Here is a 144,179-nt window from a genome sequence, read left to right as displayed (position 1 = left end):
GAAAGTTAATAGGATTATTTGGATACAAGTACTGAGAATAGATACAACAATCTGCGTTCCAGTTATTTCTGTGAAATCGGTCCGTTCGAAATAAAATGTATTACTCAATCTCTCAAGCGTAATAAATCTCTTAAGAGCCATATCTCTTATCAATTTTCTCAGAATTATTTATTGTTGAAATGTTAAGTCAGTGACAGTATGGAATATGCTGCTGGAGTGGTGCATATTTAACAATTATAAATTCGGATTATTGCTCAAAAGAAAATAATCCGAATAAAGGCAGGCTGTGCAAGGACTGAACACTTTTTCCCAGTATTTAATCGGTTGGAAATTAAACACTTAGGATTTTTGTTTGTTTAGGGTTCTGAGAACTTTACACATAAGAGGTAATTGCAATATTTGAAAGCCGATTGAAGTTGCAAAATAGGGCTGAAATACTAAAAACATATATTGAAGCTTATAGAAGATTTTTCCTTTTTGTTCCTTATGGCTTTTTACTCACCACTCAATGTTCCAGCAACTGGTTGTTTGCTAAAATTTACTAGAGTTGAAGTTGTGGTTATTTCTAAACGAGAATATTAAGTTTTTGCTCATTGAAATAATTAAAAATTACTCAATGTTTAAAAATACAATTATTGTAAAACATGTAGGTAAATGTTTTATATATTAAACAATTTTGTGCACTTTTTTTAATTTGTAGGAGTATTTCAATTTTGTCATTTTAAGATATAAATATTACGTCAGTAACTTTAAAGAGACCAGTATCTAGATACATCATATGTGATGGTGACTCAGCACTTTACCACTGAGGCATTCAACCTCTTTAATTTTCCTCTTTAATTTTCGATATTGAGGTTGTTTCATTGTTTTCACCATCCGTGGATTTTTCGAATAAAGAAACAGAAGATTCACAATCAGAAAGTTATCTGCTACACTTATAAGTCAAAAGACGTAGCTTGTCATTATTACTACGTGTCAATTAGTGGTATTGCATACCTTTTACGCATATGAAATAAAAACAACACTTGAAATTATATTTAACACTAACAGTTTATATGATCAAAAGTTTATCCATATTATTTGTTCCTTCAAATTTAATACAATTAAACTATACTTTGCAAAGTAGAATTACTACCAAGATCCTTGTTTATAAATAACATAATTGTTTTGACAGTACACATTATGCCATCAAAGGTACTTTATCCATGGATTAAGAATGGAAACCATCCATGGAATAAGAATACTTACCCTAGTTTGTTAGCAATTGAAATTCGAAGTAATTCTTAAACTAACGTAAGTCTAAGTTATAAGTTTGATTTGTAAATAATGCAGCTATGGTAGTAAGGGTTGATACAACTGAATTTTGAGTTTAACTTCAGTTCACCTTCCTTTTATTGTAGTAGCGCCTGGTATCTGACGCTGCAATAAAAACGGAAGGTGTATCAAAATTCAATTGTAAATTACAATATAAAACCAAATGTACTTAATGTGTAATATTTACGTTTTATTATCCAAAATACAACAAAAAACTATTCAGTCACCAAATTAGAATTTAAAATAACTTTATCGTCAATTAAGTTTTGTTAAATAACTATTCCTTAATTCGTTGATGGTATCAAAAACCGATTCAGCATGGATTGCAAAAAGTGATGCTTTTGAACACAACATGAATGTAAAAGTTCTATTTTATACTCGTATGTTGTAAACGACTTTCTCTACTTAATCCGTTTTATTTTAGTATATGTCGCTATATTACTAAATAATAATTTATAAAGCACTAATGGGTATGTAATGCTTTTAGCTCCTTCTTTAATTTTATTGCTAATTTGCTAAGGACTATTACTGAAGAGCAAGAATACATCTATGCCTCCTCCGGCATTACAACACGGGTTGTGTAAGAAGAACCCGGACCCGGATCTGGTGTGGGCGACCTGTGAAACTAGGACTGGGCTTTACCTCACAGTTTGAGTCATCAATACACTGTCGGGCCCGAGGTTTATATGTAAGTAGTGGCGGCCACACGTCAAGTCCACACCATCTGTAACGATGAGGCACAAAATATTACTAATGGTCACAGCACAAGTAAGCCTATCTCTTTGTATGCTGACTGACGGTCACAGCACAAGTAAGCCTATCTCTTTGTATGCTGACTGACGGTCACAGTACAAGTAAGCCTATCTCTTTGTATGCTGACTGACGGTCACATCACAAGTAAGCCTATCTCTTTGTATGCTGACCGACGGTCACAGTACAAGTAAGCCTATCTCTTTGTATGTTGACTGTCGGTCACATCACAAGTAAGCCTATCTCTTTGTATGCTGACTGACGGTCACAGTTCAAGTAAGCCTATCTCTTTGTATGCTGACCGACGGTCACATCACAAGTAAGCCTATCTCTTTGTATGCTGACTGACGGTCACGGTACAAGTAAGCCTATCTCTTTGTATGTTGACTGACGGTCACATCACAAGTAAGCCTATCTCTTTGTATGCTGACTGACGGTCACATCACAAGTAAGCCTATCTCTTTGTATGCTGACTGACGGTACAGTACAAGTAAGCCTATCTCTTTGTATGCTGACTGACGGTCACAGTACAAGTAAGCCTATCTCTTTGTATGCTGACTGACGGTCACAGTACAAGTAAGCCTATCTCTTTGTATGCTGACTGACGGTCACAGTACAAGTAAGCCTATCTCTTTGTATGCTGACTGACGGTCACATCACAAGTAAGCCTATCTCTTTGTATGCTGACTGACGGTCACATCACAAGTATGCCTATCTCTTTGTATGCTGACTGACGGTCACATCACAAGTAAGCCTATCTCTTTGTATGCTGACTGACGGTCACTCCACAAGTAAGCCTATCTCTTTGTATGCTAACTGACGGTCACAGTACAAGTAAGCCTATCTCTTTGTATGCTGACTGACGGTCACAGTACAAGTAAGCCTATCTCTTTGTATGCTGACCGACGGTCACATCACAAGTAAGCCTATCTCTTTGTATGCTGACTGACGGTCACAGTACAAGTAAGCCTATCTCTTTGTATGCTGACTGACGGTCACGTAAGCCTATCTCTTTGTATGCTGACTGACGGTCACAGTACAAGTAAGCCTATCTCTTTGTATGCTAACTGACGGTCACAGTACAAGTAAGCCTATCTCATTGTATGCTGACTGACTGTCACAGTAAAAGCAAGGCTACTTCTCTGTAATCTACCCGATGGTCACAGCACAAGTAAGCTTATCTCTCTCTATGCTGACCATTTTCTCGGCACAAGAATGCTGACTGATGGCGTGTTGTTTTTTTCAACTGTATGTTATTTCTTCAAGTAATGTTCTAAAGAAATCTTACGAGAAGAGTTATGAAACATTATTTTAAGAAGTTAATTAATTTTAAATAACTTCTATACAAGAGTAAGTTATATATAATCGTAATACATGTAGGATCTTCTGCTGGATGACACTCAAACCCAATTTAATGCAACAAGTTAGCCTTTGTTTTAATTCTTATACAGTTTTCTTGTTTTAATTTAAGAAATATTTTTAAACACATTTTCTATACTCTCTTTATTTTATGGTAATGCAAAAGAATTAAAAATTAAAGCCAAAAGTGGTAGGTGTTTCTAGTTACGAGGGGGTGAACTGACTGATAAATTGTTTTTGCAAAAACATTCCTATTCATGTATACTTGTAACTTAAAACCTATTCCACGAATTTATGGAGTCAGTGAATAACATACAAATATGTGTCAATATGATTTGTGTTGTTTCTTTTACCGATGACAGAATTTACAACATAAAAGTAAAAGAAATTATTACATGGTCGATACAATTTTCAGGGTTAACTTGTTAAATTTATATTTTCTCTAATTAGTTACAGAAATAATAAACAATAATTATTCATGTCATATCATAACATTAGCTATATATGCAAAACAATGTCACCTAAGAATGTTTTCAAAATTGTATTCCTTAAAGGAATTTTTAAGAATCTCATGTAGTCTGTAGTATGTTTTCGATTAACATTTTGTCGTCGTTTATAAAAATAAACATTATAACATAACTAAATACGAATCAATACCTCTACAGTACTTATTTCTCATTAAATAGTACGAAGAGCTGTCAAAATACCCAAATAACGTAATCAATGACAAGGATATGAATTTACAAATGCAAATAGAAACTTGACATGGACATTTGCATAATGACATTGTGGGCCAGTCACTTTCACTGCCTGCTGTGTGCCAAGGCCGAGCTGTTACCGCATTGACCGAGCTACATTTCCGCTCTGTTGGTTTGGCGGCTGTGTATCATCCCTCGTGTGGTACACCACTTTACAGCACAATCTGTTGAGTGCTGGCTGTACAATCCCATGTTTCTGCTGCTGTGTGCCAAGGCCGAGCTGTTACCGCATTGACCGAGCTACATTTCCGCTCTGTTGGTTTGGCGGCTGTGTATCATCCCTCGTGTGGTACACCACTTTACAGCACAATCTGTTGAGTGCTGGCTGTACAATCCCATGTTTCTGCTGCTGTGTGCCAAGGCCGAGCTGTTACCGCATTGACCGAGCTACATTTCCGCTCTGTTGGTTTGGCGGCTGTGTATCATCCCTCGTGTGGTACACCACTTTACAGCACAATCTGTTGAGTGCTGGCTGTACAATCCCAAGTTTCTGCTGCTGCTGTGTGCCAAGGCCGAGCTGTTACCGCATTGACCGAGCTACATTTCCGCTCTGTTGGTTTGGCGGCTGTGTATCATCCCTCGTGTGGTACACCACTTTACAGCACAATCTGTTGAGTGCTGGCTGTACAATCCCAAGTTTCTGCTGCTGTGTGCCAAGGCCGAGCTGTTACCGCATTGACCGAGCTACATTTCCGCCCTGTTGGTTTGGCGGCTGTTTATCATCCCTCGTGTGGTTCACCACTTTACAGCACAATCTGTTGAGTACAATCCCATGTTTCAGTGATCATCAGATACACTCTGTAATAGCACACACTCTGGAAACAATAAGATAATCAGAGATCAAATCAGCACTGCACAACAAGGCTGAATTCGATATTATGTCACGATGAAGAGGTATTTGCACACTTTATAACTTATTACTGTTTTATCATTGTATATAAGAGGTAATACACAGCACGTGATCGAAATACTACCACTACATATCGTATGTTCCTGCTTTCGATCATACCGACCCCATTCATCATTTATGGATAGTGATCTTTATAATGTCATAGCTAACAGAACAATGGTTACCATCCTGGAATTTGTATTGTTAGAACTAAGTAGCAATATTTTGTTTGGAAGTTATGGCTTTTTAATATACATTCAAATTACTTATTGTAAAATTATTAGCAAACAGCTTTCATTAAATTTTTATTGTTATCAAAATTGGCCTTTAGAAATGATTAAAATTTATATTTCCAGTCTATTATTTATGGAGTGATTTCTAATACCAATTATATTTATGAATATAATATTTTGCGTTGGACAATAATTAGCACATATGATACATAATAATACAATAATACAATCTCATAATACAATACCTATAAGTTTTAGTAGGTTTCAGTATCAATAATGAAGGGTTTTTGGAGATCATACACAAATATTTCGATGGAAATAATGTGCAATTTGCAAGGTGTAACTAGATTTAAACCTCAGCATAAGAAAAGGGAATACGAGATTCTATTAGCATGTAATTGTCGAAATATCCCACAAGGAATAATAATGGAAAATAAAAAAAATTTACATCCATGCATACATGGTTGTTCACCAATCCCTCATGAGGAAGTTAAAGGATATAAGGGAACAGATTCTGCGATCAGGAAGTTGTTTATCAATCCCTCGTGAGAAAATGAAAGGTGATAAGGCAACAGATTCTTCAATCAGGAAGTTGTTTACCAATCCCTCGTGAGAGAATGAAAGGTAATAATGGAACATATTCTTCAATCAGGAAGTTGTTTATCAATCCCTCGTGAGAGAATGAAAGGTGATAAGGCAACAGATTCTTCAATCAGGAAGTTGTTTACCAATCCCTCATGAGAGAACGAAAGGTGATAAGGCAACAGATTCTTCAATCAGGAAGTTGTTTATCAATCCCTCGTGAGAGAATGAAAGGTGATAAGGCAACAGATTCTTCAATCAGGAAGTTGTTTATCAATCCCTCGTGAGAGAATGAAAGGTGATAAGGCAACAGATTCTTCAATCAGGAAGTTGTTTATCAATCCCTCGTGAGAGAATGAAAGGTGATAAGGCAACAGATTCTTCAATCAGGAAGTTGTTTATCAATCCCTCGTGAGAGAATGAAAGGTGATGAGGGAACAGATTCTTCAATCAGGAAGCTGTTTATCAATCCCTCGTGAGAGAATGAAAGGTGATAAGGGACAGATTCTTCAATCAGGAAGTTGTTTATCAATCCCTCGTGAGAGAATGAAAGGTGATAAGGCAACAGATTCTTCAATCAGGAAGTTGTTTATCAATCCCTCGTGAGAGAATGAAAGGTGATGAGGGAACAGATTCTTCAATCAGGAAGCTGTTTATCAATCCCTCGTGAGAGAATGAAAGGTGATAAGGGGACAGATTCTTCAATCAGGAAGTTGTTTATCAATCCCTCGTGAGGGAATGAAAGGTGATAAGGGAACAGATTCTTCAATCAGGAAGTTGTTTATCAATCCCTCGTGAGGGAATGAAAGGTGATAAGGGAACAGATTCTTCAATCAGGAAGTTGTTTTATCAATCCCTCATGAGAGAATGAAAGGTGATAAGGGAACAGATTCTTCAATCAGGAAGTTGTTTATCAATCCATCGTTAGAGAGTGAAACGAGATAAGGGAGGGGATGCTGCGATAAGGAAGTTGTTTATGAGTCCCTCGTGACAGATTGAAAGGAGATAAAAAGAGCAGTTTCTGTGGTCATATACTTGTTAAATAAATAACTCATGAATAAGTAAGATGTAATTGAGAGTAGACGAGTATTATGTATATATCTGTCATTCATCATATGAGAGTGCAAGTAAACAGAGACTAAGATACTATGTTTGAATTTTATATATCCCTCCAAATAATGAAGGGAGAGATAGGTTGCTCATTCATGTAACGTGAAACGAAAAGCAGATTTAAGAATGAGGTAATTTAATCCTGTATTTGCTTAGCAAAATCCTCAGGAAGACTGAGCAATGAGATGATTCGATCAGTATTTATTAATCTTTTGTTCAAGTGGTGGTTAAAGGAGTTAAATAGCCAGATGATATGACTATCAATAGCCAAATTCAAGTGAGAGGTGATAATAGATTATAAGGTATGATAAGCTACCTATTAACATGTTCAATGCATGAGACTAGCTAGTTGTTAATGCACTCAATGTATGGGAGTGAGAGGAGGTAGAGGAATGGATGATATGATTACCTGTTATTGTTTTTGATCTGTGAATAAAGGAGTAAAGAACCAGGTGATATGATCAGGTGATTGGTAATGTATTCGTTGTATGAATGTAAAAGGAGGTAAAAGTACCGGATGCTATGATCAGGTGATTGTTAATGTATTCCTTGTGTGAGAGTGAGAGGAGGTAAAGGACCGGATGCTATGATCAGGTGATTGTTAATGTATTCCTTGTATGAGAGTGAGAGGAGGTAAAGTACCGGATGCTATGATCAGGTGATTGTTAATGTATTCCTTGTGTGAGAGTGAGAGGAGGTAAAGTACCGGATGCTATGATCAGGTGATTGTTAATGTATTCCTTGTGTGAGAGTGAGAGGAGGTAAAGTACCGGATGCTATGATCAGGCCATTTTTAATATATTCCTTGTATGAGAGTGGGAGAGAGGAAATTCAGAGAAGTATGATATGTCCAAGTAATACACTGAATGTATGGGGCTGAGAGGAGATAGAGGAAAGGATGCTATGATCAGAGTGATTGTTAATGTATTGACTGTGTGAGATTGAGGAAACATGTAGGAAAATATGCTACGTGACATTTCATAACTGTATTATCTATAATTGATCATAAATATAATACAAATCACTTAGTAATATAATAGTATAGAGCGCTTTTAAATAAATCATTGTTAATTCTAATATTTTATAATTGTTTGTGTTAAACTAATCTCGTGTTCATCCACCTAGTTATCTCTTTGTTAATTTTAATCAGCTTTTTATAATACAATAATTATATACATCTAAATTTATTTTCTTCCCCCCATAATTTCGATAGAAATAGAATCAAAACGTATAACTTCCTTAAAATGTTTTAATATCAAAACTAGACAAAAGGACTATAAGCAAAGAAGGCTGTGAACAATATTATTGAGAACTACCACTTGTTCTCCTGTTAGCTCATTATTCTTTTCTATATGACTGAGCTAGTGAATAGACTTAAATTTGGTCACTGACCCAAATTCTGTTTTATTCCCTTTAATACTAGTGCTTTTATTAGTCCGCAAGGGCAACCCAGTCCGTAATTTCCTTTTTTTGCAGAGTATACGTTTTGAGGAGACCCAAGCTTTACTACCTCATCAGAACATCACATCACCTTTTCCAATTATAATTTGTAATAAGACTTCTTGAAATGATAAATTTTGTTAAATCTCAAAATTTTTCATTTTACGAACTGAAATAAATTTATAACAATATCCAAAAATAGCCGGCTCGATCGACCACCCCTTGAGTGATGATCTTGTTGTTCTACTTCCAAACTGGCACATCATAATTGAACTATTTATTTAACTCTATATTTATAACTTAAATTTCAAATTTCCAGTTCCAATGTTTCAATATTTTACCAGAAAATTGTTTAACAATTTTTTTCAATTAGCTAAAAGAAAATTAAATATGAAAGAAAATATTCACTAATCAATTTAAGGAACAGTAAACCAGTGTGTCTTTTCATTTCTTTACCTTAAGTATTCTAGTATTCAATATCTAGTTTGTAGTAGTACATATAATAATAGTAAACTACAAAATTTTACGGCTATGTTGTAGGAAATTTCCCACCTGTTTCTTGAATTATTTTAAGAAAAAATGGATGACAAACTTCAATTTCAGCTGATAATACGTTCCTAGAGAAACAGTGACGTGAGTTACAGAGCAATATTTTACAAATACAAAACCTATGATGTATACCTCATTTAAGAGTGAGAGGCGTGAGAGATAGACTATCGCAAGCTACTATTTTAACTCATAAGAGTGCGTGTGAGCAGCTGGAAAACCAGATAGTACGAGCAGGAACTATCTGTACTTATAAAACAAAATACTGATGTTAGTCTAAATATAATATTCTGGAGTAATAATCACGTACTGGAGAGCAAGAATACAAGCGGTCGCCATGGTGATGGAGTGCTAACGTTTACATAAGCCAAATGTGTGTTTGCAGTGTTTCGGAAACACTTCCGGAAAATAAACCTGGGAAGGAAATAACATCATAACTTAAAGTGACAAAGGCCGTTGTAAGAGGTAATTAGCCCTCGGCAGTAATTGTGGAGAGAAGAGACAATACACTTTCCCCATTGTGGGATACAATAGTCACATTGGCGCGGGGGGCGAGGGGGGTGAGGGGGGACTTTCAGCGTCTTCCGGCCCATGTTGGCTTGTCATGTACATTTCTCTATAGAAAATATAGTACTGTGCGGCGTAAAGGAAGAGTTTATTTAATTAGCCTTACACGGTGATGCGGACATGCCGTATGTGAAATTACACAAGATTAGTCACACGTTGCTTTATTCTTAATTACATTTCGCGTCTCCTCTTATTAGTTGTGCCTTTGGTTGTATCAGTTTTGTAACTAAGCTACGAGGGTCGTTCAATAAGTCCTTTGAAAAAGATAAAAAACTGGTTTTTTAGCAAAAATTCCTTGCATTTTTCAACATATTCTCATTTCAGCTCTATATATTTTTCCATACTATTTTCCAAAATTTTCATGCCGTCCAAAAACACGATTCCAGAAGTAATTCAAATTAAGCATTCTTTTGCTCAATAACCCCCTTGTTTAAATTAAGCGTCGTCTGCAAAGCCATTTTTTTTTCAAATTCGGAAACAGGAAAACGTCACTGGGGGCCAAATCTGGCGATTACGGTGGATGTGGAACGTTTCGAACTTCAAATTCAGCCAATTTGGCCGTTGACCACACGATTGTTCTTATTGTCCTCGGGTAGCAAATGCGGCACCCTTCTCGCGGTAATGTTTTTGACTAACAATTTTTCATTCAAAATGTAAGCGACTCCATTTTGGTATATCCCTGTAGCTTCAACTACTTTCGCGCACTTTAATTCTTTGGTAATTTATAATAATTTTTTGAATTTATTTCACTCATTTCGGGAGTAGACACTTTTACTGGCCGTCCCGATCGATGTCCATCATTTTTAGATGAACGGCCACGTTTAAAATTTTTTATGTGATAGATAATAAATAATAATTGGTTTTTAATAAAAGGTTATTCTTAAGAATAATTGCAATTATCTGTGCAAACTGTTATTGTTTCAATTAAAACGTATATCAGTCACGTCCCATGAAACCAGTTGCGTTGTTAACGACGTGTGATTTTAAAATAAAAAAATTCAAATTTGCAATTCCCCTTAGTAACATTTTAATAATTAATTACTTTAAACATGATTCAGTATTGCAGGCGGACATAATACGTACTATTAATAATTAAATGGTTGTCAACAAATTAGCACACTTTTCTACACCTTGAGCGAAGAAAGTGAATAACTCTTTGGCACGTTTGGTCTTGAAGAGAGAAAGATTTAAATTATGAGGACGTAGTTGAGGCGTTTGAGTGATATCTTTGTCCTCAACAGGATTTAGTTTATGACAGAGCTGTATTCTTGAGGCGCATGCAAGGCGCTTTTTACTAACGATCTTTATGGACTCGTGGAAGATTGTGAGCTGTATAAACCCAAAGCAAGTTTAAACCGTGATTTGCCATCATTGTTGTCAACAACGATGTCTGAATCACTGCAAATGGAGGAAATTTACAAAAAAATTAAATATTAAATAGCTATTCAAGCTGAAAACAACTTTGAAGAATACTGAGAACAATAAAGGACATTGTTCTGGTGTTTAATGCCTGAATCCTTTCAATATTCCGTAGAGTTGTTGCTCTACATTCGGGTTAAAATTATTTATTATCTAGACTAGCTACTGTAACACAAATTTTTATTTTATTTTATTTACATGCTATAAAACAGGACTTACCCTAATAATATTACCGCAGTTCACAAAATGTCCATAACATACATCAGCGGCTTGAGTTATAGCCGTCCATAGCACACTGTCTTCAATTCTGGCACACAAATAATAATAAAAACAAACTTTGAAAACTTGTCAACAAGAATAAATGTTTATACAAATATATAATAATAAACAATAAGAATAATAATAGTAACGAGTGTAATATCATAAATATAATATAATAAAAAATGTAATAAATATATATACTATAATAACAATGCAATAAATATAACATAATAACAATAATGAGTTATTAATAACAAATAAATATTATACAATAGTAATAAATAAATAAAAACTAAATACCAACCCACATACCTATGGAGAACGTTGACCTACGGATCTCATATCAACAATGGCTTAATCTTTTTTTAGAAAACAATTTCAAACATTCCCAACAATTCATTGTATGGCACTAAATATGTATATACATTAAAGCATTTATAATATATAAATAAATATAAAATATTATATATTATATAATATAATAACACTGCTCATTTGCCAATGGCGCAGTGTAGCGGGTACGGCGGTTATCGCAAGATAACCAAATCAAGCAACGTCGAGCGTAGCCGCTGCTTGGATAGATGACCGCTGAGCGATCCTGTCCTTGCAAGCGGCCCACCTGCCCGGCCATTGGTGGTGGTTCGGAAGTCACCTTTAAGCCGTTGGTCCCCAGGTTAAGTGTTAGAAAGGGCTTCTTAGCCCTAACTTCGCCTGGTAAAATAAGACATTCTTTACTTTTTTTTAAATACAGATATCTCAAAAATCTTTTTTGAACTTGTTCAATCATTTCTTCATGGATTATATGCATCGCATTCTACACAATGACGGCGTTCTCAAGTAGTGATCTGACTGTGTACAATGTGATAAGAGACCTGATATTTTTAAAATTTACCCCCTGTCTCATTAAAAACCCCAATATACGAATAGCTGAAGTGACACAATTTTCTATGTGATTGGCAAATGATAAATCACTACTAACTACAACACCTAAATCTTTTATTGAATTAACTCTTGCAATTACTTTACCATTTAAGTTATAATTGTGTATTATACAGTTTTTTGACCTGGTAAATGACAGCACATGACATTATCAGGATATCAGGATACAGGAAATCACCTTAGCAGAACTCAGTTGTAAAACGAACAATGAAGTACAGTTAAACAGAACGAAAATTCATACAAATATTTCATAATATTATTCAAGAAAGAACAATTTAGTAATAAAATAACTTCAAAAAGGACGTCAGCGCCAGATAATTAAGTTGGCTTCGTGTGATCAAGGAGCATATTTATAGCTCCATACAATCACTACGTCACTCTGTCTCCTCCACTCACCTTTATAGCGGATTTATAAAATAATTCTCAGCGCATTAATAAAAGCAAAAATACTCATTAGCATTCCGTTGAACTTGGAGAAATGTTAACCTATGCTGGAAGCCTTCTGGTAAGATTTTTCCATCAACATTCTAGTGTTACAGTTGGTGCATAAAACTTGTACGAAAGCACACATACTGTAGAACTTACGATGTATAACGTGGGGAAGGGGGCGACAATAGACTCCCAATTGAATAAGTTTTTATGAGTGTTTATTTATTTTGAAATAATAATATTTGCCTTTAAAGAAGCAAAGACTGATCTAATATCTCAATTAATCTCTTATTTATGCATATAGAAAATACTATATTACTGTTCAACATGAAGTGTCTTAAATACATTATACACGTACACAATTAAACATAACGTAGGACGGGTTGATACAATTTAATTTTGAGTTTAGTTCCAGTTCACCTCCCTTTTATTCAATTTGATCAATCCTTCCAACCATAACTATGATTCGGTTGCTCCACCGTGCTTACCAAGTCGTGTCTATCACATCGTAGTGCACTCAATTGTGTAGCTGATGAGACAATGAGACTACCACCTCACCTATTTATAGGTGTCTCTGATGTTGAAACTATGTTAATTTATTTTGAGCTTCTTCGTCGTCAACTTTTTTTAGATCTCTTCAGACGAACATGACTCTAGATTACAGGAGTCAAGTCTGAGACAGCGTCAGATACCAGACGCTGCAATAAAAGGAAGGTGAGCTGGTGCTAAACTCAAAGTACACAATGAATTGTATTTACATGTCTTCTGCTAGGTAAGGGATTTGAGAATTGTCAAAAAGTAACAAATAAAATTGTGTAATACTCGTATATATTAGTAACCCATTAAGTTACGTGTTACTCTCGAGTTTAAATTAAATGGCACACACTAGTTAATCAATAAGTAATAAATGATTTTTAATTCTTGGAATCTAATTTTAAACTATCCTGAGCAAAGCAAGTAACTATTGGCTGAAAAACATTTCACTTAATTTAATCTGTTTTCTCTGCATTATTCAAATACCAAACGATATCATTTAAATGCTTAATGCTGTAGTTGTACTAATTTTTAAAGTCGTCAACAGAACACACCTATGTAATGTAACGTTGAATATTAATTTGTATCAGATTATTATTGTTTTTGCAAATAAAAGTAACAGATCTAGTATAGATCCCTGAGGAACCCCTTAAGTATGTATTACGAAGTATCTGTATTTGATTTGTCGATTTTTAGCTGTCACTACACATTATTTTCCAATATACTGCTTCTTAAAATTTGATTCACAATATTCAAAGCTTCATAAAACAAAATATTTATTAAGTATTCTTTACTAAAATACCTATAAAAGTTTGTATATATTTTCTGAAAAATCTTAAAAAGAGAAAATTTATTCTTAAATTTGAAAATTATATTATGTATGATAATTTTCATTGGTGATATATTTATAAACGTCTTACAAATAATATAAATGTTGATAGTTCCCAAATATCGGTAAAAACGGAGGGAGAGAAAAACAGAAGTGTGAGGAACAGATGGCCGGCGGCAGTGACACGTTGTTGGCCGAGAAACCTGGCCATTAGTCGGAGAATTGGCCGGGAGTAATGGTTCGGCAGCTTCTGTCCCCTTGCTTGTTAGAGTTGAGTTGTTTCAGTACTGACAATAGGGCGTAGTGTGACTGTAATGATGCTATCGCTGTATTGATAGATTTATCGCTATATTCTTATCCCTGTAGTTTAACTTTGGTGTACTATCATATTTATAAAATAACTAAGAAAAGTTTCATCAATATCAAAAATATTATTTTCACTCTCCGTAAAACTTTAAAACTCTAAAACTTGTGAAATTCGTGTACAATACCTATAATTATAATTATTATTGGATCATATATTCCAATTTTGACAATAGCAAATGGATATTTCATACGAAAAACATACGTAAGAATGTGTTTCCTCATGCAGAAATATAACATATCTACAATTTTGCGATGAGCTGAAGAGTTAGACAGTTGTGGCTACTGTCGTACACCTAATAAAATATAGCAAGGTTAAGAAACTTTTTAACTGTCCTCTGCACAGACTGGGTTGTCATATCTGTGCATAATATTGTGTGAAAGTACACTGACAAATACACAAAAAAACCTGATGCTTATTCTCATAATTTAAAGAACGCTCTGTTAATAAAGCTTCAAATAATTCTTATACTTTAACATACTGTAGATCATTTCCTTACAGTAAAATGTATGTATTTATACAGAATTTACCCCCATGGAATTTAACATCCTAATAATGTTATAAAAGCGGAAGTGCCTTTGTTTGTTTGTTTTGCTTTCACATAAGCTATTTCAGCGATTGTACTGTAATTTTACATGGACATTCTTAGGATCCCTAGGATGAATATAGGCCTATTCTCACCTCGAAAATCCCTCCGGGCTACGCCCCACTGGACTCTGAAATGGGGAAAACTCCATCTTAAGCTATAAATTTACGAAATATTAAGTGAAAGATCCTGTTAAATGTAATCAACTGTTTATAACCACTATTTTAATTGTAATATTTATGTTTCATATTAACAACTGTGAATGTTTATGAGCAAGATTGTCTAGGTAGGCCTACTCAAGACTGGTTTGCTTCCTTGACATTACTAAAGCCCGAAAAACAAGACGATAAATGACAATGAAATGTTGCATAAACTTCCTAAGTATTTTCTTCTTATAACGAGATTTAATGATCAGACCGTAATGGATTTCTTGGGGCTTTATGGGGACCAAAAGTCAACGTTTTTAACAAGAGTACTATTCCTAAATCCACACATACTCACATACCCATATCCTGCGTTATATATACTTGATCGAGTTAATAAACTAAATTCAATTTGACACCATAAATACATTACACTAGAAGTGAATTTAAACTCCCGGAAGTAGACACTTGTTTTACCGTGGTAGGCTTCACTGTACTTTCTTTCAACGGGACAAGGAGGCAAACTCAACTATGGCACTGGTAATATATTACACAGAAAGATGATCACAGGACCTGGAACTAAGTTTTTTTTTAAACTAAAATAGGTTTATGAGATCCATGTATACCTTTTCGTAACCGGGGCAACAAGGAATACTCAGCTATGGCACCGGAAATGTAATTAATTTGAACCAGAAATGCTCATATTCGCGCAAAAACTTAGTATGCGAGTTAGTCCCATAACTTCTGAGGCAGTTCACAATTTTGCAAGTTTTATTTCGTCTGCTGCGCACTGCTATAGATCAAAAGGGAAATGAATATTTAAAAAAACTTTGGGATTTACTAGCATCCTTTGATCATACTTTTTTATGTCTCTGGTGGTTTTAAGATTGCGCCTGTTTAAGTTTCAAAAGATAATGTGACATACCAGCTTTTACGCATTGTATAACAAAACAGAAACAGTTTTTGAACTATCAGGTCAATTACAATACGGTTTCTTACAAGTTGTAAGTACGAGTGCTAGCGCAATTTTCGACTGCGCTTGTAGAAATATTTGTAACGTATAAGATAAAACCATACCAGTAAAAGCCAATAGAATTATGAAAATACATTGTAATTAATAGCAACCAAACGAGGTACGGTTGAATTAGATATATTCTGAAGGTTATCAATTCAATTAAACGTCTCAGTATGGTAGCCAGATAATTATTTATGATTACATAAAATTGGACAATATTAAATTAAATAACGAAGATGGAATGGTTTCTAAATCTTACCATTCCATCCCGGCTATGAGCCATATTAAAAATAAAATTTCAAATAATTCCTCTTTCGTTAATTAATATTTTTAATCAAATAAGAATATACATAAAGAATTGTCGGCATACAACTTGCACAAAATAACATAAATGAAAACAACCAAAACATTTTTAGTTTCACGAAAACGATTACTGTAATATCAACCTTACACAGACTTTATTAAAAGAATTGATTACAAAATTATTAAATACGATAATATCACGTAAAATACAATAAAAGACAATTCCAGTACATAACGACCTACATGCTGTAACGTGTGGGTATGGAAGGAGAGATCAGGTGCCTGTAACATCAGGTGGGACTGCGACACTCAGTTATTCATTGTGTTCGTACACCACACCTCGCCACGTTATGACATCTGACCCACACCTCGTGACCCATTGATTCTGTAACATCAGGTGGGACTGCGACACTCAGTTATTCATTGTGTTCGTACACCACACCTCGCCACGTTATGACTGACCCACACCTCGCAACCCCATTGATTCTGTAACATCAGGTGGGACTGCGACACTCAGTTATTCATTGTGTTCGTACACCACACCTCGCCACGTTATGAAATCTGACCCACACCTCGCGACCCCATTGATTCTGTAACATCAGGTGGGACTGCGACACTCAGTTATTCATTGTGTTCGTACACCACAACTCGCCACGTTATGACATCTGACCCACACCTCGCGACCCCATTGATACTGTAACATCAGGTGGGACTGCGACACTCAGTTATTCATTGTGTTCGTACACCACAACTCGCCACGTTATGACATCTGACCCACACCTCGCGACCCCATTGATTCTGTAACATCAGGTGGGACTGCGACACTCATTATTCATTGTGTTCGTACACCACACCTCGCCACGTTATGAAATCTGACCCACACCTCGCGACCCCATTGATTCTGTAACATCAGGTGGGACTGCGACACTCAGTTTATTCATTGTGTTCGTACACCACACCTCGCCACGTTATGAAATCTGACCCACACCTCGCGACCCCATTGATTCTGTAACATCAGGTGGGACTGCGACACTCAGTTATTCATTGTGTTCGTACACCACACCTCGCCACGTTATGAAATCTGACCCACACCTCGCGACCCCATTGATTCTGTAACATCAGGTGGGACTGCGACACTCAGTTATTCATTGTGTTCGTACACCACACCTCGCCACGTTATGAAATCTGACCCACACCTCGCGACCCCATTGATTCTGTAACATCAGGTGGGACTGCGACACTCAGTTATTCATTGTGTTCGTACACTACACCTCGCCACGTTATGAAATCTGACCCACACCTCGCGACCCCATTGATTCTGTAACATCAGGTGAGACTGCGACACTCAGTTATTCATTGTGTTCGTACACCACACCTCGCCACGTTATGAACATCTGACCCACACCTCGCGACCCCATTGATTCTGTAACATCAGGTGGGACTGCGACACTCAGTTATTCATTGTGTTCGTACACCACACCTCGCCACGTTATGAAATCTGACCCACACCTCGCGACCCCATTGATTCTGTAACATCAGGTGGGACTGCGACACTCAGTTATTCATTGTGTTCGTACACCACACCTCGCCACGTTATGAAATCTGACCCACACCTCGCGACCCCATTGATTCTGTAACATCAGGTGGGACTGCGACACTCAGTTATTCATTGTGTTCGTACACTACACACCTCGCCACGTTATGACATCTGACCCACACCTCGCGACCCCATTGATTCTGTAACATCAGGTGGGACTGCGACACTCAGTTATTCATTGTGTTCGTACACCACACCTCGCCACGTTATGAAATCTGACCCACACCTCGCGACCCCATTGATTCTGTAACATCAGGTGGGACTGCGACACTCAGTTATTCATTGTGTTCGTACACCACACCTCGCCACGTTATGAAATCTGACCCACACCTCGCGACCCCATTGATTCTGTAACATCAGGTGGGACTGCGACACTCAGTTATTCATTGTGTTCGTACACTACACCTCGCCACGTTATGAAATCTGACCCACACCTCGCGACCCCATTGATTCTGTAACATCAGGTGGGACTGCGACACTCAGTTATTCATTGTGTTCGTACACTACACCTCGCCACGTTATGAAATCTGACCCACACCTCGCGACCCCATTGATTCTGTAACATCAGGTGGACTGCGACACTCAGTTATTCATTGTGTTCGTACACTACACCTCGCCACGTTATGAAATCTGACCCACACCTCGCGACCCCATTGATTCTGTAACATCAGGTGGGACTGCGACACTCAGTTATTCATTGTGTTCGTACACTACACCTCGCCACGTTATGAAATCTGACCCACACCTCGCGACCCCATTGATTCTGTAACATCAGGTGGGACTGCGACACTCAGTTATTCATTGTGTTCGTACACCACACCTCGCCACGTTATGAAATCTGACCCACACCTCGCGACCCCATTGATTCTGTAACATCAGGTGGGACTGCGACACTCAGTTATTCATTGTGTTCGTACACCACACCTCGCCACGTTATGAAATCTGACCCACACCTCGCGACCCCATTGATTCTGTAACATCAGGTGGGACTGCGACACTCAGTTATTCATTGTGTTCGTACACTACACCTCGCCACGTTATGACATCTGACCCACACACCCCATTGATTCTGTATTATCAGGTGATACTGCGACGCTCTGTTATTCATTATTTTGAATGCCGCATCGTACATCACTGTGGCGTCTGCCCCACATTCACACGAACTATTGATCATTAAACATCAGCAGGGTATGAGGCATTCAGTTATTCATTTTGCTCCTTACCAGACCTTCCTACGTTGTGTCATCTGTCCCACATTCACCCGTACATAGGATCAACCATATGTATAACGATTTATATAAGTACTTACGTTATTTATATAAGTACTTTTACAGATATTAATTTCTTAAGTAGTGAGGAGGAATAAGCAATGGTACATTTTAACTATATTGTTAATACCATATATTGTTAGTAACTTTTTGTTAATATTGTTATTCCATATATAAAAATGGTTAGCTTATTTAAATTTAAAACAAATTTATAATAACTAAAATTTTGATGTGTATATTGTGATTTACAATAGGGAGTGTAAGAAATAATTACAAAAATCATACGTTATACAATAAAGGTTTATTGTCTAGGAGATTATATATAACGTACACAACCAAATAGTTGATCAGTTACAAAACATTGTAATACGATTCATATAAATATATCCCATGAGTAATATTTTTAAAATTATATACTACATTATATAATATATATATATATATATATATATATATATATATATATAAGATTTCGTAAATATTTATAAAATTGTAAAACTTTTTACACAATCGACCAAAAGTTATCTGGGGAGAATCCAGATCACGATTCCCCTTCGGGGAAGAAAATTAGTGGCTGATTGTTTACAGTGTTATTGAGTTATCGCCGTCCGTCCCCCGCTCCGAGCTCCAACCCTCCCTCCCCCACTTTCCTGCAACCCTCGCGCTCGCTAAAATATCTAAGCCAGATCTCAATCAAAACTTTTGTTATTTCCCTCCAGTCATAAGAAAATCAAAGATATTAAAACTTTGGTTAGTAATGAAAAACTTGGAAAATCATCCTTTTTAATCTAGAAGTATAATAACACTTCTTATTGGAAGTGAAGTACCATTATTCCTTATAATACCAGTATAAAAGTCATGAAAAATTTACTTTCAGAAAGAAATATATTTTTACAGCCATGTAATTTTGAGGAGGCTAGCTCTGTACCAGCCTCTTTGGTCAAAACAGACCGGTGTACAATGCCCTTATTTCCATCTATCAACTGCCTTTAACACTTATGGAGCCCCGTAAACTTCAACATCAATTCACCACTTTAAATCAACCGATAGACCCTTGCACACAACATTTCGACGTTCATGATCAGTAACGTGCAATCAATTACTTCTGTTCATTTTCTGATAGAAAATGCTCACAATTTACAACATACAATAAGAAATTTACAAAATGTTCTTTGCTATATGCCCTACGTTAAGTTTAAATATTGAGACTAAAACCATTAGTACTATGCCCGTCTCAAGGGTAACATGGTCTACCCGATCCATAGATCCAGACACTTTTTGCAAAAGGCTTGCACTATTCAGCTCTGCGGCTGTATAACGCGCTGCCTTGGCACCCGAAAACCCTTCCCGGCTCAAAAAATTTTTTAAACGTTAAACTCGTTTTGCTGGAAAGATGTCCATGTGCTTTACAAGAATTACTTTCAGATCTTACCAATATGTAAATTATATTGAGCGACCTTATTTTATTGTTATTATTTTAGCATGCGACTTATTTCATATAACTTTTTTTACTAACGAAATAAATAGATTCTGATTAAATTGGTAAACATTTCTTCCTGAGATTTACAATTAGTTGGAAGCAAGACGACCCACTGGACCACCTTGTTCAAAAATAACAAGGTCGTTCATTTCACTCTTTCTATACAGGGTGTCCCAAAATTTAGTGCCAAGCAAGATCCCAGAGATAAAGCGCCCCTAAAGATACTCAAATAACCTAAAGCATGATATCAGATTTCTTTAGTTTTCGAGAAAAAACTTTAAAAATATGCTCATGGTGTCCTTGTTTTTTTGTAAAAATTATATAGTGTGGGAACCCGAGGGTAACTGCTATATATAACTAGTACGTAATACTTAAAATTGCATCGGCTGCTTGAATTGGTAAAGTCCACGATTGCTTTTGCTAACAAATTAAAGCTTAAGTTCAAAAGTGGAATTCCACGCCGTAATTGCTTAAATTTAAAGAAGGCTCACTGAAAGTCATTTAGTGGTTGCTTTAGAAACTCTAAGAACAGATGAAACACTTATTTTTGGCCTTACTACGAAGAATTGACAAAGCAACCAGCTGAAGAAATTCTTCCAAAACAGCTACCGCCTCCTGCTGAACCAGGAAGGCAGCTGAGGGTATGTCCCATTTGTACCTAACGGAGCAGTTGGTGGTGTGTTGAATGCAACTGTGGTGAGCATCCAAAGTGATTCCATCAACTGAAGCTCTGCATTAATTAATTAATATGCACAATAATTGAAGAATAATCTTGATCGTTATATTCATACACCGGGTGTCCCACGAAGAGGTGAAAACATTTGATTTTATATTACTTGCCCATTTATGCACCGGACAATTTCAAACTCTACACAATTCATTAAATAGATTTTAAAAATATGCTGTGAAAATTTCAGCTCTCTAGCAATTGTTGAAACAAAATGTTGGCATTTTGAAAACTATACTTTAAAAACAGTAAACATCAAAAGTATTTTTGGTTTTGTAAAATTATTTCTTGTTATATTCTAGAGAAATAAAGCATTTCATTCAGAAAATTAAAACATAGCCTATTTAAAAACATCAATAACAGTCCACAATTATTCAAACTGTAATTCCATCCACAGCGACACACTGATAACAGCGCTTAACAAATGAATCGTAAGCTTTTACAAAGAAATTCTGCGATATCCAGAGAAGTTCCTCTTCAATTGATTGTTTTACTTCCTCATCATTATTTATGCTATGAGTATAAACTTGTCCCTTTGAGTAACCCCATAGAAAGAAATCACACACACTTAAATCTGAGGATCGGGGCTAATCTAAAACAATCACTTCCACTACCAATCAAACGGCTTTGAAGGTTGTCATTTAGTAATCGCTTGACAGGATTTGCGAAATAAGGAGGAGCGCCATCTTTTTGGAAGATTGCTTGATCCATTTCTGGAACCGTAAAATGAGGCAAGACTTGTTCATTGTTGTTTTCAACAATGAGCGTTATTAAACACCTGTTCTTGAAAACTGCAACGCAGTAATCAAACCAGGTAAATCAATAAACGAATTGTTATAGGAAGTAAAATGGTAAAGTTTTCAATATGTCACTATTTTGTTTCTACAAATGTTACGGAGCTTTAATTTTCACAGAATAGTTTTAAAGCCTGCTTTATTAACTGTGTAGAGTTTGGAAATGTTCAGAATATAAATGGGCAAGTAATATAAAATGAAACGTTTAAACCTCTTCTTGGGACACTCTGTATGGAAATTAATTTGTTTCTATTGAAACATTTGCTTTCAGCAGAACTGTATATTAATGGTGCTAAATCAATTCCCTATTTTTATGTGTAACGTATTATTCGTTTAACATCGTAAGCGTACAGATTATTTTGTTAAAAAAACTATGGAAAGGGTTCAATAAATTAAATATGAGTATCTTCAACAGGGATTTAAAAAATAACAACACATTTAGTTGCGTTCTAATGATGTGTTTTGGATGTATTCTGCGTAATTTGACGGTCTGAAGTTTGAAGTCATCACTTGTGTATCCCGGAAAACAGTAAAATAAAGCAGAAATAATGGATATTTGAGGTTAGGGAGTCTGTGGAGGAAGACCCATTGAATTGTACGAGCAGTATACGCCTAACGAGTACATGTAGTGGTTCGCCCCTCGCTATCGGAACCAGACATTCAACCCTCCCACTTCAATATGCACTGTATACTTTATAACAAGGGCACAAACAATTTCTTGGTGTTTCCACTCTACTTGCGATTCCATTTTGGGGCTGAGCAAGAGATTAATGGCAAAAGTACAAATAAAATAGAGAATATTTAGTGTTACAACACATTAAGAATGAATTTAAGTATAGGATTGTATGTTTAAATATGCAAATTAATTAATTGATAAAACTTTGGGAATAAAAATAAAAGTATATACTTACGGAGTAAAGTTACCTAAATAGTTAGATAATATCAATTATTTGTTTAGTATAATTTCATAAACAATTTTGCTTGGGTTAAGTGCATGTTCATTATAAGTTTCTATTAATTTTAATCATTCTTTGGGGAACTATTTAATAATTTTCTTTGTTTATTGCAGTATAAAATCTAAATTATATGGCATAAGTCAGGTATTTAATATAAAATGTTGGATTTATACCACAGTGTAACATTCACATACAAATGTTCCATTCATTCATTCCAGTTACTCGTCAAATTTCACCATTTTCAACTCCAGGCTCAGTTTTCAAAATTATTCGTCCCCCAATTACACGCTAAAATTTCGCCGACATTGTAGAATGCCATCGATGCTAAAAGGCGTTCAAGACTGGTTTGGTGCCTTAGGTGCTGGTGCGTTTTTTATGGAAAATCTGTTGATAAAATGAACACCTGCTTGCGAAGGCAAATGTTCGTAAACACCGACCTGTGTCTTCTAGATCGGTAGTTGTCTCTGCCTCTAGTCTCATATCCGTGCAAGTCTCGGCCCTCATCAGGGTACATCTGGACATACAGAATGTTTCCATGATGTAGAGACAGGGCAGAGTCAAGTTTGCAAGTGCAGTTGCAAATTTTCTGAAGGCTCTCTGAAATTCATGTTGGCAATGATACGTATCGCTTTCTTTTGAAGCTCGAATGCTCTCAAAAATTGATTGTTTGCACAAGCGCCCCACAACAACAATCCGTAGGCTAGGTGTGGATACAGTACTTTATAATTACTGTACTATTGCATTATGAAAGCAGTGGAAATATTATTTGTATAATGCAATAAAAACACTAAATTACGTTGAAGTAATTAAGATATTTGTGGAAGCTCAAGCGTAAAGCTTCCTCCTGTCGCCGCTGCTTCACGCAGCGCTGTCACTGCGCCGCGCCGTATCAGCTGAGTTGTAGTGTGCGCATGCGCAGAATGCGCACCGCTGCACAACGGGCTCGACACGCATGCGCCGTGCTGTGCACGGAGTGTACGCGCTCAACCCACCTGACATTGTCCCGGAACGTTTTCCTGCATTCGCGCGTTCCACTTTCTTAATATTTCACAACCAGGCAGTAATTAATTAGGAGGCATGACTGTCCACTTCGCTCCTCAAAATATGGGCTAGACACGCATCGATCTTAGGGTGAAAGTATATGCAACTGATTCTGCATTCTCTTAATTTTGCTATGATTCTTTGTGAGATTTAGATGTTTCATTTATGTTTTAAAATATTACCATAAGGCGCGTGGTTTTATCTGCTGTTATAAAACTGAAGTAATGCAGTTTATTTATACATTCATCCATAAATAGTCTATTTCTAAAATGTTATGTGTTTTCTTGAATAAGTATGACACTATTAAGAAACATTTGAGAATAAACCATACAGTGCAAATGTCGAACCTTAACGTTTTAACTATTTCTAACAAATAGTCAAATCATAGAACTTTTTACAGATCAATGTATTGTAGTAATCAAGTAATGTTTCATAATTATTCTATTGAAAGGAGAAACCAAAATGCAGAAACATTTTACACATTAACCCTCACCGTTGAGAAATATCATTGGAAAAAGAACAAACAACTGAATTACGGCAAAAAGTTATATTTACTGTACTTAATGTAGTAATAGTGCATTAAAATAAGCTTTTGACATAATATACACAATGAGTTATATTTCCCTTAACTATTACATTGCCATTCATTTTATTTTTCTAGCTTACTTATTTAAACTTATTAGCCGATATTGTGTACTAACGGTTAACTAAGAACGGTTAGAGGTGTAAAATACTTAACGAGTAAAGATTATAGGGCTAAAAGGTCTTTCAAACCATAGCCCACATGATGTATTATTCAGAACACCATTGGCAATGTGCCATAAAACTGTGCCTAGATGGGAAAGCTACTCAGGAAGTTGTACTGGAGAACTCTACTCGGTTAGAATGAAAGGTCTATGGCTGTTTTATAGTCAAGTGTCGATAAAAGTAATTCTAATACGACAGTAACTGAAAGCGTGCCGTGTACATGAAGTTCGAAAGGCTCTAACCGGTTAGAAATCCTTGTCAGACGCTGCTGCATGGATAATTATTGATAAAACTTACTCTAATTCATAGATAAGGCAGGATAATGTGGATATGATTCTAACGTTGATATGTGCAGCAGCCAACACCGTGCCCAGTGGGGAAACTGCCTGGGGAGTTGGAAGGACTCTGACCGGTTAGACAAATGTGCCCGAGGCTGGTTCACAGATAAGGCAAGATAATGTGGCCATGGTACCAAAATTGATATGTGCAGCAGCCAACATCGTGGCCAGTGGGGAAACTGCCCGGGGAGTTGGAAGGACTCTGACCGGTTGGACACCTGTGACCGAGGCTGGTTCATAGATAAGGCAGGATAATGTGGCTATGATACCAACATTGATATGTGCAGCAGCCAACATCGTGCCCAGTGGGGAAACTGCCCGGAGAGTTGGAAGGACTCTGACCGGTTGGACACCTGTGCCCGAGGCTGGTTCACAGATAAGGCAGGATAATGTGGCTATGGTACCAACATTGATAAGTGCAGCAGCCAACACCTTGCCCAGTGGGGAAACTGCCCGGGGAGTTGGAAGGACTCTGACCGGTTGGACACCTGTGCCCGAGGCTGGTTCACAGATAAGGCAGGATAATGTGGCTATGATACCAACATTGATATGTGCAGCAGCCAACACCGTGCCCAGTGGGGAAACTGCCCGGGGAGTTGGAGGGACTCTGACCGGTTGGACACCTGTGCCCGAGGCTCGTTCACAGATAAGGCAGGATAATGTGGCTATGATACCAACATTGATATGTGCAGCAGCCAACACCGTGCCCAGTGGGGAAACTGCCCGGGGAGTTGGAAGGATTCTGACCAGTTGGACACCTGTCCCCGAGGCTGGTTCACAGGTAAGGCAGGATAATGTAGCTATGATACCAACATTGATATGTGCAGCAGCCAACATCGTGCCCAGTGGGGAAACTGCCCGGGGAGTTGGAAGGACTCTGACCGGTTGGACACCTGTGCCCGAGGCTGGTTCACAGTTAAGGCAATCGGCTCTCGACCGCTTTCTCCAATGTGTCAATACAATCAAATCTGGCCACTTTTGTCGGTTGTTTTTCAATGAGCGTGAAGCGTGATAGGGAGAAAGGCTGGGCCACATTTCACTAGTCTGGTTACCGGAGAGGCCATAGTTTGTTATGTCTTTCGCCGTCTCACTTTTCACCATTCCTTGTCCCCTCTTATTTCTCCGTTTGGAAATAACACCCATACATTTTCCTATGTTCCATAACTTCATGGATTCCTACTTTGTTGTGTAGCGTTGATTATTATCATCACTAAAATCAAATGTTCTCAAGTAGTCGACTTGAAGGTTCCGTTCAGAATCACCCCATTTGATGGAAATATACTTACACTATTTACTATTAAATAATTATTAGTATAACTATTCAAAATAATTTATCAATTATTATTACAATATAGATATTCTGCATAAGCCAATATATTTGGTCTTTTTTAAATTGAATGTTTACTTCACTTATTCACTACTCTCTTAGAAACATCTTGAATGTGGAGGAGGCATTTCAGATGTACTAACCTTCAACTGTTCGCTCTCAGTTATATTTAGTGTTTAATTTACATTACTCCTATTTAATATCTTTATTTATGTTATTCAGTAGTAACTTACCTACAGCTGTATGGTCTTTTATGTTTAATGTTTCATCGTTCATGTTCTAAACGTGAGAGAGTACTGTTAACGCTTTGAAAATAAGATACATGTATCGTGCCTATGTTTTAAGTTTGTTTACGCAAAGGAAGGATTGTGAAGAAAACAGGATTTTTCCAGATATTTGCCATCTTTCAGTGATATCTTTGTATAACTAACGATGGCAAATGTCCAGAGAAATCCTGTTATTCACAGTGTACCTACTATTCCACTTTGTGATGGCAGTATCAACAGATGTTGTCAGAATACTTAACTTTAGAGTTGTATGAACGTGTCCGCCTCTTGAATAAAGGCATATTTCATTTCATTTCATTTCATTTCAATTATTACCTTACTGGCTTGTAATATTTGGTTGGTACTTCAGGGTTGAACTTTCGTTTTTGATTCGAGTCTGCGAATTTTGAGTTCACCTTCCACTTCAGACCTGAAACTGCCACACTCTTGAGGCAAGTAATCTGTAGTCCTTCTCCATCTTAAGGGGTCCAGAAATACCAAAACAGCAGAGCATCTTGGCAATACTACTTAGCACTTGTTATGATTTCAGTTACCGTGCTAAATGTCATCATCAAGGCGACTTAAATTATTTTAGGGTTTAATAACAAGCCGCACTCTCAGCAACGCAATGAGTTCTTAGTTTTTTCATTAGCATCGTTTCGACATCAGAGATATCTTGGCTACAAAACTGTTCCGTCTCGTTTACGCAGCATAACTCCAGTGCATTTTAAGCTCCTTCATCATCGACTTTTGTTTGATCTCTTCAGATCAACATGACTCCAGATTCCAGGAGTCAAGTCTATGACAGCGCCAAATTTCAGACGCTACACTAAGATGAAGGTGAAGTAGAGACACATGAGAGCTAAACTCAACATGCTCAGTGTTTATTTAATCGGACTAATTTTTTAGTATACTTTTTTATACAACATGCTAAAGTATGAAATTATAAAACAGTCTGAATAATAGTATATTACATATATTAAGCAACCCTTTATTATTATCTATTGTATCTACTAATCATTAAAATAGTTTCAAGGGCTCGTGTGCATTTTTGTAGGAAACATTTACAACAAAAATAATCTTATAACTATGTTATTAATTATTCAAAACACACATATACATATAGTATATTATAGTGTGCTAAAGATTGGCGATTAGTAAACGTATAAAGGACAAGGGAGGAATAATAAAAATGTTCATTAATTAATATCTTAGTTTGTAAGGTCTATCATGAAAGGTTTTTTAATTAAATACGTAGAAACACCTACAATTCTTGGAATATGGATTGAAAGTAGTGACTGTGTTGAAATAGAAAGGCAGGAGGTGGATTCAAATTGGAAGAAGTTCGCACATCACAATTATATAGCAGGAGGGTTGGTATGAATGAAAGATAAAACTGCTATTTTCAAAATGAAGTCATGTGATTTATTTAATAAAGCTAAGCTTTCAGCAAACAAAACAAATCGAAATATATCTCATTTTTAGAAATAAAATATTATATTGCACTCTCCAACTTGAATATATGAGAGCATCGAGGACCACTAATGGATGTCAGTGGGAAGTTGGCACATTGACAAGTTGTGTAACGATATTAGACATCGCCAGACTCTGCTGAAACAGAAAGTCCTCTGAATCATGTCGCGTCGGCAGGAGCATTTGACTAGCTGATGAGAAAGGATAGACTAAATCCGTAGCAGTGACTAGACGAGCTGTAAAAGATCGTTCTATGTGTGTCACTGGGAAGTTGGCACAATGACAAGTTGTGTAACGATATTAGACATCGCCAGACTCTGCTGAAACAGAAAGTCCTCTGAATCATGTCGCGCCAGCATGAGTTTTTGAATAACTGATGAGAGGATGGACTGAATCTGTAGCAGTGGATAGACGAGCTGTAAAAGATCGTTCTATGTGTGTCAGTGGGGTGTTGGCACAATGACAAGTTGTGTAACGATATTAGACATCGCCAGGGTCTGCTGAAACAGAAAGTCTTCTGAATCACATCGCGTCGGCAGGAACTTTTGAATAACTGATGAGAGAGGATGGACTGAATCCGTAGCAGTGACTAGACGAGCTGTAAAAGATCGTTCTATGTGTGTCGGTGGGAAGTTGGCACATTGACAAGTTGTGTAACGATATTAGACATCGCCAGGCTCTGCTGAAACAGAAAGTCCTCTGAATCATGTCGCGTCGGCTGGAGCTTTTGAATAACTGATGAGAGAGGATGGACTGAATCCGTAGCAGTGGCTAGACGAACTCTGATGAGAATGTAGATCTGGGTCGTTGTAGTATTAGCGCTAGGTTGTGTAATATCGCTTCACATTGTAGACTCCTATGAAAAATATTGTTCAGTAACAAATCCCGATGTGAGCCAGGGATGAGGAAATATATCATTAGTTTAAAATGAGTTTTAGGACTGCATTCAAGATTGGGACCATACTAACTGTAATAAACTTTTAATGTAGATTATTGAAAATTTCAGAGAATTAATTAATTGTGCAGACATAATTAATTAATTTTAGAGCCGGGAGCTAATTATTGTTGCAGAACAGAACATGGCTTTTCTTGGAACCTATAGCGCAAATATCTCTAGGAAATAATAAATCGTCAGCTGCACCTATCACTTCTGCACTGCTTAAAAATAAGAAGCAATGATTCATTTATCAGGTCATTTTTTTCTTAGATTCACACATTTAACACAAATCGTAAAACACGTAAAAAACTACTGATTAGCGTCAGGTGGCCATACACCCGAAAAGTGGCGACTGCCTTTTGGTTTTAGGTGTATCAAGCTAGAAAATAATATAATCACGGAACGCATAATATTTTTAACCCTTTCCTTGCTTAAACTTCTATTTTAATCTCCAAAAAATTGTAAGAGAAACTAGGTTGTGTGCTTAGTTTTGGATCCTATAAGTATAATTGGTAATCTGACAGTCTCGCGTCTGTTCAATGGTAAAGGCTACCATTGGCTACCAGAAAGTTATTCCGTTCAGATGTCTGAGAGTTGAGGTGGACTGATAAGCCAGCTTCAGATAACTTTAATGAACCATGGATACAGGTCATTGAATCATTGGCGGAGGACCAATTATATCACACCTCAAACGTCTCCATGTCGGTTATAGACTACAGAAACAAAAAAGTTAAATTTATGAATAAAAATACGGTAATTAGTAATTCTTCGGCCCTCTCTTATATTTCGAAATCAAAAACTATAATTTATGACTAAATAAAATTTTTTTCTTATCCATAACTGTAAAACCTAACCGAGGAAGAGGTTAACCATTACCTTTCCATGAGGTTAAAATCATGATAACTGCAACGTTTCGTTTTTAACAATAATTATTTTACCTGCAAAAAACATGTTTAAAATTTATTATTGATGATGGAAGGTTTGAAAGGGTAATAGGATTTCGGACATTTGCCCTATTATCTTATCTATCCCACCTGACGAAGAGGATAGATTCCAATCCTCGAAACGTCGTTGTGTTATACCTTTTATAACCTGTAACGATGGCAAGTGTTTGAAATCCTGTTATCCTTATAAATATATTATTTATTCCCGATTTTCCCGGACATACTCCAGCAAGAGTGCAAAACTCACTAATCTCAATCGGTGAAACTATTTTATAGCCGTGTGAGCTGCAATGTCCAAGACCAATGTGGTGGTCCTAGAAAGTAGCGAGAAGAGAGAGTAAGGTCGTAAACCAGAACAAGAGGCACGACCTGATAATTTTGTAACGGGAGCGTCGGTCGAGGTCCCGAGATGTTGCTTTAGTTATATAAGCAAAGTGACCTCAGTCGTGGGGTCTCGTAATGGAATCTATTGATTCGAAGACTTGAAGCGCCGGCTAAGGTCGGTGTCCCACAGATCTGGGACGCGCTTCATCTCATCCACCGTCACTCCCGATTAAGGCCACTTCTCATTCTTGTTACCGAAATAGAAAGTTAACGAGATAACCATCGCATTAATTCTTCACCCTTGCTCGTGTCACACTACTAATTATCCATTGTAGACTCGCTCTACTGGCGTGAGCAGACTTATACGGGCAAGGGTCTCTCATTATGCAGCTCCACAATCAGGTAAGTAGTTTAGGGGTCTCGTTAGAGTCAGTCAGTATGTCTCACAACTGCAGTCCGATAGATGTGATTCATTTATTTACAATGACAGTTTCAAATGAGTTAATCATCATAAATATTACGAACAATATTAAAATAAATAAGTCGATAATCTATCTCTAAACACGAAATAAATTAAAATTTACCTACGAAAGTTCACCACATTCGGATAAATATTTATTCCACCTTTAGTACCCCACTGTAGCCTGTGCTAGTGTGATGTGTGATTGTTATCCTCGTACTTGTGATTTGTGCTCGGTACTTGCATGCTGTGCAGTGACAACGCCTGGACTGGACTCCAAGCAGCTTTTGGGTATGTTTGAACCCTTTTCCTTACTTCTTTCTGTTCGTTATTTTTGTATATATTAATATTTTCCCAACCTGACGAAGAGGATAGATTCCAATCCTCAACACGTTGAGTTATACCTTTTATAACCTATAACGATGGCACATGCCCGAAATCCTGTATCCTTTTAAATATTTATGTCACAAATATGAAGGGTTCTACTCTACCAAAGGAGATACATGATTCTAAACGAAGCTTATAGTGGAAGCTAAACTCATATAATGTGTTACGAAATGCTTCACTATGAATGTATTTAAGTTTGGGCCTAACCGGGAAATTTTATTTATTACAATTGTTATACTCCAGATAATTCAACAGGATTAAAGTTAGCGATTAGACTTTAATCTTAGACTGTATTTTAAATGCCATTTATATATTTATGGCTTATGCTAAATGTAGAACGCTATCTAACGCAACTAATAATACAAAGTTCATACCTTAAGTGAAAGCATTGATTAATATTTTATGTTAGGTTAATATTTTCTGTATTTATCATTAAAACTATTTCGTCTGATTTACTAAAACAGACTCATGACAGGTTCTGGTTGATATCACTAACCAATAACAATTTAAAAATCAAGGGTCATTATGAATACTACCTCAGCCTTAACACTTACAAATTTTAATGGTTACCAATAGCAAGTTGGCGCAAATCGAGTAAAAGTATTAGCCATGCAAGCGAGAAAGTAAAATCACCATACAACTAGTTTATACTGAAAGTAATTCCAATAGTACATGACACCGAAATATTCCACGAACTTAAGTAGGTCAAACAGGGTCCAGTACAACTGATATGGGAGATAACGATAGGGCGATATGAAACCCCAACTATCACTTGATAATCTCAGTTCTATTTATCCTGATGCCAACGCATCATTCCGTGCACTGAAGTAGGCCAAACCATCCAACAGCTCCAGTGCAACTGATATACGGGTTAGAGACTAGGGGTCTAGATGAATCACCAAACTATCACAAGATAATCTCTCGAGTTATGCCGAATTGAAGACTGTCGGAGAGTTGTGACACGCCTGTAACATAGTTCTACATACCTTGATGCCAACGCATCATTCCATGCACTGAAGTAGGCCAAACCGTCTAACAGCTCTAGTACAACTGATATACAAGTTAGAGGCTAGGATCATGATGAGGCACCAACTATCACTTGTTAATCTCTTGAGTTCTGCAGGAATGAAAACTGTTGGAGAGTTGCGACACGCCGATAACATACTTCTACATACCCTGATGCCACCGCATCATTCCGTGCACTGAAGTAGGCCAAACCATCCAACAGCTCCAGTATAACTGATATACGAGTTAGAGACTAGGGGTTACGATGAAGCATAACTATCACTTGATAATCTCTTGAGGTCTGCAGGAATGAAAACTATCGGAGAGTGGCGACACGCCGATAACATACTTCTACATACCCTGATGCCAACGCATCATTCCGTGCACTGAAGTAGGCCAAACCATCCAACAGCTCCAGTACAACTGATGTACAGGTTAGATGCTGGGGGTCTAGATGAAGCACCTACTATCACTTGATAATCTCTTGGGTTATCCAGGAATGAAAACTGTTGGAGAGTTTTGACACGCCTAGAACATAGTTCTACATACCCTGATGCCAACGCATCATTCCGTGCACTGAAGTAGGCAAAACCATCCAACAGCTTCAGTACAACTGATATACGAGTTAGAGACTAGGGGTCTTGATGAAGCACCAACTATCACTTGATAATCTCTCGAGTTATATAGAAATGAAAACTTTCGGAGAGTTGCCATACGTCTATAACAAAGTTCTACATACCCTGATGACACCGCAGCGTTCCATGCACTTAATTAGGTTACTCCGAATCCCGTTATGGACCAAACCGAAACTGAAAGTTGTCCTGCCCTCAGTTGGATGCAGTAGTCCCGACTGCTATCTCATTTTGAATGCTTCCAATCTAGCCGTACTAGATCGCATAGTCTGGATCTTAATGTGTAGTGGTTGCCAAAAGGTTGTCCAGTAGTAGTGCCATAGCCACTCTGAGTATGCAAATAAGATTTTTGTTTGTGCATTTTCACTGTCTATTTGTCTAGAAATGTATACAGAGCCTGAGCAAGTTTGTGTGTAACAACCAAAAAGACAGGAACTGACGCTAATGAGTTCTTCGGCTTGCGAAGAAGTCGGTCATCCAACGCGTGTAGGGACTAAATCAGAATACTTAACGCCTCTGGCCTCAGTTCTTGATCGATCATCAGTAAATTTTGGCTCTGGACAGAACTTGAAAGTGTGCTTCCGAGTGCAGTGGTCTCGGTAAGAAAGAGGTAATACGGAGAGATGTAGGTCAGAGACGGCACGCCTCGACGTCGAAACGGAAAGTCGCAGTCGACTGCGGCTGGACGAGCGTCCTTGATCTGTTCAAGGTCCAGGACTCACTGCTCCGTGTCCTGGCACAGCCTACACTAGGGTACGTAGACACAAGTGCGTGTGTGAGTGTGTGTGTTATGTTAGCTCTTCTAATGTTACCATCACGTATAGTAAAATTAGTGGGTGTTATGGTCTGGATTTTCAATATTCAATATTAGTATGGTTTAGGGTCCTTTAGAACTATTTACCAATACCACTCCCCTAAATACGCCGATAATGTTCTTCGTTATCATTAGCAGTTGTGGTTTTTTATTATTTATATATGCGGAGGCAACACCACCCTAGGCAGTCTGATGGTTGCGCGTTAAAATGAGCAGACGCCGGTCGTGCTAAACTAAAACTAAATTAAATTAAAACTAACAATTTTTAGTTTTAACAAAAAAAATGGTTAAAAAAGATAATTGGCCTTAACATGATCGGCGACGAAATTTTTGAACCGTCCGGTTAAGACAAAGCTATTCATTAGTGTATTCTGTACCGTTCTGGACTTTTACTTGATGAACATAATTGAATATGTACATGTAGGGTACTCGAAATTGGTTTCCTTTTACCATGTGGTACGACTTATTTACATTTACTGAAGGAAAAAAAAACGGAGGAACCATGAATTAACATGATTAAACAAACCATTCACTCTGTAACTACAATTTGAGAAACAGAGTGAGCCCATGGCTGCAGCAAATACAATTACAACTCAATACGCTAGACAATAAATGTAATTTTTTACTACAGAAAATCATCAAAGGAGATTTCGTCAATTTTTTATTAATTTTTTTTATTATTTTTATTTTTTTTTATTTATTTTTTTTACTATACTCATTAAGTAATAACTATAAATATCAATATAATTCCAGGAATGAAACAAGGAAATAGGATGTTAAAGCGAAGAGGCATTGGGAAGCAAGGGCATTCAGTAACTGCACATTTTCTGATTTTTAGTGTTCATAAATTCGAAAATTAAGCGAGCCGGAAATCATGTATTTCCTTTTAGAAAATTAAAATAATCATAAAAACTGACAGTTTATTAAACAGCTCATGTCTTTGTGTATGTGCCTAGATAGGTTTTTCCACACATTATCTTGAATACCATTTAGGACATTATATGTCTATAAAAGGGTAATTACAGCCAAAATTAAGATTTTTCACCCTAACTTTATAGTCGAAATAGAATACAAGCGCAGAAGAAGACGCTTTTTGACTGCAGTAGTCTTACCAGTCAAAGGTATGTATTTAAGTACCGTATCCTTGTCAAATTTGTTCCAAAGATTAAATTGGCAAAATAATCTTATATGAGTAAGAATAACTAATCATTCGTTTGATACTGTTCAGTAAAATTCTGAGAAATCATTATCTGCACATATGATTTAACACAACCAAAATCATTTCAAAAATTGCTTCGGCCTGAAAGAAGTAAATCCTGAAAAATACCATTTAAATCCAATAAATGTATTGTAATCTCATATAAGCAGATTTAAAAATCTAGGTAAACAGTCAAAATATAAAAATATTAATCCTTTATATAAAAAATTATATCTTTGTTGGAACTGACCACAATTTCAAATTCCCACTTTTTAAGATATTGGGCTGTTGAAAAACAAAAATATGGTTTTTTGTTTCTTCTTAAGTTACAAGTGCTATTAATTTCAACTTCCTGATGCATGGAGCAGTTGGGGTGAAAATACTTTTTCTATACTTAACATTCTGATGTTTGTCAAAACTAAGGTAATAACAATATAAGTGAGAATTTATACGTCATCCTGTAATTTCATACACATATTGTGGGTAAATGCGTTTTTACATATTCATAGTTGCAATGCCATTTATTCCCATTAATTGTTAAGATATATTGTGTACCGTAAATTAGTTAATTAAATTTCATACAATGTAAATTTCGCAACCTAATCAGCCAGTATAATATAATATTATTTTACATCCAATGTTCCGGAACTAAAATTATTGGGCGGAGTAACTACCTAATTGGCACGCGTATGAATTCTTTCTTCTAACCCTTTGTAGCAGCCCAACTACGTAACCGATCAGACCTCGCGCGCTTTGTCCGTAAGTAAAATTTATCTTTTCGTATTATTAAATTAGCCCTTTGATGCCAAACGTATAAGATGAATATAACGTAAAGTAGAGATGTGAATAGTAAAGTAACTTACCCTTGAAGATCTTTTATTTGCTTGATGGAGATAGATAAAGGTTGTGGCGTCGTCCTTATGGCGACGAGCACGTTGTTATAAATAGTAATTTGTATCATTAAATGGCTAATACCGTCGCAAATTTGTTTTAGGCGAGTTTACGTAGCTGAAGTATCTCACATGTTGTTTGAATAGATGGCTACCACTTCCCAACTCTACTCCTCTTCTAGAAATAACCGTTCTTAGACTACAGCTTCAATGTCTCGTGCCAAGACGCCGACACCCGGGTTGTGAGTCTACCTATTGCGAAGGGAAGTGAAATATTATTGTTTTGTAAAGTAAAACGTCGTACGCATAATTCAATAGAACATTGGATATTTTAGGCCCACCTAGAAGATATACTTTTTAGTTATTATATTCTAATTGGCAGCAACGTGGCATTACATAACTTTTCCTTTACCATCTAAAAGTGGTGCTTTTAAGTTTTCGTAATTAAACTGAACTTATAAGTAAACTTTGTATTTCTAGTATTTATTACTACGACCTCAGAAGTCACCACCCCCATGTGTTATCGTCATGCGGTACAATTGAAACGTGTTTTTTTCATAATTCCATATCCATTGATAAGTTCTTCAACGGTGCCAAGCTTTTCTCAGTGGTGGATAAAAAATCTTTACAGTGCCAAATTTAACCTCAAGAAATCTAATGTAATCAAGGCTTGGAGTCTGACGTTGACAAACACGTGATGAAAACCATGCGTATAACAATTTTACCAACATACCACCTTGAAATTCAAAGTCCTATCTTAAGGCACCAGACAAATCCAAGTTTAACAAAGCTGCACGAGTGCATAGGATGCATCCTTCATATAGAAGAAGTGGAAGAACACTGGACAACTCTTCCATTCATAACTGAACCAGACTACAGTAGTTGTGGTCGCCACCGCTACGCGCGCTGCGGTAGTCGAGCCTTCAGCGCTGCCAGAGCTAGTCTTCTCTCTTCTGTCTAGCAGTAGCTTAGTGACTGTAGGTGTGAACACATTACAGGTGGTTGCCCCCGGCTTATCATGGGATTCTCCTGACCTTATCTGCTTCTCACTTCGCGCCCACAGGTCAATACAAATCATTATTTTATTTTACTATCATTTTAATTAGTTTTTTTTTGCGTCTCGGTATATCGAGTTGTGAAAAGACTTTAATGACTGGTTTTACTAGTTTTTTCGATAAAAAGTTGTCCAGCATCTAATTATTTATATTGTTTTTAATGTAGCTTCTACTACTCTTACAACTGTTTACTTAATATCACAGGAGTTTTAGAGTTTGTTAACTTTGTTTGAAACTAACTAATAATTACTTAAACTTTTGGTAATTGTTTTAATTAAACTTTTTCTCGAAAGCGAACTGAATTATTTTTTTTAGAATGATATTGTTTCATATACATTTTCCTGTTCGAATTTACACGTACGCATGTTACATACAGTATAAATTTTCCTATTATATGTAAAAGCTACTTACATCGAGCTACTTACACACTTGATGCTTGTGAACTTAAATAATGAAAGTATAAACTTTTCTCGAAAACGAACCGAATATTTTTTTTAGAATTTTATTGTTTCATATACATTTTTCATGTTCTCATTTACATGTACGTACGTTACATAGATTACAATGTTATTTAGGATTTGTAAAAATTTTATTTTGATACTTGCAAACTTAAGTGATCTAATTTGAAGTACAAACAGTGTATAAATATCATATTAAAAGGCTTTCCACAAATTAAATAATAAAGCAAAACCAAACGTCCTGGAAAAAGTTGATATCAATTTGTTTGGTTTTAGTTAAATCAGTTACGTTATACTTTGGTACCATGTGTAGATTTTTTTAAAATAAATCAAGAGAAAACGTTGGTCTTGGTATCACTTATCGTTCCTAAAGATGTTAGCAAATGTAATTTGTAATTAATTGAGTGTTTTATATTTTTACATTGTCACCGTTCTTGATAGATATTCGGAAAATCGTCATTAATTTACCATTCAATTCTGTGTTATCAATGTCTGGGGTAAATGTATTTCGGATTTTCTCATTTGAACCTTTATAAGTGTTAGTTTCTCATTCGTATGGTTTAGAGCTGTTTTTGTGAGGATATAGTACAGAGTAATTAGAAAATCAATCAGATTAATATTAATAATATCTACATAATAATTAGAAAAAAGACAAATTTTAAAACGACTTCAATCATTAATGCTGAGCGTTAACTGATAGTGAAACTCTTGACCTACAGGTCTAATAGTCAGGTATGTAACTGGCTGTAGAGGTTAATGAAAAGTTTTAGAAAAGTGGGCAAAATCGTTAAATAATTATATGTATTTAGGTCTATGCGGAAAACGTCAGAACGAAATTTTTATTGACTAGTTCTTGAGATTTATAAGATTGCAGTGAATGGAAACGGGCCTAAGTGGCGAGAAGAATCTCTACTATTGGATATACGCAGTCCCTTGTGCCAGTGACGATGGATCTCACTTTCGCTCTTGACATTTCTACCTGAGTTGGGATTTTGGATTGAAGTTTGAAATGCCAGGAGGTGAAAGCTCTTAAACCTCGGGAGATTGATAGATGTGATTGTGAACTTCACTTTGTTCTTTACTTCTTGAGGCGCAATAATAAGTAACGTTCGATTTAACAACGTTTCTGTACATTGTCACGTTGACTGTTTTTGTCATAACACTTCTGTTTTCATTTTTAAGTTTATAAGATAACTACGTTACATTTCGCCTTCTCATAACAACTATTGTATAGTTATCGCAGTAGTAATGTACCAATATTTAATATTAATAAGTAACGAACAATATTTTGTTTCCCATAACATTGATAGTGACTAGCGTCATATTTACAGAGTTTCAAATTAAGGAATTTCTAGTAATAAGGAAAATACCTTATATGTATTTTATCATAATCAGAAACTTACCATTAACTTTCTCCAAATAATTTTTATAGTCACTTTCAGACTATGATATATAGAAATATGGAACTTTTGTTCGTGTAGATACATTTTTAAAAATTTAGTCAGCAGTGTTTTATCACTTTCTAATGGGACCTGTGGCAGTTTAAAAGTTGCAAAACGTCTTAAATGCTTATTTTTTAAATTCTATATAGTTTTAAATCTACTATATTACTATATATTTGGGGTTGTCAACCCTATAGCAACTGGGCAACACTAAGTTTTAAGTACGATTTTGTTTACTTACAAATAAAACTATATTTTTTAGAAACCTATTAGCTGTCAGTGAAGTATGCATTTTTATTTCAATTAAACTACTGACAGATGGGTACCTACTACAATTATAGAAAGTGTATTTCGACATTCAGGAATCACTTTCATTACTTCTGTTGCTGGCGATGTCGAGTTTACTTTCAGTTTTTGGCCCATCTGAACAAAAACAAGCAAACTTAGAACAGGCATACAGTTAGCAGCTAATGCTTCTCTGTGGATGATACAACGTGTATTTCGACATTCAGGAATCACTTTTCATTACTTTTGTTGCTGGCGTTGTCGATGTTACTCACAGCTTTCGGCCCATCTGAACACAAACCAAGCAAACTTAGTCCAGGCATACAGTTAGCAGCTAATGCTTCTCTGTGGATGATACAACGTGTATTTCGACATTCAGGAACAACTTTCATTACTTTTGCTGCTGGCGCTGTCGATGTTACTCACAGCTTTCGGCCCATCTGAACACAAACCAACACACTTAGACCAGACATACTGTTAGCAGCTAATGCTTCTCTGTGGATGATACAACGTGTATTTCGACATTCAGGAACAACTTTCATCACTTTGTTGCTGGCGCTGTCGATTTTATTCACAGCGATTGGCCCCTGTGAACAAAAAACAGCACGCTTAGACCAGGTATACATTTAGAAGCTTATGCTTCTCAGAGGAAGATAAAACATGTATTTCTACATTCAGGAACAACTTTTTTTACTTTTGCTGCTGGCACTGTCGATTTTACTCTCAACTTTCGGTCCATCTCTACAAAAGCCAGCACACTTAGACCAAGCATACAGTTAGCAGCTAATGCTTCTCGGTGGATGATACAACATGTATTTCGACATTCAGGAATAACTTTCATTACTTTTACTGTTCGCGCTGTCAATTTTTCTGACAGCTTTTAGCCCATTTGAACAAAATCCAACACATTTGACCAGAGAATGTTCACTTGAACCACATACTGTACTCAATGATTTTAAAGGTGAGCTCCACTACAGTGTTTCATTTAAGTGATTTTGAGAACAATAAAACTTTTCCTATCTCCTCTTCAAGATAATCTAATAGCAAGAATGTAAGTAGCTTGTTACTCAGGTGGTTCTTTTTTTGAGGTCATTAAGTAATTTGTTTTTTAATATTGGAGGATATATCGACAATTTGCTTCTTTAATGTATTATTTGGCAATATAGTTTTTTTATCTATTTGGTGTTTTTATATACGGTAACGTACTCAAGCATGCAGAGGTCCTCGCTAGCCTATCGCTGTATCACACCCACGTAACACTCGCGACTATGTCACAAGAATGAGCGAACAGAATCAGGCGACGACTTCAGAAGTTCAAAATAAGCTTTTTATTGTGAGAAATTAATATTATCGACTAAGCCTTTGATGGTTAAAAATACCTGTTTAAACTATGGCCATTGTTTAATACACTTAAGGATTGTTATAAATAAAGTCAATAAACATTTACCATACTTTATGTATAATATTGTGGATGTTCTTGGGCATAATTAGTGATGTAAAGTACGATGCCCAAGATGTAAGAAGTGATGTTTTATGTAAACTCATTTGTAGAATCTTTTACGAAAAAGCATTCTAAGAAAGAACACGACCAGTCAGATAAAAATAGGGACCAATAAAAACTATACAATTAGAGTTCTGTTTATACAAAGAAAACTATATACAATCCAAACATTACACACCCATTTATTATGTAATTACAAATTTTCCACAATAAAGATTTTTTTATTTCTACATTATTAAATTAGCTCCAATAAAATAATAATGCATTTATTAAAAATATTACTAAAATTTTGAATTATAAATGTATTCATTTTAAGCCTCAAAAACAGATTAGCTGACTTAATGATTAGCTATAGTAAATAAAACAACATGTTGGTGATTTGAATAAAAGTAAAAACGTCAATAGAAAGAACGAAAAATGGTTTATGAGTTGCTGGATGGAAACCACAGTACAGGTCAATCTACGTGTGCTACAAGTGTTATCATGCGGAACTAATTATATGTCTAAAATTATGCTTGGGTAGTTCAGACAAAATTTATGGCATATAAATTTTATAAATCCGATTCCCAGATCAATTGTAAGCGTTGAATAAATGTATAGTTGTATCGCTCAGCCAATTTTATTCCCTTAAACAATTTTATTTTATGAACCCTCTCAAGCTTCCCCTTGAGAGATCAATAAATAGTTTCTTAGGAAACCTGGTTGGATTCTAATATTATCTCTAGAAGTTCCTGGACCTCATTTCGACTTCTAGAAGGTTTTTGCTCCTGGCAGATTCCAGTCTCTAAGTTATATGCATCTAGAGGCTTCTCAACAAAAAATTTTGTTCCTGAAAAACTATTCCTCAACAAGTTCGCGTCCTTTAGAAATTCCTGAAACTAGAAGTTTTCTCCTTTTAAAAGGTCAAAACTTCTAGCAGATTCCATTCTTAAAAACGTCTGGACTCAGAGTTTTTGGCCACTCGTAGTATCTGGCTCCATAAGTCTAAAAGCTTTTAGCCTTTATTAGGCCAGATTTTAGCCTGTAAAACCTACTAGGGACTGGAAGATTGGAGGCTTCTCAACTGAGAATTTCCGTTCCTGGAAAAGTTTGCCTCTGCAAGTTTGCGCCCTTTACAGATTTCCTGCAACTAGAAGTTTTCTTTCTTTAAAAGGTCAAAGCTTCTAGCAGATTTCATCCTTTAAAATCGTATTGACATTTATTAGGCCAGATTTTAGCCTGTAAATCCTTCTAGGCACAGGAAGATACCAGGAAGGACCTCCTGGATACCAGGAAGTATACCAGTCTTTGGAATATTCCGGCTACTTGGACATTCCACTGTCTGGAAAATCTCTCTCACGTAATGAAAAGTATATTATATGTTGTTTGCTTATGACATAACAGTATATAATATGCATATCCTGACATTAAAAGGAACAGCTAGTAATATAACATGATATACATGCATTCGTCCTAATATAAAGAATATATGCAGAGATTTAGGCTAAATTCTTTTGGAATAAAAGTAGGTTGCCGACGAGAACCTGCCGCGGCACTTCCACAAGCGTGAGATATGGAGCCGCTATTATAGACATGCCTCTACCGAATACGGCAAAACCGGTGATCCTCGACAGTCATAGGTCAGTCAGGTTTGGTACTGACAGAAGATAAGAGACGTTTGACATTCTTTTACACAAAAACCGTTTCAGAGACTTTTGGAACTTTCTACAGTACACTTCAGTTAGATGAGTTTTGTTTTAGACTTTCCCTTAAATTCTCAAAGGGATGACTAATCAAGTTAACTTATTTTTTTGCCTCAAGCGATTTGCTCAATTGTTGCCGCTGGTTGTCAGAGGAATGCCGGTGAAGGCTCTAGTTTTGCCTACTTCAATTACGGTGACGTGGTGATCAATGATATGACGGTTGACCTTTCTAAGAAATTCAGCGTCCTCAGAATCATTGTGTTCGGTTCATCTTCAACTCCTTATTTTAGAGCAATTATCACTGTTAAAATCCAAATAACTTTGAGATCTTCATCTCCTTCGTCTGTTGCACGTAATAATTCGCAATGGCTGTCCAGCTATGAGGCCCAAAATTTTGTTTTATATCCGTTATTAGAGCACGCAGAACTCAAAGGGATACATCTTCATTTGCAATTCCAATACACTGGGCAGCCTTTTATGATAAATTTTTCACTGTTTCCACATGTCCTTTTTGGAACTCTCTCCCAGATAACATCAAAATATTGATAAGCGCGATCTTTTAGGGGTTGAAGTTAGACAGATCCTTCTTCTGCGGGCTCGAGGGACAGTTTGCGGTTCTTGAGGTGTTACTTGAGTAACTGCGTGTAAATTGAACCAATAAGGAATGGAAATGTTGATAGGATCATTATCATTTGTAATAAGAGAGACATATTGAGTTTTGTGTATAAACATAATATAATATAGATCATTTATTGTAAATCTCTTAGACCCAGTATGTAATATAGTTATAGGGTGCAATTTTTAGTTTTAATTTTGTAGTAAGAATGATTATATTTTATTTTCTATATTAGTGATTAGGGGTTAAATGGTAGAGAGGACTTTTATACGGCCTAACTTAGCCTTTATAATAGACACTTTTTCATTTAGTTTCATTTGAGATCAGAGGTAAAGGTGTTATTAATATAAAGTATATTCTTTATATTCAGTATATTCTTCAATTCAAATGCATTTATGATATCTCTCAAAACACTGGCCAAAGGACTTTCGGGTATCTATGTTGATGCGGTTTGGTTGCTCTATTTCACAAACTTCGTTTGTTATTTTTGGCCATAATGCTAATAATCAAATAATACCGGAGGTTCAGGTTAAATAGCGGTAGTTATTCTTTATTAGAACTAGATATCGACTTTGTACTCAGCCGCTATAACCGATTCCTTGGTGGTTAGGAGTCCATATGCAATATGCAGCGAGCCTAATATCTGTAAATTAGTCTAACGAGAAGTACGAGGTTGGAATTGTCAAATCTATCTCTTTAATCTGTGCCTAGATAGTTAGGAGCCCATATGCAAACTGCAGAAGCCTAATATATACACATTAGTCTAACGAGAAATAAGAGGTTGGCATTTTCAGTCTGTCACTTTAATCTGTGCCTAGATAGTTAGGAGCCCATATGCAAACTGCAGGAAGCCTAATATATGCACATTAGTCTAAACGAGAAATAAGAGGTTGGCATTTTCAAATCTGTCACTTTAATCTATGCCTAGATAGTTAGGAGTCCCCCATATGCAAACTGCAGGAAGCCCAATATATGCACATTAGTCTAACGAGAAATAAGAGGTTGGCATTTTCAATCTGTCACTTTAATCTATGCCTAGATAGTTAGGAGCCCATGTGCAAACTGCAGGAAAGCCTAATATATGCACATTATTCTAACGAGAAATAAGAGGTTGGCATTTTCAATCTGTCACTTTAATCTATGCTTTAATAGTTAGGAGCCCATATGCAAAACTGCAGGAAGCCCAATATATGCACATTAGTTCTAACGAGAAATAAGAGGTTGGCATTCTCAATCTGTCACTTTAATCTATGCCTAGATAGTTAGGAGCCCATGTGCAAACTGCAGGAAGCCTAATATATGCACATTATTCTAACGAGAAATAAGAGGTTGGCATTGTCATCTGTCACTTTAATCTGTGCCTAGATAGTTAGGAGCCCATATGCAAACTGCAGGAAGCCTAATATATGCACATTAGTCTAACGAGAAATAAGAGGTTGGCAATTTTCAATCTGTCACTTTAATCTATGCTTAGATAGTTTAGGAAGCCCATATGCAGAACTGCAGGAAGCCCAATATATGCACATTAGTCTAACGAGAAATAAGAGGTTGGCATTTTTCAATCTGTCACTTTAATCTATGCCTAGATAGTTAGTGAGCCCATGTGCAAACTGCAGGAAGCCTAATATATGCACATTAGTTCTAACGAGAAATAAGAGGTTGGCATTTTCAATCTGTCACTTTAATCTATGCTTAGATAGTTAGGAGCCCATATGCAAACTGCAGGAAGCCCAATATATGCACATTAGTCTAACGAGAAATAAGAGGTGGCATTTTCAATCTGTCACTTTAATCTATGCCTAGATAGTTAGGAGCCCATGTGCAAGCTGCAGGAAGCCTAATATATGCACATTAGTCTAACGAGAAATAAGAGGTTGGCATTTTCAATCTGTCACTTTAATCTATGCCTAGATAGTTAGGAGCCCATATGCAAACTGCAGGAAGCCTAATATATGCACATTAGTCTAACGAGAAATAAGAGGTTGGCATTTTTTCAATCTGTCACTTTAATCTATGCTTAGATAGTTAGGAGCCCATATGCAAACTGCAGGAAGCCCAATATATGCACATTAGTCTAACGAGAAATAAGAGGTTGGCATTTTCAATCTGTCACTTTAATCTGTGCCTAGATGTTTAGGAGTCCACGTGCAATCTGCAGGAATCCTAATATACCTATACATTAGTCTAACGAGAAGAGGATTGTCTATATGCCACTTTAATTTATGCCTCGATAGTTACAAGCACATGCATAATCTGCAGGAAGCCTAATATCTGTACATAATGGAGAAGGTACTTTGCCTAACGGGAATTGAGATATTATAAGCTTATAAAGCTCGTTATGACTTTGTGACCTTCAAGCTACAGCCGGTTACATCAATGAGTTAACCGCTTTGAAAGTTTTAAGATTCTTAGAAATTTAAAAAAGTATGAATTCCGGTCCGTGACGGAATTTTGTATAAGTGTACCAGATCCAAAGCATCCGTTTTGAAGTTTTGAAAACTATTAATAATACCACTCGATTTGTATTATTTTATGTTTTTAAGGCATTTATGATCAAATCATTACCATAATACTATATTTTAGGAGTTAAAAACCATTAATACAAATAAGACGAAACCATAAGAAACAAAACAGCGAGTAACCTAAACTCTCAGTGAATACGATTCAGTAGTGATCTGGAGAGTCAGATATGATACTTGTGGCAGTAAATAACTAGCAAAATAAAATTATTTCTTGATATTCAACCTGTTAAGGTGTTTATCAAAGAATGGAAGTCATAAGTTCCTTATAGAAGGAGGAGCTCTTCTTATTGGAAAAAACTATTTTCTATTATTTTAATGAAAGAAAACTCACAATTATCCAATAATTTTAATATTTTCACACGAGGCCTTTCGATATCAAAGATGCCATCCTCAGGTTTGAATCTACAATTAGAAGTAGTATAAATATATTTTACAATTTAAAATAATTATGAACTGATTAAAGCTTAATACCAAATTTGTATAGATAAAGGTACAATAAAGATAGATAAATAATATATGTATAAAAGTTTGGGTCAAAAGAATTTAGTTATATTTTAAAGGAATAGTGAATTTTGAATCGGTTCAAAATCATTGTTTAATATTTTATCTTTAGGTATAAAATGTTTCATGGGTATAATATTTTCGAGTTCTTCTTGTTTATGGATTTATTTTAATAATGTTTTTAAAGGCATAATTTGTTTCTAATGCATGTTTGGCAATAGCTGATTTTTTAATTTGTCCGTATTTATAATATCTTTTGTGTTCTTTAAATCTTTATGGCTCTTTTTGTCTGGACAATGTATATCTCATCACAATCATCACAGTTAATTTTCTAAATTCTACTTTTATTTTCATCTAAAATTTAGCTTTTTTGGATTTCTAATTTCATAAGCGCCGAGTTTTTCTTGTTTATGGATTTGTTTTAATACTGTTTTTAAAGGTGTGATTTGTTTCTAATGCAAGTTTAGCAATAGCTGATTTTTGAGTATATCCGTGTTTAAAATAAATTTCGTGTTCTTTAAATATTTTTATGCTTCTTTTTGTCTGACCAATTTAAATTTTATCACAATATTCACAGTTAATGTTTTAAATTCCACTTTTATTTTAATCTAACATTTTATTTTGTTTTTGGTTTTTCAATTACATTATTTATCTTATTCCTTGTGCAAAATTTAATGTTCATGTCAATATGTTTTCTAAATACTTTTCTTATTTCTGTATAAAATGGACCATAACCCATGGATTGCCAGTATCGTTTTTCTTCTTATTCACTAAAAAAACTGTTTTTACGTTTAATTTCAGATAGGTATACATACACCTATCAAGTAAGAAAAAATACGTATTCGTGGTAATTGTATCTGCAACATGATTCAACAGTTTTATAGAGGAACAGGTTTTACACGGTTCATAGTAGGGGACAATGGTCGATCCGGTGAACTCACTTTCCTTTGTTTCTGCCTGGCTTTACAGCGGCAGCGCCATTATTCAGCGCGTACGCGTCATTAAAGACGGACACAAAGCAAACAATAAAGACAACATTGTTTTTCATCAACAATGAAACAGATTGCTATTTCAGATTTCCGGAAAAACTTGGCCCATTGTTGCGACATGTGACATAAAGTCGATTGTTTATTCGCGGCGCCAACGCGCGTCCAACGGCCGTCCATTGTCACTATCACTGTCACCACCGCGCTCGTCGTGATTTTTAATTACTCACTCCCTGCTTTGTCATAAACCTTCGACCTGACCCCCTCTTTGCTACGGGCTTTGCACTTTTTACGTTACAGACACTTTAAGGTGACCTGTCAACACCTATCTCACCATTATTAAATTCTCTTAGAAACTATAGAATAAAACTTAATTAACTTTTAATCTGGGGCTGCTCTAAAGCTTGAAAAATAAATATAAAAGGAAGGATAGGCCTTAATAAACGACCTTTACTCGTTATTCGGTTGTTTTTAACGATAAATTGATTGTTTTTATCCGAATAAATAATTCCGACCTGACCTCCTCGTTGCTACGGTTTTGCACTTTTTACGCTACAGACACTTTAAGGGGACCTGTCATTAAATTTACTTTGGGACTGCTCTAGTGCTTAATATGAACGGAAGGGTAGACCTTAATAGGCGACTTGCATTCGTCATTCGGTTGGTTTTATCGAATAGTTTGTAGTTTTTATCCGAATGAATAATTCCGACCTGATCTCCTCGTTGCTAGGTTTTACACTTTTTACGCTACATACACTTTAAGGGGACCTGTCAGAGCCTATCTCACCGTTGTTAAATTCTCTCAGAAACTAATGAATAAAACTTCATTAAATTTAATCTTGGGCTTCTCTAGTGCTTGAAAAATATAGATAAAAGATGTGAAAGGTGGGGTAGTCTTTAATAAGTGGCTAGCACTCGTTATCCAGTTGTTTTTATCGATAGATTGATTGTTTTTATCCGAATGAGTAATTCCAACCTGACCTTCTCGTTGCTAGGTTTTGCACTTTTTACGCTACAGACACTTAGACATAGGCCGATTTTTTTGTAGTAGCAATAACTAATAAGTATACAAATGCAAAATATTGGTTGGTAACTAAATAATAAAAATATATTGATTATAGACTTACAAAAACAACAAAAATTTATGTTAACTTACATTAGTGATCTTCATATCCATAGTCTGGATCATCAGATACTTACTCATTTTCTACAATTATATATATATATATATATATATATATATATATATATATAAATATATATATATTTAATCTGGCTCCCCTCGTCCTTTTTTAATTTCCTTTATAGCCTTTTCAGCTTCACGCATACGTGTCAAATCTTGAAGGCTTATTTCAATAATACAGTCTGCACCAGATCTCCCAAATATTTCTTGTATCACTTTCACGTTTCCTAAAACCCTCTCATTATAACTTATTACAGAATCATACAGTCCATTTTTTAATGTGTCTAACCTAACAAAATAATTTTTTGGAATTCGCGTCTAAAGCAATATGTAAATAAACACTAATGTTTGAGAACAAAATATTGTTTACTTGAGCAGCTGGCTATAGCATTATAAAACGTCTTAACTGCAGTTTAGCCAACTTATCTACTTGGGGGAGTAAGAATTTGATCTAGGCCTACTGCAATGTGCAGTACTATATAAATTTGCCACGAACGGACAAACTCCACCCCGTGTATACAAAGTCAAAAATTAATTTTTTACCTAAGTATGAAAAGTCGTCTATTTGATATCAATGTACTCAGAAATAATTAGACAATATACACATAATATGAAACAAAAATATGAAAAGACTCCGAAATTCCGCCATCAGGACTATAGTATGTATATAATATTCTAAAATTATAGTTCCTATAGGATTTTAATGTCATCATGTATTATTTAACTTATTGAATTTTTCTGTTTAAAAGCACACAGTTCAATTTGTATCGTAAGAAAAGGTCAAATTCGCTTAAAATAAACACCTGAGCTATTCAAAAATAGTTACGTATTCGTATATTTTAAATGTTGTTAAATGTGTTTGCACCATACCCGATGGCAGTCTCAACCAAAATTAGTACTAGAACACTTCATTATTAATTAGATGTCTTAGGCTACATCTAGACTAACATTTAAACACACACACACACACACACACACACACACACACACACACACACACACACACACACACACACACACACACACACACACACACACCGCGCGCGCGCGCAGACGCACATGCACAGACAAATAAAGTGAATGAGTGGGTAAATTTTAGTTATTTCAGCGGTCAACCAGATTTTGTTAAAAACTAAGATGCATATAATGTTATATATTTATAATTGTTGTTGTTTGATATTTCATTGTTATTTAATAATATTTTTTTAATGTTGTTGAATGTTTAGAGATTTATTGCTTATATTTAACTATTTATAGAATGCTATTTGTTGATGGGCGATATTTTATATATTGTTATCCAGTTATATAATTTACAATCTATTTATACTCTGGATAATTTAGGTATTATCCCCATAATGTTATATAAAATGCCAATATTTAAAAAATCTGGAGTTATAGAAGCAACACAGCCACACAAAGAGCATCATAACATTTTTCTGTAAAAGCATGAACTAAACTGAGCAAAACAAATCATTGATGAAACTGTAATGGAATTTTGTATCTTGCTTTTTTAAGTTTCATTATGGACCTCACCGATAAGTCATGTTGTCTTGGTGGGGCCATGATACTGTAAAATCATGTGTTACAAAATAAATAAAAATAAAATGCAATTGTGTAAGCATATACCGTGTAGAGCGTGTGGCAGCCACTAGACACTACTTGCACCGATTGGGGGCCACAGAGCGGCTCTGCAGCAGCTCCGTAAAAAGTTGTACTACAACACGTCAACATTAGACCGAACCTTTCAGACCGTGTGTAGCCATCAGGAGCTACCAGTATCGGTAGGAGGTAACAGTCAGACTATGTGGCAGTCCTAGCGAAAAGTTGTACTACAACACGTCAACATTAGACCGAACCTTTCAGACCGTGTGTAGCCATCAGGCGCTACCAGTATCGGTAGGAGGTAACAGTCAGACTATGTGGCAGTCCTAGCGAAAAGTTGTACTACAACACGTCAACATTAGACCGAACCTTTCAGACCGTGTGTAGCCATCAGGCGCTACCAGTATCGGTAGGAGGTAACAGTCAGACTATGTGGCAGTCCTAGCGAAAAGTTGTACTACAACACGTCAACATTAGACCGAACCTTTCAGACCGTGTGTAGCCATCAGGCGCTACCAGTATCGGTAGGAGGTAACAGTCAGACTATGTGGCAGTCCTAGCGAAAAGTTGTACTACAACACGTCAACATTAGACCGAACCTTTCAGACCGTGTGTAGCCATCAGGCGTTACCAGTATCGGTAGGAGGTAACAGTCAGACTATGTGGCAGTCCTAGCGAAAAGTTGTACTACAACACGTCAACATTAGACCGAACCTTTCAGACCGTGTGTAGCCATCAGGCGCTACCAGTATCGGTAGGAGGTAACAGTCAGACTATGTGGCAGTCCTAGCGAAAAGTTGTACTACAACACGTCAACATTAGACCGAACCTTTCAGACCGTGTGTAGCCATCAGGAGCTACCAGTATCGGTAGGAGGTAACAGTCAGACTATGTGGCAGTCCTAGCGAAAAGTTGTACTACAACACGTCAACATTAGACCGAACCTTTCAGACCGTGTGTAGCCATCAGGCGCTACCAGTATCGGTAGGAGGTAACAGTCAGACTATGTGGCAGTCCTAGCGAAAAGTTGTACTACAACACGTCAACATTAGACCGAACCTTTCAGACCGTGTGTAGCCATCAGGAGCTACCAGTATCGGTAGGAGGTAACAGTCAGACTATGTGGCAGTCCTAGCGAAAAGTTGTACTACAACACGTCAACATTAGACCGAACCTTTCAGACCGTGTGTAGCCATCAGGAGCTACCAGTATCGGTAGGAGGTAACAGTCAGACTATGTGGCAGTCCTAGCGAAAAGTTGTACTACAACACGTCAACATTAGACCGAACCTTTCAGACCGTGTGTAGCCATCAGGAGCTACCAGTATCGGTAGGAGGTAACAGTCAGACTATGTGGCAGTCCTAGCGAAAAGTTGTACTACAACACGTCAACATTAGACCGAACCTTTCAGACCGTGTGTAGCCATCAGGAGCTACCAGTATCGGTAGGAGGTAACAGTCAGACTATGTGGCAGTCCTAGCGAAAAGTTGTACTACAACACGTCAACATTAGACCGAACCTTTCAGACCGTGTGTAGCCATCAGGAGCTACCAGTATCGGTAGGAGGTAACAGTCAGACTATGTGGCAGTCCTAGCGAAAAGTTGTACTACAACACGTCAACATTAGACCGAACCTTTCAGACCGTGTGTAGCCATCAGGAGCTACCAGTATCGGTAGGAGGTAACAGTCAGACTATGTGGCAGTCCTAGCGAAAAGTTGTACTACAACACGTCAACATTAGACCGAACCTTTCAGACCGTGTGTAGCCATCAGGCTACCAGTATCGGTAGGAGGTAACAGTCAGACTATGTGGCAGTCCTAGCGAAAAGTTGTACTACAACACGTCAACATTAGACCGAACCTTTCAGACCGTGTGTAGCCATCAGGCGTTACCAGTATCGGTAGGAGGTAACAGTCAGACTATGTGGCAGTCCTAGCGAAAAGTTGTACTACAACACGTCAACATTAGACCGAACCTTTCAGACCGTGTGTAGCCATCAGGCGCTACCAGTATCGGTAGGAAGGTAACAGTCAGACTATGTGGCAGTCCTAGCGAAAAGTTGTACTACAACACGTCAACATTAGACCGAACCTTTCAGACCGTGTGTAGCCATCAGGAGCTACCAGTATCGGTAGGAGGTAACAGTCAGACTATGTGGCAGTCCTAGCGAAAAGTTGTACTACAACACGTCAACATTAGACCGAACCTTTCAGACCGTGTGTAGCCATCAGGCGCTACCAGTATCGGTAGGAGGTAACAGTCAGACTATGTGGCAGTCCTAGCGAAAAGTTGTACTACAACACGTCAACATTAGACCGAACCTTTCAGACCGTGTGTAGCCATCAGGCGCTACCAGTATCGGTAGGAGGTAACAGTCAGACTATGTGGCAGTCCTAGCGAAAAGTTGTACTACAACACGTCAACATTAGACCGAACCTTTCAGACCGTGTGTAGCCATCAGGCGCTACCAGTATCGGTAGGAGGTAACAGTCAGACTATGTGGCAGTCCTAGCGAAAAGTTGTACTACAACACGTCAACATTAGACCGAACCTTTCAGACCGTGTGTAGCCATCAGGCGCTACCAGTATCGGTAGGAGGTAACAGTCAGACTATGTGGCAGTCCTAGCGAAAAGTTGTACTACAACACGTCAACATTAGACCGAACCTTTCAGACCGTGTGTAGCCATCAGGAGCTACCAGTATCGGTAGGAGGTAACAGTCAGACTATGTGGCAGTCCTAGCGAAAAGTTGTACTACAACACGTCAACATTAGACCGAACCTTTCAGACCGTGTGTAGCCATCAGGCGTTACCAGTATCGGTAGGAGGTAACAGTCAGACTATGTGGCAGTCCTAGCGAAAAGTTGTAGTGTAACAATTTAACATTAACTACGTCATAAGAGAAACACTAGAAATGTAAGTAATTCTAAAAGCGGGTTAATTACTGGTGTACATTACGTGGTTGTTGTCATACTGCTCTTTGTCTGCCGAGAGCACTACGGGCTTGTCATACTCGTTAGTGGTAACTGTGAGTATGTGGATTCATACAGACATTTTAGTGATTAATTGCGTGAATTGCGCGGTTTTACAACACGTAATGGAACAAGCATCAACGTTACTTATTATTGATGATTGAAAATCCATATTATAAAGTTGATTACAATAATCACATATAGTCCAGGAGAAATAGCAGTTCAAAAATGGTCAAATAAATAAATGTTTTTTTACAGCAAACTAATGGCACAATTTAGTCAAATACATCATAAAAAAAAAAACATTCCGAACCAAAATCGTCTATTAGGGTGTATAGGTGGGGTGGTTTTTAGGGGTGAAAATGGTTTTTTTGCAATTTGTGACTAAACAATGCATCCTATTGAAAAAAGTCAAATGAAATGGTTGTTGGAAATAAAAAAATCTACAACTTATGTAGTAATAATTTTTTCCCTAACCACAAAAATTAAAAAAAAAAATCCAAAAAACAGTTTTTTTTGGTTTTTAATTTTTTTTTCTTTTACAAAAATGGTTCGATTGAGCTGAAAGTTTGATCAAATATACTTTGTGTTATTCTAAAAATACTCTATTTTTTCATTAAGAAATATTCAGACGTTATAATAAAATTCCACTTGAAACCTTTTCATTTGACTTTTTTCAATATGGATGCATTGTTTAGTCACAAATTTCAAAAAACCATTTCACCCCTAAAAACCACCCCTCCTATACCCCCTAATAGACGATTTTGGTTCGGAATGTTTTTAAAAAATTTATTTATGATGTATTTGACTAAATTGTGCCATTAATTTACTGTAAGAAAACATTTATTTTTTGAATCAGGTAATACGACTGGACTAATACACACAAATTCATGTAGGAGACCCACATATTAATTGTTTAAGATATCACAATTATTGTGTTGTTCTTAGTAGGCAATGGGAGATGTATGTATCTTCCGAATATTTAGCCTACCTAATATGTATATATTCTATAAATAACGCAGATTGAATGTTGAAACTAATAACAAAGTGAATTTTAAATTAAAGTAAATGCATAAAAATCAACAAAAATATATACATACTATGTAATAATTAGATATCAAATTTAATTACAGAAGAGATCTGTCTGTTTACCCAGCAGTTACCCAGTGTAATCTAGATGAAGAGATGATCTCACTGTCACATTAGGTGTACAATTGAATCTACTACGATGTTTTAGGTACGATCCCAAAGCACGGTGAAGCAAGCGAGTTTTCCACTAACAACACAGCTATGGTGGGAAGAATTGATTAAATACGAATGATAAGTTTAACTTCATTTTATCTCCATGTCCAGAGCATTAGCTCCAACCCTTTCCACATTTAAAAATGTTGAAAATGTTTTTAATGCCTTTTGAAATAATATCACGTGGCTACAGCACTTTTTATGTTAGTGTTAATCTGCATAGTATGTGCTGCGTTTGGCAGAAGGCAGATGATTAAAATTTATGCTATGCAACATAAAAAGTTTTAGAAATGATGTAGGACTTTTATCCACATAATAAAAAAATATTAGCAGTTAAACAATTTTGAAACTGAATAAATTTTCGAAAAAACTATACCTGATTATCCATCCAATGTTACTTCACCCAATGGAGAAGCCAGAAGATCTTGAGGGTCTGCAACATCCCTTGGGATTCGTTTGAATTAATATAACATCATGGGATAAACCGTTTTATCGGCAGCTGAGAAGATTAATAGAAACGTCATACATTTGCCAATGGCGCAGTGTAGCGGGTACGGCGGTTATCGCAAGATAACCAGATCAAGCAACGTCGAGTGTGGCCGCTGCTTGGATAGTTGACCGCTGAGCGATCCTGTCCTTGCAAGCGGCCCGCCTGCCCGGCCATTGGTGGTGGTTCGGAAGTCACCTTTAAGCCGTTGGTCCCCAGGTTAAGTGTTAGAGAGGGCTTCTTAGCCCTAACTTCGCCTGGTAAAATAAGACATTCTTTACTTTTTTTTTACATTTCTGTTCAGTGCTAGGTGGGGTGCCATAAAAGTTTCTGTATGCTTTTAGGCCTAAATACTTGGCCAGTTTCGAGCATGTTGTGAGTACGGTGTCATCTAAGTTAAATATTCCTCTAGGATCTACCAGTATATTTTGATCATTAATCTATTAAAAATAATCTTCTATCCCTCTAAACCTGTTTATGATATTTTTCTGATATTAAAGCTCTTACCTTAGAGATAAGTTTGGCAAAATAATTTGTAGATGTCGGTTTTATATTATTCATAAAGTTATTTCCTTCCCGGCGATAACTGACGTAAGGATGTTCTGAAATCCTAATTTTAATTTGGCAAGTATCCATTTCTCCTAATGGAGATCCCAAAAAGGTTCGGCTGAATTAATTTTCTTAATTAACGTATCTTTTGGAATCCCATTACCTTAGCTGTTTATTGGTAGATATTTTTTCCACTTTAACGTTTAGAATGCTATTTAAATTTTTCAGTTGTATATTTAAAGCAAATATACTGAAGCAAATCAATAGGGTTTGATAATAAATAAATTTAAAAAAATAGGGGCTTTAGTCTGTCCATGCTTTTATAGAACCCTTAAAAACCACGACATGAGCTATTGCAAAAAATTCAGGTAAGGGGAGTACCCATTTAAATCGTAATGATTTATGAAAATACGAACCACTCTAGTCTTGTTATAAGTTAAACCTCAATGTTTGACCATTCATGTAGCAGTAAGTTACCGTGAGTGGTAATTAGCTTACCATGAGTGGTTGCTCACTTTCATTTACTGATAACGATCATTTTTGTGAATTGTATAACTGATTGTGTAAACATTATAGGTAGAAAATTGGCTTATATTCATAATATGACCAAAATTCTTATTTACCTCATATGACCGTACTTAAAGGTTTCAATGTGTGACCAATTTATTTATTGTCGGTTAAGTTACACGTGAAAATTCACAAATTGTATACTAATATGTATAGCCTATTATTAAACGAAAACAAGAGCTATTGAAATAATTATCAATTACAGAAGAATTAGCAGTACAGCTTACGTCTGGGAAATGAGTTATTACTGTAGGAATGAATAAAGCGGTAGAGAGTTCCTCTTTGTTTTTGTAAGAAAACCATCGCAATATTTGAACCAATAACATATGAGATTTTAAGCAAATTCCAAAGTGGTTTTGAGCCGGTTTGTGTTTAGCTAGCAGTGTGATTAATGCACACAAAAGATATTTTTGTACACAACTGTTAATGATGGAGATCTATTGTTACCACTACATTTAATTGGGTTTTTCGTTGCTCACATATATTTGAGGCAAATATCAGATCCTTTTAACATTATAACCGTTAAGATAACGGTGTAAAATATCCGAGATCTTGTTTCTTTACGTTTAATGGGATTTACTCTAATATATAACAAATGTCCGATATCTCATCATTTTCATTTTCAAATTAATATATAAATACCATTATTTTTCCATTTACAAAACATATTGAAACTAACGTTTCTGGTTTTACTGTTTCTAAAACAAATGTTATTTAAGTTCAGTTTCTTAGTAAAACATTGTTATAATTAATTTCTTATCCAATGAACTGGTGAATAAATGAAGTATCTTTTTCTAAAGTATGCAGTATTGTTTACCAATTTGTTTTGAAGGGTACGGTTCGCTTATCAGTCGCACAGCACTGTTGCTGATAAGCGTGACCCACTTAGATACTTCGGAAAACTTTATATCTGTCAACACTCGATATCTCATAAACTCCATATTCATGCCTTATCAAACAAATCACTACTTTGCAACGTAACACCAAACAACCTACAAAGCCATTAATTACAGGCCTAAATTTTACACAACGTTTACTTTATTACAATAATTCAATAAAAAAAATTAATTTATGTACTACTTTTACAAAATTTACTGTCCATATTGAAATCAATAAAATACACTTTCAAATAAAAATTACGATTGTATTAAATTATATATCACTAATCACTAATTTATATTAAATAAATCTTTAAATTTTACAACGAAAATAAATTGTATTGTTTACTGTCATATCTGATGACACGCTAAAATATAATTTTGAACGTTTTAAACTCTGCTGTAGATAATATCTCGATATGATTCCACCAAGTAACTTTCAAACAAGTGTAATAGGACAACAAGCATGTAATATGCTGTTGGACATGAGGTGAACACCCCCATTACACTGTCTGTGACATTTACAACTCTACTGTAGATAATATCTGGATATAATTTCAACAAGTAAGTTACAAACAAGTTTAACATGGCAACAAGAATATAATATGCTGTTGGAGGTTATGTGGGAACCCCATTACACTGTCTGTGACATTTACAACTCTACTGCAGATAATATCTGGATATAATTTCAACAAGTAAGTTACAAACAAGTTTAACATGGCAACAAGAATATAATATGCTGTTGGAGGTTATGTGGGAACCCCCATTACACTGTCTGTGACATTTACAACTCTATTGCAGATAATATCTGGATATAATTTCAACAAGTAACTTTCAAACCAGTGTAATATGACAACAAGCATGTAATATGCTGTTGGAGGTGATGTGGGCACCCCCATTATACGGTCTGTAAGATTCACAACTCTACTGTAGATAATATCTGGATATAATTCCAACAAGTAAGTTACAAACAAGTTTAATATGACATCATGCATATAATATGCTGTTGGAGGTGATGTGGGCTCCCCCATTATACCGTCTGTGACATTCACAACTCTACTGTAGATAATATCTGGATATAATTTCAACAAGTAAGTTACAAACAAGTTTAATATGACATCATGCATATAATATGCTGTTGGAGGTGATGTGGGCACCCCTATTATACGGTCTGTAAGATTCACAACTCTACTGTAGATAATATTTGGATATAATTCCAACAAGTAAGTTACAAACAAGTTTAATATGACATCAAGCATATAATATGCTGTTGGAGGTGATGTGGGCTACCCCATTATACGGTCTGTAAGATTCACAACTCTACTGTAGATAATATCTGGATATAATTCCAACAAGTAAGTTACAAACAAGTTTAATATGACATCAAGCATATAATATGCTGTTGGAGGTGATGTGGGCTACCCCATTATACCGTCTGTGACATTCACAACTCGACTGCAGATAATATCTGGATATAATTTCAACAAGTAAGTTACAAACAAGTTTAATATGACATCATGCATATAATATGCTGTTGAACGTAATGTGGGCAACCCCATTATACCGTTTGTGACATTCACAACTCTACTGCAGATAATATCTGGTTATAATTTCAACAAGTAAGTTAAAAAAAAGTTTAATATGACATCATGCATATAATATGCTGTTGGAGGTTATGTGGGCACCCCCATTATACGGTCTGTAAGATTTACAAATCTACTGCTGATAATATCTGGATATAATTTCAACAAGTACGTTACAAACAAGTTTAATATGACATCATGCATATAATATGCTGTTGAACGTAATGTGGGCCACCCCATTTTACCGTTTGTGACATTCACAACTCTACTGCAGATAATATCTGGATATAATTTCAACAAGTAAGTTACAAACAAGTTTAACATGACATCAAGCATAAAATATGCTGTTGGAGGTGATGTGGGCACCACCATTATACCATCTGTGACATTCACAACTCTAATGTAGATAATATCTGGATATAATTCCAAAAAGTAAGTTACAGACAAGTTTGATATGACATCAAGCATATAATACGCTGTTGGTGGTGATGTGGGCACCACCATTATACCATCTGTGACATTCACAACTCTAATGTAGATAATATCTGGATATAATTCCAAAAAGTAAGTTACAAACAAGTTTAATATGACATCAAGCATAAAATATGCTGTTGAACGTAATGTGGGCTCCCCCATTATATCGTCTGAGACATTCACAACTCTAGTGTAGATAATATCTGGATATAATTCCAACAAGTAAGTTAAAAACAAGTTTAATATGGCATCAAGCATAAAATATGCTGTAGAACGTAATGTGGGCTCCCCCATTATATCATCTGTGACATTCACAACTCTAGTGTAGATAATATCTGGATATAATTTCAACAAGTAAGTTACAAACAAGTTTACCATGGCAACAAGAATATAATATGCTGTTGGAGGTGATGTGGGCTTCCCCATTATACCGTCTGTGACATTCACAACTCTACTGTAGATAATATCTGGATATAATTCCAACAAGTAAGTTACAAACAAGTTTAATATGACATCATGCATATAATATACTGTTGGAGGTGATGTGGGCACCCCCATTATACGGTCTGTAAGATTCACAACTCTACTGTAGATAATATCTGGATATAATTCCAACAAGTAAGTTACAAACAAGTTTAATATGACATCATGCATATAATATGCTGTTGGAGGTGATGTGGGCTCCCCCATTATACCGTCTGTGACATTCACAACTCTACTGTAGATAATATCTGGATATAATTTCAACAAGTAAGTTACAAACAAGTTTAATATGACATCATGCATATAATATGCTGTTGGAGGTGATGTGGGCACCCCTATTATACGGTCTGTAAGATTCACAACTCTACTGTAGATAATATTTGGATATAATTCCAACAAGTAAGTTACAAACAAGTTTAATATGACATCAAGCATATAATATGCTGTTGGAGGTGATGTGGGCTACCCCATTATACGGTCTGTAAGATTCACAACTCTACTGTAGATAATATCTGGATATAATTCCAACAAGTAAGTTACAAACAAGTTTAATATGACATCAAGCATTTAATATGCTGTTGGAGGTGATGTGGGCTACCCCATTATACCGTCTGTGACATTCACAACTCGACTGCAGATAATATCTGGATATAATTTCAACAAGTAAGTTACAAACAAGTTTAATATGACATCATGCATATAATATGCTGTTGAACGTAATGTGGGCCACCCCATTATACCGTTTGTGACATTCACAACTCTACTGCAGATAATATCTGGTTATAATTTCAACAAGTAAGCTAAAAAAAAGTTTAATATGACATCATGCATATAATATGCTGTTGGAGGTTATGTGGGCACCCCCATTATACGGTCTGTAAGATTTACAAATCTACTGCTGATAATATCTGGATATAATTTCAACAAGTAAGTTACAAACAAGTTTAATATGACATCATGCATATAATATGCTGTTGAACGTAATGTGGGCCACCCCCATTTTACCGTTTGTGACATTCACAACTCTACTGCAGATAATATCTGGATATAATTTCAACAAGTAAGTTACAAACAAGTTTAACATGACATCAAGCATAAAATATGCTGTTGGAGGTGATGTGGGCACCACCATTATACCATCTGTGACATTCACAACTCTAATGTAGATAATATCTGGATATAATTCCAAAAAGTAAGTTACAGACAAGTTTGATATGACATCAAGCATATAATACGCTGTTGGTGGTGATGTGGGCACCACCATTATACCATCTGTGACATTCACAACTCTAATGTAGATAATATCTGGATATAATTCCAAAAAGTAAGTTACAAACAAGTTTAATATGACATCAAGCATAAAATATGCTGTTGAACGTAATGTGGGCTCCCCCATTATATCGTCTGAGACATTTACAACTCTAGTGTAGATAATATCTGGATATAATTCCAACAAGTAAGTTAAAAACAAGTTTAATATGGCATCAAGCATAAAATATGCTGTTGAACGTAATGTGGGCTCCCCCATTATATCATCTGTGACATTCACAACTCTAGTGTAGATAATATCTGGATATAATTTCAACAAGTAAGTTACAAACAAGTTTAATATGACATCAAGCATGTAATATGCTGTTGGAGGTGATGTGGGAACCCCCATTATACCGTCTGTGACATTCACAACTCTACTGCAGATAATATCTGGATATAATTTCAACAAGTAAGTTACAAACAAGTTTAATATGACATCAAGCATAAAATATGCTTTTGAACGTGATGTGGGCACCACCATTATATCGTCTGTGACATTTACAACTCTACTGCAGATAATATCTGGATATAATTCCACCAAGTATGTTTTGAACAAATGATATGACTGTAAGTGTATAATATGCCTAGGGTGCGTAATGTAGCTAATCCTATTATATAGTACGGGACAATTTACACTGTACTGCAGATAAATAACATTTTCGTGTCAACCCTACTACGTAAGTTTCAAACAGTTATAATATGACGTCAAGCGTATAATATGCTATTGGACGTGGTATGAGAACCCTCGTTATAGCAACTCTAATAGATTAAACGCTTCTGTTCAACGTCTAGATACGATAAAAACAAGTATACTACAAACTAGTGTACAGTAATTACAAGCTTTGTATGTTATAGGCCCTCTATGTGAAGCTCGGAACATTTGTAAGGAAAAATACCACATGAGCTTGGTTTGGTGTGGTAAGAACTTAACTGAAATCTATTAACCCTTATTCTATTATCCATAAATATAAATAATCTTTTCTATAATTAAAATAAACTAAAAATAAAAGGTTAGTAGATAGTGTTTGAACATTCTTTTTTACTCTTATAGATATATAAATATTTATACACAATCTGTAGATTTTCTGTGGGGAGGTTTTCTATTTTGTTAGTTCAGTAACTATTCTGCAACTGAGAGTTGTGTTTGAATGCCTACACACAATAAAACAAAAATTTTCACTGCTAAAACACAATAAGTTGATTTTATATGGCGAAGTTTTCTTTTTTGTTAATTTAGTAACTATTCTGCAACTGATAGTTGTATTTTGAATGCGTACACACAATAAAACCTCCACTTCCACTGCTTACACACAATGTGTTGTATTTCTATGGGGTGTTTTCTTTTTTTTTAAGTTCAGAAAGTGAGTGTGCTTTTGGAGAAAAATACAAAGTTTTCTGTTTTTCAACGTGTGGATAACACAGAGAAAGGACACAAGTATTTTATTTCAAGTCTGCATGTGTGGACGTGTCTGTTCACAACAGACCGGATACAACCCAAAACTGTCCTGCACAGCGCATATGTCAGTTGTCAGTAGGGAGTAGGTTTAATAGTATTATTAGTTAAAATGACCATATGGAATCAAGACTTAACAATGAAACTGATCGAAGAATTGCATTCCCGTCCGTTATTGTTGTATATAACCATCCAGACTACAAGAAATCGAAATAAAAAACAAGAAAAACATTTTTACCATAGTGCGAACTTTCTTCAAGAAACTTGGGAGGGGTCCACCATCGCTTCTTTATCGGTATATTAACCCCATGGTTTAGGAAGATAAAGCACAGAAATGCTAAAACCACGCCCTCTTCAGTCACCATATCGAAAAGTACGTAAAAAAGTCGGAAATTGAATTAAAAACTGCGTCGGCAGACAGATCTGTACATTCGGCAGACAGTCTACAAGAGTGGATGAGGTATAATACACAAACTGTTGATTTTCTGTGGAGCTGTATTTTTATTTTGTTAGTTCAGCAACTGCTCTGCAACTACACCGTAGCTGTAAACTGTTCTATTCTGTAACTGTTTGAATGCCTAGAATCAACAATACATCCATTTTCACTGCTTACAAAAAATTCATTTGTTTTCTGTAAGGTAATTTCCGGTTTTACCAGTACAATAAACGTTAGTGTTCTCTAGTTTACCGTGGGAGTTATACTTTGTATACGAGAAACAACTGAACATCAATATCCACTGCTTACGAACAATCTGTTCGTTTTCTGTGACCTCATTTTCATTTGAGTTAGTACAATAACTGTTCGCTGTTTTTTTAGATTACAGTGGGAGTTGTATATTGTATATGTAGAAACAACGAAACATCTATCTTCTCTATTTACACACTACCTGTTGTTTTTAGTGCGGATTTCCTGTTTACATTAGTACAAGAACTGTTTCTATATAGTGAAACTGCAAGAGTTTGAGTTTGTACATCTACAAATAGAGAATTCTCTCGATTGTTTGCACAAACTGTTTATTTTCGATGAGGAAATTTCAATTTTTTATTGACACAGTAATCGTCTGTATACTCTACATAGATTAGCCCACTTATTACGATGCATTGCCTGTTTAATAAATGTGGTCTTACTATAGTACTAACCGTTAGTCGCAGCTTTGCACGCAATTTCGTACGTTTTTCACCTGATTAGCACTTCTGGTTTGAGTGAGTTACATTCCCGACACCAATGTTGCGTTTGCTTTGTTTCCACGATTATGAAAATACGCCAGAGATTTTATATTTATAGCCATTGTAATTTATTTTGTTCTTAGTCTGTTTTGTTCCATGCGATTTTGCCTTGTTCCCGATCAAGAAAATATATCACAGATCAGGAAAGTGAAGTAAAAATTCTGTCAAAAGTGAACTAAAATGAATTTTATATGAGTCTTAAAGTGTGTAGTAAAGGTTAGATAACATCATTGTCTTTTACGTAGATCTAATACTTAATATTAGATAAAAATGTAACAGATAAAAGTACATTAAAAACTACACTGTGCTTTTGTTTATTTATTAAACTGAAAAATATTGATTAATATCTTAGAACCTTTAGAGTTGGACATGGTATATTAGTTTAAAAGCACAGTCCAGCGAACTTTCATCTAGCATAGTTTTTGCCGACTAATTCAAAGGGAGACTTCGGTGTCAAATTCTGACCATCTTATATTTTAGGACATTTTGTAAGGTAAATGAGTACTTACCTATTAGCTAAAATTTACAACAGTGAAAGAATTAATGATTACTCGTATCCAATATAAATTTAAACAAACTGAAAATAATAAACAATGTTTATACAGAACAGCTGTTTACATTTGAAAGGCTCATTCAATTAATATTACACAACTTTAGAGACCAAGATGGGATTTTTCGCTACTTTAAAGGCCAGTGGGGCGTAGCCCGGAGGGATTTTCTAAATAAAAATATACCTATATTCATCCCAGGAAACCGTAAGAATGTCCATGTAACATTTATTTATGATCGGTTCAGTCGTTAACGCGTGAAAACAAACCAAACAAACAAAGGCACTTTCACATTTATAATATTATTAGAATGTTTCATGGTATTTTGGTATATTAACAATGTAATTTTAACCTGAGCTTTCATAATGATCTTAAAGTTGTTATATCGTAATTAATTTATGAGCTTCATTAACGTCGTTGTATCATACACAGGTTCTGTTTGTGGTTCTTGGTGTGAGTAGTTATTACAGAATCCAAAAAGAGTGTCAATGTTTAAGTCAATCACAAGCTGAACATTATATTAACCTATCTCTACAAACTCTGACAGTATATATGAGGAGTCTACAGACAAACTCTGACAGTATATATGAGGAGTCTACAGGCAAACTCTGACAGTATATATGAGGAGTCTACAGACAAACTCTGACAGTATATATGAGGAGTCTACAGACAAACTCTGACAGTATATATGAGGAGTCTACAGACAAACTCTGACAGTATATATGAGGAGTCTACAGACAAACTCTGACAGTATATATGAGGAGTCTACAGACAAACTCTGACAGTATATATGAGGAGTCTACAGGCAAACTCTGACAGTATATATGAGGAGTCTACAGGCAAACTCTGACAGTATATATATGAGGAGTCTACAGACAAACTCTGACAGTATATATGAGGAGTCTACAGACAAACTCTGACAATATATATGAGGAGTCTACAGACAAACTCTGACAGTATATATGAGGAGTCTACAGACAAACTCTGACAGTATATATATGAGGAGTCTACAGGCAAACTCTGACAGTATATATGAGGAGTCTACAGACAAACTCTGACAGTATATATGAGGAGTCTACAGACAAACTCTGACAGTATATATGAGGAGTCTACAGACAAACTCTGACAGTATAAATGAGGAGTCTACAGGCAAACTCTGACAGTATATATGAGGAGTCTACAGGCAAACTCTGACAGTATATATGAGGAGTCTACAGACAAACTCTGACAGTATATATGAGGAGTCTACAGACAAACTCTGACAGTATATATGAGGAGTCTACAGGCAAACTCTGACAGTATATATGAGGAGTCTACAGGCAAACTCTGACAGTATATATGAGGAGTCTACAGACAAACTCTGACAGTATATATGAGGAGTCTACAGACAAACTCTGACAGTATATATATGAGGAGTCTACAGACAAACTCTGACAGTATATATGAGGAGTCTACAGACAAACTCTGACAGTATAATATATGAGGAGTCTACAGGCAAAACTCTGAGAGTATATATGAGGAGTCCACAGACAATCACTATCAGCGTGTTAAGAATTAATTTAGTTGTATATTTGATATAAGTAAGTAAATTAAGAAGATTTAACGTGTCTATTTTATTCACCTTCCTTTCCTGTATTGAAAGTTATTGGAGAGCTCTACTGCAGGGCATGATATAGAAACTTTATTAACTTTTAATTAACTTTTTTCTCCTTTCGGAGAAGAAACTTGCAATACTATTATAGTTAATCAATCAACTACTTTAATTAACTTCGTATATAATGTATTATGAAATACATAGCGTCAATCTTAAGTAGTTATAAGACATACTGAACTATAGTATTATAGTTTATATGAATTACATTAATAGGAATATATAACATACAATAGTGTCTAGTTAACTGTTTATACATGTTACATTCAAATTCCAGGTCCAATTTTGGATAATTAACTCTGTCTCTGAAATAAATGTCTGCTTATACATCACTATTCGAAATCTATTGTATTTTATTATTATACAGGGCGTCCCGTAACTCTCTGGACAAAGGTATACCACGTTATTCCTCAGGTTCAAGACAAACATATTTCACCATATGAACATGGGACTCAGATGCTTAGTTTCCTATATGTGTGACTGTATGTGTTTTTTTAATAAAAAATTAATATCTTAAAAACTAATAAAATAAATTATATAAAATTTAACTCAAATGTTTATGATAACAATTCTTTTACTATATATATATATATATATTCATATGTACACGTATGCCCTGGTGGTACTTAACCAATATCCTGGACCAGCTAGACAAAAATGGTGGAGCGATGATTCATCTATTTCCCTTGTGATTCCAAATTATCTAGATAGCCTTCATAAATCATTTTGATTGTCATTAATAGCGTTATTATAATATACAGTCAGATGACCAATCAGACAATCTATTAGCGCGTTCTTACCTCCATTTTTTCTTGCATCACTTAGCGTTTTTTTTTTTTTTTTTTTTTTTTTTTTTTTTTTTTTTTACTTTTAACAGCCTTCTTGAATTTCTGTTTTGTCATGCACACTTTTATCATAGGCACACATCTTGCCCATATGGTTTACTTGTAGCAACAACAGTCCAAGTAGAAGTAAGGGTTGAATATTTTTGACTTAAGTAATTAAGTACAATATTTTGACCTAACCACTAAATTGATATGTGCATTCCTTTTGTTTTTATCATAAATAAGCTACAAATAGAGATATTTTAATAATTTTTGTACCAAATTGTTCAACAAGCACCACAAACAATTTTACAACAAAAATTAGTTTTCTTTAAATTTTACGGTGTACTAGCCCCTCAATACAATTAAACACACATCTGTTCCACTTAAGTCGTATTAATTAGATATTATGTTGCAAATTAGACAGTATTCCGACATAATAAATTTGTGATGAAATCTTTGTCTTCATGGCCATCTAGAAAATTGAATGTCACACACGAGGACTTAATTTCAAGTGGATATATTATCAAGAACGCCGTGGCGCGTAGATCCGCTTCTAAGTGCTCATAAGGCCAGGATTACTGCTGGTGCTCGATACTCTTGACTAGTAGAGAGCTTAATGTTCTTCAACCGATAATGGAATACACGTTCAAGGCGTGTATTACATGTTCCTCTAGATATTGATAACTACGTGCCACTCATAATGTGTTTGAGTATTATGTATGCTTTATTTTGACAACATATTTTGAAATGTCCTTAATGAAATTTTGCGGCATTTTATAGCGTGAACACTTTTGTAAGCTAATCACGATGAAACAAACAGTTTTTGTTTAATTTGTTTTTCCTCAAGATACTAGGAAAAAACAGATAATTACAAAAATACAACGATACATTATTGTTTTACCTGAGTTTCTATTAAATTTAGTCTAAAATAATATATACAAAATTAAAATTACGATTTTTTATACATTTTGTTTTCACCTGTAAACCGAATGATTGCAATTTACTCGAAATAAGTAAATTGTGTCAGTACCTACTGACACAAGTTATGGTACAAAACTTTACACTATAATATTAGTTGTCTGTGTAAAAGTAGATTTTAGATAAATTTCAGAGAAATATTGCGTTAAATTTGTAAGTAATTTGCTTTTATTTGTTTTTCTTCAAAAAAAAAAAAAAAAAAAAAAAAAAAAAAAAAAAAAAAAAAAAAACTACCCTTTCTCAACTAAATTTTGTACCACTTAATAAAAAATTATTTTTTTTGGGTAGCAGTATATTTAATAGTATTCCCTTTCTCAGGTATTAAAATTTTTTCCGTCATAAAGGGAAAGGCGCCCCAAAAAATATTATGACACATTTTATAAGAAATAAACACATATAATATTAAAGTTTTTTTATCCAACTCTTTCTTTATCGTTATTTTTGACATTTAAGATCCACTCACGTAAAATAGGACTCAATTAGTCTACAAAGATTATAAAAGTCCTACTAAACGATTATGAAACAAATAAAGAATTGATACAAATGCTCAGTTTTAAACAAATTTCAAAGGAAAAATAGAATATAGACTCTCAAAACCTTCGAAGTAGTAGTTTCTGCCAATCGATTTAAAAAATTAGGATCTGGTATTTTCTCTTGTAAAAGTATTCATTTCTAAAAACCCCATGAAAAACACTTCAATCTTAAAGTTGCTTTTATAAGTCCAATTCAAAAAGGGTTGAGTTTCCAAGATTATGTTAGTGAATATGAGACTTTTTGACAACTGTTTTAGCACCTATTGGCACAACAAGTACCTCGTTGAGATTTAATATGTTTATTTTATATCTTTCATTCAAAGTAGGTACAACGTCGAGTATGTATCAGGAGTATTTTATATTTCGAAGTGCTTATATTTATATTTATGAACGTGTGTAAATAAGGTTAATTTAAACTTTGGATTCTAATGTCTTAAAAATAAAAATATACAAAACATTTGCTAAAACAATTATTTAAATAACTAACCTAAGACTTAATTACAAACTAGGTTAAAATAAACAAATCATACCAGAGTTTTAACCTAGTTTTATTTTATTTACCTGACGAAGAGATCAGATTGCAGACCTCGAAACGTAATGTTACTGATTTTTTTGTATCACTGAACAATGTCAAATGTCCGGAAAAACCCCTGTTTCCTTCACAATCCTTCCATCGTTAAAAACAAACTTCAAACAAAGAACAATTATTTTATTTCTGCGTCCCAAAATGAATAATAAAAGAGTTAATGGCCTCTTAAAAATGGCCTCTGGTAAAAAAAAAAAAAAAAAAAAAAAAAAAAAAATAGTTGGGTATCCATTCGAGGCCACAACACAAAATATTGAGTGTTTCAAAAGGTAGGCATCATTGACCTAGAAAGTTACATTTTTCTGTCTGCAATGGTTCAAATATTATCAAGTTTTATTATTCAAGTATTAAAAGCATAATTTCGAAAGTGTCAAGTTATGTCAGATTCAATTATGCATTATTTATATATTTTATCACCTACAAACCATAAATTCGTTGTTTCAAATAAACGTCAATCTTGTCCTTATTATAATTTACTAATAACTAACACGTTGAGATATTACGATGAAACAGTAATCTAGCTATTGAAAGATAAGGAGGAAAGATAAGATAAGGATACGATAAGGATAACAAGGTTCTAAATACGTTAAACCTGTTTAGTCTACAGAAGTAAACAGTTCGAAGGAAAACAATGCAGTACGTGACAAAACCCACCACATTTACAGAGGATGTAGACAGTACAGTGCACTTACTTCTGCTCTTAAGAGTAAATCACATTAGTGTTGTGTGACAAGGAACGGCACAGTGCAGCGTCCGGCGCGGCACTGCCACATAAAGGTCACACACTTACCTACTGACACTCCGACCCATCATCGTTCCATTCCACCGTTCCTCTGTCCATCCACTCTGTCCGGCCACTCTCCACTAAATTGCGTGATTCCATTCGACAAAGAAATCGATTCCGGTCACAGTGCACAATGCACTTTTACTTTTACTTTTACCGGAAAAAACCCACGTTTCCTTCTCCGAACACATTTTTATACAAGGTGTTTGTCGATGACTCACTTATTTCTGTTTTCCTAAGTGACATGGAAATATGAGGGATAGTATTTAATGAGTTCAACCAATGTGGTGGTATCAACTGGTTTACTTTAGTAATTTTTTAAGTTTGATTTGTGTTTTTAGTGTTTATATTATATTGTGTTGTTCATTACCAAATTGGCAACCAAGCTGGAAAATCATACTCTTATACTGGGAGTCTTATAACGCATTCCTTCTGTAACCCATGGTAGCAGTTTAAATTAATTCTTTCTTTGCAAAAGTTTGCACTTTTTTATTTAGCAAATTTTCTTTGCAAGTGCACTTTTTCAATATTTTAGGTGGTGACGACGATATGGGTCAAGAACTTCTTCAGTATTTCGAAAATGGGTTTGGACAATAAAAACAAAATAATTAAAAACACTTTACTTTACGTGAAAAGCAGGGAGTGAATCAAATAAGAAGCAAAACAAAATAATTAAAACACTACGTGAAAAGCAGGAAGTGAATTAAATGACAATGAAAACAAAATAATTAAAACACTTTACTTTACGTCAAAAGCAGGAAGAGAATAAAAAAACAATAAAAAAGTAGTTGAAACACTTTACTTAACGTGAAAAGCAGGTATAAAAAAGAAATTTTTTAATTTCCTGGTAGGCGAAAGAGAAATTGTGCAGCCTACTGATTGATAGGCTTCTTGTGCATGCACCATCATAAAACTCATTCTCATCTATGTAGAAATTAATCTAACAGATGAAAATTTTCTCAAGATTTCTGGCCATGATAAATTCTCATTTTTGTTCATTTAAGTTAAGTTTCATACCAGTTTTCAAATAATAATAATAAGTTTCAGTGAGCAAAGAAGGATATTACAACGCAAGAGTGCGCTGAAATCAAGTCTTGTCACTAACTTTAACATTGACTTTCCATCTTATTATTATTTTCTTTTGAATTTACGAATACAATTTCAAATTTATAAATGTCATAATATGATTTGTACTTTTACTTTTCATGACTACAGCTGCAATGTCAGCCAAGATACAGCTGTACTTATTAGTGGTTATAGGTGGGGCCTTTTAGGTTTTATTTAACATAATTAAACTTATAAGTAAACTTTGCAATACCGAGTATTTATTACTACGACCTCAGAGATCTCCAACCCCATGTTATCCGTCCATTCGGTACAAGATAAATATAAATATACATATATTTGGTTTTCTTTAATAAATAAATAAATTTAATTTCTATAAATTATTAAGGTGATACTACATACATAGAAAATAATATCTGTGGTTCTCTCGTTCTTTATAGACAATGTTTTTGTTTATAAGAAGGATTTTTAATTACTTATAAGACGATCGTATTAACCAGAATGAAAATCGTATACTATCGTTTGAATAAACACCTCATGCTTTACCCGTATTTTTATTTATTGTTCCGTCTGGCTTAGGTATTTAACACCTTTAGATGACTTTTTGATTATTTAATAGATCGTCATGTATAGAACAAATGCAAATTGTATTTTTGCTAAAATTTATGATATTTTTATTGAACCTGTTTTCCAAAACCTGTAGCTTTTCCCCATGAATCCTATTGTTCATAGCTCTCTTGGTCTCACTGCCATATCCACCCCTCTTAATAAAACGTGGCCTTTGCCCTGTAAGCCTCAGAACCTCATATTAAAAGTATTGATTTCTTCATCAAGTAAACTACTACGACTTTTAACTTAAAATTTGAAGGAATTGCTTTATCACAATTATTGTTTTCTGTTGCAGGTACATTATAAAAGCAGATGAGAACGTCTTACGTAAGTAATCTATAAGTATATGTTATATGTTTTCAAACGGTGAAGTATAATGACACAAACTCACCTCTATGCTGATTGGACGCTATGTTATAATTTCACATTAATAAATTAAGACCCATTCAAAAATTTTTATACGAGAATTATATTAAAGAAAAGTAAACAGGAGAGCTCTTTTCCTCTGTTTAGATTGTTGAAAATATTACCAATACAGAATTTGTTTGTTTTTAAAGTCATAAGAATCTTTTACATTTCCAGTGCTAATAATTAACCTCAAAATTTATTTTACATTTATTATTATTTTAACACAAGAATGGCAAGTAATATTTTTTAGAACACGAAAAGTTAATAAAGAAATATTAAAAAGATCATATAGTTTTTTGGGACCACATTTTTAACAACTTACCAAGATATATAAAGATTTGTGCTAGTAAAAAGTCTTTTTTTAGATGATTAAAAACTTGTTTTTTAAATTGCGAAGATATCTTAGATTTTTTATATAGGGTATAAGTTAATTTATTTTATATTATGGAGAAGTTTTTTTATGTTAACCATTGTATTTATTTTAGTTTTATCATTAGCCATGGTTTTTAATTAATTTATTCATGTTAATTGTAAAAGAACTAATTAAGTTTTATTTACTACCACATCGTCGACTGAGTACAATGTTTGTTTTCGTTGAACTAGGCTCAATCAATTGTTGTTTCCTTTTTGTTTATTTTGTATCCCCTGATAACAATTACTTGGAAATGTAATCAGGTAATTTCCTAGATTTAATATTATTCTGTATTGTATCTTTAACTACGGAAATAAATTCATTATTCATTTACATTTAATCTTGTGCTCTAGTTTACATATAGATTAAAACAGCTGCCACTCAACTGATTATTATGGCGATTTATATTTTCCAAGGCAGTATTGTATTTATTCTGTATGCTGCTAAAAGGAAACATAAACGCATTATTTCATATATTACCTTACAGAGTTCTACAATAAAATTATTTGTACTATTGTAATAAAAGTATTACAGACATAAAGAGGTTTTTATTTTATATAAAATTGGTAGGTACCAAGAGTAGTTTTTATTACACATGAAGGCTGGATTGAAAATGTAAATTTTCATTATAAAAAATATTTAAACAATAATATCCAGGAATATGTACATGCGATAATAAAGTCTAATCGTGGCTAACTAATGTTAGAAAGATAATAGTATAAAAATATACGGTATAATTTTTCATTTATACATATCGTTAAACCAGACAAAACCTTGAGACATTAATTTAGATTATCCAAATAAACATATGGTTAAGGAGTAAAATTATCGTTATCTGGAAAATGTAGGATAAGCCTGATTTGTGTTGGGACCCCTTAATTGCTAGTCCTTTTATAGGTTGTTTTATGTCTTTCGCACAAGAGCAACTTGAGGAACAAAACAACCTAAATTAAGCAGGAAATGAACTAATATATCTTCCTGATGTTTCAGAAGACAAAGAACAGTAATTTTATGTAACCATCTTTGACTGAAAGTTGACTTTTACTTTATGTGATATGACTGTGCGTCTATTTCCCTAAGAAGTGTATTTATATTCATTATTTATGCATATAACTTAAATAATTCGGAATTTTTGGCTTATTCTGAATACTTATCAGTTTTGGTCTTAACCCCCGATGTCTGAGGAGATCTGAATTACAGAATTTACAGTAGCATTAAACTGCCAATCCGTTTGGTCAAAACAACAGTTGATAGAAAAGTTAATTTTATTCATTCAAGAAGGGAATAGAGGAATTTATAATTTTAGATAGTTATTCAATTATATTTTACGTAAAATATAATTGAATCTGCTTATTAAAGATAATGAAGCATTTACTGCTCTTATCAATATATTTTATTAAGAAGAAGAATTCGGAACTCGGAGAATTCAGCAACAATTGCACAAAATTTAAAGACTTTAGAGGCGTGATTCTCTGATATAATACGAATATGCCGCTTAATAAATATAATTAAGCTCAAATAAACTAAAATGTGTTTCATGTACGCTAAAATTTATACTTCAATCCGGTTAAGTAAATAAAAAGTATGATAAGATAAGGAACAATCAATTGATAATGTAAATAGCAGCAGTGCTGATTGTCAGATGCAGGCAAGTTATCAGTAGCAGCCGATAACCAGTCGACAGGGAGCACTCTCTATCTACAGAGATAACCTTTTTAAAGAGATAACCTTTTTATCTCTGTCCTATATATTCTAGCTTGTGATAATTGTGCTAATATTTTCAAACACTTATCATAAAAAGATAAAAATTGCAGGTATCACCTTGATGTTATCAATACTATTATTTACTTATGACTTTTCCTGGTATAAAAAAGAACGCTAAAGCGTAATCCTTCAACAAATCTCCTTTCCTTAAAAAAAGGAAAAAAAAAACAGTGAAATAACAAAAAGCACAACGTACCACGAACACCACATTGAAATAACCCCACTTCGCGTCTTCTGAGTGGAGTTGCTGATGAAGAAGCGTGAATGGAGAGGATTTGTTGACTGGACATATGAACACACAAATGGGCCAGCCTGCCTTCATAAGTGACACATTATCACCGACGAGGTGAAAACTTAACTATTATCTCTGGACCCGCGGCGGCAAGATCTTTCTTCACAAATTTGACAATGAACCGATAGTAATTATAAAGAATAGGATGATATAAAGAAATTATAGAATATGAAATTTTTTGACCATAAACAAGATTTCATTTTTGGTATCGTTATGAGATGTACCTGTATCTTTATTCTTTTCATGGAGTCGTTTATTTTTTTTACATTAATTCATTCCACAATTAGGTTGGTTATAAAAAAATCCTCTTATTTTGAGGTTTTCACCGAATAGTCAACAGCACAAAAACTGAATCAACGGCAGCTTTCAATGTGGTTTATGTCTTATCACAGTAAATCCTCTAACAAATTTTATTGTTGTAATTCTTTAGAAAAAAGCTAGTTTTTAAAGATATTCAAAGTTTAAAAGTTTTAATGATCGCCATTTTGAAAATGCTAAAAATAATTTCGTTATATTCTTTTCAGTAATTTAGCCTTGTTATCATAAACGTTTGAGCCACATTTTGTATAATGTAATTTCTTAGTTTTCAAGATACTAGTTTTTATTTTTTTTAAACACCTAAGTAACACTTGGAAAACTATTCATCGGAGACCCATGTTCTTACGGTGAAATATGTTTGTCTTGACCTGAGCAATTACGTGGTATACCTTTGTTCAGAGAGTTACCGGACACCCTATATGTATTTTGACATATTCAATTTAATTTAACCCTCCAAGTGATGACTAAACCACTTCAAAGTGCTAGGCCATTTTCAAGCATACGACATGTCTTAAAAAACTTTTTATATACAAATATATGTTCAAATTCAATGTATTACATATGGTTTTTTCACAACAATATGTTCTATAATATCAAGTAAAAATCAAATTACTTACCTTTCATCATAAAAAAATCTGGTCCTGTTAACCGGTTGTGTAGTTTTTTTATATTTTTATTTTTCAAAATCCTTGAAGTATAGTTTTTTCAAAATGTAGTAGTCCTAATTCTAAATATATACAACATGTTCCAAATTTAATGCTGGTTAAGAAACATATCACTTCATAACCTTTTGCACAACATATCACAATACTAATTGGTAAAAAACAAAAGAATGTTTTTTGGCCAAAATTTTACTAAAATGTTTACCACATCAACAAGTGTCAGTAAGTAGTTGAATAATGATTATTGCCTCAAAATAAACACATATTTAGTTACTGATATGAGTAAACGTAAGAAAAAAAGACAGATAAAGTATTAAATAAAAAAAAATTGCTATTATACATAAAATAAACAACACACTAGACCTTGATGAACATCGGGTGTTCAAAATGTTATGCACACTGAAGGGATCTTGAACATTAGAAGAGACACAACAAAGATTAAATGGACAGGAGCGTAATAACAAGATAATAAAATTAACGTGGTTAAGTTAGTTATTGGTTGCATCATTCGCTCGCTGCGCTCAAAAACATTTGTTAAATTATCACAGCTCCCTTGTTAGTACATATAATGGAACTTTTTTACATTCAATCTGCTCGAACGTTCTTCTAGTTTTTAAATATTAATATGAAACATCTTACCAAATCAGCAACTAGGAGGTGTAGGATTTGAGTAGTTTTTTATGCAACTACCCATTTGTTTCTCAATTAAAAATTATCTGATACCGTCAGTCTAGTTTTTTCCTTTTTTACTGATTACCACAATTTTAGTTCCAAACTGTATATCATTTTATAATCTAATAAAATAAATTAAAATCATCATATAAAAATAAGTAAACAATCTATTTAAATGTTTGACACTTATAGGTACTAATAAGAGATCTGTGACAGTTTGAATATTTTGAACAAAAATAGTTTTTTGAGCGCAGAAAGTGTACGTCGCAACCAATAGTTAAATAACCACATTGATTTCTGGCCTTGTTATTATACTCAACTTTGTCCATTTAATCTTTGACGTATCTATTATAATTTTCAAGATCCCTTCAGTATGCATAATTTTAGGAACAACCAGTATAAGTATGAACATTTAAATTTCAAATCAGATTTTTAGAAAAGTAAATTTCTTTCCTAGCAATAGTAACATTTAGGACTGTCATATACAGGGTGTCCCACGAGTTACCCAACAAACTTCTCAGGTGGTTTCCTGTCATGAAAATAATGAAAAATTCATATAAACATATGTTCGGATAATATTTGTTAGCGAGTTACGTCTAGCGACAGATTTCGCCTGATTTTCTAGGAAAAACGCAAATAAAGCGAAACTGATGTTTTTATGGCGTAATTTTTAGGTATTACATTTATCAGATTTTATGTCAAATGTACTGAGAAATTGAATAAAATACGTCCCAGACCTGTAAGACCACCCATTCCTAAGATATAAGACAAAATATGAAAAATTTGGTCTCGAAAAACATAGTTTGTTTAGATTTAAAGTATCTACATTAAGAAAATTTTAAAATAATATTAACTTTTTTTGTAATAGGTTTGGTAGGTAATTACAGATAATAATTTATCTGTTACAGTCCAGTAATTTGTAAATTTGGACATTTATCTTTTTTAACGAAATATATGAAACTCTATACACCAAACTGCAATTTTCGATGTAGTTGAATTGAAACGACAACGTGAATTTGGGTTTTGGAAATAAAAAAATTGGTTCAATGATGTGATAGTAATAGTGGTAAAAAGGTTCGAAACTGTTTATACTACGCTATGAATTGTCAACCATGTTATGTTTAGTTTTACCGTTGGTAATGTTCGAATATAGCATTAATAATTAGACTTATCTCCAGCCACAATTCACAAAATAGCACTATGAAATCCCTAAAGCTGCCAAGAGCATTGACAAAATGAACTTGTAGATTGCAATGAGATCGGGGAACAAGGAGACTTGACAGGAACATTGAAGGAGGCCGAGGGGAAGGAGGAAGAAATGAAGGAGGAAAGTGACTGCGCGTGCGAAAAGCATTATCAACGGCGTTTGTTTACCTGATAAGAAGCAACCGGTGTAGCGCTAGCGGTATCCACCACTATCTGACAGAGAGACACCCGCACGCGCGAGCGCACGCAGTTAGTCACACCGCCACGCCTTCTAGCGGTGCCAGCGGTAATTACACTTCCCGCATTAGTGCGGGCAACTAGTAGAGGAAGAGTCCTTTGATAGTAAATTGATAAGTTTTTAACATCCCGTCATGAGTAGGTCACTAAAATAAACACAACGTATTATACATTTCTTTAATTGGTCAATGAGGATTTCTCCATTACTCTGCAAGTCCTAAACAGAATTTTAATGTCAATATCCAATCAGAAAACATATTAATAAACCAGTTTATTGCCGAACCAGAGCTACTTATTACTTTGCGTACACAGAGTCTTCCAGGGTTTAAAATATAGATTGTAGACATTTATTATAACCCGTTTATGATAAACTAGAGCTATTATATGATACACAGAGTATACCAGTGGTAAGGTTTACAATATAGATTGTAGAAGCTTGTTATGAACTGTTTTCTGCTGAACCAAAACAACTTTGCACATAATGCACAGGGTCTTCCAGTGGTAAGGTTTACAATACAGATTGTAGAATCTTTTTAAGTCCTCTTTACTATTGAATCAGAGCTACTTTACATACGATACACAGTCTTTAGGTGGGAAGGTTTCCAATATAGATTGCAGAAACTTATTATGATCATCTGACTGCTGAACCAGAGGTACTTTGCACATGGAACACAGAGTCTTCCAGTGATAAGGTTTCCAATATAGATTGCAGAAACTTATTATGATCCTCTGACTGCTGAACCAGAGGTACTTTGCATATGGAACACAGAGTCTTCCAGTGATAAGGTTTCCAATATAGATTGCAGAAACTTATTATGATCATCTGACTGCTGAACCAGAGGTAATTTGCATATGGAACACAGAGTCTTCCAGTGATAAGGTTTCCAATATAGATTGCAGAAACTTATTATGATCCTCTGACTGCTGAACCAGAGGTACTTTGCATGTGATATACAGAGTCTTCCAGGACTTAGGTTTGCAATATAGATTGTAGAATCTTATTATGACCCATTTATTGCTGAACCAGAGCTACTTTGCATGTGATACACAGAGTCTTCAGGTGGTAAGGTTTACAATATAGATTGTAGAAACTTATTATGATTAGTTTACTGCTGAACCATAACTACTTTGCATATGATACACAAAGTCTTCCAGTGGTAAGGTTTACAATAGAGATTGTATAGAACCTTATTATAACCCATTTATTGCTGAACCAGAACTACTTTGCATATGATACACAGAGTCTCCCAGTGGTAAGGTTTACAACAGAGTTTTTAGAAACTTATTATGAACCGTTGACTGCTGAACCAGAGGTACTTATTACTTTACATGTTATACACAGTGTCCTCAGATGGTGAATTTTTAATGTCATCTCCAGTCTATCCTGGATCAGCTGTTCCTATTGTCACTACTGATAACGCCGGCTGCAGTGCATGTGTGGGGATTACGTAGCTGGTCGTCTGTCTTACCTGTTCGTGTCGCGCTCTGGTGTCGTGCTTTGTGTTGTAGGCCTACACAGTTTTGATGCGTCCTTGTGAACTGAGTGTTTGTTTGCTTGTTGTGTTATGTGTTTTACGTAATATTTACTACAAACAAGAAGCCATTCGGTAAATTCAATTTTGTTCTGTAATCTGATGAACTGTTATCTCCGAATCATGTAGCTTGTGCAAAACATCTCACCGGTTCTTTTTGGACGGAGGTAAGAGTACCAAATTATCTTCAATTTCATGCAAATAACGGCATTACTAATAAACTAACAAAATAACTTGTACAATTATGAACTCATAAAGGGTAAGTGCTTTTTTATATGAAAAACTGATCCTTTGATTTTCGTAATAACTGTTCCAAAGTTAAATAATTTGTTATGTAACAAGGTTTTTCACGAGGCTTTCCAATATATTTATCTTTTGCGAGAGGCAAAACCATTCATTGTAATATCTCAAATAATCACCATACTTATATATACATGTATAGTTAAAAAAAGAAGTTCCTTCATCACTTTCGTAGGTATTTAAAATTTAAATGTAACTAAAGTTTCAAATGTCATAATTAAATCTATAAAACCATTTAGTAAATGTTCCTACCAGCTATATATAATGATTGAAAAATCTATATACAATAAAAGTTGCAAAACTATTAAAGAATCTATAAAATGTAAAAACTACTAATGAAAAAATCACTAAATAGTAATAAAATGTAACTATATTTAAGAAAGTCTATGAAAAATCGTTCAAATTCAATAAAATTTGTTTGAAAAGCCACAAATGTAACAAATATTTATTAAAACAGGTTTTAAATAAATGGCTAAATTCGTTGTATTCGAAAATACTGTGAAAAAACTCAACAACGTGGCTAAAATGTCTTACCCAAACGCTTGAAAAGAAAACAATATTAAAAAGAACAATAAAAAACCAGAATATTAAAAAAATTGTATCTTCTTCGCTATCTACTTGAAATAAAAAGAAATCTTTGAATATCGATGTTTTCACACATAGATATATACATGGTATAAATTTAAGTCCTGATACGCATGGATACATTCACCAAACGGATTGAGATGTCGATGTAAAATATTCACCTTACTTATCAAAATATTTTGTGGATTATTTTGTTACTAAAAAATATTCCACCCCCTTTATCAAGGGGGTAAAAGGGGGTAACTTTAAATTGCAATCCCTATCTTGTAACATGTCATTTTAAAGGTCAATTAAAAAGAAACATACTATTTTTTATCTTCTAAAGAATCCACAAAAGTATTTCAATATGTATGGTAAAGATTGTACAACGATATCTCAATCCGTTAGGAATATATCAAGGGGTATCAGAACTAAATTTACACCCTGTATATACACAGTCATAGATATTCGAATAAACGTTGGAATTACTTGTTTGTTGCAGTCTACTGCTCGGTTACAGGTAGAAGTCCCGTTACCTTTCTTCTCTAATACCTCTAAGAAGGATAATACTGCTTCTCGATCTGGCTTCCTCCTAAGAAAAACATTTTATAGCAGGTTATGCTACATAAATAGAAGTTTAAACGCAGGAAATGAAAGTCGGAGAGTCGGAAAGGATTATCCGAGGTCGGAAGTAGGTCAGCAGTTGGGATATCAAAGAGTCGTCCTTATTGACGGTAACAAATCGAATCTGACAGGACATCAACCGCATCCTGGATTCCATCCGGGACAAATTGACCCATCAATCAATCTGAGGATGGCGGGAGTAATGAATTAAAGACGTCGGTACGACCAGGACGGCTCTTGGTCTGGGACAGCATGTGCTATGAGGATGTCGCTCTGTACATGGACTCTAGCGGCGGACCGGTCTTTATTCTAGTTCTGCGAAAGACGTTTTGTCGCATCTAGCCTACGCAGTGCAGGTCACTAACAACCTTCCTTACTGTCACTGCTACCGGAGGACTCTTCCTTTATTCCCTTCAAAATCCGCTATTTCTGATAAAATACCGTCATCACACGATTAGAAAAGGGGTCTTTTGTAGAAGAGGACCACCAGTCCAATCGGTTATTGTGTGGGATGACATATTAAGTTCTTTATTGCAAAACTTTGTAGTTGTGTATTCCTGTGACCAGCAATAGACAAATAAAACAAATGTTTCCAATGGAATCTTTGAATTTTCCAACCACGTACCTTTCCTCAGGTCAACACTACTACGGCATTGCCTTAAGCTGCATCGCCAGCCACTCAACTGAAGTGTCATATTGTGTCCTTCAGCACACACCCGTTCACTATGCAACACTTTTTTGGTTTGTAGATACCTAACGGCTTTTTCCTTGCTATTAACTTCCCGGGACAACAAGAACAGCACATAATTGGAACAAGTAGATACAAGAGACTGACTGACCACTGAATATATCAGATAACGGAGTGGCGGCTCGGCGGTTGATAAGATAAGATAAGATAACGCAACAATAGTGAATCTTGCCTACTACAGGCCTTCCGTGTTTCAATTAAGTGCCCCTAACATTAACAACCTCAGACCCTTCAAACAATATACCATTGCTACAGAACATAATAAAGACTGGTGGCCCTCTTCTACAAAAGACCCTAGAAAAGTTACAAAACCAGTTCTACTATATTACAATTTTAAAGTGTTACCCCCATTTTACAGTAATTTCTTGTAATCCCTCAAGCTAGTTTTGATCGAATGTTTTTAGTTGCTATGGAAAATGAACTGGGAATCAGTACACACATTGTAAATTTGTTGGTGAATATGTAGTACACATTATGTTTGCTAATTGTTGGCCGTTATCAAAAGCTATTAATAATATTACCAGGAAAACTACCATATGTCTGCGTTGCTCTATTTACATTATTATTTTGTTGGTAAGATTATTAACAATAATTGTTTGCCGATTGGAGGATGCCACTAAACATTATTATTATTATTATCCAATGACTGTATAATGTGTTAAATTATTGTTTTGTTGGAAAATGTTTATTCTACATATATTTATTGGTTGCAGACAGTTATGAAACATTGTTATTAAATATTATCATTTATCATAAAACATTCTTTATCATATGTTGCCTTTTTTCCAGTGACAACTAAGTATACATTACGTATTTTGTTCATATCTTTGGTCTTTCTTTCGTCTAGGATAGTTAAATATCTGTTCGGCAGGAGCACTTTGCAGTTTTCCAACTCTGTAATTGTTGTAATCCCGAATTTGTCTTTTATTTCTCCAAATTTACAATTTTGTACTTTTTTTCTTCTAAATCAGCTAATTTCTTATATTATTTACATCTCAAATCGCCTACTTTACTTATCTCTTTTGAAAACTCCATCATTTATTACGTAACAAATTAACTTAGAAGTGAAATTAGCTCAATTTTTTAGAAAATATTCTCTTTTGCTAAATTGAGGAAGCAATTTAACTTTTATATACTATTTTGTCAATAATTACTCAGTTTTCTATTATATATATTTTTTTTCTATGGTTCTTTGAACAGTATTTTATTCGCGTAAAAGTGTGGTCAACAGATTTTTTTGTTGGATTATTTATTGTTTTTAGAACAGTAATATACTTTGATTTACTGTTGGCTCAAAAGTGAGCCAGAAACCCCATATTTATATCTACTTATATATATTCAATAAAGATAAATTACGAATTCAACAAAAAAGTGAACTTCAACACAAGAAGGAAACTTTTTATACTTACATTCTAGATGCTTAAGAAGTAGGTGTTTACTAGTACAAACTATAACTTTATGTATACTCTTACAAATATTTATTACTCTTTATAAATAATTTTTACGTGATCTCCAGTACACTTTTAATGCTGTAATGGGCCTTCTGCAAAGAACAAGACATTATAACATAATCTGTAATGGAACAGCGTGAAATCTATCGTGAAACCCATCATTTTACGGCCGTAGCGTTAAATTGATGTCGTTCCGCATTTAAAAATGTGGCATTTTTTGCGAGTTCACTCAAGAATCAGCTCCAGAGGTTTTAATACAACTCATACATTTTTTTGTCCTTTTAACCTGATTAGTTGGCAGTAACGTCACTCATTTATTGTGATTGGAATAACTATTAGAATATTTAATAGTTTTGTAATTCTTGATTCCTGTAACAATTAACCATCCTCAGAGTGTCAGTTATTCGTATTAGTTTATTGAAAATAACCTGTTTCAGGTATATGACCCCTTAGTTTAAGTTTAATCAAGCTAATAATGCTTAAAAAACCGTAAAGAAGTAAATGTTAACATTTTAGGGAATATTTTCGTTCTTTACAAATACTAGAAATTCTGGAGTAATGCCAGAACTGGTGCCTTTTACAATAACTTTTCTGTAAAAGGCAAAAGGCTTTCCAAACATTAATATAAAGATTTGGAGAATACAATTGTTAGTGATCTTATTACCTGAAAATGCACCACCTGATCATACATATTACAGTTTTACCATTTTTAAAACAAACGTTACTCTATATACTTCATTACCAACTCATCTCAATTTAAATATACGTTCAATGTAGATTTTCGGATCTACTTATTGTAGAGAATGGTATATTTAATGTTAATTCTTATTCTTAATAGTTTTAAGAACTAAGAAAAGTCATTCATTTCTTTGATTAGACATTTGAATAGTGCAATCCATCATACTAATTGACCTATTTATGCTTTTAATACCTTATTTTATAATATTGCTATTTTGTAACCAACTAGGCTTTTTACAACCTAAAACAATTTTTTTTATTTCCGTAGCGGAGTGTTAATGATTTTGGGATTAATTTACATTAATGAAATGTAGTTCTATAGCGAAAATCCGATTTTATACAATGCGTTTTCACGTCTGTTGTAAAGGGTTTCTTGGAATGCTTCTGCTCTTACAAATCATTAGCCTGTACAATTTCAGTTACACAACCTATTTATAATTTTAAAGCAGCTAATTAATATGTCTTTATGGCAGAACTTAATAAATTTTAAAAAAAATTCAAAATAGCCTACTTGTGCAAAATAATTGAATCTATCTGTAAAAGATTTGTTCCGTGTAGTTAAAATAATTCCTCTTATTGTTAATAATACGTTAATGTTCAATTGAAATACCATATTTAAATTGATGTAATAAAGTATTTAAATTGTCATAGGTATATCCTTGTTATTGTTGTATTCATTATACCGTATAATGGACAGCGAGGTACAACATTAAAGTTAAAACAACGCCTACACGATTATAGGCTTTGTAACTTTGTAATTCGGTTATCCATACTTAAACTTGGTTCCATCAATGGGAGTTATGTTTCACAATATGTTTTACTATTGCGTAGAAAAGGATCACTTCACTTTCATGAGAAGGATCTGCTTTTTTATATAAAAATCGACCTTTGTTCTTTATATACCTTTTGAGAATATTTCATTTGTAGTATAAGGTATACATCTTAAATGCATGCCAATTAGATTCACCATTTTGACCTAATTTTAGAAAAAAAGTGAAGAAGTCCTTAAGATTGGTTGTTTGCAAATTTTCTTGTGTCTCTTTGGATAGCTCCTAATATAAGTTAAATATTGCAGCTGTAGGAAGTTTTGAGATGAGAACATTGCAATAATACAACAGAAGATGATTACTACAATCTTCCTAATCGATAACAGCCTAATTTTATGTTTTCTAAACAACCTTCTCAAGTGATGTACATCTTGAGCTATGCTTACGTTGAATATTTTGCCGAACTACTTGTAGAGCATCCTCCATTGGATATGAAGGCTCACTAACTACATTAAATGCTATTTATTAAGTCCAGTATTCATTTACTAACTTTCACATTTTGAGCTAAGATAAAAAATATTAAACCATCTAGGACCTACATTGTAAATTTTAAAAACTGTACATGGATTTTGAAGATAAGTAAACAGTCTTTATGTAATTATTAGATATGTGGATATTCATAAAAAATAAAAAAAAAAATCATATTATCAAAGTAATAACGATAAATGCAATTTTGTTCAGGTATAGAGTAGATAGTGTCTATATAAATTAAAGTAAAGATATTTTATTGTACCAGGCGAAGTTAGGGCTAAGAAGCCCTCTCTAACACTTAACCTAGGAGATCAACGGCTTAAAAAAGGTGACTTCCGGATCACACCACCAACGGCCGGGCAGGCGGGCTGCTTGCAAGGACAGGATCGCTCAGCAGTCACCCAAGCAGCAGCCACGCTGGACGTTGCTTGATCCGGTTATCTTGCGATAACCATTGTACCCACTACAGTGCGCCATTGGCAATGTACTAGTGTAACATATTTTATATTAATAGGTCTACAGTTCGGTAACATTACGGTTACATTCTAGGTAACTGTAGGTCTAAATAATTTTATATAAATTTGGCATAAAAGGTATGGCCAATTTGTAATGTCTTTCACATATTAAACGTTTAATTGACATGTTATTATTCATATCTTGAGCGAAGGAAGAATGTGTGATTTTGATCACTCTATGGTAGTCAATCGGTTCGCATAACACTCGTATGTCTCTCTTCCTGGCTCCTCGCCCTTCCAGGGCCAGCGGGCAATTAGAGCTAGAAGTAGACAAACAATTAGACTTTTAGATTGGTTTCAAACAAGTAGGGCAATGGCCTCTTAACGCCCGGTCACACATAGTTGTAGCCGAAGTACCTGCAAAATTAGTACCAGGCAAGTACTTCAAAAACCTGACTAATCTCTGTATTTTTTCAGCTTGAATACAGCACTAATACCATTTTAAACACAACAGTTTTCATTATTTTGAATTTTTTAAAAATTTTTTAAGTATCAACATATGATAAACACGTTTTATATGCGAAACCTAAACATAAAATAAAACAATACTTCACAGATATTAAAAAAGTTAGTTAGAAAAACTAAGTTCTGGTTAAGATTTGTTGAATAGGTCTTTGAACTATACATATGACAATCGTTTTTTCAAATATTATAAGACAGGTTTGCATAAAATAGTTAACTGCTCGCCCTAGTTTCAACTAATATAGGCATGTACAGTGACACACTTACAGCCCTAGACGTCTTCTTTGTTACTCTACAATTGAAAATGTTCCCAATACGAACTTCCCGTGAAGCTGAGAGTGGTTATACAAACTTTTCAAGTAATGTGATTAAACAGTTTATAATAATCTTTTGTCAGTCAAATACCAATCGTCTGTTTCGTATTTTGAGAGGCCCCAGGAACGTTTGTTCCATATAAACAAACCTAGGCAAGCATTGTTGCCTGACCGATGTATTTTATACCCCTCATTCTACTCTAATTAAATTTAACTGGTTTAAACTGAACAACAAACGCGGCTTCAAGCAGATTTAATCACAAAGATAGACATTCTGTCCATACTTTACACTTATAAATTCTTTAAAATATTATTTTCTATATTGTTAAGCCTTTTTCATTTGTATAATCATATAAATCAACTTCCTTAAATGAAAAGGTTGGTATATTAAATGAAGAGTAAAATGTTCTTGTGTACTTATATTCTAAAAACTAACACGGTTGTTTTTTATTTGATCGAATAAAACAATTTAAACAAGATTTTAATGTTTTTTTTTGTTTTTAGTGGTTAATTTCAGTCTAAAAAAACTAACAAGACGACATGTCAGAGATAAATAAATAATTTTTACCAGGTAAAGCTATTATTAGCCACTGGGGAATGATAACCTTATCTGTTTACCTTTGCCTAGTTTATCTATTCTTTCTTTCGATTCGATAGAGGCAGATCTCTATGAATCTAACTTTGGTGTAGATTCTTTTCTGAGATTATGGCTCAATGTTGGTTTATGACTGCATCTGAAGGGATAGAGCTCTGGCAGAAACTGCACATTCTTACAATGGTCCAGGCGACAAGGACTTCATTTCATTTATACGTAGTGTACAACAATAATTGTTGTATTACAATTGTCAATGTACATAAAATGCTAAAGCTAATTACAATGATAAGTACACTTAAAGAAATTAACAAAATCGAAATAATAAACTTAACATAAGAAATAAAACAATAAATGGAACAACAGGAAAACTTAAAGGAGCTGTAGGAAGTCATTGCATTAACAGAGATTTAAAGGCATGATTAAAATGACGTAGTTGGTTGTTTTTTCAAGTCCTATGTTACTATTACTAACAAAATCGCGTGGGGCAAATAAAATGTTTTAGCCACCAAACTACATGGTGTAATGTCTTACACACAATCTTTTAGGGCTTTACATACCCAAACTAACGTTGACATCATACTTCCATTTAACATCACCTAAAATTAGCAGTTATAAGTAAAATATTTTTATGTTGACTTTTGTAAACAATTTCCTTCTCGTTTATTTACAATTGCTTCACATCTTATATGGTTTCCATATGGTAACCGCACAGAGGTTTACTGTACAAAGGATTACATGATGACATAGACGCGCAGATGATAATACTTTTAAAAACGTTAACTCAATATAATCAACCAAACCTCCTATTTATTAACTATTAGGTTTCAATATAATTATGGACTTAATAGATTATTTAAAATATTAAAATTTCAATAAATAAATACTTGTAATTCCATCAATGTAGATAATATGATACTTCAAACCCTGCGATATTGCGAGATTAAAAATTAAATTGAATTTGCTTTATGGTTGTATATATTATTGTATACATTACTTATATATTGTATATGATGTATTATTTAAATCGGAGTTTGTTTAAAATTGAACTTAAATTAATTGGTCACAATTAAAATATAGGCAGAATAACATTTAATGTATAAAATACATTATTATACAAAGTTAAATCTATTTAATGTTATTTATTTTTAACGTATTTTATTAAAGCTAAATTATATTTACGCGTATAACTGGAAGTGAAGAGTACTCTAATCAGTTATTGCTCAATATGGGGTTTTGACATGGATAACAATGTTACTTGTAATCATTACAAAGGATTCAACAAATTTTGTAGAACTAACTAAATTGTAAATGATCTGAAAAGTATAAGATCTGTTATCTTTTCGCTGTATGATGAGTAATAGATGAGGTGTAACCAAGGTACTCAGACATTTTCAAGTATCGAAATCTTGAATCCTCAAAAGATGTCATAAAATTTACTCAGTGTTTCTAAAACAGTTTTTATTTTTGGTATGTGTTTTGTATTTGGAATATTTTTTTATTTGTTGAGGTCAAAGATCTTAACCACTGATGTATAATGTATTAATGTAACCTTGGTGTATAATGCCAATCCATGTTTTAACAAATCAAAATTGAATTCTCAGATATTAAGGGAGATTGTGTCCGATCATTTTGATGTATTGTTGATATAAACTTCTCAATTACTTACCGTAAGGGTGCTACCATGAAACTTCAGAGGTGTTGTGATTAAGTTCTAATTAAATTAAACTTTTACATGTATGTAAACTGCCACCACCCTGAATCGTTATACACCTTGAGGATAGTTATAACGAACTAATCCAAAGCAGGTGTAAGTACTATTCCTGTATAAGCTTAGTTTGAATCAATCTGAAATTAAGGAAATTATAGTTTTCTGGGCACCATAAAGGTGGTTAACAAAGGCACTACCTAAAATTTTTGTATTTGGTAGAAACGGAAATGATATTAGTACTGAACGTCCGATGCAATAACGTCAAGATCACCATTTGTTAATGGTCACTGTTGTTCCCCTTTTTCTGTAGTTTGCTTCTTTCCAGAGATCTACTAAATGCTTCGTAAGTGTCTTAACTCAATCACTATAAAGACAAGAAGTATCACTAAAAGCATTAACACTATAGAACTTGTTCTCACCCAGTTAAGTGCACTCTACCGTTGGAACGGCTTAAACTATCAAATCGTTCCAACAAACATTTCATGAAACAGGATGGAGGATGAACAAAGAATGCCTTACTTTGAATGTTGCCACATGACTGGAGCAGTTAATCGGTGATAAGTACATTCTAGGGCAGTTATCATCTTCTGATGGACCCCACTTTAAATTCCAAGATAAAAGCTTCCTTTTCCTCGACATTACTATTACCACTACATTACTTTCGTTAATGGCGTATTATATTTATGGTTGGCTTCTTACTAAGTTTTATTTTTCTATATGTACTTAATATCAAACTCTGTAATAATTTAGTAGACGGGTAAAATTAAATTTTGGAAGTTGAAAATACCAAACTTAATAATGAAGAAGAGTTAGGGATTTTATTCTAAACATAATGCTCGTTTGTACAAGGGCATTTAAATAATGTATTTTCGTGATAATCATCAAATGATGATGTATCTGATCATCTCAAAGACGCGTACGGTTCGGGAGGCGAGAGCAAATTTGCATTTTATATTATCAAAACCTAGTTTTTGTTAGAGATTTTTACAGGGGTTCTTTCTACGTTAGAGGAATTTCAATCATTTACACAAAATTTTAGAGGGAAAACTCTCCGACCCCATTGAACAATTTATATCGACTTTTCCAATAAGCGAATAAAGAAGTTCACCCCGTGTCCTTTTGATCAAAAAGCCGCAGCCATCCCATACACTACGGCGAATCTCAATATTTCATCCCAATAAGAAATTATCATTAGCTGTGCAATTTTTGTGATCGTCAAAATGATGGTGTGGCGAACAGGTTAAAAATACTAAATGGTAATGAAAAAACTTAAAACGTCTCTTCCCAACTCACAGTTATAAGAAATGTGCACCACAAGCTTTTATCTTGGTATTTAAAGTGGGGTCCATCAGAAGATGATAACTGCCCTAGAATGTACTTATCACCGATTAACTGCTACCGTCATGTGGCAACATTCAAATTAAGGCATAAATTCAGTACTCTTCTTATTTATTCTTGGATTTTATTTATTTGAACCTTAAAGTCTCTAGTCTTAAAATATTCTCCCTCCGCAACAACGCTACATCTTCTTTACCGATACCTACTGAATCATCCTACTCATAGTGTTATTTACACTTGCTACTTAGAACCACTATCAGTAGAGCACTGGTGAGAAGTGCTTCCTTCCACGAGCATAGGTTCAGGTAATGTTCCCCCAGCCCACGACCCAGGCGTTAGTTACTCCATCTCAGATCTACCACAGTAAAGCATAAGTGAGTGGCATTCTCTTCCAGCAGCACGTTGCTTAGCCATCATTGTGATACTCTCATGCCCCCGCTTTTCCTGCTTCTCTTCGGGATTTGTCCTTCTTCTGGTGTCTTGGGCACCTTCTTTATACCAAAGCCTTCATTTTTAGTTTCTTTATTTCCTTAATTTTATATGGCATATATTTATGCCCTTTACGTAAGTTAAGCATTTCAAATGTCATAATAGTAAATGTCATTGACGGTATTTCTGCTCAGAAGTCACAAATTAAATTTGATTGTGTGTAGTTGAAACAAATTTAAATGAAAATAAAAGAAATGAAAAGCGCAATAGTTAGTCACTGGTCACATGTGGGCAAGAGAGGTCTCAGAGAAACATGGGGCACTTTAATTGTGCATTAGAGTGGAGAATACAAGAATGTACAGTGGACCCAAGACATGTCTCTCTGGCAACAGTCCAGTGGTTAGTAGTCAGCCAATTGCTCCGATCTTCAGTGAAAACCTCGTAACTTTAATTTGTATCTTGGCTTTCGAAATTTCCAGTTCAACGATGTCTATTTTCTAGATAAATGTCGTAATTATTCATGCAAGTTCTTCATCCATTTAATCCTAAGCTCCACTATAGCTATAATAATCTTTATTTAACCACTGCTGATACCTCTATGGTACAATATTTGTAAATTTAAATTCATAACAGTAAAGTCTAAAAATTGATTTAGGGGCTAAAATCGTCCTTGAACATTTTTTGGTTAGAATTATTATTTACTTTCTGACTTCTAGTGAAATAGAGAAACAAAATCGGAAGTGCTTGTTGTTTGGCTAAGCCAATTCTTCCTCTGTCCAAGGACTCTCTGAGCCGATTAGATCATTAATTAACGCCTTGTATTTGTAAACACTATATTTCAGAGACAGAGTTTACCTATACATACTTTTTTGGTACTTCCACTGGCAAGCTTGTTGAACAAAATCTGTTATAATTACCGTACAAAAGCTGTTTAGTTATGTACGTGTATAAGTGTATTCTTTGTTAAGGTTCCTTAAAATTTCTACTTCCAATGTAACTGAAATTGATATACCGTCTTATTATACTTGAATCAATCGGTTATATTGACAAATATTAAAAAAACACCGAGTGTATAGAGTCAAATTGTGATATGTAGGACTCATTATTGATGAGTGAAATACTCATACAACATTAATTTATTAATTTAATAATGCAGTCTCGTAAAATTATAACATAACATAGAATATATAATTGGCATATAACATATAATCCCCTAGTTGTTCATAAATATTTTAATAAAACAAGTAAAACCAGGCTAAAGAACTTTCTTAAGTTTGGAATTATTAACATGTATTCGTTCGGCAAGAGTACGTATTGCTACAATAATAAGAAAGTTCAATACTGATCTTTTAATTCATATAAAAGAAATGTTTGTAATGTATTACGCTGTACGTAAGTTATTCTGTTTATTTTTATATACAAGTGTTATATTTTTATAATTTAAATTAATAATTATTATTTCTTTACAATTTAAATAGGCTTTATTTTTCACTTTCAAGAAACTCTAACACTTTACACGTTCTATGCTATAGTCCACTATATCTTGGGGGTTTAACGATTATATTTAATTGCTAAAAAGTTTTTAAAATTTTAATTATAATCTCTACTAAAAATGTTTTAACATTAAACTTGACTCATTGTAAGTTCAGCCCAATTATGGTATTTGTATCTTTATTGCCTTATGTTACTGATATAGTCCAATTCTAATTTTATACACATTTACATAAATTGGACTCATGTTTAGGTGGCGGTTGAATGCTGCATATTCAAACGTGAGTCACGTACTCTCCAGGGACGTGCTGAGACTGCTGACAGACTCGTCGCGTCGTTGTAATAGCGTTTTAAGCTAACAATATGTGTTTTTGATAAATGTCGTTTAGTTTCCAACAATGATTGCTTAATCCCAGGGGTTGCAGCTGAGATGCTCGCAATTTTCGCTGATTAAGTACCATAATTGTTATTAGGTTACCTATTGTGGTGAGAATGGATTCACCAAGGAAACACACTATTCAAAGTGATACCCTTGTCTGTTATCAATGACACTAGCTTACCTGTTCCACACTTTGCTTTGATTGTCTGATATTATTAGTCAGTTAGCCTGCTCTGGTGAACATGATTCACCAAGGAAACACACTATTCAAAGTGATACCCTTGTCTGTTATCAATGACACTAGCTTACCTGCCCACACTTTGCTTTGACTTGTCTGATATTATTAGTCAGTTAGCCTGTTCTGGTGAACATGATTCACCAAGGAAACGCAAAATTCAAAGTGATACCCTTGTATTTTATCAATAACACTAGCTTACCTGTCCACACTTTGCTTTGACTTGTCTGATATTATTAGTCAGTTAGCCTGCTCTGGTGAACATGATTCACCAAGGAAACGCAAAATTCAAAGTAATACCCTTGTTTTTTATCAATAACACTAGCTTACCTGTCCACACTTTGCTTTGACTTGTCTGATATTATTAGTCAGTTAGCCTGTTCTGGTGAACATGATTCACCAAGGAAACGCAAAATTCAAAGTGATACCCTTGTCTTTTATCAATGACACTAGCTTACCTGTCCACACTTTGCTTTGACTTGTCTGATATTATTAGTCAGTTAGCCTGTTCTGGTGAACATGATTCACCAAGGAAACGCAAAATTCAAAGTGATACCCTTGTCTTTTATCAATAACACTAGCTTACCTGTCCACAATTCGCTTTGACTTGTCTGATATTAGTTGTCAGGTAGCCTGTTCTGGTGAATATGATTCACCAAGGAAACGCAAAATTCAAAGTAATACCCTTGTCTTTTATCAATAACACTAACTTACCTGTCCACACTTCGCTTTGACTTGTCTGATATTATTAGTCAGTTAGCCTGTTCTGGTGAACATGATTCACCAAGGAAACGCAAAATTCAAAGTGATACCCTTGTCTTTTATCAATAACACTAACTTACCTGTCCACAATTCGCTTTGACTTGTCTGGTATTAGTTGTCAGGTAGCCTGTTCTGGTGAATATGATTCACCAAGGAAACGCAAAATTCAAAGGTGATACCCTTGTCTTTTATCAATAACACTAACTTACCTGTCCACACTTTGCTTTGACTTGTCTGATATTAGTTGTCAGGTAACCTGTTCTGATGAAAATAGATTCACCAATAAACCGCGTCATTCAAAGTAATACCCTACTCTTTAATCAATTTTACTACATTAGGTCACAGTTTGCTCTTAATTAGTGTGATATAAGTGTTGTAAGTATATTTTGATATTAGTGACTAGGTGACCTTTTGTAAAATTTAATTTTCTTTCTTAACTACTCTCTGTACTGAAGACTTTGGAACACCAGTTTCAAGTAACACCAAATCAGGTAATTCAAGAATTTAAATTTTATAGGAAGTGAAATGGTAGAATTTTCAATATGTTAACATTTTGTTTCTTCAATTGTTAGGGAGCTTTATTTTCAAAGAATGTTTTTAAAACCTACTTTATTAATTGTGTAGAGTTTGAAAATGTTCGGTGCATAAATGGGCAAGTAATATAAAATCAAACGTTTAAACCTCTTTGTGGGACACCCGGTACAATGTTTATAATTATTATTATCAAAACTTTATGTACTGATAAATTATTTACGTGCTTTTCCGTAAAGAAGCATGTGGGTTACGTAAAAAACTGCAAAATATCGTTAGTTGCACTTCTACACTGGCTGTTCTTTGACACCGCCTGTCAACTGAAAACATTGAACTGTTTTTATTTCTGCTGATTGGGACGTTGGATCCCCCTCTGGAAACGTATCATTAAACGAGTTCTGCCCCTCACGATGTGAGCTGGCGCGGTCACCATAGCGACGCATCATCAACTGTGGCACCCTCTCATGCTCATCCAGAGCTATTACAAAAGAAACAACAAAGACTGTACTTCATATCCACCCAACTTGCGGTTCTCTAGTTCTGTATAATAGTAATGGAATTTGATACTGACAATAAATTATCAGCTGTTACAATAAATAAAATTGTAAAATTCCAAAACAATTTTCTATCTTATATTAAGACAAAAAACAACTACGATATTAACAGTATAAAATATTAATAACAACAATACTTTTCCTATATAATTCATTTTTTGGACGATGCCTTTCGAAATCAAATGTTAGTCATCATCAGATGACTCCACAAATAAATATTTACATTATTTTTATTATAATTAATATTAAAATACAACATTGTGTAAATATATGCAAATTATAAAATTTTGGAAATATTTCAGCCAGTTTGAAAAATTATTTATGGCTACAGTTCAATATTCGAATAAATTGAAAAGAAAGAATTTTGGAATTTTCAATATGGCCTTCTTCGTTGTTTGAGTTTTTCTTTATTTCTGTTTATGTGTAGTGTTTCCCAAGCATTCAAGTTAATTGGTTTTGTTACTATATTAGTACTTGGAAATAATAATACTTGTCATCATTATACTAAGACTTTAAATCTTTAACAAGTCGCCATTTTTGATATTTATCCAAAACTTTGATATATACAGTAAATACGTGTTTTAAAAAAAAGTTAACAGATTTTAAAATACACTCCAGAATACTCTTTTTCTCTAGGTTTATAAATAACGGAGTTATACCATTTTTAAGTTTGAATGGCCGATTTTTGATATTTAAGGTGTCCCGTGACTCTCTGGAGAAAGGTATTATATATATATATATATATATATATATATATATATATATATATATATATATATATATATATATATATACCACGTTACTGCTCAGGTCAAGACAAACATATTTCACCGTATAAACATGGGTCTCTGATGCTTAGTTTTCCATCTCTCTGTCTGTCTGTATGTGTTTTTTATGAAAATAATATTTTAAAAACTAATACGTTCAATTATACCAAATTTGGTTAAATTTTTCATGATACCAATTATAAAAAACATTATCACGAAATTATCCGTATTATTTTCAAAAAATTGACCATAAAAACTTTTCAAAATTGAATTTTTTTAAAACCAGCAGTTTTTCTAAAGAACTACATGAATAACACTTTTTAGAGGATATTATAACAAATATAATTACACCAAAGTTATTTAAATCAAGCAATAAATAGCAATACATTTATAGCAAAATTACTGTGACAAGACATGGCCCACATTGAGGTTCTCAGCGAATAGCCAACAATTCAAAAACTGAATAAATGGCAGCTCTCAATTCGGACCATGTCTTGTCACAGTAAATCTGCTAGATATAAATTATTTATTATTCGATTTAAATAATTTTGGTATTATTAGATTTGTGATAATATCCTATAAAACTGTTATTCTTGTAGTTCTTGAGAAAAACTGTTGGTTTTAAGATATTGAAAGTTAAAAAGTTTTTATGGCCGTCAGCGTCATATCGAAAATACTAAAGACAATTTCATATTATTTTTTCAGTAACTGGCCTTGTAATCATGAACATTTGAGCCAAATTTGGTATAATTTAATTTATTGGTTTTTAAGATATTATTTTTTTAGGAAAAACACATACAGACAGACAGATGCGAAACTAAGCATCAGAGACCCATGTTCATATTGTGAAAAATGTCTGTCTTGACCTGAGCAATAATGTGGTATACCTTTGTCCAGAGAGTTACGGGACGTGCTGTATATATAAAGTTTTAAAGCACCCCAGGAAGGGGGTGGTTTTGAAGGGGGCCATGATTAGTGGTTATATATAAGTTTTCGGTAGTGCTACCTTGAAAACAGTTGCAATAGACTGAATCTTTAAACAACGACCACCTAAAGATTTCTTTAAACAGAAAACCTTCGCATGTTGAACAAGCATTCAACACTTCATGTTGTGGTTCAAAATGATATAGAACAGGAGGAAAAATCATATTTTACCTCCATTCTATTTTAGAATTGGTAAAGACCAAAGCAGTACAGTCCACAAGTATTATTAAACTCAGACCGAAGGAACCACCGAAATTTCGTTTCGCGCCCAACAGACAACCACGTGGTCAGCATAAATCTCCCTCAATTATTTCTGGACTGTGAACTTAAAAGCGAGAGAAAGCTGACATTATTCCGCCACTTAATCTGTCTTTGTGGAATAAAATATGTTCGCTCTTTTAAGGCACAGTTGTTCAGTTTCGGACAACGGCGCGGCGGCTGTGGCGGCGGCGGCGCGAGCTGCACAGCGTGTTGCCGCCGTTGTAATATATGTCCTCCATCGGGGTTACAACAGCTGGTGAGTTATCGTCATGACTTTCTACCTCAGCTTCGGAATTTATTAAGCGGTTAAATCACACCTACAGGTTACCGATCTTATTCTGGAGTACAGTTTTAATAAAACAATAACGATTATCTTGAGGCGGTTACATTAAAAAACCTAAATGTAAAAATTATGCAGATTTTTAGTTTCCGATATATCGGTTTGAAGTATTCGTAGCTTTTTTAATTTTAGGAAAACCAATTTTTGAAAATTAAAGCAAAGTCGTACTTTTCACGGGTAGAGTACGATAAGCGGACCCGGTTTTTTATATCGATTAGTACAATCATCGATACTTACATCGATACATCGATACGATATTCATTGATCGAATACACGTTTATAACTCTTATCAACATATCTATAGTCATAATCACAATCACATTTTAAATTAAAATAACTAACATAATGCACATAGTAATAATCTTATAAATAATAAATGAGCTCTAACGATTAAAACTGTAAATAGGAAAAACTTATAAATTATTGTGAAATGATAACAAGATAAAAACATTTATAACAGGAAATACGATATATGCGTAATTATTTGTATCACTTGTTGAAGCATCTTCTCTGGAAAGCCGTACTTCGCTTCTGCACAAATACTCACAGAGATGATCTGCAAGCAAAGTGGAGATGATATGCAACTTTTTAAACTTTGTTTCACGGTCCTCCACGCATATTCTTGGAAATTAACATGTAGTAAAGGATTAAAAGGATAATCTATTATACTGTCCTTTACACTGGCTCGCATGGTACTCGAGAGAGAGTAAAGCACTCGATCTTCAATGATGTAACGCTGTTTGTAGGAGAGAAACTCTACTACTAAAACTTTCCTGGCTAAGGAGAGTACTACATATCTTCTATCTCCTAACGAATTCGCTAAATACCTATATCTAGGTCTATATGATAAATATAAAATTTTCATAGGCTTTAACAATTACTGATGGCGAGAGAAAAGAAGAGACCTGGCCCGTGCCAGCGCACAGCTGTGTACTAGTGTGTTGCCGCGCGGTAATTTCAGGCGCTTCGCCCCACAGCCAACCCTGCGAATTGTTTATCATAGCAATGGAACAGTGAAACAATAATGGAATTACGAAACAAGGCGCGGTAACACACTAGTAGTAGCGCCTGCAAATTTCAGATAGGCCAGAATCCAGGTCTCTTCTTTTCTCTCGCGATCAGTATTACCTACTGATTTTCCAAGGAAATTATATCGTCTTAATACCTGTTAAAGATTATTTCAAGCTGTGGTACAGGCAGCAAGTGAATAGATGACTTTTTTCTACGTTTAACTATTAATGTTTGATGATGGAAGGACTTTGGAGGACGTTTTTGGTTTTTCCTCATGGAAACACTAAATAGAAGAAGTTTTTGGGTCACAATAATGGTATATCTCCTTCCTTCCGCTTCCCAATAGAAGTAGAAACCCAAATAAAACTTTCTTTTTAGATGTGTGTGTATTAAGAGATAGATATGTCCTTAAGACTACGGGTTTTCCAAAGAAAACAGACACAGGAAAGTATTTCAACTACCAATCAAACCATGAAATACCTACTAATAATTTGATATAGCAAAGAGCTTATGGTCAGAGAAAGTAAAAGAGGAATTTAAAAGAGTTGAATCGGATCTTAGACACAATGGATACCCTTAATCAGTAATAAACAAGGCAATCGAAACAGAAGATTCATTCCTGCCTAAGTAAATCAGAATACTTATAAATTTTCGTTCATTTAAATCCCATATGTACCGGGATCTTCGGAGAAAAATAGAAGAGTAGGTACAAAGTAAAACAATGAAACCAAGTTTAAAACGCATAACACTCTAAAACAAAGCATCGTAAAAACCAGACGGGAAAATGCCATAACGTATCCTAAAACAGTGTTCCAGTTTAAAATGAAGTTGTAATAAGGACCTTCGGAAGTATCACTAATTGTACATAAACGATTTCTTAAAATTCTCGAGTATACAACATCTTTTCACAGTTCAGAATGTATATTCATTGCAGCCGCAATTTTTAAACAAATTCCTTAATCTCTTTATCACAGAGATATTCACGAAAGTATGTAAAAGTAAACGTGAAATGTATGCTTATTCATGAAAGAACTAATGGTATTCCATGCCTTTATTACCTGTGTGCAAAGAGATCTGAATATAATATAATATTGGCTGGAGAAAGTGTATAGCGTTACAAATTACACAATGGCAAGTCTCTTGAATACGCTGAGATCAAGTTACTCAAACTCTATGTTACAGTAGTGTAGGTCAATGTTGATACGTAATGAGCATAGACCTGATTGATAATGTTGCACGTGACGCTAGGCATTTAACCGAATTGGAAATCGAAATCTGTAATACAAAACTCAAGTTAAAGACGTTCTATTTGTTGGCTCTGAATTTTCCTTTGATTATAAGTTACACTATCTTACTTATAATTCTATTTTAGGATGTCACTCCAATATACTAATTTAATGCAGAATTTGAGGAGTTTTGATGGGTCATAAACATGTTTATTATATTATTCTGCGATTACCTGGTATTCTATTAACTCAACTCAATTGGATATTGTCTGAGATTCTTATTCCTAATCTGGTTGGAGGTTTCATAGCCGTATCTGTGAATACATCACATAAAAATGTTTACTCTGCGATTACCTGGTATTCTATTAACTCAACTCAATTGGATATTGTCTGAGATTCTTATTCCTAATCTGGTTGGAGGTTTCATAGCCGTATCTGTGAATACATCACATAAAAATGTGTACTCCGCGATTACCTGGTATTCTATTAACTCAACTCAATTGGATATTGTCTGAGATTCTTATTCCTAATCTGGTTGGAGGTTTCATAGCCGTATCTGTGAATACATCACATAAAAATGTTTACTCTGCGATTACCTGGTATTCTATTAACTCAACTCAATTGGATATTGTCTGAGATTCTTATTCCTAATCTGGCAAGGGGTTTCATAGCCGTATCTGTGAATACATCACATAAAAATGTTTACTCCGCGATTACCTGGTATTCTATTAACTCAACTCAATTGGATATTGTCTGAGATTCTTATTCCTAATCTGGTTGGAGGTTTCATAGCCGTATCTGTGAATACATCACATAAAAATGTTTACTCTGCGATTACCTGGTATTCTATTAACTCAACTCAATTGGATATTTTCTGAGATTCTTATTCCTAATCTGGTAGGGGGTTTCATAGCCGTATCTGTGAATTCATCACATAACAATGTTTACTCTGCGATTACCTGGTATTCTATTAACTCAACTCAATTGGATATTGTCTGAGATTCTTATTCCTAATCTGGTTGGAGGTTTCATAGCCGCATCTGTGAATATATCACATAAAAAATGTTTACTCTGCGATTACCTGGTATTCCATTAACCCAACTCAATTAAAGACTGTCGGAGAGTCCTCATTCCTAGTCTGGTTTACATCTCTAAATTGTTGTGTAATATAAACTATTTATTATTAAATTATAAGACTCCTTATACTTGTATTTATAAAACAATAATTGGATCTGACCCCGTCATAATGGAGTTCTCACTCGTATATAAACTCACATTATTGGATGTTTGATCTAGTATTTACAAAATAAATCACACTTTTATTTTGTAACATTTTACAATCTACAAATAACAAATACAAAAGTGTGGGAATGATATTTAATGAAAACCAATTTGAATATAAGACTTGAGTTTAGAACTTTGGTCTCTCTACTTATGGGACTTGAATTCATTGGAGCCCAATCAAAACAACAGTTGTTGCAGCATAGTGTGCTTAATTTATTTAGTTTAAACAAATTAAGTTTAAACGAGCGATAAAACGCATATAATTAAAAAAAAAAACTAGCTGAAATAATATGAGATTTTTAAACTTGAATTTTTTGTAGCAAAATAAGTAATACAGCGCATAATGCACATTACAAGTTTGTGACAAGATTTGATTCCAGCGCACTCTTGCGTTGTAGTATCTTCTCTAGCGCAAAGGAAATTGTATTATTCAAACACTCTCTTATGAAATCCAACGTTGATATGTTCAATATGTAATATGATTAAAAGTTAACGGGGTCTTTGTCGTTTAAGGGCCAGCACCTTACAAACATACTATACCTGACTGACAGTGCATGTAATCGTTTTTTTTTTTTTTGTGTTAGTTCGTAGGGCAGTAGTCCAGGTACTACTTCTAGCATAAACCAGTCTTATCTTATCAGTGATAAACGCGCGCCGCTTATCTTTTGCCTGTAATGAAACCATTTTCTCATGAGTGAGTTATACTTAGTTTTTCTTGTTCAATAAAGCGTGGTGAGTTGATCTGGGCTTGGACTTTGCAAGCTCGAGTTAATTTTTTTCTAAAAGAGCAAGCAGCGCAAAGTGCTGCGCAGCGGGCAAGCATCGCGTGATCTGAGTTTTGAATAGGCAAGCTAGGGTCTTTTGTGCTGGCCCTTAAACGAAAAAGACCCAGTTAACGTGTTTGTTCATTAGGACAAAAAAGTGTTAAAGTTTAATTTTGTAAGATATCACGAACATCATTTCATCTGTAGACTATAAATTTGCACAAAACTTTATTTCCACATAGAAACAAAACTGTAATGATATTTTTCGAACTATGGAATTTGGCCGAACGTCATTGAAGCCAATACTCAGTGTTCTGACACAATGTCTATTTTGCAGTATGAAAGATTTAACTATTTTTTGTATGATTGTTTTTCTAATCTATCTTTTCTCAAGATATGTAGAGAATAAAATGTCCTATGGAATTAAAATTTTTGCATGCAAAATTAGCGAAACCTGTTTTTTTTTTGTTCTCTTAGGACAAGAAGCTTACAAATTACACTTAGTCCTGTAAGAACCTTTGCGCTGCTTCCGGAGTGACAGGATATTCAGGATAGGTAAGCTTAGAGAGTAGGGGCCGCCTCCTATTGAGATCTATGGGGAAGAATTAGGGCACTACATCTCAAAGTCATGTCTCCCCGGAAGAAGGTCACACCAGCCTTGTTAAGGCTAACAAGAACCTCTGAGGTTAGGGAACAAACTCCAACAGTCATCTCCTGCAGTAGACTAGACCTATCGAATTGCCCATGAACCCCAGAATCTCAACATTTGCGGTTAGTGATGTGCCGCTACTGGACATCCATAAGGTTGCCCAGATTAAAGTGGCACATCGGTCTTTGCTGTGCCCAGTGGTGGGTTCAACTGGTAGGTATAAACCAGCCAGAAGTGATCCCTGCTGGGTTCTAAGCGAAACCTGTTATGCAAAACGTTATAAAATAAATGTAATTTTTGAAATCCCCGCAAAGATGTAAATTTTATAACAGGCATGGATTTTCCACCAGTTCTTACACTGCACCATCTTTTACGGAAATTGGGTCAAAAGTGGCATTACAAAGAATTGTTATTATTACAAAAATTCATAAAGAATTCCAAACTAAGAACAAATTGTGGATTAGTTGATGAAACAAGTAGATAGTAGTATTTGGTAGAGTAATTAAAGTTAAATTAAATAAAATACATGGATAATCATTACTTAAATAAAGTGATTATATACGATTAGCAGTTAGTGAATGGATTGGTCTATTTAATCTCATATGTTAGATGTATTGATATATAGTGGGAATCGAATAATTAGTTATAATTAATAAAACATATTATTTAATAACCAATTTTTCCAAATTGCTACTATTGGAAGACCAATCAATAAAGAGTAAATTAGTACTGATCTTGTTTGCCGCTAGGATCGCTAGCGTCGCGTTGCTTCAAGAATAAGCCTTATGATTGCACTTCTAACTTTTGCATTTTTGAGTTTGTAAAGTATCCTAAACGTTTTTATAAGAATTGAAAAGAGCCCTAGAAAAAATTAGACCAACGTATTAGGCATTAAAACCCAATCCTCACAAATAATTTAAATTAACAAGAATAAAGCAGGATTATAGGCTGCAGAAATTAATGTCATAGTAAGTACTTTAAGGGATGCAAATACGTACTTTGCTTCTTTAAAAGAAATAACAGTAAAATTATTTCTATTTCATACTAATTTTCGATTAAACGAAACAATACCACTAATAACAGAAATAGGTCAACACTCTTCCAAAAGTAAATCAATGCGCAAACGTCTATTCTTAGAAACACATTTTAGAGCACTGAAAGGGGACTCTTATCCTATTACATTTTCAATATACAGGTGGCAGAAATGTATTGAAGATGTAAGACATGTTGGAAAATCTCCAATACGTCTGGTTCACACCTAATGTAAAAGGTGTACATTTCGTTGTGAATGCTTTGGATTGGCTGTCATCCCGGTCTGTGTGTTGGGTTTGGATATGTTTGAGTAACATACATTATAAATGCACTTCCATTAAGTATTGCACTATTAACAATTAATTGTTGGACTATTTTGTAAAGATTTTAGCGTATTATTGTATTATATTTATGCTTCCTTAAAATTATTTGTCGTATTTCCTAATATATAAATAAATTATTTCCTTCACTTAAGAAGCATATTATTTAGCTTGACCTGTGTTAAAGTACTTTTATAATCTTGCCTGAAGATGGCCGTCTCTTATTCCCCCCCCCCTGTATAATGAAACTATCTACTTTAATCTCTACAGTTTTCTCTTCTATCTTTATAAAAACGAATGTTTGTCTGTATGTCGTTTATAGAATCAGGAACTATTTGACTAATCATTATGAAAATTTGTAGGTATATGTATTTTTCTACGTTGAAGGTTTAAATGCTATACCCGTTGATGTAACTCACCATCAGGAGGCGCTGCAAAAAAAGTTTTCAAAGCGCCTGCACATTATAAACTGCAATTACGACACAGTTACGTATATTAAATAGCCAAACACTATTTGAAAGGCGCTATGTTTTGATGTATTTATGTATGTATGTTTTTAAGATATATTTCTAGTTGAATTTAAAGCTTGAGTGTTAGACCAATGTATAATAAAGTACATACACTTTTGACAGATTTTCATGATCGTGGCAACAAGGTCAACTCTATATCGGCGTTGGAAATATAATTCACTTGAACCAGAAGTCCTCATACACGGGAAAAGCTTACAAAAAGCGTGCGAAGCTTACATGGAAATGTAAATCGACGCAACTGTAGATATTAGGCTACTGGATATTTTAACCGGATGGTGGAATCTCATAATCAAAATTCTGGAAAGTCGCGTGGTTTTGCATTTTTGACCGTCAAGTATTAAGGTCTTACTTGGTGAAAGGCAATGTGAATTTTTAAATTTATCTTCGTACGCTTCACAATGAAATAATCCATTTATTGAAAATGTATTTGGCCCAAACTTTCCTTCTGTCTGGTATCAGCGAAAGAGACCACCTCCGAATATTCACGCAACAATGCATTGGACAAAGCTCAGGTGTGAAATGGACCCCAATATCACCTAACGTCACCACTGGAGGTTTATTTTTGTTATTTAGTTATTACGTTATTTCTTTTGGTGAGGTTATATAAATAATTTTTAAAAACCATTCTCCATGATTTAGATGAGCTAAGACACCAAATCATTCACTAATTAAACATGCTAATTCCTGAAGGAGCATTACACTGTGAGATCGTACATGAAACACAGAAACTTTATTGAAAGCTCTTATTTACTGAATTTAATTTTAGACGCACATGTGTTCATAAAATTTCTGTAATAAAAAATGGAATATAATGTTTGTTCGTAATTTATTGGTATTAATAAAGTAAACGATCACTTTTTAAGTAATTTTCCATTTCTACAATCAAATGACTAACTTAATGGCTGGCTATTAAAACGTAAAATTTGCCTCTCTACTATCAGCACTTATTTTGTGTCATACAAATAGAAAAAGACACACACACACACACACACACACGCTGAACCATTGTGCTTATTTGTTAGAGTTTTTATACGGCAAAGTTTTTGGTGCTTGGTGCCAATGTTCTCGTTCTTCGGTGTTGCCTTTCGCTCAGTGTTTGTTGAGAGGTGTTCAGTGTGTGTTTAGTTCTCACAAAACATTTTTGACTTACACATAGCTTATGCCGTATTATATTAAATATTTATTTTATTGTTTGGTAGGTATTAATTATATGTAATAGTTGTTTTATATTCTTATCATTCGTAGTACCTATATTATATTGTTAAACTATAATTTATTGTATTGTATCTCTTAATGGTGTTGTTTTATTCTTAACGATAGGTATTATTATTACTGGATATTTTTTGCTTTATGTTGTATGTAGTAGTTTCGATCACATTCTTTATGGTCATTTTTGCATATTGTGTCTTCTTTTTCCATATGTTTTGTTGATGGCATTGTGCTTATTCATGTCTCAAATAGGTAAAATATTTCTTTAACTGGAAAAAGGATTTTAGTCAATTAAAAATGCTTTCTTCTGGATTCTCTTTTGAATAGACATAAAAAATACTGAATACAAATTAATGATCTATTTAAATAAAGTAAATAATTAATTGTAATGAAAATAGTAGGTTAAAGATATGTGTTTGAGAATATTTGAAGAAATAAATAAACAAGAAATGATTTATTGTAACAAAATAAGTTACATAGAGAAGAAGACAACTATACGACCGAACTAGCTATATATATATATATATCGTATTCTTTCTTGTGTACTGTACAAATAATAATAAAAACAACAAAGTTAATGTTCTATTTATTTTGTTTTGAATTTTATGTATTTACTTTTCACCTTCTTTAATAATGCTTTTCCACAGATCGTAAAACGTAACAAAACATTGGCAAAATTCTATTTAAAACTTATCGGATATACTTTACTGCATAGGACACAATTCCAAACATGTCATAAGTGTATAGTTGCCAGTTTAGATAATATTGATTTTTGAAGCCACAGATAATGTATGTTTTGTAAAATGTTTATAACGAAAATTGTTACCAGATGGACTCTTCTTCCATTTCGTATAGCACTAATATAGTGTACAATTCAAGTTTCGAGTTTTTGTCAAGGAAATGCAACTACGCAGCTAGTGATATAGGGTACAATGACCTAGCTAATACCTACTCCAGCTCCAGCTCCAGCTCCAGCTCTAGCCGAGATGGGTTGACCATCCCGTCACTATAAACTGGTGCAGTTTATGGTGTATTGTGTGCCTGTCAGATATGCAGCTTTATGTATATGGTTCAATCCCTGCAGGCCACACATAGTTCTGTGGTACCGACCAACCCCGCGAGCTCGTAAAATTATTTGTCAATTTAGCATGGTAAATTGTGCGTGAACGTATGTCTGGAAAATGTTAACAACAATATTAGCAGGAAAAATACTACAGCATTATTACCATTCACTGAAACTTTGTAAGACGATGCCATGCAATAGAATTCAGCGTTCATCTGTCCGTTTGATTCATCTGAAATCGGATTTAAAAAAGCTGATTAAAAAAGGTGTTGCCCATGTAGTTATTGTCGACCAATTTAATATTAGCTGATTGGTTACACCTTAGATGGAATACGAAAATTTATATACATTTCGTTGGTATTGTTTCTGGTGTATTTTAAAGTTGAGAATCTAATCAAGTTTTTTATATGTTGTTCTTCAAAAACTCCCTTTTAAACAGTTAATATTTTTGTAGTTATTAAAATTTACACAATAGTTTATTTTAGATCAAGCTGCAAGTGCATTTTGCACAAAAACCGGTGGGACCAGCATACCTTCTTTGTCCTTGCATTTCCATAGAATATACCTTACAAGAATACGACTAATTATATAAATTTAGTTCATATTGTTTGTATTGTATTGTAAATTTAAGAGTTTAGAGGATTATTTTGAGTTTTTCAATATTTATTTTATTTCTTGTTCTTAAAAAATTCCCTTTTAAACAGTTATTATTTTAACGTTATTAAAATTTTCACAATAAAGTCCTTCGTACAGTGTATTGGCATTAAGCTTGTACTAGTGAATAAAAAGTGAAAGCTATCTTCTAAGCACAAGCACGAAAGTTTAAGGATGGTTTTAAAACTTAAGCTTAACTGATTCTCTACAATAATACATTTCTAGATGTCGCTTTATTAACAACGACAATTTAAATAACAAAAAACTACAAATAAAAGAAAGCGAGCAAACGTGATGAATTTTAATACAACAGAAGCTACCATCCTATACTGATGTAATACGGAACATTGGTTTCTACCCTCACCCAACCCCACACCGAGCTTCATTCTTCTCTACATTTTTAATTTAAAGTAATAAATTGGCATAAGATTGCTTTTCCCCCCTCTATAATTCTCAGCTTCCACCCACTCTAAAGTCCAAGGCGTGAGCACTTCGCGTGGCAATTGAAATATTTCATCTTCCCTTTGCGTTTGAATGTTATATAAAAAACTGTTGAGTTGAACAGATGTTCGTGTTAATAAAAGTAACATCATACTGTAAGCTTTATTTGGTAACAGATACGTCATTGTTGTTTCTAAATTTTAAAGTGATATCCATTTGGATATGTTAATATTTTTATTGGATTTGAAAAATATATTTCTGTAAATATTACATCAAACAAAAATATCTGATAATATTTTTAGTAATTCCGCTCCGTCTACAACGTGGTTTTATTTCATGGTTTAAATTATTCTACAAGTTGTTTGTTACTAACATGATAAAAAACCAGCAGGGATCTCTTCAGGCTGGTTTACGCTTTCCAGTTGAACCCACACTGGGCACAGCAAATACCGATGTGTCACTTAAAATCTTGGAAACCTTATGGATATCCAGGAGCGGCACATCACTAACCGCAAATGTCCAGATTCTGGGATTCATGGGCAATTCGATAGGTCTAGTCTACTGTGGGAGATGACTGTTGGAGTTGGTGGGGTTTGTTCCCTAACCTCAGAGGTTCTTGCTAGTCTCAACAAGGGTGTGCCACCCCCTGCCTACTTTGACTGGAGAGGCTGGTTCATAGCTGGCCTCCCTTCTTCCGGAGGATACATGACTTTGAGATTGGTGCCCTAATTCTTCCTCATGGATCTCGATAGGAGGCGGCCCCTACCACGTAACCTTACCTATCCTGAATAGCCTGTCACTCTGAAAGCAGCGCATAGGTTCTTACAGGACTAAGTGCAATTTATAACTTTCTTGTCCTAAGAGGAAAAAAAACACTAAAAAATGGCAAAATATTCAAAGTTAAAATAACAAATATTTTTGAAGATAGTCTAAAATCTAAAACAAAAATAGAGGGAACATTTGATTTTTATAAAACCTTACAGCGAAATTCTACCAAATGTTTATTGTATGGTATTTTTTAATTATATTTGCAAGTTGTAGTCGAAAAATATTTTCATGTTGGGAGAACCTTTTGTACCTCCAATTACTCTCAAATTTTGCTTTTAATTGTAAATTTCCCTGGTCTGATGACTAATAACAGATACATTCTAGATAACATGATAAGTATTGTTTGAAACTCTTTTTAACAATTTAATTGAAAAATGCTACTATCAGATTGTGAATATTCAACCCTTTTGTTGACCGCTCTTTATTCATTATCTTTTCACTATGGGGTTGATTATTTTATATAGTTAGTTGTCTATAAGTTTAGATTTTATCTCCAATAAACGATTCGGGCTAGGACCTGCCTGGGTCCTTGTGAGGGTTATAATGTATTTAACATTATGCAAGCTGTAGGTGTAACAACTTTCAAGGTCCAAGTTCATGAGGCAGTGAGTTTGAGTTTACCGGACAAGAACAGTGGTTTGAGATATATTCATAACTGATTCGACACAAAGACCCTCTAGCAATTAATCTGTGATTAAATAAATGTTTTATATGAATTAAATTAATAGGGAAGCCGCTCACAGAATCAGGAGCTGTAGAAAGTAATTGCATTAACAGTGATTTTTCAGGCATAATTAAAATGACGTAGCTATTCCTGAAATTCCTGTGTTACTATTTCCACCACAGTTGTAATGGAAATGGATAATTTCAGCTAACCATCCACATGGTGTAATTCCTTAAGCCCAATCCCAAGAGGGGTGACAAACAATAACTTACACTAACCAGCGTTGAAAGCCAGCATAATTCCATGCGGTGTTATTATTAACTGGCGGCAGTCCTTAGTAAAATATTTTCATGTCAACTATTTCTCAAGAAATGTGACAAATCAAACTTTTTCGAACTCTTCAGCAATTTTCTGTCTTCTCGTTTACTTTAAGTAAATTTCTTTAATATCCTATAGAGTTTCCATATGGATTAAAATCAAAGGATTACCGTTTAAGAACTACAGGATGACATAGAAGCATTAGATACTCGTATAGCGTTTAAAACGTAATTTGTAACTAAAAATAACCAACCAAATTTTGTTAACTATTAAAAAACTTATTGAAATATATCGAGTTTGAATAAAATGTAACCGATAAGTAGTTTTTAATGGATTTGATTGAAAGTATTAAAATACCAGCCAATAAATAATCATCCTTTTCTTGATGATTAAGATTTTTTTTTTAAGTTTAGAAATGTATGTATTATTGTAATATTTAAATAAAATTTACTAAAGATTTACCTACAATTTTCATAGTTATAATATTAACAGGAAAATATACACACACAAAATATATTTATACAGGGAAATATGTAGTTGTTTTAGGATTATGTTTAGTCCACAAAATACTTGATACCATAATATTAAGTATATTTATTTGTAATGTTTCAATATATTTTATACCAATACGTATTTAAACTTGTATGTCTTGTCTTGTATAAACTTACCTTGAAGACAATTTTGAACTTAAGACCTCTTAATTATTAATGTTAAAAATTCTTATACATCAGCTGTTACAGGAATGTTATAACATTACTCTTTCAAGTTATTGATTTGTGGCTTTGTTTAACTTTAACTGTACCGACCGTAAAGTCTACGATGCGCTAACAAAGGATGTGGTTTAATTAAAAGTTGCCATTGAAGGTATTCGACTGGAAAATTAAGCAGCCCTCGTTTCCAGTAATTAGCTGAATTGCTTATACCGGGCGACTTATGCTCTGAGGGACAACTGATCTTCTTTTCAATATTAATTAAATAATTATTCTAATAATAATAATATTAAAAATTCAAAATTGCCTTTGTTTGTTTGTTTCGCTTTCACGCATTAACTATTCATTAGATTTTACTGAAATTTCACATGGACATTCTTAGGGTCCCTGGGATGAATAATAGGCTTGTTCTTGTTTCAAAGATATCTCCGGACTACGCCCCATTGGTCTCGAAAGCAGCAAAAAAACACATCTTGGTCTCTAAAGTTGTTTAGTTGAATAAATGAATAAATCGATTTATTCACCACAGCACTTAAGTTCTGTAACAGAAAAATATAAGAATTCTCGAATAAAACAATGGTACACATTTACTGATAACATTGCAAACAATATTGAAACATTTACCTTTTACACAAAACAATAAATGCGCTTATGTATTTGTTTGAAAATAATGCCAACCAATAAATATCATCCATCTCTTGATGATATAAGATCTGTATGCTTTCCAACACAGAAATGTAGTGTTATTGTACTATTTAAATGAAGTTTGCCCAAAGTTTACCTACAATTTTCATAGTTATAATATTAGTATGATTATGTTTAGTCCCAAAAATACTTGATACATAATATGCTGTGGAAATAATACTACATTGTAGGAAAAAATGTGTTTCTAGTGTGATTTAATCACTATTTTAATTTGTTTACATTTATATATTGTGAAAGAATAACAAACGTAACAAAACGTTTTACTTTAACACCATGGTAATAAGTCAAAACCAATTAATACATTCTGTATTGTAGCTAAATTAGAAATGTAAAGTATGGAATTTGGTTTCCTCGGACATTGTGGGAAGACATATTTACGGTAGCTGAAGGAACAAAGACGGAGGGACTGGGCATTAGCTTGATTCAACAAACCATTCGCTCCGTGACTACAATTTTAGGAAATAAGCGTGCACAATGACTGCTTGATTGTAGCAAGTGGAATCACAAAGCAATAAGGAAGACACTAAACGCAAATTTTATGACAGAAAATTGTCGAGAGGACATCGCATCCATTTCTCACTGATGAGGAATACGATACTGATTGGGTATATACACACTTATATAATTCCTAGACTGGACCGAGGAAATAGTATGATATTGTAAACATGGTTTGGGAAGCAAGAACATGTACTTTACTGCATCATATTTCATATATAATTTTGTATTAAAGAAATGAAATTTATTAGTATTATTGTTAATTTTGTTTTTAATTTTAAGTAGCAGAATCTAAATCCATAAATAGAAAAACTGTACTGTTTTGAATCTAACCTAATTACAAAATTATATATAGGTCTATATATGTTGTGTTTTGGGTAAAATAGTTACCTCCAATTTGTTGATGGAAATATAATTAATTTTTACTAGAATGTAAAACCCTGAAATAATAATTACTCGCGATTTTTCTTAACCTCTTCTCCTCTTAATCATGAACACTGAAAAATGGTTGGATGATATATGAATAATTCTGTTTTAAAAATATCATGGGACGCTATAGTTTACACCGGAAGTGCTTCCTTGAAGAAAGCTAGAAAGAACTTCGACTTTGCAGTTCCTCTAAATTGCTCTAAAATAGTTTATGTGTTACTGAAATCGTGGGAGCTATTCATTCAAATACAAGGAATGTTACATAAAAATTGCGGGTGCAGGTCGCAGGTATTTGCTAGTAGTCTATATTCGTCACTTACCTGTATTTGGCAAAACATTGACTTGGAAATTGCAAACTTTCTGCTTGCCTGTTACAGTTCGGCAGTTCCACAATTTCCGGAGCGGTGAAACTGTTGTAACAGAGTTCTGATAGTTATTTTTTAATAACTAGCAGAACCAGATTACAACTGTAAGCTATCAGATAATGTTTTGTTCAACTTTGTTACATTATTTGTGGATCATCTGTACCATTTATGCAAGTATTTGGATTTTATATTTATGCAAGAGGATCAAGTATATTTTAAACCAACATAATGTAAGAACGATGTGATATTTATTTATTATCCTATTGGGAATGACGCTAGTTGAAGATATATTTTGTTTGGATTGTCATAAGAACGCTACTGATAAACAACACGTATTCGTTTGTATTTGTTGTGTGTTTATTCTCTACGTTTTAATACCGGACATATTATCTCTGGATAAGGTGTCAAAGTTTAACACTAAGATCTGCTAGTTTTTTTTTGCTTATCTTATTTTTAAACCTTTCCTAGTTTATATTTAAACCTATCTTATTCGCCAATAAAATTTTCTAAAAATACAAGAAATAAGTGTAAACTGAAATAGCTATGATTATTTAAAATAACCCTTCACCATTAAAGAACATTCTATAGTTAATTAAGTAACCGAGAACCTTAGGAGTGCTTATGTGTTGTAGTTAATTCTCGAACTTTCAGAAATAGTACGAAGTAGGGTAAAATTAACGCCTTTATTTATTTAAATTACCAAATTATTACTTTGATAAAAAAGTAAAATTTAGCAAAGGAATGCAAATATTAAAAAAAATTAACTAAGGAAATGAAAAATACCAAAGACAGCATTAAAAAAGTATTATAATTTACTTGAATTGGGCATCAAATTTTCACCGTAATACACAATACATTGTACCAAATGGACGAAACACATGGTGTTGGGGATCTCTGAGGTTGTAGTAATAAATACTCGATTTGCAAAGTTTAATTATAAGTGTAATTGTAGCAAATAAAACTCACAAGTACCACTTTAAAATTTTAAAATAAAATAATGTCTTGGACGTTTCTGCCAAAATAGAGTAATATTGAACTAATATGATATCTTGGGAGGTGAGCTTAATGGTTCCAATGATCTATTAGATTTTACCTACGAACTTAATCATTTAATAACACCTTTAAATTGACTTCCCTTCACGTTGATGTCGACTCACACACGCAGGGCGTCAGCATCTTGACTCGATATTAAAGATGTAGTCGCAACAAGGAAGATTAGTAGACTAGAAGTCTAAAACACGAATACTGGAAGTACTCGAAGTTGAACAAGAAGGAACTCAAAGTACGGTGGTATTAGCAATTTTTTAGGTCAATGGCGCAGTTTAGCGGGTACAACGGTTATCACAAGATAACAGGATCAGGTAACGTCGAGCGTGGTTGCTGCTTGGATGGGTGACCGCTGAGCGATCCTGTCCTTGCAAACAGCCCGCTTGCCCGGCCTTGCCCCTTGATGGTTTGGAAGTCACCTTTAAACCGTTGGTCCCCAGGTTAAGTGTTAGAGAGGGCTTATTAGCCGTAGCTTCGCCTGGTAAATTAAGACATCTTTACTTTACTTTTTTTTATCGAGACAACTTATAAACACGACAACGTGGTTTCATCAAAAGTACATCATCACAATTTTATCTATATAATTTTGGAACATCAAACATATTCCTAGGTAAGTTACTTTACTATTTACAAATTAACTTCATACTATATTCCAAATAGATATTTGGCTCGCATAAAAAGCCTAGTTTATAATACGAAATTTTACTTATGGACAAGGCGCGTGAGAGGATTTGTTTGGCAGAAACATCTTCACCTACAAAGTTCCAGAGAGAAAAGTATCGTGCCAATTAGGTTATTATTCCACCAAGAATTTTGTTCTAAGACAAAAAATAATACTAATCAGCAATGAGTAAATGGTTGTGCGAAAATTTAGCTAATTTTAATTACATATTTATAAATATACGAGAAAATAATTCTTTGTTCATTGCATGGGACTACCAGTGTGCCAGTCTCCGATTTGCAGGATAAGGTTTGCAGATCAACATTTCTGCAGTATTCTGTATGTAATTGCATGTCTAAAGGTGAATGTCTGTGTTGCAGGCGTGAGCATGGTGTGGGTGCCTGTGGTCACCATGCTGTGCTGGTCTCCTCAGGTCTTCGCCCCACACCCTTCGGAAAGAGCATTGCGCAGTAAGTACTCTAAAATGTGCATCGCACTTAGATATATAAGTACGTAGACATTAGCCAAGAAATCCCACCCAACTCATTGTTCTTTAACTACTACGAATCTTTTAAAATCAATTATGACGTAATAATTTATATTAGGAGTTTAGAGAAAAAATTACTTTCTAGGAGTAGTTTGCGTAAGCTGTACTATTTATTACTTTTTATCCTTGATGGAAGTCACCACGATTTAATATCAAAACACATTTTTATACCTCCTACAATTTAATTTATTATTTTAAAAGCGATTTCACCGGTTAAGGGATCAACAGTTATTGTTAACAGAAAAACAAGTGTATGAAATAGAAAAAAACATACGATAAAATAGTAAACTAATTGTTAAGACGAAAACCTAATAAATTATAAAAGTATTATGTAGAAAAATATGGTTTGCAATTCATAATTTTTTAATGGATTTATCCTTTTACTAATGGTAGAAAAATGTCACTGAAATTTACAGAAGGTTGGGAAATACATTTATCTTTCAAAACCGTCACATTAAATTTTGATTCTTTTAGTCCAGGAAGATTCTTTTTCAAACTAAACTTGATGATTCAAAATCTTGTAAGGTGATTTTCCTTTATAGCATTTTTCTTTCAATGTTTTATTTCTTATGGACAAGGCGCGTGAGGATTTGTTTGGCAGAAACATCTTCACCTACAAAGTTCCAGAGAGAAAAGTATCGTGCCAATTAGGTTATTATTCCACCAAGAATTTTGTTCTAAGACAAAAAATAATACTAATCAGCAATGAGTAAATGGTGTGCGAAAATTTAGTTATAAATATGATTTTTAGCCTCGTTCCCACAGGTCTTGATGTTTGAACGACGTAAGTCCGAAATAATTTGTACTAATTTGAGTTATAATAAAAGTCTTTTCAAATTGCTAATGTTTTATAAATAGGTGTTAATGGATTTATATTGTTAAATACCCAAGATAAAAGTTTTGTTCAAATATGAATGTCCCCCTCAAATGGGATTAGCCAACACATTTTGAAAGCAATGTGTAAGTACCATCCTAATACCAATTTTATTGTGATTTATATAAATTATGGTAATTATTTATATATCAGCCCATGATTCAAACTTATTTATGGCCGCTGACTGAAATCCCTCATATTAGGAGAGATAATAAACACGCAATAGAAAAAATTATAAATAAAATCTCATGGTAGTTCTAAAAAGTTTTTAGTTTTTTTCTACGATACACTAAGGTACCTGCTAACCGACTTTATTACCCTGTTACTTTTTAATGGAGTGTCTTCATCCATAAAATCATAACTTTATTCGGACTAGTTTGTAAATCGTTAGTTCCTGGGCCACCGACAAATTTACTGTATAACACGATTTCGGTTACAATCACATTGTCATTATATTTCCAATACTGTAATAGTCGTGTATCGATTGGCCAAATTACAACATACGGGCTAAACCTGGTAACCGGCATGATTACTCTGTTATTATGTAATAGGGTGACTTGGTTAATGAGAGGGTAACTTCATTCTGACCATAATTATAGATTATGCAATCTATCGTTTCTGGCTCGCTGCAATATTAGGTTGTCATTGTGTTTCCAATATTGTAATAAAGGTTAACAGAACTCTCTTATATGGTGTGAAAATATAATTGTCTCTATGACATTATTTACAGAATTGTAACTTAAAAATATCAAGGTCGCTGTTGTTTAGACCTTGATTGTTTAGAACTTGTATTTTTTTTAGACGTCAAAGTTGTATTTTATATTTTTGCCTTTTAGATATCCAATGATTGTGTATTGTTAATTTCGTTATTAAAACAAAATTCTTAAGAGAACAATGAAAAAGTCTTCAGTAACTTAAACCACTCAAATGTATTACACACACAATAATACACTTACACTGTTTATGGTGTACTATTGGGAAGTAATTCAAATCATGTTTTTTTGTAAATTTGTTTAAAGTAATTTCCGCTCATAGTAATACAGTATGATTCATGCAATCATGAAATATATTTCTAATTTATCTTAATTTACAGAACCATAATTTTTATCTTGTCGGTTTTTTTTGTTCTCTTAGGACAAGAAGCTTATAAATTGCACTTAGTTTATAAAAAGTCTTATAAAAAGCCCCCTCCTATCGAGATCCATGAGGAAGAATTATGGCACTACATCTCAAAGTCATGTCTCCCCGGAAGAAGGGGAGGCCAGCTCTGAACCAGCCTCTCCAGTAAAAGTAGGCAGGGGGTGGCACAACCCTTGTGCCTTGTGCTAGCAAGAACCTCTGAGGTTAGGGAACAAACCCCACCAACTCTAAAAGTTATCTCCCACAGTAGACTAGACTTATCGAATTGCCCATGAACTCCAGAATCTGGACATTTGCGGTTAGTGATATGCCGCTCCTGGACATCCATAAGGTTGCCCAGATTTAAGTGACACATCGGTTTTTGCTGTGCCCAATGGTAGGTTCAACTGGAAGGTATAAACCAGCCAGAAGTGATCCCTGCTGGGTTATCTTATTGGTTAGTTATTTATTTGAATTATCTTATCTTATCAATTAATTATCTTATCAATGATGGGCTTACATTGTTTATGATGTACTATTGAGAAGTAATTCAGTTTTTTCAGAATTTTGTTTTTATTTTGTTTTGCTCAAAGTAATCTTAGCTCACAGTTGTACAGTATAATTGATACAATATCAAATTATATTTCTATTTAGTTTTAACCTGCAGAAACATAATTTTTATCTTATCGGTTAGTTATTTATCTGAATTATCTTATCTTATCTTATCAGTTAATTATCTGATCTGATCTTATTATCTTATCTTATTTGAATTTACAATTCAATGATAAGATGTCGTCTTCGATAGTCGTGAGTAATTCTTTCAGTGAAAATTCCAAAACGGTTTTACTTTTCCCTGCACTGTGATCAACTTTCATCTTCAATTCAACCAGCATAATAATATGAAGAGCGGTGTCGGAGCAGCTTCACTCTCTTCAGGACTATTATGGGTGAAAGTAATATGGCATTATTACATATAAGGTTATCTTGTCGAGTATCGGACCCACTTACACCTCGTCTGAACAAGTTGAAGTGGGGTGTGATCGGCCATTACAGGCGATTGCGAGCCCAGTCGATTTCTGACTATCAATTAGCATTCAATTATAGGTTGTGAGACTCGTAACGTATTCTCGGACACAAATGGATGTTCGATCGATATTGCGATTGCATGTGCAATTTGTGTTCAAATATCGGTCCCGATGTTGACGTGATGGAGTGTGCGAGGACTGATACACAAATCTGTCCCGTCACCCATTGTCACACCGATGATGGATTGATATAACAATTATCTCTAATTGGATAGATAATGATCGTGAATCCTGGACCAATTGAATTATTCCAGTGTAATTCTTTAAAATGGATTTAACCATAATTTATTACATAGTACAAGTAGACTATCAGAATTAAATATCTTTTGATACTGCCATGCACTTAACCAATGCAGGTATTTAAATATTAAAACTAATGAAGCTACTTTCTTCGTGCAGGATTGGAAAGAAAAAAAGGTTTACTGTCAAAGTAATGTAACGAAATAAAGTACTAGAAGTAACTACTTTTTCATCTTTAGATAGATTTTATAGAAATCTGCTCATTGCAATTGCCTTCATGACGAAATTTTCAGGAGATATTTTGTATGTTTTCCGATCATGACTATTTCTTCACTCAGAACCCAAAACTACCATTATCCGAAAATTTATATATGAGCTTATGCAATATAACGCGAGCTTCTGAACGTGATAACTCCATTAATTTTTAAAGTATCCCAAATAAACTTTGTAAAAGGTAGTACCAGCCCATAGCTTAGTTATATTACTTCGTTAGACAGTTTTAATCAATAATATGTTTCAAGATGGTGGCCATTCGCATTCTATAAAAAGTTTTTAAATGACTAATTCCCCTTAGTAGACCAAAATTGATACATTGTTACATGTGTAACGTAACTATAAACCAACTTTTATTCTGTCACTTTTAAGATATAGCTTAAGGTTTCAAGATTGCAATTGTTCAATTTATAGAAAATGAATGGTTATATAAGTTGTTGTACATTATAGTGAAAAACAAAAGAGTGTTTCGGAATTCTCTGGTAATTTAAAATAGTGTTTGTTGTAATGTGTTTTTCACACCATGGATTGTAAGCGTAGAAGGTTGTAAATAGTAAACTGTGTTACGGATATAATCCTGAACATAATACTGAACCACCGTATTTCTTAATATAGTGAGAAAAACTTAGTTACAAACTAGACATATACATTGTTTGTAATAAATAGTTCCGACACTATTCCGACAGTGTTTTGTTAGCCACACTAAACCGACAGAACGTTTCAAGATGGCGGCCATTTACATTCACATGGCGAGTGTACATTATAAACCAATTAATTCCCAACAGAAACCCAAACCATTTCATTTTTCCTTATACTATGTAGTTATAAAAAACGTAAACTCTTTCCTTTCTCGATGTCTATTAAGGTTTAAACATTGCAGCAGTTCTAGGGTTAGGAAAAGAATGGTTTTATAACAGGTATTAAAAAGTGAACTGCTACCCAAAAAACTAAAGACATTTATGAATGGTCAACCAAAAAGCTTTAAAGGATAATAGGATTTTGGCAATTTATCACCGTTATATGTTACAACAAGTATAACACTATGTATGTATCCTCTTATTTAAGTGTCAAACACTTTATTAAAATTAAAAAAAAGTGAATGCTGCAATAGGCTGCTAATCAATAGTTCACGTAAAACCTGACAGGTACACAACAGTACGAGGCCCAGACGGGAGAGAATGAACCCAAAATATATCACTGTACCACAAACTACAAATCACGCAAATACCAGCGCAGGTGGAAGACTAAGGAGAAAATCGATGGCGATATTTCGCACGAGAAAGAGAACCACGACCCCCCGGACTAATTTTTAGTACTAAATCACATTTTTATGGTGTTTGTTAGAATTTCATTTTAAACTTTCTTAGGTTTCGTAGTTTTTTTTTTAAATTGATAGTCAAAGAGATTAAAAGAAATTTGATATAGTAATCAATCTTCAAACCTTATGTATATAGCCTCAATTAGTTAATGAATTTTGAAAATTTTCTCCTCATGGTCTATTATTTTAGCTACGATGTTATTCAGACCCGCAATGATGAGCAGATTTAGAATTTTTTAGCTCTTTCTCCGTATTTTCTTTATGTAAATTGTCACATTTAGTGGTATGTTTGTCTGGTCAATGTATCTCTATTGGAAGAACATTTTATACTGCAAATATAGTTTGTTTTAGTTTTTTGAGTACGTTTATGTTAGGTGTTTTATAAATCTGAAGAAAAGGGTAAATTCGTTCCTAGAAACGTAGAGCTATGCTTTCTGTAACATATAACGATGATAAATGCCAGAATTCTTTTATCCTTTCTATTATTAATTAATAAGCAACAAACAGTGTCTAGACGTAACGGTCTCTGATAAGAATACTCAAAAGAAAAACAAAACGAATGGCAGTGTTCTGTCCTCTTTGCATTCTCTGTGTGTCTTCCTGGAAATGCTGTTTCCATAATCGGGGTAAAAGTAATAAGGTACTGACAGAATCCAAGAATATGAGTTTGAGTTTGACAGAAACTGGAAATAAGATTCTAAATATAAACAGAGCCCTCAATCTACCAATGTCCAACAGTATACCTAGTCTTGACGGCATTAGAACATTTATTTGAAAAACTGCAGTTATTAGAGACACGTGGAAATTCTTGGAATAAAAATGAAAGGGCCAATCAAATGTCGTATAACATTTAATTGGCTTCGCTGAGTTTGCATGAAAAATATACGGCGCATTCCGTAATAGAGATGTCCTGTGGACAGATAATAAGACAGACACTCGTACAGAAAATAAAACTTTACATCCTTCCGGTAGACAGAAGAGAAATAGTGTCAACCTATTGAGTGATAGGTTTCAAAGATACTCAGCCATATGCACCATCATAGAACCCATTCTTGTCTCTATGGAAATACATTTTCATGCAAAATTTAACGTATTCAGGTTACATCTTTCTTAATGTATCATGTCACATGATAAATTCACTTTTTTAATAAATTGGGTTTGATAGCAGTGTTTAAATAATAAAAGCCTACAGTCTTATTTGTACTCTATGCTACCCAATACCTTACCAAAAGATTATGTATATGTTGGAGTAGGACATTAAACGTATTAGTTTGTCACAGAGTAAATTCTCAAATGATTACGCTCAGTTTTATTAAAAATGTATACATTTTGATCTTTGTACGTTACCATCCATCATGGTTACCCATAAGACTAATACATTTGCTAACGCTCAGCCAAATCCCATGGACTGAAATGCATGATCATTGATCGACTCAGTGTTGCTTTATATAGAAATTAAACAAAATTCTAAGCTTAATTCAGGACAGTCCAAGATGTGTACGTGCACACAGCAAATTAATTTAGAATCTGTAAATTGACCACACAAAGCCTTTGGAATTTTTTTATATACGTGATGAGTGCAGTGTCGGTTTTTTTAAACCACTCAAATGGATACTTTCAATCTAAGACAAATCAAAGTAAGACTTGTGAGTAAAGATATAATCGCAGTAAAGATTAACTTAAATGGCTGTAGCTAAATGGTATTGCGATATCCTGAATCAAAGGTGCAGTAATGAAAGGAATTAAACTCGCTGGATTATTGCTCTCTTCCGGTGGAGATCGGAGGAATTTCTCCTCACAAACACCGGAACATTTAATAGCTCTGTGGCATATAGATAAATTTTAAACTCAATACTGTTACTCAATACTGTAAACCAATAAGCTTACTCGTTCGCATTGTATTGTTGTGTGATAGACTGGGTGGTTATTCGTTGCTCTCATGGAGTTTTTATTATAATTAGTTTTATACATGATTAGATCTAGAATCTTTCACACTACCATAAACGAGAATTATATTCTGAACACTTAGATATTCCAGAGTGTCTCTGAAGCCAATCGTTAAAATGCATGTTGAACACATAGAATTCGTAATCCTAGAAGTTCCACAGTTAGTAGTGCATATCTTTGACATACTTAAATTATTACTTCCGAATTCTGCTGTCACAATGAGTTGGTAAGATTTATGTATGCGTTAGGTTAGTTCACCACTTGAGGAAGAGTTTATATTGCAGTCCTGTCAAACCTTTTGATATTGTTTTTGTTTTAACTAAGGAAGTAAAATTTGAAAAAATCCTGTTGCTATATTTATTTTTTAGAACTTATAAAAGGTGGAATCTAGACATTCGTTACGTAGTCTAGATATCGCAGAATTCAAGGGTACCTCTAGTGGCCAGAACTTCTAGAGTTTAATGCATAAAATTATTAAGATATTGCAATATCCAGAAGTTTTAAGTAGCTGAGAACTTCTAGTGGTAGGAAGCCTCCATAAACTAGAATCCCCCAGTATGCCGAAATATCTAGAGACAGGTAACCAGATGTCTGAAGGTCTCAGGAGCGGGGTGCTTCCAGAGTTCAGAAGGTTTTAGAGCTCAAAATCTTTCTGAGGCTGAAAGCGGATAGAGGCTAAACCTGTCCAGATTCCAGAAGCTTTGTCATCTAAACGGTTCAAAAGACTGGCGCCTAATAAAGGCCCGGCTCTATCAGAGCTAAAGAAGCTATGAGAACCGAAATTCATTTTTTTAAATCTTTTAGTGATTACTAGGGAAATGTTAGAATATTTCTGATGCCAGAGGTTCCCACAAGCTAGGAGTTCTGAAAAGTCCTACACGTTCTAAAAGTTTTAATCCGAAAGACGTTAGGACCTGTTAGAGATTAACACTGTTACAGAAAAAATAATCTTATGTCCAGAAGCTCCTTACTATCAAAATCTCATATGGGGTTGAAAATTACTTATAAACATCATAACATGCAAAATTTTGAGAACTACTTAGGGCTAGAATCGTTCTGTCACTTCCAGAGGTTGGTAGCTCCGTCAGCCAGCAACCACTGAGTGGTAATATTCTATATTCTAAGACTTTAGAGCTGGAAACCGTCTAGTAGCGGGAAACGTCCAGTTGCAAAGAACGTGAGCATCTCATAAAGAAGAGCATGAGAATTCCCATAGGCAAAAAAAAAACCAGGATCTGTAAAAAGCTTGAAACTACTAGACTCCCAGAACATGAAGTCTATTATATACACACATCTCAGGACAGTAAAGGCGTACGTAAGAGTGTAAGCTCAGAAACAATTTTTAGACGAAAAAGATAGCATCCGTACACATGACAGCCTAAGACATACATACATCTGAGAAAACTTCTCTAGTCCAGATCCTATATTAGCTATGGAAACCAAAACACGAACAAAGTAACCTTACGAACGACATGTCGTACTGGAGTTTGTCGACAACCATTGGATGTTGAGTTGACAGTAAACTTCCAGTTCTGGAGCCAGTAAAACACGGCCTTCTATCTCCAGCAGAGAATGGCCTTAGGTTAACTTCCGTACTGGAGTATGTCGATAACCATCGTAATTTGAGTTGAAAACAGATCTTCAGTTCAGGAGCTATCAGCTAGTAAACAACACCCTTCTCTTTAGTACTAAAAGAACAAAATTTGGTTGGTTAAGAAAGCACTCCATCGATTGCTGGATTTATGCTAGTAACGAGAAATCTATTTTCTTATAACATTTAATGCTAGTATTTTAATCTCAAGTTCTTTAATCTCTTTCATGACCTTTGCATGTGAAGTTTTACAATTATTAAGTTTGAATGTTGGTTGATTCTGGATTTTAAATACTTTAATGAATGTTTGCAGGCTACCTCATCAGCGAGCGACCTTGCGGCGCGCAGTACGGTCTGAACGGCACTTGCATGTTCATGTACGACTGCGAGAAGACGAACGGCCACCACATGTTCATGTGCAAGGATTCCTTCATCTTCCGTAGCTGCTGCGGCCACAACCTGAGTCCGGAGCAGGTGGCACGGCTTCCACTGCATGCCGCACCATCGCTGCCGAGGCCGCCTCAACCGAGTCAATCCCGGCCAGTCGAGCAGCCGCCGCGGCCTCACTTCATGACCTCGGGTTCATCTACTCCTAGTCCTTACTTGCCGCACACAACATTGAGTCATATCACGCGGCCCGCTTCTAGTCTTTCCTCCAGTTCCACAGAGAGGTAAGAATTGTAGTACTCTACAATACTATAGTATTATAAACTAGTATAAACTGGTATGTTGACAATCGCGTAGTGTAGTGGGTACAGCGGTTATCGCAAGATAACCAGATCAAGGAACGTCGAGCGTGGCTGCTGCTTGGACGCTGGGCGATCCTGTCCTTGCAAGCAGCCCGCCTGCCCGGCCGTTGGTAATGGTTCGGAAGTCACCTTTAAGCCGTTGGTCCCCAATTAAGTGTTAGAGAGGGCCTCTTACCCCTAACTTCGCCTGGTAAAATAAAACATCTTTACTTTACTTTTACTTTTATAAAGTGTCCCCTGGAGTGATATTTGGATCTGTCTGATATTTTTGAAATCACGTTTATGTTCCAAAACATGGAAATGGAGTCAATGTAATGTTATACTGTGAAAAGTTCAATTTGGATGACATTAAAGCAAAATAATTCTAATGTTATAATACGCGTAATTTGAAAATTTATTCTGTCGCCAAACATACGAACAATTATACGGACAGAAAAACGTTACCTCCGCTCCGTAGAAGGCAAATTGTACCAGCTTATCGAGTGGCACTAAGCTAAATCCCTTGGATATAAATCTGCGGATCATGGATGTATTAGAAGTTGATATTTGCAACTGCAAGTACCTACTCATCGCGATGTAGACAAAGTAATAGTTCCACTCCACTGGAGCTGTCGGGACAACTCGACTGTTGAAACGAATATCTGGACTGGAACTGGTAGTGGAACTATAATTGGAAAACGAGTTCAGAGAGGCTATATTTATTATTAGCGCCTTTCTTCCTCTCCGTGATTCTTATATTTATCTCTGGAGATTTATTTGCATTCAGCAGTTTATAAATATATACTGCTGAACATGTACTGGAAGTGCCGATGGCCGAGCAGTCTAAGACGTTGGACTTTGAGTCTGGGTTGCAGATAGCGGAGGTTAGAATCTTGTCTGTGACAGATCCACTTTTTATCAGTATCATCGACCTTGTACTATATAGACTCTCTCCCTTATTCTGTTTGATAAGATCCTCGCACAGGTCAGTGGGCCATGGGGACGGGTAGAATAAGGCTTAAAAGAGAATCGGCTTCTTAAAAAAAATTTAAAAACGGTTTTATTATTTATAATTACCTGAATTTTTTATATCTAATTTAAAGAAATGGTTTATGATTGTTCCTGTTATATGTTTTTGTGTATCATTATTATTAGTAATTTAAATCTTAGTCAAATATAAATTCGTTAATATTCTTAATATACCATATTAGATTTAGTTTTTAATATTAAACCCAAACAAAAATAAAAAATATAATTTAAATATTTTAATGCCGTTTGTTATTTTTTAACTTAACATTTTAACTGCTGATTCGTTATTGATTGGTATTTCGACCAAATTAGCCAAGTTGCGAAGAAGTAAACTGTAGTGCAGGATAAGACGAAACTAAATTCTAATTTAAATTCTTTATTTAACTTATTTAAAAAAAATATAACGATACAATAAATATCCATTGAACGAGAAGAACCCACATCGGTTTTAGATCTCTGTTTAGGGAAGAGTTCAAAGAAAATCATTGAAGTTTGGCACAGATTGAGACATAGAATCTAACCATTTTTATAATTGCTGCTGTGTAAATCAAGATATTGCGTTATACTGAATTGAAATAAAGATTAAAACTATACTATAATAAGTATGAAGATGATAAATCAAAAAGTGTAAAAATAAAAATAAATATAGAATGATACTGTACAAATATACTAAAAACAACAAAACTCAATGACGCAATATAATTAAATATTAAAGAACACAACAATTTCAAAATAACGCAAAAATAATAAAAACTTTCGTATTTACAACATACACTAACGCATACTCACACAAAACGAATTTATAAAGTTTTTACCTAAAGAAAAAATTTATATTAAATGCTTAGAATAATCAGAAATATGCTTGGCATGTTCTCTGTTTGTACAAGTATAGAGTAGATAGTGTCTAGTATTATATGTAAAGTAAAGTAAAGATATGTTATTTTACCCGGCGAAGTTAGGTCTAAGAAACCCTCTCTAACACAACCTGGGGGACTAACGGCTTAAAGATAACTTCCGAACCACCACCAATGGCCGGGCAGGCGAGCTGCTCGCAAGGACAGGATCGCTCAGCGATCACCCATCCAAGCAGCAGCCACGCTCGACGTTGCTTGATCCGGTTATCTTGTGATAACCTTTGTACCCGCTATACTACGCCATAAGCTGTACTGTAAAGTTAACAAATAATTCAGCTGTGGAATAGCGCATAGGTTTTTGAGGGCTGCTTTTATAATTGATTTTTTAGTTTTTTTTAGATTTTTTAGTCAAGTAATAGATAAATTATTGATTTTGACGCTCCACCCCATTTGATTATACCGAATTGAATAACTGATTGGGCGTAAGCAAAGTATCTAATTTGTAACTCATGCAATTTACCCACATTTGTAAGAACATAAAACTTAAAAATACATTTTCGTAACTTATTAACAAAGAAAATTCATATGGGCCTTCCAAGTAAGTCTGCAGTTAGACATTACACTAAGTACTTTTGCTTCTCCACACTCTCAATAGCCACGTACTGACAACCTGTTGCCAGTTGACATGTATGCATTCCTAGTGATAATGCTCCTGGGTTGCCTGCAGCACGCAGTGAGATAGCGACGTGTTTAGTCTTACTCACCGTCTTACTTACACTGATCGACAACCCACTCTGATCGAACCATTGTTTGATAGAGTGCAGTTCTCGCTCCACATGAGCGAGGCTTCCTTCAAAAAGTCTCCCACAAACGTAATGCGGTAACATCAGCAAACAAAACATTTGTCGATGGTGTACATTGAGTTTCGTTAGGTTATTTATGAAAATAAAAAAAAAACATAATTGGTCCTAGCGTGGATCCCTGTAGGACACCATGTTTATGTATTTTAGTTCACTTGCAGTATTATTTATTGAGACACGTTTTCTTCTTATTGACAAATAGGTAAGAATTAATTTAAAGAAACTCCCTTAGGCCTAACGCCGATTAATTGTAACTTTGTAAGCAAAACGGCTGCTAACAAGTGGCTGTTAAGACTATCCTGTCTTGGCAATATCCATGCATATCAGAAGGAGTCTTTTGTTTTTCTGCCAATTATGCTCTGAATTCTGTTCTAAATGCACAAAAATACAACGTTAACTGTAACTTAGCTTCTGAAGCCAAATGAGCTAGGCTTTCCGATGGAACGAGAACTGTTAGTCGGAAACTGTTAGCTCCACGGCTGTCGCGAACTCACTACAACGGTTCACGGCTGGAACGACTTGTCACGCCTCTATTAGTTACGCTACATGTGTTACTATGTCAAAAGTTATGATTTAATTTTATACGATCGTATTCAGTAAAAACGAATTGATTTATTCTGCGATTTTTAGTAGCCATGGTGACTGATAAGACTAAAGTAAAAGTTTTAACAAAAGTTCAGCCAAATGCATGGTGTGACACGTACCATTATAAAACTCAATGTTCCTTGATGGAATTTTAACTAAAAAAGTCTGTCAGTTTTTTTAATATTGTGCGTACAGCCACAAACGTGAAATATTTTCACTCCATTGAGTGGAAGGCTTCAGCCAAATATTTTACAAAGAGAAAACCAGATTACTTCTGTATTATTACTTATTGTACTAAATGCTTTTACAGTAAATTTCGCAAACAATACCGCGCTAAAAATGGAGTATATTCTGATCATTCCGCTTTATCAAAACTCTCATAGGATATTTCAGTGTATATTAAATGTATTATGATATTTAACTTGGGCCCAAAAAAAAAAAAACATAAAAATACGTATGGAACACACAGTCCTTTGTCTGCATGTTAAAAACTAAAATTATTCCAAACATATTGTAAGAGAGATCACAAACGCTGTACAGCCTATATTTGAAAATTTTGCAGATAAGTTACATTGTGTTGATAAAGTGTGTGAGTTGGGTTTGCACGATGATCCCCGCGTCCCCAGACACACAATTCGCAAACATTCGCTTATCACAGGTGGAGCACACTCGGTCCCCGGGGCCAAAACTGCCCCCGTCAGCCTTGTTTATTCATACAAATTTCCCTTGAGAACTGGCTTTCCTTTACAAACCACCATACGCCCTCACCTACACTAATCTGCCCTTCAGCCGAATATCATGCCGTTTCTCATTCTCAACTTATTAACAAGAAGCTGCTTCGACCACTTATGAGAATGACTGGAAATTTAATTATAAGTCGTAGTAAACCATGTCAGAATCATCAATATTTCAATGAGCTCTACACTTCGCTCTTTTAGCTTTTGGATAGATCTAAACATTGGAACCTGGAAACGGGTGTAATTTCAATATCGAGGAAAAAATAACATTTTGTAATTTATTAGATCCTTCCTATATTTAGTAATGGGTCTACATGAGTTGCCTTTTTTTGAATCTTTTATTATCACATGATTTAGAAGCAAATAGTAAAGGCTATAATTTTTGATCTGATCCAGATAGTTTCTTTTTTGGAGGTATCTCGTGTTTTGTTTTCATTTCAACAGACATTGTTAAAGCAAGTCTCTAATTCCAGTATTTATCATAGCTAGAGATGTGGCACAGGTGCGGGCTACAGTTTGAGATAATTTTGGATCTGATCCAAATCGTTTCGTTTTTGGAGGTATCTTTTGTTTTGTTATCCTGAGGAACCTGTAGCCATAGTATCTCTTCAACAGACATTGTTAAAGCAAGTCTCATAAGCAACTTATCATAGCTAGGGATCTGAGCCATAGTTGCGGGCTACAGTTTGAAATAATTTTGGATCTGATCCAAATAGTTTCGTTTTTGGAGGTATCTCTTGTTTTGTTTACACTGAGGAAGCTGTATCCATAAGATCTCTTCTACAGAAATTATCAAAGCAAGTGTCTAATTCAAGTATTTATCATGGCTAGAGATAAGGCACAGTTGCTGGCTACAGTTTGAGATTGTGGATGGATAGATAGATATACAGCTACTACTACCGGATATATAGCTATACAGACTTACCCGGTTTAATCGTAATCTATGTTAGATAAGATTGCTTATCTGAACGCAGAGACAGAGATTGATAAGAAATCATACTTGCATACCTTTGAAAAAATATCCGTTTGCTGTAAAGCTAGGTATTAACCATAAATGACAATATTTGCAATTGATGTTTATAAGAGACCTCACTTTTCCTTTTTGACAACAAGAAGAATGTTTCGAATGTGCTCAATGCAATATTTGTTTCTTCATAGGTGGGGCCATCAAACCGCCGGGCACAACCACATGAGTGATTCGGACTTGACTAACATGATCGACTCTACTTGGAGCCACAGTCATCATTGGCCAGCCTTCGTGACAAGACCTCAGCCCAGGCCAAGGCCTTCCGTGCAGACCACCACTACCACCACCACAACCACTACCACTACTACTACCACCACTACCACGCCGATGCCGTCCACGATCCCAACCACCACATCGACTGACAGCGCAACACTGGTTAGCAAGCCACCCTCCAAGGGTTCCGTCTCAGCTAACAAGACCTCGGACGGTGCGTTGTGTATCATATACTCGTATTATCTCTATATAATATCACAATCTATCTATATATATAAAAATGAATGTTTGTATGTTTGTCCTTTATGGAATCGTGAACTATTGGACCGATCATGATGAAAATTTGTACGTATATGTATTTTTCCACGGAGAAGGTTTATAAGCTATGCCCATCCCTTTCCCGATTCAGGATTCCGCCCCACTGGTTACAGAAATACCCATAAGAAATGCATTGCAGCAAACATATGTTAACGTCTTTTCAAATTTTTAATCAGCTGTCCTTTGTAAACATATATTACACTTATAGTTTTAAAGCATAGAGTAAGCTTAAGAGAAACGACAAATTTTGTTTAAACTGTTTTTGCAATCACTGTTAAACATAGACTTTACTATCCAGATAATACAATTCAAATTTGACGTAAAAATTCACCTTTAACTGCAATATTTATTTAATATAAACCATGCTCATGCTTGATCAGAAGAGTAATGCAGATATCATAATTACTATCTTACGTTGGCTACAAATATAAAGAATGTTATAAAATCAACCTTAGTTGTTTTTTTTGACAGAAGTATGGTTCTCAAAACTCCGTGTGTACATATTCTCTCGATCGAGACAACAAAGCAAGCTCAATCGTGGCATCGGAGATATAACTAATTTAATCTAAAATTTATTATAGTAAAAAACAAAATTTACTAAGTAATATAAGGACTTCGGTTCTTAAGATTTGCGTGCGAAGCCGTGGGTAACAGCTAGATAGAGGCAGGAATATGGTACATACCTTCATAATACGCCCAAGAGGCTCACGATGGAACGACTATCAATTATCTCAGCAATGTTTAGAATGTGATAGAAAAAGAATAAGTGAATATAGTGTACTGTTTTCAACGGGAAATTGCGTGCGAACCCCCGGGCAACTTTTGCAAAAAATTATTGAAATGCGCAGCAAAGCGCGCCGGGCCCGCTAGTCTATATATATATAAATGAATGTTTGTATGTTTGTCCTTTATGGAATCGTGAACTATTGGACCGATCATGATGAAAATTTGTACTTATATGTATTTTTCCACGGAGAAGGTTTATAAGCTATGCCCATCCCTTTCCCGATTCAGGATTCCGCCCCACTGGTTACAGAAATACCCATAAGAAATGCATTGCAGCAAACATATGTTAACGTCTTTTCAAATTTTTAATCAGCTGTTCTTTGTAAACATATATTACACTTATAGTTTTAAAGCATAGAGTAAGCTTAAGAGAAACGACAAATTTTGTTTAAACTGTTTTTGCAATCACTGTTAAACATAGACTTTACTATCCAGATAATACAATTCAAATTTGACGTAAAAATTCACCTTTAACTGCAATATTTATTTAATATAAACCATGCTCATGCTTGATCAGAAGAGTAATGCAGATATCATAATTACTATCTTACGTTGGCTACAAATATAAAGAATGTTATAAAATCAACCTTAGTTGTTTTTTTTGACAGAAGTATGGTTCTCAAAACTCCGTGTGTACATATTCTCTCGATCGAGACAACAAAGCAAGCTCAATCGTGGCATCGGAGATATAACTAATTTAATCTAAAATTTATTATAGTAAAAACAAAAAATTTACTAAGTAATATAAGGACTTCGGTTCTTAAGATTTGCGTGCGAAGCCGTGGGTAACAGCTAGATAGAGGCAGGAATATGGTACATACCTTCATAATACGCCCAAGAGGCTCACGATGGAACGACTATCAATTATCTCAGCAATGTTTAGAATGTGATAGAAAAAGAATAAGTGAATATAGTTTACTGTTTTCAACGGGAAATTGCGTGCGAAGCCGCGGGCAACTTTTGCAAAAAATTATTGAAATGCGCAGCAAAGCGCGCCGGGCCCGCTAGTCATATATAAATATCATATAATATCGATATTGTCTTCATCAATAATTTACATAGTAAATTACTTAGCGATATATCTATTTGTTTTGTTGCAGAATGCGGTGTCCCCATGGTAACTTCGCAACATGAAATGAGAATTGTCGGTGGAAAGAACGCCCAATTCGGAATCTGGCCTTGGCAGGTATCTTTCTATCATTTTGCTAACGCACATTATTCCATGATATTTTAAAGTGGAGCTACACACATAATTTTAATGAGGCTAACATCACGTAAAATCCCTTATTTATAGATTTAACGCATCCACACATTGATATTTTATAATTCAAATCAGCAACTCACCTAACGGAAAATTTGAAATTTGCATAATTTGAAGGAGTCATACAATTAATTTAAATTCCCCTGAAGAGAAATCAAAACAAACGTGCTATAGTAATGTTTTGAAAATGTTCGTTAATTTTAGTAATAAACTGAATATAGATTGATCTCAGTTTGCAAAAAATTGAATATTGAATTATTACAGGTTTCAGTTCGAAGAACATCCTTCTTCGGATTTTCGAGTACGCATCGCTGTGGTGGTGCTCTTCTTAACGAGCAATGGATAGCCACGGCCGGTCACTGTGTAGATGAGTGAGTACTATTAACATTATATTAACATCACGAGAATTTAGAGTACGCATCGCTGTGGTGGTGCTCTTCTTAACGAGCAGTGGATAGCCACGGCCGGTCACTGTGTAGATGAGTGAGTACTATTAACATATTAACATGACGAGAATTTAGAGTACGCATCGCTGTGGTGGTGCTCTTCTTAACGAGCAGTGGATAGCCACGGCCGGTCACTGTGTAGATGAGTGAGTACTATTAACATTATATTAACATCACGAGGATTTAGAGTACGCATCGCTGTGGTGGTGCTCTTCTTAACGAGCAGTGGATAGCCACGGCCGGTCACTGTGTAGATGAGTGAGCACTATTAACATTATATTAACATATTAATATCACGAGGATTTAGAGTACACATCGGTAAGGTGAAATTAAATGAAATAAAATGAAAAATGTCTTTATTGAATACAACAATAAAACATACTCAATTGGCGAGGTTAGGACTATTAAGTCCTCTCTTACACCTAACCATAAGGTGTGCACTTCTTATGAATCAAAGAAACAACCGGCAAAAAGTTAAAGTATTTCCAGCACATAACTGAACTAGTGGCCTAATATGCCTCGCAAGGAGTGGTCTAAGGCGTTGGAATTTTGAGTCTGAGTTAGAGATAGCGCAGGTTATAATCATGTCTGTGATCTTTGCACTTTTTATCAGTACCATTGACTTTGTATTGTACCAACTATCCCCCTTATTCTGTTTGATAAGATCCTCGCACAGGCCAGTGGCCCATGAAGACGGGCAGAATAAGGCTTAAGGAGGGATCAGCTCCTCCTTAAAAACAAAATTTACAAAAAGGTCTTGGCAAATTTAATAATTATTTCAATTAACAATGTTAATGATCCATTAAACAAATTAATACACAGGTACGGTAATTAGTGTAACATATAGAAAACACGTACGAGTTATCAATGATTGGAACTACCTTGTAGATATTCTTGTACCGTGTCATAAACCCTGACTCCATGACTCGATGAGCCCCCCCCCCCTCTCAGTTTCTTAATATCACACATTATCACAGCTTTTGTGTTTAGTTTTAATAATTCACAACTTCGTAGAGGAATTTCGTTCACGATGACACAACTATATATTGTAGCATTTTTTATGATTTATGAGTTGTGTCATCTGAGTTGTACTGGAAACATGTACCGATAACTCTAAATTTTATTTACGTCTTTCTGAACATCTTGAATGTACTGTTCCAGTCTGCTGACGTCACAGATCCGAATCCGAGTGGGCGAGTACGACTTCTCAAGTACGATAGAGCCGTACCCACACATGGAGCGAGGGGTCGCCAAGAAAGTGGTGCACCCAAACTATAATTTCTTCACGTACGAGTACGACCTGGCCCTGGTGCGACTGGATACGGCCCTGGAGTTCGCCCCCCACGTGCTCCCCATCTGTCTGCCCGGCTCGGACGATCTGCTCATAGGCGAGCCGGCCACGGTCACCGGATGGGGGCGCCTCAGTGAGGGGGGCACCCTGCCGTCTGTCCTGCAGGAGGTGGGTTCAGCAGAGGGAGGATATTGAATATTTGTTAAAAATTAATTTTCAATTAGGTGAGAAAAATATTTTCCACAACATTAAAACAGGAAAAGTACCTGTTTTATTTTCCTACCAAATACACAAGAAAACATAACTTACTTGCTTTCTAAATTTCATTTTGAAAGCATAGCCTATTCATCTTCATATCGATTCATTGATCTTTAAATAGATGATTAGGGCTATTGATTTATCAATCTATGTGATTGTTGTAATGAGAATATTGAATATTGACTGTACATTTTATGTTCGCGTTCGCAATATTTATCTAACAACAAATTAAAAACAATATTGTGTATATTGTTGGTGAGGTATTAATACTACGATCTAACTGAATTAATAATTTTTTTCAGAATTTTTTTAGTAAAAATTGCACTACACTTTTTTGTGCACCACAATTTGTACCTTTATACTATAATCTAAAGATGGAGTATACCTCCAAAATACTTAATTAATTTGATAATTTCTTTAAATTATAAAATTTTTAACAAACTTGAGAATGTGTAATCTTCTGCTTTGAAAGTAGGTGAGAAAATAAGATTACATTGATACAACGCGTTTATTATAAAACAACAACTTGACTTTCATAGTTACCATAACTAATTTGAAATACATTAAATATTTTTCACATTGACACAGTTACGTTGGAACTAGAAAACTATAATACAAAATTTCAAAGGTTTTTTGAAAATTACATAATTATATTCCTTAAAGGCGCTATTGTCAAAATAGGAGCTTATATTGAACATTTTATTTTTAGTCACAATTTTATTTCTTAAAAAATTTAAATTTGTATTAATAGGATGTTTCAAACGTTTTTGTTGGGATAAGGCATATCTGTAACATTTTTTAATAATTAACATTATACCGAGTTAGTTATAATTAATCAAATTTATTGAATTCGGATGTGATTTGATTTTATCGATCTCGGATAGAAGAAATAATAAATTTTCGTTATCGTTGTATTCGTTCTTGTTATAAGTTTCAGTTTTTGAAATTAAAGGTACATACATGACATTGTAGTTATCCAAGCTTATTATTTCAGGAGAGAAACAAGTTTAAGATACGCTAAAGTTATATTGTTGGATTTATTAGTCTACACATAAAACCTTAACGAAATAATTACTCCGTACACATGAGGTTATTTTTACATGATCGATATTGTTTTAAGAATTAGTCTTTAAAATTATTGGAATAATTTGTATCCACCACCTAAATGTACAGTTTCACCTAAAACGTACAGACTGAAAGATTAAAAAAATTAGCCAAAAAAACCAAGACAGAAGAAATGAAAAAAAAATAAAAATGTTTTTGTTATTTATAATTGTCAAACACTAAGTTACGCTTACTCTGTTGTCAAACGCTAAGTTAAAATGTTCTCTGTTTGCAGGTGACGGTGCCCATAGTGAGCAATGACAAATGCAAAAACATGTTCCTGAGAGCTGGTAGGCACGAGTTTATCCCTGACATCTTCATGTGTGCCGGCTACGATACTGGCGGCAGAGATTCCTGCCAGGTACTAACTCCATATACTGGCATGTAAATCTAATTGGGGTTCAGCTAATAACACTAAAAATGCAAATGTAAAGTTAGCTCCATTTACAGCTTAGCTAGTTAGCTTCACTTCCATAAAACGCACCGTTCTGAGATCTTACACTGTCACAAACTTGACTATTGGAATCTGTAGTCCACTTCAATGCTCGGTAGATACAAGATTGTTCACGACATAATTATATGTGCAGACTGTGATAATGGCAGCAATGCACTAGTCAACTTTTGTTGTGGAATGTAAATCGAATTGGGGATTTAGATATAAAATGCGAAAATTGATTCTGGGGATTTTTAAGTTTAAGATAATGATTTGCTATATTCACATTCGTCAGGCAATGTGTGTACTGGTCTAAAACCCGTTATAGTAGATCGTGATGTTTGAAAGTTCCTAATTGAGAATGCTCTACTTAATTGAGTCTTGGGATTTTGAGGTATATTCAAATAGATGTGATGGTCTATCCATGATAGTAGATCATGATGCTGGAAAGTTCCCAAAGACGACAATGATAGCGACCATTTGGAGGTTTATGGCAATAGCAATTATTGGCTTTCATCAGATTGGTCAGGCGTGTGAGCACTAGTCTACTCATGATAGTAGATCATGATGCTGGAAATTTCCCAAAGACGACATTGATAGCGACCATTTAGAGGTTTATGGCAATAGCAATTATTGGCTTTCATCAGATTGGTCAGGCATGTGAGCACTAGTCTACTCATGATAGTAGATCATGATGCTGGAAAGTTCCCAAAGACGACATTGATAGCGACCATTTGGAGGTTTATGGCAATAGCAATTATTGGCTTTCATCAGATTGGTCAGGCGTGTGAGCACTAGTCTACTCATGATAGTAGATCATGATGCTGGAAATTTCCCAAAGACGACATTGATAGCGACCATTTAGAGGTTTATGGCAATAGCAATTATTGGCTTTCATCAGATTGGTCAGGCGTGTGAGCACTAGTCTACTCATGATAGTAGATCATGATGCTAGAAAGTTCCCAAATACGACATTTAGAGCGACCATTTGGAGGTTTATGGCAATAGCAATTATTGGCTTTCATCAGATTGGTCAGGCGTGTGAGCACTAGTCTACTCATGATAGTAGATCATGATGCTGGAAAGTTCCCAAAGACGACATTGATAGCGACCATTTGGAGGTTTATGGCAATAGCAATTATTGGCTTTCATCAGATTGATCAGGCGTGTGAGCACTACAGATGCTGGAGAAAGTTCCCAAAGACGACATTGATAGCGACCATTTGGAGGTTTATGGCAATAGCAATTATTGGCTTTCATCAGATTGGTCAGGCGTGTGAGCACTAGTCTACTCATGATAGTAGATCATGATGCTGGAAAGTTCCCAAAGACGACATTGATAGCGACCATTTGGAGGTTTATGGCAATAGCAATTATTGGCTTTCATCAGATTGGTCAGGCGTGTAAGTACTGGTCTACCCATCATAGTTGATCATAATACTGGAAAGTTCCCAAAGACGACATTGAGAACGCCCATTCTTAAGATTCTTTCTCAAGTTCTTGCTCATATTTTAAGCTCAGCTTAAATACTGTATTTGGTGGTTAAAGTGAAGTTTTACATTGAACCTTTCATTAGCATAAGTAATCACCTTTTTCTTCTAAGCGTAAAATACCAATACTTTAATGTTTGAACACTTACAATTCACTATAATATATCACAGCTGCGAGTTTTTATGCGAAATGTGTACAAATGAAACAGTTTTAACATACGATTTCTGCAGAATAGTCTTAAGAGTGTTTGAAAACATTTATAATTGATTTCTAAATTACTGGTTTGGAGTTAGGTAAAGAGAACACCGTATATTAACTTTCTTGACGCTAATAATTCCTGAAATTTAAGTTAACTACAGATGGTATCATGCAGCTAAAAGCAAACTAGTGGAAACGAATTTGGGCGTCTGGCATTGACACAAATATCAGGTTCTTATCACACATAACACTATGACACATATGTCATTAATTGGGTAATCGTGGAGGTAACTAAAGTAACTAGATTCTGTAAAACTAGTAGATTCTGTAAACAATACTACGTTACTTTTTTAATATTTATATATATTAAAAAAAGACTCCTAAACGACTGGACCGATTTTGACGAAATTTCTTTGTGTGTGTTGAAGGGGATTTGACAATGCTTTAGATTTACAACTCTGTCCAATTTAAATTGTATATTTAGTTAATGTTTTATTTATAAATTGTTGTTGATTTTGGAATGTTTTACCTTCGATCCGGCAGACTGCGCTACGACACGTAATACAACGTAAACTGATACTTAACAGCTGTTAATACTTTCAGCTGAAGTTTTTTTTCTTCTCTAATTGTTAGCTCTAGGCTAATAGGCTTCGGGATCAGCTGAAGTTCATCAAAGAGGTAGAAACATTTGTTTACATTTAAAATGTAGAAAATTATTATTGTAAAGTGCTTGATCAGTAGTGTAATGCACGTTGCATAGACGAAGTTATTATTTAATTTTAAATTTAGATTGCAGCAATGATCAATAAGCTATTTAATGCAATGGAACACTGTTATAAAAACCACCTCATTGTACAAAGCCGTGAATGTTTGCACATAAGTTAATCGAATTTGGTTAGATCAAAGGTGAATGAAAAGAGCCGAAAGAAGACGCTTTATGATCGAAATTGGTTTTCGTTCATGTATTTTCTTGATCGGAGCAAAAGGCAAACTCCACAATAATACTGTACATGCCTTTGACATAAAATTAATTTTAACAGACCAAATTTAATTCTTTACAACCAGTTTTTTTATTGAGATTCATCCATATAAATGAATTGTACTGAATAACTTATCAACACCTAGCAAAACAACGAAAGATAAAGGGAGGAAATATGGTACATACCTTCAAAATGTGCCCAAGAGGTTCATGAAGGAACGACTATCAAATATCTCAGGAGTGTTTATAATTTTATAGAAAAAGAATACGTGAATATAGTGTACTGTTTTTCAACAGGAAATTGCGTGCTAAGCCGCGGGCAACTGCTAGTATACAATATAAAGACAATTAAGTATATTGAACAGTTTGGTTGTGTGTTGTTTTAGGTTTATTGTATAATCCGTTTTTATTTCTAGCTTATGATTTGATAAATGTATCTTACTCATACATCTAGATATAAAAAGAGGACGATGGAAACGATGAAAAATGAATGAAGCATATGTGAAATCTATACATAATATATACATTAGTTTGTTATAGATATCGTAAGGACTCGACGTATTTACGTAAACAGGAAAAAATTTTCATATGTAAAAGCTTTCTTTCCAATACGACAGCTTGAAATGTTTACTGGAGTTCTAATATCAGTCTTATATTACAAAATAATATTCCAATGAGAAGTAGGAGCTCTGTATTCTCCACATCTAAAATACGTTGTTTACAGGGAGACTCCGGAGGACCTCTGCAGGTGAAGGGGAAGGACGGACGTTACTTCCTGGCCGGCATCATCAGCTGGGGAATCGGCTGTGCGGAGGCTAATCTGCCCGGAGTCTGCACTCGGATATCCAAGTTTGTGCCCTGGATACTGCAGACGGTCACATAGCAGCGGTATCCGAGTCTTCTGGATATCTCTACCTGCAGTTGGAGCGCGGGTCGCAGTCTAATCGTATAGGGTCTCTACAGTCCGAGTCTGTATCCAACGACAACTGTGCATCCATCGAGGATGAAGACTGTATCACGATTAAGGATGATCTTGAACTTTATCTTTGACATTATAATCTGCATGGAGCATAAAATGACTTGCACTTGATATTAGTCACACATTAATCATAGTTGGCTGAATGATGTCAAGATTGGTGTCAGAGATTGATAGGTTTCGGAAGATGACACAGAGGAGAAGAAGAGTTCAATCTCGAAACATTCGGTTTATCAAAACCGAGACGTATACCCCCTTTTGTTGACTACATGAGTTTATACAGTTTTACTCTCATCAACAAATCCACTGATAGGGTAGTTTTAGTATAGCGTTATTTAAAGGGCGGTGTTCACCTTTAGAATATCCACTGTTAATTCGAAGGAAGAGAGCCATTGAATCGATAGCAAACATTTTTGTTCCTTAATTTTATTTGTAATATTATTTTTTATTCAAAGTAAAAAATATTTGAACTTCTTGTCCCCGAATAGGGTACTTTCATCACATTATGAAACGAAAAGTAGGACTTTGTATACATCTTTAAACGTATTTAGCAGAGAGCAAAAGTGTATGAAAACTTTTAAGCTTATTAAGGCAGAATATTCTCGCGGTAATTAAAACACGCTCGGTTCTTGTTTCTTGGCAGTTTTACACTTAACCTGAACCGCCCGGAGAGGCGCTCTCAAGTAACTTGGCTCTTCTGTCTGAAACTTTCCGTCCGGGAGAACGGCAAGTTTTGTTACGATCAAAATATATAAAGGCTCTGATCTGTTTATTCTTGTAACCACTGGAGTTAAATAGGAACACTATCTCATCTAGTTGAATTTACGATTTTTCAGGCTATTGAATGTTTGAATAGCATGAAAGAAATCGGTCTGAAATTCGTTATCAGTGACTGAAACTGCATGTACTCCGTTGTTGATCAGTTACTCTTTGGGTGAACATATATTCGTCGCAATAGTAGAAGTAATAAATTACATGTATATATTGTACCAGTATTGTATTTAATTTAAATAATTATATTGCTGTAAGCACTTCGTATTTTGTGTTCACATTTTTTTGTATGTATTTGTATAGTTTTCTATAATATACTGATCACTGTATTGTACTATCAATGCAGCCTCTTTCTTCATTGCGGCTTTAGTATAAATATTGTCTCAAAACGTATGATTTAGATGTAGCGGCGGTTTATTATTTGCAACTAAACAGCATAATGTATCATATTCATTAGGTTGGAAGTAAACATTACAAAATATTTTGTTGATTTCATGAAATAGTGTACTGTAAGGATGGTGAATACGAGAAATGTGAATGTATAATAAAGCAATACGATATGGAAGCAATTAAGCCAAACATTTATATGTGAGGTCATGTAAAAATAAATGTTATTATAAAACTTGTACATATGCCCTATTATTCTGTAAGAAATGTAAATAGTGTATGTTTTGTTATTTGCATTGTATTAAAGAAATATTTTCCTATTGTTCAATCTTATTGCATTCATTTTGAAAAGACCCATTAATTATTAATTAGTTATCATTTTTTTTATATAAGTTCATTGACCCTCTTTAACATTGCTAGTGCGGTAAATAATAATACTATAGGATTTCCGTTGCTGGAAATCGAGCGATTTTTGCCAGGTTTTTGGAGTTAAATGACCAAAACATTTTCATTAAATTTGAAAATAGTTTCCCCCCAATCCTAGTCTTTTTTTAATACACGTAGATAAAAGAAATTATAGTAAACCTAATATTATGCAAATATAGTAGTACATACAAATGCATAGTGTTCTCACTTCGTCAAAAAACAATAAACAAATTAGCAACTAATTTCCATTAAGATTCATTAGTTATTAATTAATTTTAAATGTGTTAAATAAATACAATTGTCATATTTAACATCGTTAATGCAGAAAATAGTAATAAAATAGCATTTCCGTTGCTCGAATAGAGCAATTTTCCCCAGGTTTTTGGACTTAGGTTGCCTAAAAATTTCTATTAAATTTGAAAATAGTTTTCCCCAAATCCAAAAACATACTGTTCTCACTACGCCAAAAAAAACTATAAACGAAATTAGCCATACATTTTTGGATATATGAAATTGAACTGACAGAGTCTGCATTACATTTTTTTTCAGTAAGATAATGGTAAATATGCAATATAATACTCAGCATTCGATGGTTTATCTGGAAACGTAATTAGATAGGTTGGCCTATTACACTATGCAATTTAATTTTAATTGTTTTTGGAAAGTTTTAAAAATTAATATAAACATATTGCATATATTTTTGATAAGAGAGCAATTAAAGAACAGTTATTTTGGTATAAAGATGGAAAGTCTTGGGCAGAAATTGAGATACTGATATAGATTTTCCTAGTATTACTGAATTAGAATCACAGCTGATAAGCGTGGTAAATTGAGCAGGTGGTGGCCATTGTGCTAATCGTCATTGAAATCGGATACCCGATAAATGTAGCATATTTATTGTTATATTTTATTAATTTATTTTTCACCTGAAATTTATTGCATATGGATATATTTTTAATAAATTCGTACTTTTCGTGATTAGGCAGTTGAACAATAGGCTACTGGAAATCTATCTTTTTCAATTCAGCAGTTGGCCATTGCTGTTTGTTTATATACTCGGTTCCATACTTGGCACATAATTATTATTATGGATTTGCTTTAAATAAATCACTTTTGTGATTCTAGTAATACTTATTATTAACCCTAAAGAAGTCAAAATTAGGTGCTTTGCGTACAAATATGCAAAGTTTGTTTTGTCAAATTTAATTTAGTAGCAAAGTTTAAATAGTATCTTCAATGCAATAAATTGTTGTATATTTCGATTGATTGGCACACTTGTAGTAAAAGTACCGTATTTTGTATTGCACTACACTACTGATCAAAAGTTGTATACTTATTATATTTTGAAATAATAAAACTGTCTTATTTCCTGTGACTTTATTGGTAAATCTATGAATTAAAGATTGAACTTTGAATAGGTAATTCCCTAACGATCAAACGTTGTATAATTGTACTGTATTTATACGCCCTCTGGGATGAAGACGGGAGCATTGTGCCTACTATAATGACATTAATGCCTTTTGCGTGACAGCTCCAACTTTTTCTCCCTCACTCACTTCTGATTCGAGTGCCTTACGTGCATAAATAAATGTAAAGATTTTGTACAATGTGATTTAATTTTGCCACTTAAATAGTATTTTTAACATATATAAATATTTGTAATTACTGTTTGAAAATTATAAGAAGGAAATCTATGAGTGAGAATTTCTCTCCGATGAAAGAGTCATAGTTAAATAAGGAAGAAAAATTCATAAACAAAATTCTCAACCCTTAGAGAAGACATAAAAGTAATATTTTTATTAATGTTTTCAAAGTTGCAGTTAATAAAGTCCAGATTACAATCTAAACAAAATTATATTTCTCAATGCAAAACCTTAAAAACGATTGTTTTGCGTTAACATAAGATTGTCCCTTATCCGGAAAGTAGATATGATTCCCCCTATACCGCAATAGGCTTCTTATTCCTACGGGTATATATATATATATATATATATATATATATATATATATATATATATATATATATATATATATACCTTGAGCTTCATACATATACAGTTATTTAGTTCGGGACAATAAAGCACCGACCAAAACAACTTCACCACCGTAAGTGGTTTTATATGGTCGGAAGTATACACCTTTCAATCAAAGTAGGTCCTTAGACCTCCATATTTATATATTAATTTGTCGGGACGGGAAAGCAAACTTTAATATGGCATCGGAAATATCTTAAACCGGAATTACATGAGAAGTTCTAGAATTAAAACTGCCAATGATAACACAACAATATATCTTCAATTCGATACTTTGAGATAACGTCTTTCTATTGACTGCGTCGCAAGGGCTATATTTTTACGTTGTTATTGTATAAATTGCACTTCAATTGTAATAGTTACTAGTTCTATATAACCCGAAATGTATAAACAAACAGCACTATTTTGATACAAGAATCATTGAGTTTAAATACGTTCTCAATCAGTAATAGATTAAAATCAAGTTAAGATGTCTTATATTACCAGGCAAAGTTAGGGCTAAGAAGCCCTGTCTAACACTTAACCTGGAGACCAATGGCTTAAAGGTGACTTCCGAACCACCACCAATGGCCGGGCAGGCGGGCTGGTGGGGGGGGGGGGGGGTGGGGGGGGGGGGGGGTGGGGGGGGGGGGGGGTGGGGGGGGGGGGGGGTGGGGGGGGGGGGGGGTGGGGGGGGGGGGGGGTAGCGGTGGAATGAAACCAATTAGGCCTCTCCCAGACAACTCAAACAGTTGTGGTTTAGTAGGCTCGTAGTACTGGAGCTTAGAAGTCGAACCGTTTTGTTTTGTATTCTCAGTAAGCTGGAAGGTAGCAATTATTTGTAGGGTAGGAAAATTGTATACATGTAATAACTGGATCTCCCGTTTGACTGTTAGTGACATTTATGTCAATTTTTTAAAGTAGAAGCTGATCCCCTTTTATGACATTCTGCCCGTTATCATGGGCCATTGGCCTGTGCGAGGATCTTATCAAACAGATGAAGAGGTTGTCGATACAGTGCAAAGTCGATGGTACTTATAAATATGTTTAGGTCACAGACAGGATTGGAACCTGCGCTATCTCTAACTCAGAGCCTAAGTCCAACACTTAGACCCATCGGCCATTAGCATATAGATTGTTTATTTATTAAACCGCTCAAAATCGTGTCAAATCTCTAAAGTCAAACAATTCGTTTATCAATGAAACATATAGATGGTAGTAGTCATTTAAAGTACCCAACAGGTATCACTTCTGTCTGATTTGTACTTTCCAGGTAAACCCACACCAGGCACAGCAAAAACTGATATATTAGTTAAATCTGGGCAACCGCTGTGTCACTTAAATCTGGGAAACCTTATGGATGTCCAGGAGCGGCACATCACTAATCGCAAATGTCAAGATTCTGGGGCGTGAGAAGAATTCGCTAGGTCTATTCTACTGTGGGAGATGAGAACTAAATAATAAAATAATATTCTCCTTTAATAATAAAGGATAAAAATGAGAGAGTACGGCTTACCCTATTCACTAGTCTCTCTTCTATCGTAGTCATTCACAGTCAAAATCATTTGTTTACATTACATTTTTGAATGTTTAATTTAGCTCAAGTTCCTTTTAGTGTGGCATCTGGTATCTGACGCTGTCTCAAACTTGACTTCTGGAATCTGGAGTAATGTTCGTCTGAAGAGATCCAAAGAAAGTTGGCGACGAATAAGTTTAAAACGGGCCTTTACACCTTTCCGACACCAGATACACTTATAAATGGGTGAGGAGCATTCTAATATGTTTCCGATACGATATCTTACCTTTAGACGAACATGACTCTCGATTCCAGGAGTCAAGTCTAAGACAGGGTCAGAAGCTGCAATAAAAGGAAGGTGAAGTGAAATCAACATTCAACCCGCCTACGATACTTTTGTTAGTACAGTTTTCTTTCTGTCCACGACATATAAACTTAAAATATTATATTACATTAAAAGATACACTCTATTATTTTAGTAACAATACAATAAGATATTGGATTAATAATACAACTCAAACTAGAACTATGCCTTAATGTTCCTCACACATCAGGCATCTTGCAGACTGAATGTCCTTCCCACCAAATAGGCTCTAGGTCGAGGTTTAAACAGTTTATACTATTGATTTATTTAATCTGAATCGGTTTAAAAGGATATAGGCTGGAAGGATAATAAAATATTTGATTTTGAGCGAGTGAAAGTCTGAACCTTACTGAGACAATATAATTTCTTTGTTTTGTATTATTTAGATTGTATAGCATAGTATTGAACGAGTTAAAAAATGTGTTATGGTGAAACTGTCAAGGTGACGTGATAGATGGTGACATTATAAGGTGAGAAACTGCAAGTACTTCTAAAAATATATTTTCTTCAAAACAGCACTACAACGTAATTTTCACAAAAAAACCCATGGCATTGTACATTTAATTGACTCTTAATGCAGTATTACTTGTTATAAATTTTGTGCGCACTAAAATCCATAAGTAGTTATGTACGTGCTTTGTATCAAAATTTGGAAATTCAACTGTTCTCTTAAATTTTTCAACAATCTCTGCATCTGAATGAAAGATACACTTTTCATTCCTGGCTCAGATTTTTGTGAATTGTATTTCAACCCAAATAAAAAAATCAAATCACGTTTATTTCCACACAAATAAATGAAATACAAAATAAATCTTTACATTGAAAATGATAACAAATGTATCATTTTGTCTATCTAATTAATATAAAACATACAAAAGTATTCTAGTAATAAAAATTCAAAGTAATTAACATTAAATAATTAACGCTATCATAATGTAAAAAAGACTTATGTCACCATAAATAAATCAATGTAATGAATAAAGAGATGAAATATATACATACACATGTATATACACATACATATACATACATATCCACATCCATACACGCATACCTAGTATAAAAAGTATTAAATTTGCTACATAGTTTCTGAATAAATTAAAATAATGGGAAAAAGAGCCTACACTTATTTATATGTATGTCTCTGTACTATATTTATTAATTTTTGTTGTTTTAATTTTTATTCAGTATACTAGATGCAGGCTGTCTCTGGCATGTTCCATATTTTTTATTAATCCAGTAATGTCCTTAATCTAGTGGTTTCAATAAAATAAAAGTAAAAAATAAGACCTCAAAATATTAAATATACTACCTTTGAACTATGCTGCCATTCGTGAATCAAAACGAAACTAGTACAAATACTCCATCAGGAGAAGATAATTGACATTGGAATCAATGTAACAAAATGTTTTGACTAGACTGCAGTGTTCTCGCTAACTGAAACAAAGTACAGGTTGTCATGATTTGTCAGTTTTCTGCCGGCTGCAGCGAATTCACGCATTACAAAGAGACATAAATACATTACAAAGCTTGCGTTGCGCAGATTGACGCTCCGCTGTTACGGATAGTTTTTTGTTTATCAATATTTATTTATCAACGGTAGAACGAACCATTTTGCAAAAAATATATAAGAAACAATAAACATATTAAATACAACAAGAGTAATGTGCAACACAATAAGTTCAAGTGGCAGATATTACATCAGTTCTGACAAAAAACCAATCAATATTTGGGAACAGTCTTCTTCAACGTGAGATTGAAAAACTGGAGAAATATCTTCTTAAAAAGTGATGACACTCCTTTCTTCAAAGAAGTCCAATTTAAGGAAAAGTTCATTGCCAAGGCGTTGGAGTCGAACAGGAGCAAAGTAGTCATAGTTTATATAATGTTGCCTGCGACCAAAGATGGCTCTAGAGCGAGTTCCAGTAGGAATGCCGAAATCGATCAGACTGTGGAGATAAGGAGAGTCGATAAAATGGTTGAAAAGGTTAAACAGAAATTTGGCGTCCCTAAAGCTCCTTCTATTGTATAAGGACATGAGTCCAAGATGATTAGCTAAGTCTAAAAATGAAACTTCAAGATAGGGGAAACCAATTCTCATTCCAACAAGACGCAAAAATCTCCTTTATATCATTGATATGATATTACGATGCATTGTCTCAATTAATATCCATTTAACACTAATCAAGACTCAATTATTTGTCCTATTCGTAAAATATATA

At 34.5% G+C, this 144,179-nt stretch overlaps 1 protein-coding gene across 1 annotated transcript; it reads left to right on the top strand.

The window, feature by feature from the left end:
• Window positions 1-36,927: 36,927 nt before the first annotated feature.
• LOC124353146 (serine proteinase stubble) lies at window positions 36,928-137,967 on the top strand. The gene is made up of 9 exons (XM_046803007.1): window positions 36,928-37,038; window positions 112,294-112,383; window positions 121,221-121,578; window positions 126,859-127,154; window positions 129,145-129,230; window positions 129,570-129,676; window positions 130,913-131,210; window positions 132,640-132,765; window positions 136,230-137,967. The coding sequence occupies exons 2-9, from the start codon at window positions 112,302-112,304 to the stop codon at window positions 136,386-136,388; spliced, it is 1,512 nt and encodes a 503-aa protein (XP_046658963.1). The 5' UTR covers window positions 36,928-37,038; window positions 112,294-112,301; the 3' UTR covers window positions 136,389-137,967.
• The last annotated feature ends 6,212 nt before the right edge of the window (window positions 137,968-144,179 follow it).

The sequence above is a fragment of the Homalodisca vitripennis genome, chromosome 1 (assembly GCF_021130785.1).
Source record: "Homalodisca vitripennis isolate AUS2020 chromosome 1, UT_GWSS_2.1, whole genome shotgun sequence".
NCBI lineage: Eukaryota > Metazoa > Arthropoda > Insecta > Hemiptera > Cicadellidae > Homalodisca > Homalodisca vitripennis.
The sequence above is the reverse complement of the archived record's forward strand: the minus strand, read 5'-3'. Positions and strand labels throughout refer to the sequence as shown.

What these genes read in the sequence shown, in the direction of transcription:
- LOC124353146 (XM_046803007.1), top strand. Translation starts at nt 112,302, where the DNA reads ATGGTGTGGGTGCCTGTGGTCACCATGCTGTGCTGGTCTCCTCAGGTC. An exon ending in TCGGAATCTGGCCTTGGCAG is followed by an intron (nt 129,231 to 129,569) that starts GTATCTTTCTAT and finishes GAATTATTACAG; the next exon opens with GTTTCAGTTCGAAGAACATC. An exon ending in GCCGGTCACTGTGTAGATGA is followed by an intron (nt 129,677 to 130,912) that starts GTGAGTACTATT and finishes GTACTGTTCCAG; the next exon opens with TCTGCTGACGTCACAGATCC.